Source organism: Folsomia candida, unplaced genomic scaffold (assembly GCF_002217175.1).
Source record: "Folsomia candida strain VU population unplaced genomic scaffold, ASM221717v1 Fcan01_Sc005, whole genome shotgun sequence".
Classification (NCBI taxonomy): Eukaryota; Metazoa; Arthropoda; class Collembola; order Entomobryomorpha; family Isotomidae; genus Folsomia; species Folsomia candida.
This window is the reverse complement of record NW_019091197.1, coordinates 7,798,757-7,934,419: the sequence shown is the minus strand read 5'-3', so window position 1 is coordinate 7,934,419 and position 135,663 is coordinate 7,798,757. Positions and strand designations below refer to the sequence as shown.

Genomic DNA, 135,663 nt, shown 5'->3' with positions numbered 1-135,663 from the left:
CCTTGTTTTTATACGTAGTTGGCTCTGGCTGAGTCAGTCAGCAGAAATCCATCATAAATCTCAACTTTTTTTATAAATAAACCGTTGTAACGTTAGAAGTAGCTCACCCTGTAATAATGATTTTAGCATAATTTTGCACCAATGGTGCAGAATTGGCAGATAAAATAGATACGCAATTTTGGCATAATTTTGCATTAATGTTGCAGAATGGGCGGACAGAAGATACACATAATTGTGATATAATTTTCCATCAATGGTGGAAAATAGACGAGGAAAATGCATCCATAATTTTGACATAAAATCGTGACAAATTCGAAGTAAAAATTCTAGTTATTTTTCTCGGTTCTTATGCACGTTTGGTGTGTTTTGCATCTATCTTCTCAATTCTTTGGCACCATTTTGTGTCACCGACTGTTCGAGACCAATGGTGCTACTAATTTGCTAAAATTTGCACATGGGGCAAATTAGTTAGCATCAATTGATGCAAAAACCTCGTCAACAGACAGACGGACAGACGGACAAGAGGAATTCAATAGCTCTCTTGCTACGCAGGGCGAGCTAATAAGTATGCAATCGTCTTGGTTTATGGGGAGAGAATGAGTTACATATCGGCCAGCCACCTTATACATAAGTTCTCATATTATTAATGAAAGTGTCGTTATTATGAAGATTGTTATTCTGGTGGTACTCACGTCAAATATATGAAATCGTCACCTTACTAAACACTGTTATATTTGTGTAAATGTTACCCAATTGTCCATATTGTCCGTTTTAAGTATGTATGAAATGTCACTTTGTTATTTTAGACATGGTCATATTATTTATATGCGGTGCATATGTATTATGCAGAAAATATCTACTTCTTATTATCAAATTATCATGCAACGTGCCATGTATCGTGGTCGTTAAATAAAAAGTGGTCACATATTTCACTTATATAGCCTCTCCACCTTCTTCCCACAAATTATAGCATTTTGGTACCAAATAGTGAAATTATGTGATATTGATTTGTCAATTACATTCACTTTTTATTTTATCCGACTACATTCAATCTCCATATGTCAATAAATACAAAATTATTATTCCCCACACTCAAAAAAACGTAGTAATAATCATTACTGTTTGGAATGACTATGTGGCTCTACCACGTCGGGTATAGATTGTCACAAAAATTGTAATAATATTCTCTGCGAAATTCAAATTTATTACAGTGTGGAAACAAAATAAATACCGCACTGTAATAAATATGAATTTCGCAGAGAATATTATTACAATTTTTGTGACAATCTATACCTGACGTGGTAGAGCCACATAGTCATTCGGAATGACACATTCCAAACAGTAATGATTATTACGAAAGTATGAAAATCTTTTTCGCAATATTCTTTGCCAATTTTTAAAATAATCTCCAGAGCTTCTGAGAATGCATATGCTAACTCAGTAACTACAAAATCTATAATTGAACTATTGACGTCTTTGGCAAGTACAGACGAGCAAAATTCTCCTAAATTCTTAACTAGTAAGCTAATTCCATTTTCAACAGAAATGCTATCAAATTCACAAGAAATATCTACAATATATACGTTGAAGATACACATAATTCTAAGGCCACACACAAGCTTTTCATCTCCTTCCAATGGTCATCATAGCCCTGAAAGTCCCTTTTATAATTCCCCTCATAAATTTCAAGATAGTCAATCTTTTAACTGTGAACACCCCATCCGCCCCAACGATTATTGGTCGACAAGCTTTTCTCGCTTTTGAAAAATATTTCCTTTCCAAGACATTCCTACATTTGATTCCTTTCCAGGACTTGAGTGTTCTTTGTGATAACTGAAACAAGTTTCCTGCCACATGGAGAAATGATGTCCATGAGATTTGCACTACAAAGCTCCAAACGATGAGGAGTATCTGAAATAATTAAGTATGATATTTATCAAATGTAGGGTTTCTAGTGGAACTAGTCATATTAGAATTAAGTAGCGGGAATAAATCAGTTGTTTCATATAGCATCAATTTGCCACAACTAGAATGTTCCGCTAATTATATACAAGTGTTGGTTGATTATAGATAATGTCAGTACTAAATTATGACAGTGAATGCAATGATGTCCACGAATTAAGGCAATTCAAAAATGTAACTAATCTGCTAAATTGTTTTCTTCATACCCTGGTCATCGGATTTAATTGGTCCCAATACTTGATCACGGAATAGTTGCAAAATAAAGCGAATTGGCCAAACAATCCGTGTATAGCAAGAAGCCAGATTCCATAGATGTAATTGATTTGTTTGAAAATAAGCTGCAAACTGATGAACTCGTGGATTAAGTTGTACCCATAGCGGAGTGATCGGTACGTCTTGTAACGTTTCCCAGACTTGATGTATAATCCCGAACTCAAAATAGTATAGCCGGAAACTGTAAACAACGTTTCGACATGGCTTAGGCTTTAAATTATACCTAAATAAAATAAAATCAATTAAAAATGGGGTAGATTTTTTACAAGCGTCATCTTCCAGATGCATACAAAAATAGTAAAATTTGGCTATCCAAAACTAGGGTTGTGGTGAGACGAGATGGACCTCGTCTCATCTCATCTCACTACTTGATGGAACTTAAATGAGATAGTCAAAGTTGTAGCTCATCTAATCTAGTCTCATTTATATTAAGATGAGTTGAGATGAGATTAGATACATTGCTACTTATGGATCTCATCTCTCTGCAACTCATTTCATCTCATCATAAGCTCGTCTCATCTCATCTCATAACAATTTGGCGATCTCATGTGAGATCTCATCTCATATTGCCGGCTTCTCATCTCATCTCATTTCATGATGAGATGAGATGATCTCATGATGAGATGAGATTATCTCATCTCATCATGAGACTAATAGTCTCATCTTATGGGGAACCCTACCCCAAACCCGCAAACATCCATCAGCAACAAGACACTTTAAACACTGTAATCAATTATTATCCATGGAGATAACATTAATATGTACGGTTGCTTATTTTTGAGGCAACGATTTTGCATTCAAGTATTGGATAAAATTGTGTATGGAGTTCAACCCCATTTCTTTCTGCAATCATTTATCAGATAAATGGATTTGAGTTTCGAAAAAATAAGTGATATCACCCTTTTACAAAAAGTAATTATCTCACGAATATATATTCGCGTAATATATTCGATCATAAGATAACGTTATCTAAAATATATGGACGTAAGTAATGGAAAAATTACCTGCAAAAATTAAAGCAATGATCGCATTTGACAGCAACGATTCGTAGACGATGGTCGTGTAATACGTGAGGAAGAGGACATGCCCATAATATATTGGATACCAATTTTGCCACTCTATGGGAAGCAGGGTCACATGGAATATGGGAGTGTCTGGAAAGGAACAGTAGTAAGCCGTGTTTGTCCAGAATAGGGAGTTGCACGACGCGGCCAGCAAAATACAACATATGTCCAAGACTATTCCAGGCAACGGCATGGACCGCAGAGCCATTGGATTGTATTGACCTTGTATCATCCATATGCCTAAAAGGAACGAATTATGGTCAAAATTTAAAAATTAGACGCCTTTTTCTATAAGCAATGAATATATAAATAGATCTAATTTTAAAATTTTGACCATAGAAAATATAAGTCAAATATGAAAAGGTTCAGAATCCGTCAAAATTCTAAAGTTAGACCCTTTTTGTATGCATTGTTTTTGAAACAAGTGGACGCATTATTAACAACCTTTCTTGAATTATAAACGACGTTTTGACATATTTTCTAAATTGTGAGTAAATTTAAGTTGACGGATTATTAGCAGTATTTCGTTTTTTACAAAATTTCGACCCAGATGGTATGCTTATCAGATTAATTTTAAACATATTCATTTTAACAATGTTTATGTGTATTAGGAACAAATCAAAGTTAACAAACTATGCTCACACCTAACGTGTGCATAAGGTGTCTAGTTTAATAATATCTTAGTAGCAATAACTAAATTGGGTGTTTAGTCGTGAATAACAAAATTCCGAATTACTTACAAAACTTCCATTTAGCAACAACATATCTAATGAATCCGTTGTATCATAAAAATTGATACCAGCTCGATTAGTTGTATTCAAGCTGGCTCAAGCGGCACCTTAAAATATTTTGGACTCGAATTGGTCAAGAGGGTATCTCCATTCAAGGCAGTGGCCAAATATTATTCCAAAGGTCTTATGACTTATTAACAACGTTCGAGTTGGTAACAAAATTATGAATTATTAGCAAAAAGTTATCATCAGTTACTGCATGCTCAAATTGACAGCAGCTCATCTTGATTATCACGTATTACGTCCATCGTTGAACAAAACGTTAATAACGTTTAATAAATTCCATATTTCGATCGTGTACTAATTAATACGAGAAATTCAATTATTTTTCAAAATCCTGCAAAGTGGAAAATGGGGCCCAAATTCGAGGCAGTGGCCAAATTCTGGTGCAAAATAATTTTTTAAATTATTTCCAGTGATATTCGGCCGAGTTTTGACGATTTTGAGTCAGAAATCAAATTTCTCAAAATTCGCACAAAATTCGCACATTTTGGCTCGTAGCGCAAAAACCACACATGGGCCACCCCAATATTATTACGGATTCTTCATGTACACAAAATTACGCAAATTTTAAGCTATCATACATCAAAATCGTTAGAGCTCGAAAAAATCACAATTAGATGGTATATGTGGGTACTAAAAAGGCGTCCAATTTTAAGATTTTGACAATACCAAAGGTATTTTCAAGTTGCACAAATCTCGCAGTTAATACTAAGGTGATGTCATCGGTTTAGCCGTCACCCTGTATTTTATAACTTTATATTTTGTAACATATTTAATCCTCACGTTCAAATCGTAGACTGTAACGGGTCATCTGATTTAGGACAACACAAACTTCCTTCCTCGACCAGTACATTTGAATCAGGCAGACTAATTCAATCACAGCTACGAATGTAAGGGCATAGCAGACGTGATAATAGGGGTGTCTGTTGCCTCCCTTGTACCACCAGATTTCGCAAGTGCGAATCACGAAGCATGAGACCACGGTGATGAAGATGGTAATAGAGGAGAAAAGCCTTCTCCTGGATTTTGACAATGTGTAGAATAAACCAGTTTTTGAATATACATGCACAGGTTGCGCGCCAATCAAGTTGGGTATGTGGAAAACGTAAGATAATAATTTAAATAAATATTTTGTGTACATGATTGTCCAATTTCTGGGGTTATTTAAATAGTGAAGATGGTTTTAATCCACAATTGAAGAGGCAAAGCAATCATACAATAATTATGTCTTTTGACTTTTACGAATTTAAGTTATAAGCTAAATATGAAAATGTCGACTTGTTGCGGTGTTATATTTAGTTGTAGTGTTGGACAGTATTATTGATATGTCGTTCTCTCAGCTAAAGTTCTCCTGCAATCACTAACTGCTTTTGGCTTCCTTGCAATAATTTGTTTTAATCGTGCAGAACGTAGAAGAACGCGTCTATATGACGGATTGTCCGAACAATATTTTTACTCTATTTCTGCATGTCCATATTTTTTCGACTTCAATTTGCTATGTCTTGCTTTCAAAATCGATGGTTGAGAAACCAATTTCACTATGATCGATCCTTTCAAGGATTAATGAAATATTTAGATAGGATATGAATGTAATTCAATTTACTACATCAAGACAATTCGTAATTAAGTTACCTACAGGGTGCCTATAAATAATTTTTATAAAAACTCTTCGGTGACGCAGTATGTGTCGCGAATAAAAAGGTACAAGAAGAAATTTTTAATGTACAGATGTCCGTTATAAATCCGAGAACTTAAGACATCTAAAAATTGTAGTTTCGCTCTGGAAAGTTGCGTCGCCGTTTGCCCATCATTATATAGGTTGGTGTAGTAAATAATTTAGACCAATTTTGGTTTATTACAAATAATCCTTGGGAGGGATCGTATGAATAATGCTGTACAACGCAGCACTGCCGATCTGTTTACAGCTTGAAGTTGAATAAACTACAGATGTTTTACGGTATGTGATAAATTCTGGGTGTCACTTTTATGCAGTTTGGATGGAACATTAGTACTGCATGTAAGTCACTTGCACATTCATGTATTTATTAACGCTATTTGGCTATTCAAATCCCAACAGCGACTAACGGAGCAATCGCAACTTATAAAAACCCACATACAAGGAGTCATGTGTACATATAATTTCCGACACAAAAAATTCACGGTGTGAGGAACCCTGCAGTATGAGTTTTGTGAATCATATATTTCTATAAATCCACAGTTTATAAGCAGAGGGTTTTATTAATAAAATGATATCGTAGCAGCACGGGCTTCATCAATTACGCATGCTGTTGGTTGGATTTATATGAGAAACGGATTAATGGGGTGATTATCTGGATGTTATTGTTCCAATGCAAGCTATATAAGATAACTGTAATTGCAAATATAACTTTTGATGAAAGTTGGATATGTGGAAATTTTCGGATGGAAATGACATTCCGGTTGTCGTTATTATGGTGGTAACGGAAGAAAAATCAGTACAATTTTACCAGCATTATAATCCTAGGATGAAATGCTTTAATTTTTATATACATAGAATTTTGTTCGTTAGTTCGTAATATTACTGTGACTATTCCACCAGTTTAAAAATTAGAGAAAAAATACACATGCTTAATAATTAAATACCTCGCTTCCTGCCAGTTGACAATTCGAATGAGATAGAACTTACAGTGACTGGACACAAGTTTAAATCCCTCGCCAACTGCTCGATAACACATGAGCTATCTCGGTATCCAGTTGACCGATTCGCACGAAATTCTTTTTGTTAGAAAGCAAATTTATCGTAGATTGAAATAGTACAAAGAAATTTGAATTTATGTTATCCAGGCATCGAGTACATTGAGACGAAGTATAAAAGTCATGAACGGAGCGGGACAAAAGTATTGGTGCGCTTGCCTTTCGTTGGTGATTGTAAAGTCCCACAGGCGAAATTACTTTGTAGAAGACATTTATCTCATTAAGTTTGTTTCATTTTAACTCCTCAACGTGCTGGTTTGCCAAAATTGGTAGAGGAAGGGAATTTACGGTAGCTAAAAGAAAAGTGATTGTAGGAATGCATCACAAATGGGTGTGGCCAGCTGCAATTGCAAGATTGACCAACTTCAAGTGTTGGACAATCCGGAACACTATTTGGAAGTGGAGGTTATAGGCAATTTGAACTCAGCGCCAGGGTCAGTCAGAAAAAGGGCTACAACTGCTTGAGTTGGCAAGAGAGTTCTCCTGAGTGTCGATCAAGGGAATCGGTCTGGATATGCCTCCAAGTTGGTCAAAAAGCTAGATCTTGCTGTTTGTCAGAAAGCAGTGCTTTGTAGCTTTCATGGGCCAAATATCCGTGGTTTCCGAATCGGTGTAGACGCCGTTGTTGACCAAGACAAATTTGCAACAGAAGACTTTAGTAGACTAAATATCATGCTACCTGGACTCAAAAGCACTGGTCATTAGTGCTTTGGTCAGATCTGAGCAAAATTGAACTAATTTGGCGGATGTGGGCCTCAACATCTCTGGCGAAAGCAAAATGAAGGCCTAAAATAGGATTTCGTGACGGTAACACTGCCGCTGGGACTTTGCAACATGCAATCGTTGAATTTATTTCCTCGGCTCTATTTCCAATATAATATGGTTGTGATTCTTAGATTCAGTCCAAGCAAAAAACATGCTTCGTGCAATTCCAAGTAGCGCTGTGTGCATGTAATCGAATACAAATCCGTGAACAACGTCAAATTTTGGTAGTGTTAACAATCTCGAAGCAGATTTGATACCTAAATATGAAGGGACCGATTTCCCTTCAAGAAGTTTTTGCTTCAGATCAAGTAAACTTTTAATGAATTGTTCATGACTCCTAGGTTGAGCAACTTCGGTTGGAGCGAATATCCATTTGTGACCTCGTTCTGAGCTTTTATACTTTTTTCCTTTAATTAGGCACCTGGGACAACTATATTCTCCATTGAATTGATTAATTCCCTGTACCTGGCATCTAGCAACAGAATCAGCAGCAAAGATGGGAAAAAATATTCGGCTTGTAATCTCTTGCCCGTTTAGTATCCAGCGTAAGCCTTGACCTCCCAACTCCAAAGCTTGGCTCACGAATTCGCCGAAAAATGAATCAAAGTTTGGTTTTTGTCGTCCAAACCAAAGACCTGCTAACACGGTATTGTTTCTCCTCAAACGATAATCTAATTCGTTAATAGATACTGCAGCGGCCAAATGCTAAATTTGGAGGAATTGAACACAGCTACTCCGTCTGTATTTACACTGCATGTGAAATCCATTTTTGAGAGGTTAAGGCGTTTATACATCACGCCGTCCATTATTGATGAGTATGAGTTGGCAGGAATATTCGATCGCTTGCTGAGGTTGCGTAGCAATGATTCTTGTACATTTAATTGTTGCAATACGTTGTTCAGCATTTGTTGAATATTGAATGACATAAAAAAATGTCCCTCCTGGATTGCTGTTGCCCGAGTCTGCTTTTCTTCGCAATTTGAACATTCACTTTCGTTTTCCTGAATAAGATGCTCGCATTTTCTGCAATACGGAATTTTGGATGTGTCCGTGTAATTAATCCCAAGAGATTTCTCCAACAAGTAAACAGATGTAGGAACTGATACGCCAACGGGTAGGTGAAAATTAACAAGATTTAAGATATCTCCGAGTAAAGTTTTGCTAAGCTTGTGTCGTACTCTTAATCCCATAATCATGAGAGAACTTTCCAGTCGGGTTATCCTGGCATATTCATACAACGGCTGATGAGGCAGCTTCTAAAATTTGCATGTATAATATAACAGTCAATAATTTTTCATCTTATTGAAACTAATTAGTTATTAAGGCAAATACATATAAATGTACCTGACTGGATTCAAAAATATCTTCTTCGTTAGAATCATCATCGTCGGTGTCACTGATGGGAGAATTCTGATGAATTTCATTATCATGCTCTAAGAGAGGATTTGTCCCTACTTGTTGGGCTTCAACGGGTTGAGGCTGCACATGAGCAACTAACTAAAGATAATATAAAATTGTAAAAATAGTGATCAAATGATTCTGAGAGTAAAAAATAATATATTTACAAATACTGATCCAACTTACTGTAGCACTTAATCGGTGCCTGGTTCGCTGGGGGATGCGAGCAGATTTACCGTGGGGAGAGAAGTAAGTCTTGTAATTGTTTTTTCTCGTCATTATTAACAATTATTGCTGATATAAGTTGATCAGAATAATTTACGCAGTTGAGCATATAATTCTAAATGCTGCGTCGAACGTGCCCGCGAATGAGATTTTGTATTCCATCCTCAGTGTCACCCGTTCCAACTAGTGCATGCCTTCCTTTTTATAAGCATATTAATTAAAAATAAGTTTTTACAAATATTGATTAATTGAAAATGAGTTATTTGTTGATTGACTGGGTGGACGAGCTACCGAAAACGTATTCGGTTGTTTTGTGCAATCGTTTGGAGGATGAATCTCTTCGGTCAGATCCATCGAAACTGGTTGGAAAAACGGTCCAGATTCTATGGAATCGAGGAAAATCCTATCCTGGACTAGTATTAAAAATTGGTAACGAACTAGTAATAGCAAAATTTTATTTGTAATCAGTTCAATAATATTACAATAATGTTGATATTAATGTAGGAACTGACGAAGAAGTTTTGGTGCGCGAAGCCGATGAATTGGCAATAAAAGCAGCCAGTGAAAATCAAGTGGTTTCAACTTCTCGTCGAGGTAAGCTAATTTATAATTCGTTATAGTTAAATATTCCCACTTTCAGACCGCGTATTTTCTTCTTCTAGGAAAAAAACGTGGCGCTGACCGTGCTGACAAAATTGAGGAAATAGTTTCTGCTTCTCTACGACTTGAAGAGGAAGCAAATCGTCCTACTGACACTACAATCAATTCCATTGACGAGGTCGGCACCGCACCAGAGGGCGATTCGATTAATTATGAGGGTACGTAGAATAATTTGTTAGTTAGAGCCAAGCTTACACAGTTCTTTAAAGTTATGCCTGATTTTGCTAGAAAAGTACAGGGAACTAAAAGTCAAGCATCGGCGACTCAAAGAAAAATACAAACAATTGTAATTACGCTTGCCTAGCGGTAATTTAGACGTGAGTTAATCCCTTGTTTATAGATATTAGAGTTTACTGTAAATATTTTCTAAATCCATGATAACGTTACAGGTCGAACTCTATCCCGACTCTGGAGTGTTCTTACCCAGTTCCGATCTGGCAGCTATCAAAATTGCTTCAAACAAGCCTACCGTTTTGGCTAGAAATCTGTTTCGGCGATTGTTCAGCATAGAAGAGATGTCGAGCCATTCATTGTTCTGAAAAAAGTGCAACGCGAATCAGGGCCAGGTCCCACTTCCAGAAATTGATGTTGGAAGACGAAATGCAGTAATCAGTAAGTCCTTAATTTTATTTTAGCTATGTTCTTAATTGCATTAATTTAAGGAATTTGATTCTTTGCAGACTATGTCTTAAAGGAGGAGGGATTTGATGCACCCCCAACTACAGGAAACATTGAAGCAGACGGAATCTTCTTGAAAGCGAAAAAAACTACACACAAGGAGATATCAAAATCGTTGACAGAGCTTCTTCGTCAAGAACATAAGCAGCGAGTAATTAGTAATTACAGATTAGTCACGTAGAGTTTAAAAATCTGTTCTATTTCGGAATTTTACGAATGTGAAATAAAAGAACGTTTATGTGACAAGAATTTTATGAACATTTCTTTATGCACAAAAACCAGCCAATTTGCTTCATAAAATGCTATGCATAAAGTATTGGGCAGAAAGGGTTGCCATAAACCATTATGCATGATGCATTATGTCGTAAAGATTGGGCAGAATAATTTTGCCATAAAAAGCAGCCAATTCGCGACAGGGCAACCTAACATAACTTGCCAGAGATTTTATGCATAAAATGTCGGAAAATTTTTATACGGGAAGGTTTTCTCCGCATTTTGCTAAAATTCTAGCAAGGTCTAAGGTTATGATGTTTTGACATATGACCAATTACATAGTTATGTTGAGTTATTGGTTATTGGTTTGTGACCACCTCGACCATCTTATTTGCACCGTGAGAAAGCTTTTTAGTAAAATTCAGGGTCACCGTAACGTCGCCGAATAATTGCCAATAAACTAAAAACGAGCTTACAACAGTTACAAATAATGAGATAAATAATGGTTTTGGTTTGGCAGGCTAATCGTAAGCTCAAAAGTTCTGGGAGTCATCTCAACGTGATCTTTTTTGGCATGAAAGGAAGTCAAATTGTTATAAGCTTTCACATGAGTTACTTCAATGGGGAAAAACTCCATTGTAAATTTACAGCGGTTGGATTTGTATTTTGGTAACAAACTTGATCTGAAATAACTCCGGAACGGTATTGAATTATAGCTTCAACTTTTGCACATAGTCGATGTGTACCTTGAATCGACGTACCCAAAAATTCAACTTGCCATCTTCAAAAGTGCCCTCTTCCGTCCCCAGGAGTGCGAACACGTGGTTCCAAAACTTTCCAAACTACTGTTATTTCAATAATTTAATTTTTTTTTGTTTTCCTCAGTTACAGAAATTTTTAAGCTTTGCCTTTATAACATGCAATAACAATAGTTGTACGTTAAATAACACAAAAAAACACCGTAAGTTATTTTCTAAAAAAAATTGTCAATTAATTTTCTAACTTTTTTAAAGATTATTTTAGGTTACTGCGCTGGATGATGAACTTTGGTCCTTCTCGATAAATGTTTATCCAAATCTCTACTGCTCAATTTAATGTTGCTTAAGACCCTCTAAATGAGTATTAATTTTACCTGGTGTGTCCTTTTTAAAGGTCACAAGGTCAGATTTAAGGGAAGGGTCAGATTTAGATCACTTCTGGGGTACTTTCATCTGGTTGTGGAAGGCCAGATTTGTATGAATCATGGCAAACCAGGTTGGTACTCCATACAAGACTTATAAAGTGGTTACCCTATTCACAATTTCTGACCTTTGAACTCATCAATTATAATGCTGTGTGAGTATTTAAGTTTGGAAAGTGTTTTGACCACATGTTCGCACTCCGGTGGTACTAATGAGGGCATTTTTGAAGCAATCGAGCTGAGTTTTTGGCAGAGTATAGCTGAGGGTCACATAGCTGAGGGTCAGCTATAGCTGAGGGTATAGCTGAGGGTCACAAAATCCGTAAACTTTTACACACATTTCTAAGGAAAATTGGGCTATAAATTTCTGAAAGCTTAATCAGATCATTACTTTTAATTTGTAAAGGTATGCAAAATTATTTTACAGAGTTACTGCAAGAATTGCCTCATAATACGAGACAGTCTGTACCCCTCTGTAAACTCTGTGCGTTTTGTACAATAATTTTACAAAATAAAGTGCGGCAAAGCACGATACATAAGTAGCGCAATAATGCTGAGAATGCTGAGAATGCTGAGAATTAATTAATTAATTGACTGATTGATTAATTAATTGATTAATGATTGATTAATTAATTAATTGATTGACTGATTGATTAATTAATTGATTAATGATTGATTAATTAATTGATTAATGACTGATTGATTAATTAATTGACCACATGCTCTATACTTCGACAAGTCGACAACACCGAAAAACATGTTTTGCCTAAATTTCATGCATATTGACCGCAAAATGCCGAAATTAGGGCATGGCGACAAAATTTGTCGTCGAAACCTTGATCGCCATATTGCGACATGTCGACAACACCAAAAAACATGTTTTCGCCAAATTTCATGCAAATCGCCCAAAAAATGCTGAAATTAGGCCATGGCGACGTTTTTCGACATGATGTCGACAAAGTGGCCACACCCCCTTAATAGGGTGTCACTCCACCCCCGTGATTAACATGTGTTCAAAATTTCAGGTCGCTACGACAAACCGTTCTCGAGTTTTAGTGTTGACGGACGGACGGACAGACAGACAGACAGACAGACAGACTAACTAACCGATCGCATAAAGTAGCTTGCGCTACTTAATAAAGAGACACCCTTGACCTGTTAAGAAAAATTGTACACTAATTTTCTTTACAAATGTGTGTAAAATTGCAGAATTAGCATATTTTACAAAGCTGCGAAGACTGACTTACTACTGTCCTCAAAACTTAAAGCTATAATTCAATACCGTTCCGGAGGTATTTAAGATCAAATTTGTTACCCAAATAAAAATCCAACCTCTGTATTATACTGATTAGTTATCCAAAGTACTATAATGCCAAGCAAATCCCCAAATCTAATCACACAAAGATAATAAGTTATATAAGTACACACCAATACGTCTGACTTTATCTGCCTTAATGGTTGAGGTGATTATCACTATCTGAAATTAACATTCCATTACTCCTTCAAACATCACTGCATTTGCTGAATCTTATTATTATTCCAGCAGCATTTAAGAATTTACTATTCATTCCAGACCTCCTATGGAACCTATTGAAATTCCTCTAAATGAATCCTCTAAATCGCCTTTTGCAAGTGCAACGTCGATACAACAACTTGGCAATGGTTCGTTCGGATCGGTTTTAAAAATTACGAAAAATCACGATTTTTTTGGTCTAATTGATGTGGCCGTTAAGTTTATCCCACTCGGAAATTTAGAAAAATATGAAGACGACAAAATCAGACAATACATGCTCGACAGGAGAGATAGAATTTTACGAGAGGTACACAACGCGGTTCGAGTCGAACATCCAAATTCTGTGTTTACCTACAAATACGGATATCTGTCAATCACAATGGACACTATTGTTCAACATTTTTCAAGCGATGAATCCTCCTGCTATGATTTTGACGCATCTCGTCCTGAATCCACATTCCTGGGGAAGTTCGACTACAACGCAGCGAGAGATGGGTTTGCAGAAACACTTTGGATACAAATGGATCTGTGTGGTCCAAATTTAAGGAGCTGGCTAAACCAAAATCAAGAGCAATCAAGTCATTCTATGCAATTATTACAACTTGGGATATGCAAAGGATTGGTGGAAGGGGTCAAGTTCCTACACAATCGAAATGTTATCCATCGTGATTTGAAGCCTGAAAATATATTTTTTTCGAACCACGATGGATTCGTGTTACCCGTAAAGATTGGTGACTTGGGCCTGTCGCGGCGACTCGTGGCACTAAACGACCAGAATCCTGATGAATCCATGATCGATGGTGGTAACTAGAATACATTTGTGCAAACTTGTTTATTTAAAAAATAAAATAAGATAATTAATTTTTAGTAGTAAATCTAGACTCGGAGAAAGCCATGCTTCTCACTAACCAGACTGGAACACGGTCATACATGGCGCCAGAAATTGACAAAAAAGACCCAAAAGTTATCTACGACTTCCGGGTAGACATATACTCCGCGGGACTCATAATTTGGGAAACATTGCAGCCCATACAGAACGATAGACCAATTATGTTCCAAGAACTCGTCCAACAAGGAAAAACAGAGCTTGTCGACGACCACCCACTAATTGTCAACAGTAAAGAACTTATTGTAGCAATGACTCAGCAAGACGCCTATAAGCGCATCAATAACATCAATTATATCGAATTTCAAACTGTGTCATCACCAAACGAAGTTTACACTGCGCACAACTCGAGTGAGTTAAACACCTGCCTAGAAATTTGTAGTGATGGTGCCACCATCAATCTTGCAGCGGGAGATTATGTGGGAGAATTTGTTTTGCTCAAAAATTCCGTTACCCTTCAAGGAGATCCAAACTTCTTGTCTGTCATTTTGAATTGTACGTGCGGTCTTACAATTGAGGGGAATCATAACACTGTCAAAAATTTGAAATTTAGTTGTTGCGAGATTAATTCAATCATGGTGCATGGTTCCAATAACAGGATAGATAATATCCTAATACTAGATTCCATTGCAGGCGTAATGGTTTATACTCTACGTCCTACTACCACACCGTACTCGTACAACTTGATAAGAAATATTAAGCTTATTGATGTCACCACTGGAATATACATTTCAAATGGCGCATTTAACAAATGCAACAATATTACGTTCAGTAGGTGTTGTAGTACAGCGACCCTTACAGGGATTAAGTTAGCGGGTGGAAATAACCATGAAATTGATGGCCTGATTTGCACGGGTTTGAAATTATCTATGAATGATGTTGGAGTGTCCACTGGTGTTATATCATCGATTCGAAACAGCACTGGTGGATCCATACTCGCCAAAGGAGATAATGTGCGACTAGAAAATGTTACGGCGGAAACAATACGAATTAATGGAGGGTTGTATAATATTCTTAATTGCGTGGCAGATGAAATTATAATAGTGCTCCAATAATTCCAGTTTCTGTAACGACAATGAATACTGAACTTAATTGTTGGCATCGAACAATAGTGTTTAAGCGACATAAAATTTTGCGTTAAATTGTATTAAATGAGTAAACATTATTATTATTACTGCGGCCACAATCCTAATACATAAATACCCGTTGCAAACTGTACTTAAATTGTGTGCGTAGTCATGGCTATACATGCACATGTCAATGTTTTGCAATGAAAGTTGATTAGAAACGTTGAATAAAATTTAACTTCGCTTAAGACAAGTTAAATTGTATGAAAGAATTGCATATTTTCATGTAAATATGAAACATGGACCAGAAAAATATGTAGGTCTGTGTATCGTGATCGTGATCTGATTGCAAAGCAGTCACTCAACCATCCATACAATCGCGTTCCGGTCGTGATCTGATCGTGATCTGATCGGATCGCAGTGTAATCGATCGAGTTCTTATCTTATTGATTTATTTAGTCTCATTTACGATAAAATGGATCCCGTGTTCTACACGGGCTATGGCCTAGTTACAAACATTATTGGCTGGAAACATCACATAGAACAACATGCAAAACAAATTTGTGTGTGTTTAATTTTGTCATTTTAATATTGATAACTTCATTAATTAGCCAAATTATTATCCTGCGAATTTGTGATCCATCACGCAATGGCCCCATCAAAGCAAATAAGTTGTGAAGTATATATCACTTCCTGAGCATAAAGATTTCTTTGATACATATGTACTTTATACATATATAGGTACTTAATAATTCAAGTTCTTCCTTTACCAACAGCTCTACACAACAAAAAACTTGTCATTCCATCAAATTTATACGACGGAATTTCTATCAAAGAAAACTTTACCTTTTGAATTGCAAACCTACTTAAAGAATGTATCTCGCACGCACTACTTTCTATTCTTCTAGGCGTAATCTAATCTTGCACCACTACGTATTACGATTGGACTCACTCAATTGAAGCCATACCGTTCAGCTATGAAACTAATGAAACCGCACCTAAGTATCTCCCAAGTGGAAGATTTACTTGAAATTGGACCACCACATTACAACAATTTACTCTTATTCCGAAAAATTTATGTAACGAGACCATAGAGTCATTTCTTCACGAAAAAGAATCTTTATACTTTCGAAATTTTAGAAAACTATCGCCCAACGACAAAATATTTATTCTTTTCCTTCCCCACACTTTGAAAAGTTTGCACTATCTCGTCACAAAGACTGGATTTAGTACCGGCACAAATTATGCGGTTCTGTTCTACGTATTCATACGTGAAGATCGATTACAAAAATTTGGTCAACAATTTACGAAACTTAGAAAGCATTCCTGAGCCCAAATTTACAAGTCCTATTTTATTTTTTGGAGTAAAAAATCGACAAAGTAATGACCATTTAAACTTCACGTCCATCTAAATTCTGATGGGAATGAGGAAATTGCACAAATTTATCAGATGGTGGAGAAAATCCCAACGACAGAAGAGATCCAGAAAAACCCAAGATTGACACGGTGTTCGAAATATTTTAGTGTCGAGCCAAAATGTGCTGTTTCAATTAACTTTATATTGTAAACCCGTTAGAGAACTGCGTTAGAGAACTGTAAATTTATATGTCATTCACAGAAACATTTGACTTGCAAAAAAAAATATTTGGGAAAAAATTTAAATGCCAAGGTAATCCCCCCGGAGTGCTTGCTAAAATCTGGCTCATACATAAACCTTGTCAAAGCGTTTTCAAAACACGGAATGAGTCGCAGTTAAAGTCTCAACTAACCAAATTCGTTCTCTCTGGTACTGGATATGCTGGAAAAACGAAATTGCAGTTGTATTAAATTATCGGCATGCGTCGCGAATTTTTGTCAATTTGAACACTTCATGCTCCATGCAATATGCATGCATATATTATGTAAGTTTATTATTGTGTATTATATGTACATATTACTTGGTCTCCCTAAATTGCCATGTCTTGCAACATATTTAGTTACATATGGTCGTACTAATTCCAAAACGACTTATGAAAAAAAGTCATTCCAAGTCAATCCAAGTCAAAAGGTCAATCCATCACGTTCCGACTAAGATTGGGCGTATTCACGTCAAGTTTGCACCGATGAAGGGTGCCCCTCTTTGACCATGTGCAATTCTGTAGCATCTAAAGATATCCAAAATCGGTGAAACATGGTTTTAGCACTTACTAGTCTTACTAGGGAGACTTTCCAGGTGATAGTCCTGTCCTGGGTACCCACTATGTTTTTTAGAATCTACGAGGACCCTAGATGAAGGATCCATTCTTATTTCCCTGAAAATCGCATATTTGGCGGCATGCCGTGGCGCCAAACTCAAAAATCTATGTTTTCGACCAATTTCAAACCTCTATAACTTTTGCAATTTCCGTGGGATTTTCAAAATTTTGGGCTTAAAGTGATCACAAAGGTCAGCATTTTACGAAATGAATAAAAAATGAAATATTTTTATTTTTGAGATATTTTTAAACGAATTTCGACAAATCCCAGACTCTAAGAAAATCGCAAAATTTGGGCCAATTCCGACTGAATATTCGAAATTTGAAAATCACACCCTCAGGGGGTGTGGCACTCGGCGCCTAAATTAGGCTACATGAAACATTGGCATGCAATACATCAATTTTATCAGCCCGTGAAATCAATCAGGACTGAATATTCGAAACTTGGAAACCACACCCTCAGAGGGCGGTTATCCAATATTTCCAACAAATTTCCAATATTCCATTGGGATTGCCTCTTTGAGAAATGATATATTGCATGCCAATGTTTCATGTAGCTTAATTTAGGCGCCGGGTGCCACACCCCCGGAGGGTGTGGTTTTGAAGTTTCGAATATTCAGTCGCGATTGGCTTCACGGGCTGAGAGAATGGTATATTGGATGGCAGTACTTTATTTGGCTATATTTAGGCGTTAAGAACAACACCCCCTGAGGGTCGGGTTTTTAAATTTCTAATGTTATATCCGGACTAGCCTTATCTGACTAAAATATTCATATTTCAGTTTATGACACGACTTTGCACAAATAATTACAACTTCGTAATTTTGGAATTGCAGTTAGGACTTTTTACTAGTTTTTATCATGCACTTAGGACTTTTTAGAACTAAGCATCGACTGAACTTAGGACTATTTAGAATTAAGCATCGAGTGCACTTAGGACTTTTTAGAACTAGAACGACGTTATGTTAGTTTAAAAAATAAAAACATACAAATTTGGCGAATTTGGCGCCACGCTACGGACAGACGGACAGACGGACGGACGGACAGACGGACATCACGGGTACATAAGCCCTGGGTCGGGATAAAAATATTGACCCCCCGTGGCGCCAAAAATCGCAGGCAGTGCGATTTTTCCAACTTTGAGCTCCTCCCACTCCGCGAGGGGGCGGAGCCGGAACGCAAGCATATCATCGCTGGACAAACGTTTCAAAACTCAGGGAAATCATTTTTTTGTCTTAAAAAAATCCAGGTTGAAATTATTCTTACTCATGCATAAGTTTTCGGTAAGATTTTTACTACGGATTTTAAAACTAATCGTGTTTAAATAGCTTGGACCTACAGCTTACCTAATTATGTCACTTTTTGGGTGAAACCATGCCTAGTAATTTTTGTTGTTGTTAGGAATTTTTATTCACCTACAAAAACTTTTAGAAATAATTTCAAATTTTTGAAAAAATTGCAATAATATATAGTGTAGAGGGGCACAAATTTATACGTGGGCACCGGCCAACTTGTGCCCACTAACGTATTGTTCAATGATAGACGTAATAAATGGTAATCAAGATGAAGTGCTGTCAATTTGAGCATGCAGTAAATCATGACGACTTTTTCCTAATAATTCAAAATTTTGTTATTCAAAATTTTGTTAACAACTCGAACGTGGTTAATAAGTCATAAGGGATTTGGAATGGTATTTGGCCACTGCGTTGAATTGAGATACTCTCTTGACCAATTTGAGTCAAAAATATTTTAAGGTGCCGCTTGAGCCGGCTGGAATACAACTAATTGAGCTAATATCAATTGTTATGACACAACGGATTCATTAGATACATTGTCACTAAATTGGAATTTTGTTAAACACGGCTAGACTTTAATGAATGGAATTCATCTAATAAACCCTGATAATGGCAATGCAGTTAAAATATATTATTCTACTGGAAAGTTTGTTCATAATTCAAAAAGTTGTTAATAATGCGCCGACTTGTTATATGATGACAAAGCAAATTGGATTTCGACAATCATAATCAGCGCCTGTTCTCTTCAACGAAAAGGGTGACAGGTGTTTCAAATATCGAAGATTTTAGCCATCTACATCATTCGGACCATCGTTTTTGATGGGAGGAGAGCCGAGTTTGCATAATGGTTGCATAGTGTACTTGTACAATATTGGATTTGACTCTAGATTAAGTAAAAAACAGATGAGAATATTTCAAATGTTAAATTTTATTCAAGCGTCGCACCTGGCTCGCAATTAAAAAAGTTATTGCATGCAGAATATAAGAAGTTTGTAGTAATCACCGAAGTGGTTACTTTGTCTGATGATGATCTTGCTATTGCATAATAAATAATGCAGCTTTATGACTGGTTAAAATCGACGATGAGTATCAAGACGTAATAAATAGAGATAAGAGTGAGTAAAAATGCCAACATAAATTAATTTAACATTTTAGCAGTCAACAAGTTGGACCACTATCAGGAAAATATTTGTAGGGACAAATTTTTATTTCCCAGTGTTGATCTCACCAATACATATAAATTGATTTGAGCAACGTCAAAGCGCCCAAACTTATGCATGTAAATATTATTTTATAAATTCATAATTTTGGTGTTCATGTTTGATCGCATGCAGTAGAAATAAAAAATACACAATAGGCCGAAATTTTTTTCTTCTTGATATTATTGTACTTCGTTACTGATTGATCATTGTGTAAAATAAAATATGCAAAATTGATTAATTATCTATTAATACGTGGTCACCAGACCTTGGGTAATCTGTCATGGCCGTTAACTTGTCTTATTTTGTTTCAAGCTTACAATTTGACTCTTACCTCAATCGATTATGCTCATCATGGGTAGAAATATCATACAAAAACGTGGCTCATTTTTGTGATGGAGCAGGAAAAACAATTCTTTGATTGAATCATACACTCTTAGCAACTTGGTAACAAAAAAAACCAGCGGAGTAGATATATGACTCTACCGTGACGGAATTAAAAATCTACACCGTGTTTGTATTGATTTAGTAATAAAATAACACTTTTTGGTAATAATTTTAACACTAATTTGTGTTACTTTTTTTTACCAAGTAGTATTGTTTTAATACCAAATCATTACTATCGCGGTAGAGTCATATATGCACTCCGCGCAGTAATGATTCATTAAAATTTTGTTTAGAGTGTAGTTGATTCATCACGTCATCGTGTCATGTCGATGCTCAGAATGCAAATCCTGCTTAATTTGTAGGAACATCTCCAACTAAGATACATAATATGGATAGGCATGCAGTGGTTCCAGGTATTCAAGGTATGAAGTTATCCATATGTAAGACATAGCATACTTCTAGGTTTGGGATGAATACAATCGGATGAAAGATGAAATCATTCGTCCACGATATTATCAGGATCTAACATCATCACCAACAGAATATACACATGTAGTTGACTATGCAAGCACAAAGGACTCAAGGCTTGGACTCATTTTATACGGGTTCCGGGCGAGTGGGCGACAAACGTCTCGTCGACACCGTATTGGTCGACAAACAACTGGTCGACATTATATTAGTCGACACAGCTTTTTCGTCGACAATGCTTATTGGTCGCCAATTTTTACTGGTCGACAGCATATTGGTCGACATGTCATAATCACTCTTCTCAAGGATGGAACATTCTAATTTGAAAGTAAAAAAATCTATAGTGCAGTTTTCATCTAGCCCGTCTTAGGGTCAGAGCCCACTTATAAATTGATGTCTGATGACCTAACTACATACTAGTACCAAATCCATAAAAATGCACCCATAATGCAGCATGAAAAATTTAAAGTCTTGTCCAATTTCAAACACCTACTGGGTCCCTCTTACTTCATACGTATGCATTTGTTAATATGATAATGCCATGCAGAATCATGCCAAATTAGGCTTTTCTGACCATTTTTAAAAATCAGTGGAGGTCCTAAGTAATAATTTGGTCTCTATGAAATTATATTTTCGTCATAGTATATAAATACTACCAATCTCCCGAATATCAGCATCAGCCTTCTACGACCATTCCACGTATCCACGTATGGCCCGTACCGGCCAACCAATGTTGCTTATCTTCGAACCTAACTCCTCGTTTGCCTCATACTATTTATGTGTACCACATTTCAAGTCGATTGGAGTTATCGTAAGACGGACGAACATGATGATCCCATAAGCCTTGTGTCGACCAATATGTTGACGACCAGTTGAAATTGGCGACCAATATGCCGTGTCGACCAATATGCTGTGTCGACCAGTATTTTTACGACCAGTTGTTTGTCGACCAATACGGTGTCGACGAGATGTTTGTCGCCCACTCGTCACCAACCCATTTCATACATGTGTGCGTGTTTCCAAAGTATCAGTGAGTGATGATAAGTAATTGCATGAATGTACTCAAAAATCCAGCATTACGTAAGATTAGTATTCTACATGGCTCTGAGAGGTGATGGAGTCGTGGATGAAGATTTAGATACTATGTGCAAACCACAAAAAAATTAACAATGAAATTATATTGTTAATCGTCTCAATTTATGCAAATGACGCAATATTCACCAGATGCTATTTATAATTTTGATTACGTGCCATTGTTAAGAGAACGTATGAATCCTGGGATGTAATATCTGCATGATGATAGGCTGCTGGATTGATGAGTACGTGACTGTGAACGGACTCGTAACTAACTGACAATGTCGAAAATTATGGAACTTGTTTAATTTTACCATTCAAATCCGAGCGTACCACTTCACGGCTTCGCATTGTCAGTTGACACAGGATATTTGTGGTTTCGCTATGATATGGTGAGTCTCGTCTTAGGTATCGAAAGTATATACATTTTTGCACACAAGAGTCAATCAATATTGGTAAACCAAAATTTCTACTTGGTAGACGTATTACAAATATATTAACCCATCTATTATCTATCTACTGGCCAAAAGGCAAACACATAGGTTTTCTGTTCTATACATGAATGAGATTGGTCGGAAGGTTTAACCATATTAAATATATGCAAATTAATTTTAAGTCAATTCCATTATTACCCGCATAGTCCTCACAGCCTGCAAAGTTCACTCCAGTCAATAGGTTAATTTGTTAAAGAATTAAAAAAATTGGCAAGTAACCATGGCAACCAGACCAGAAGTTTTGAACGAGCAGTTTTTCGATAATTCAACCAGCAACGAAACACAAGTTGACGAACTTTTACAGTTTGTAGAACCAAGCCTAGTAGAAAAGGTGAAAAGTACATTTTTCTTTGTGATTGCTCTGGTTTCCATCTGCGTGGGAACTTTGGGAATTTCAGGGAACACGCTAAGCATTTTTGTACTCAGCACAAACGGTTTGAAAAATTCACCCGCCAGGAGAATGTTGCGCTGGCTTGCGGTTTGGGACTGCATCTCCATTGTGTCCCTCCTATTCTTCATGGATTATATCAACGTGATATGGTTCCATGCAACCAAGAATGAAAAAGTTTTCACATACTGGTTTCCACTAATTCACAAATTTTCCGATCCCTTGTTTGCAACAGGTGTATATATTTCTGATTTTTTTATGGAGATTAAAACTTATTTAAAGTTACTCAAAATGTCTCAAGATTCCCAACAAATTCACACAAAAATATCTCGTTTTGCTAAAAAAAAATTTTTATTCGTTACTTGCAGCTACAATGGGATCCGTCTCCATGACACTGCTGCTCACCTGGGAACGGTGTCGGGCAGGTTGCACAGTTTAATTTGATATTCCTTCCTTAATTAGTAGCAGTAAACTCAATTTTTCCTATTTAAATTACAGTCTGCACCCCATTGGAATTTCGCCAAACATCACCTAAATTGATTTGGGGAAGCATAGCTGGCGTAGTGGTTTTGAATTTACCAGGATGGTTCCAACTGAAAATTGTTCCAGTTGAACGAGACGGGGAAACATTTTATAACTACACGGATTCCGACTTTGGGCGCTCAGATTTCTACCGTGTCGTAAATTCTGATATAACTCATTTCTTCATTCGATTACTTATCCCGTTCGGTTTGCTGTTTTATTTCAACGTCAAAATCGTCGCATCGCTTAAAAGTCGAGTGAACCGTGTAAGGGACATGACGTCCTCTTCCGAACCGGCGTGTTTGAGCAAATCCGTAACAAAAATTGTGGTTGCCATCGTTTCCCTCTCACTTTTGACCAATGCCCTGTTCTGCGTGTACATGGTACTTGATTCTCTGGCCACCACTTCTTGGGCGGGATCCCCTTCGCATGGATTTTATGCTCAAGGAATGTTTATGATTTTGCTGAATTCAAGTGCCAACTTCATATTTTATTGTTTGTTTGGGAGAAAATTTAGAACGGCATTGAAAAACTTGTGTTGTTTGAAGCTTGGTTGAAAATCTACAAAGTTCAGAGGTTTCGTGTTTTGATTTTATTAAGAGTCGTTATTTGCATGATAAAATCTGTATTTGTAATTTCTAATATTCACGACATAGACCTTTCCGTAAAATGACAGTTTTGTTGTCAAATGAGATTTAGCATCCTCCACCCAGTCTAATTTTGTAAAATATTAAAATTTGATTAGAGGATGTGACAAAGATCAGATCAATATAATATCAATATACATATGTACCTATTCGTTTTGGAGAATTAATGCATTACACTCAAGCTCCTACTAATTAAATTTGATTGTCAGCATTGGCCAGTTCTTATTATTATCATAAAATCATTCTGACCTTTTGTCATTTCAAGTTTCATTTCAAGTTTCAATGCCAGTGCGTGTGATTTGTGAAGCTGTAGTGCATAAATCTGTCCCTATATTCGTGATGTAATTCTTATTTAATCCCTTAATTAATTAACTTGATTTTTTAGTTAAAACATCTCTTGCATGTGCATAATATTGAGAATGTGCGTCTAATTGGATATAAAATCTGTACAATCGCTGACTCGGGCTGTATAGAGTCTGTACTCTACTTTCCCTCTGATTTAGTTGGGTTAATTATAATTAAGAAATTATGATTTTTGGAGAAATGCAACTTTACGGTAAAGGTGGCCCAAGAAGATTTTAATATCGCGATTTTACGTTATTTCCGTTCTTTGCAAGATACGTATGTCTATATCATGCAATAAAATAAAATAACGATTAGCGTATTTTGGCATCCATGAAATTTATCTTTGGTGGAGCAACAAAAAAATTAATATTAAATTCAGTATTACCCTACACAAACTAATTTAATTGAGGATAGACATTAATTCGTTTAATAACAAACCAATAAGGCAAGTCAAGAAAGAAAGCCTAATAATTAATTGCTCATTTTATTTATACCAACCAAGAATAAACTACAAATTTAACCCACGTAGGCACAAATTGGACCAAACACCGACATGGTGCATCTGTCACAGCAATGTGTCACGTTCACGAAAGGAATGCATGGCATGATTCCTGGACCACATCGTTCCTAAAAAATACAAATTTGTTAACATTTAGTTAAAATTCATAATCCTCAAAAACTTGTATTGACTCAAATATTTACCTGTTGTGCCTCAACTCCTTGTGCTACCCCAGTCATTACGCCTTCTCCTTGGATGGATAGCGACGCTGCAGAAATTAAGGTAGCTGACACCATGCAGGAAACCAGTACGGCAAAAAATAGTTTAACTTGGAACGAAAACATGTTGCCGGTTGGGTAATATTTAATTGAAGGAGAGTAAAAGTTAGCTGGATCAACTGCCTCTTTTTGACTAAAGTGGTTGCATCGATAATCGTTTATATTGGGCAAATTATTCTTCAAGTGTTCAACCTTTGGTTAAAAAATCATATAATTGTGTACCCATGTTCAATTATTAATTAACAACGTGATAAGATAGACTGGAAAAACAGGGAATGTTACTTAAATCTTTCACAACTCCGACAGTCGTACGATATATGATGCCAGCGACCTTTACACTAAGCACATCATGCCACGGAAACTTTATTATTACGGGGTAAAACCCCATTATGTTTTTGCTCTGTCCGTCTCTCTGTATTCACGATAAGTCTCGATGGACTGCGAATTTTGAAATTCGGTTTTCCCCACCAATTTCCACTGGTGTATATATGTGGCCACGTCGAATTTTCGAAATTAGTTTTGATTTTTACATATATTTTTAGTAGGGATGTTCTAAAATAGATAAGACAACTTCTAACCTGGGCCCAGGGTAGAATAAAATAAAATAAATAAATAAATAAATAAATAAAATCTTCATTAGCAACCAAAACGAGGCCTCGCTTTGGTTGAGCATTGTAGAAATGTCATAAGTCATAAAGCGTAATAAATCATTCAATTTCGCGTTGTTTTGTTTTTCATTTAATTTGAATGTTGAAATTCTCAAAAGCAAATAAGCAAATAAAAAAACTGCATCTATCAAGTAATTCTTTATTCACTTTTTGAATAAATTTACTCGCATTCGGTTCCCGGAAGTTGCCTCGGATGCTTGTATGCAAGTCGAAGATTAATGAATTCGTAATTTACAAATGAAAACAAAATATAATCAACTAGGTAATTCAAATTTTTAAATTAGCCACAGCTAATTCGTAGTCCAATTCCAATTGAATTGAACAAATATAGACAATTTTGAACAGCTCGTTCATTAAATCGATCCCATCAAAATTGTAATCGTTATGAATTAACCATCTTCCGCACCAGTCAAATTGAAACGCTCTTACATAATTCTGGTATAATACGAGTTGTAAAGTTATTTAAATTCAAAGTGATGTATAGGCAATTTGGCAAAACGACCGGTTGATAAAAATCTTAAAACTCACGAATTTTAGGGAAATGATCTCAAACGTAATATTCTGCATTAATATGTATACTTAAATTCCATATGGATAGTAGATATATGCATAATGTAAAAAAACCATGAATTAGTTTTAAATTTCAGGTCGATCGACCTAGATTAGGTCAAGTGTATGTAGGTCGAAAAGAGTTATGAAAAGGTCATTACGCTATAATTATGGCTTTTTTACGTAAAGCTAACCTATTTAGATGACCTTCAGTTTTAAATTTTGTGTCGAACAATTAACATAAAGTTAATTTTGACGATTTGGTTTTCGACGAAATTGTTGTCGCTGTTAATTATAGATTTTAATAGTTTGCCGTTTGTAAATAGAAAATGCGAAAAGTGCAACAAGATCCCTTTACTTGTACAGTGATAAATATCAACTGCATACATGAAACATGTTGAATGAAAGTAAATTCATCATGGATTTGACCATTTCATAAATTATACGTGTAATTAGCTTTTATAACTTTTATAACCTAAATTTGAAAATGACAAGATCATATAATTCCAAAATGAACTTTGAGAAAGGGAAAGTTATTGGACGAGGAATTACATAGATACATACTGACATATACCTCATAAAATATTAGTTTCGCCTCAGTGAACTGGTTTGTACAGGTACTCGCATCTTGTGTGGAGACTCGATCTTATGCAGTCGCAAACAAGTCTATGACAAAATCAAACCGCATAAGCATGTAATTCCCTCATCTTGCATATACTTCACAATTTCTGGTACAGTTCTACACTCTTAGCAACTTGGTAATAAAAAAAACCAGCGGAGTAGATATATGACTCTACCGTGACGGAATTAAAAATTTACACCATGTTGGTATAGATTTAGTAATAATATAACACTTGTTGGTAATAATTTTAGCACTAATTTGTGTTACTTTTTTTTACCAAGTAGTATTGTTTTAATACCAAATCATTACTATCGCGGTAGAGTCATATATGCACTCCGCGCAGTAATGATTCATTAAAATTTTGTTTAGAGTGTAGTTAAGATGTATATGTACATACTGTGCACATGTTCATGCTCGTATGTAAAGTTAACACACAAGACACTTGTGCAGTTTGAATAACAATTCCTGTGCTTCCTTCCTAATTTGATCAGTCGCCGGGGTGCTGTTGTTACAAATTGACACAAGTGCAAAATTACTCCTATTGATATTTTAATTATGTTTGGTTTTTTAGTGGTGCTAATTTTAACACAGTTCTTTAAATCTGCTCAGCCCAGTGTGATAAGCAATTTGATCCGAATGGAGAATTTGGATCCGGGGAGAGACCAAGATTATGGAAATCTTCCTCCAAATTTGTCGACGGTAAGTAAATAACCCTAAAATATTGGGATATTTATTCTCTACAGGCAGAAATCTGTACGTTTTTATACTACGGTTTTTGAGGGTGAAATGCAGTAATAAATAGTTGTATGTACATAAACTATCTCGCCTAAACTTTTGAAAACTAAGATTATTGCTTTGGGTTTTTGTGGAAAACCTATATGGTAAAAAGTTATATTTTTTTTTAAATCTGCCCATATAATAATTTAAAGGGCAGTATCAAGGTTTGACAATAGGTCGATTTTGTTTATTTTTATTTACTTTGTTTGTAGTCATTTTTCTGATGCGTTACTCAAACAAAAAAAAATATTCCGAATATTTGTCATGTAATTCAACAATATGAGTATTTAACTTTCAGTATAATTTACAGATAATTGTAATGAGTTACATATTTTTTAATTAAAAAATCTGCATAAACGAAACAAATTTGTTTTATTTTGTTGAATTACATGAAAAATATCCGGAACAATTTCCATGATAAGTAACGCATCAGAAGAATTACCACAACATAATAAACAAAAATAAACAAAATCGACCCATTGCCAACCCTAGCAGCATCAAATACATATCCCGACCCAAGTACATTAACCAACCTCCGGGTTTTTTCTCCCATTAGGATTTATTATGGATGACATTAAAAAATGGGAATTTGGAGTTATTTAATTTGATCAATTTATTTTATGCATATTGACCTGATTAGTTGATATTGTGATCAGACTTCGCGGCCAGTATGATTTGGAATTTAATTTAACTGATTTATTAGCCAATATTGTGATAGATCATATGATTTCGTTGGTTTTTGGAATTTAATTTGAGGATCTGCCTTTTACTGATTTTATAGTTCATTATGGAATTATGAGGAACGAATAACTTAAATGTTTATAATTGAATACTTAATTATGTATTTGATGCTGATTGATCTGATTTTATGATTGTATGATACTGTATGATTGATTTTTATTTGATTTGATTTTGTCTTTCACAGTTACTGTCTAATTTGACCAAGTTCACTTATTGTTTTTATAATGCAAATGTTTGAAAAATTCTGTTTGTTTTTCTTTACGACATTCATAGACCTTGTTTAGTAGAACATTACTAGGCGAGAACCCCCAGGATTATTGTCATTGTCTTATTAATTTGTTATTTAATGCCTTATGTTATAATGCACTTGTAATTTACATATATCTATGTTTGTAGCCCTATGGGCGTAACGCCCGAAAAGGTTCTAATAAATTCATTCATTCATTCATTCATTCATTCATTCATTAAAAAATGGGTATGGGTCAACCAGTATAATTCGATTTTATTAGATTTTCCTTCAGTTAGAATGAAACTCTTGGGAAATTTTTTTAGGGTTGGATTTAACGCCCCACTTATTAAGCTGAAATTTGCCACTTAATAAGATGGGGCATCCCACCGGCTGAACTTTCCACTATGTCGGACTTTATAGCCACTTAATTAGCTAGTGGTTGACACTTAATTAGATTAGGCCCCACTCTAACTAAAATCTTCGGAAATTTTGTTCAAGGTGCATAAACTATTTTCAGATGATGTTTATTTTCGTCAGTCACCTTCATTTACAATTAGAAACAGCTTATAGAATCTCCCACCCACCGATTTCAAGTCACAATGAAAATCGGTATTCGGTTGCACGCCAAATTAAATAAAATAATTTCCCATAATGCCTTAACTAATAGTAGAACTCCACGGCACGGTTAGGAAGCATTCGTTTTAACAACATTTATTTATTTGGTACACACCAAGTTATCACACTATGTTAGCATCATCTGTGGTAACGAAATATACTACTCAGAAAAAATTAATACAATCCCGAAGGAAGTAATACGTAAACCAAATCAATACCAGCACAGAGTCTTTATGTGACTTTATCAGATTTTTAATAGTGCAGTTATAGGCACACGGGTACCTACATATAATTGGGTACAGTCCTAGCCTATTTAGTATTAGGGGCCGGACCGGTGCAGAGGACAATACTACATGTGTTTAAGTTACATATCGTCGTACTTATTCTAAAGAGACCTACGCGCAGTCTCTTCTTAATTTTAAAAAGGTCAATATGTGCAGTAAATTAAGATGAACAAAATCCTGGCATGCATTATATCGTTTTCCTCTTAAGTCGATCGCGTTGGAACATTCGAATTTCGTTTATCTGAATTTATTCGCTGAGAAACACACCCCCTGAGGGTGTGGCTGATAAACTTCATACATCTGGGCGGGATTGGCTAATTGGGCTGAGTAAAATGACATATGGCATTACAGGATTGTATTTACTGATATCACAGGTTGAACGAAAATACTTCTTAGAGATCATTTGACAATTATCATAGTTGAGTAATTAGATTAAATGGGATGTTTCTAATTGTAAATAAAGGCGACAGACGTAAATAAACATCATCTGAAAATAGTTGATGTACCATGAATAAAATTTCCGAAGATTTTAGTTAGAGTGGGACCTAATCTAATTAAGTGTCAACCACTAGCTAATTAAGTGGCTGTAAAGTCCAACATAGTGGAAAGTTCAGCCGGTGGGATGCCTCATCTTATTAAGTGGCAAATTTAATAAGTGGGGCGTTAAATTTGACCCATTTTTTAAAAAAATATATATTTACATACCACGTGTCGAGGATAATTAAATAATTGTTTCTTTTTCAGATTGAACTAATTACACGGCGAGGCTACCCAGTCCATAAACATGACATAGTAACGAAAGATGGCTACATTCTAACAGCATTTAGAATCCCACACGGGAAAAGTTGGGCGTCACATGGATACCCGGTGTATATTATGCACGGTGAAATTACTTTATTTTCTAAAATCATTTTTTTCAATAATTCCTTGATGTGCATCGTGGTCAAAAATTGATTAGATGTTAAAGAAAAAATTTATAAATAAGTATTACTAAATATAATTTGAAAAAACCCGATGTATGCAATTTACTTAATTGAAGTTAAAAATGCAAAAATTGGTCCCAGCATAATTTCACGTTCCAAATTGCAACACCTTGTAGATAGATTTTCAAAGTATTTACAAGATGGTTCGAAAAGGCATTACATTGAGATCGTTGTTAAATTAATTTTCCAAACTTTTCAATTGTTTCAACATAAAATAACAAATTCCTGCTTGAGATATGAATGGAAATTTGGCAGAAAAAATTGGCAATGTATGAAACCTGCTTATTGAACCACTCTGACCTTGTAACACCTTATTTTGAACCAGAGCTCCACGCCGACACAAAGTTCGGCGGCGGCGGCGCCGGCGGCGGCGTAACCAGTAGAAATCCTCGTTGGCGGCGGGACGCCGGCTGATTTTCTCAGCGGCGGTGGCGTCAAAAATTGGGTCGGCGGTGGCGTCAAAAATTGGGTCGGCGCCGGCGCCGCGCCGGCGCACAATCGTCGGCGTGGGGCTCTGTTTTGAACATCATGTACATTTTAAGGCAATTATTAAATTTAATTTTTTAAGGTGGGGCAATGTCATCATCCGATTGGTTGGTAAACTTAAGCGAGGATAATTGCCTCCCATTCCTCTTGGCTAATCAAGGGTATGACGTATGGCTTGGAAATCTGAGGGGAAACATGTATTCTAACCGTCATATCAATTTGACCCATAATGACCCTCTTTTTTGGAACTATGGGTATATGTACACATAATTTATTTGACATATTTATGCATATTGTACATGGAAGCATATTTGTAAATAGGATACATACCGCAAATTCTCTATTAGAAGCCCTGGCTTATAATTGAAATTTCGAGTCCCAGACCAGGCCAATATTAGAGACAGGCTTCTATATATTGGAACTTCGGCCAGTAATAGAGAATTTACGGTATATATATATATATATACCGTGCTCGTTTTGGTATGTACGGGAACCCTGTACTCTCCACTCACTTCAAGAGTTTCCCTAGTCAGCTTGTTCTAGAAAATACAGAAAAGTATGTCCGCTTCCATAATTCACATATGCAGGGTTTGACTTTGGCCGTAATAACAAACAAATATGTAGGTATACGAAATAAAAAATATGAACGTATTCCAAGGAAATTGTACTTGAAACTCTTTAACAATTGAGACTTTGACTCAACATGTAACAATTGTTAAAGAGTTTCAAGTACAATTTCCTTGGAATACGTTCATATTTTTTATTTCGTATACCTACATATTTGTTTGTTATTACGGCCAAAGTCAAACCCTGCATATGTGAATTATGGAAGCGGACATACTTTTCTGTATTTTCTAGAACAAGCTGACTAGGGAAACTCTTGAAGTGAGTGGAGAGTACAGGGTTCCCGTACATACCAAAACGAGCACGAAGTATGACTTATTCAACAAAGTGAAATATTTTCCATGGCAAATTTACTTTTCGTCAAGTTTACGACTTTTGTGACGACCGATTGACCATCGAGTTCAAAACGGTGGATTCGACTGCAGCGTCGTTCACTCCTCCTCCGAAAAAATTTCCTAAGCAAAGCACCCATACATTTTATCAATTCAAATGCAACTAAATTTTAGCAGAAATACTTAACAAGTATTCCAACAAATTTGCAAATTGTGTAGTCCAATCTTGCGGAAAGTAATAAAATTAATTTGCAAAAAAGTTTCAAAATTTGAAAAATAATAAGCATACTACAATTTGCAAAATTTTTGCAACACTTATTGTTTCTGCTAAAATTTAATTTGCATTTGAATCGATAACATATGTGGCTGCTTTACTCAAGATATTTTTTTGAGGAGAAGTGAACGATGCTGCAGCCGGGTTGCCACCGCTTGATGAGCTCGATGGATTCCATTGTCGACACAAAATTCGAAAAGTGAATTTGACACGGAAATTCCTTCACTTTGTTTAATAAGTGATGCCTCGTGCTCGTTTTCGTATATGTACATATATGGGAACCCAGGACTCTCCACCCACGTCAATAGTATGCCTAGTTAGATAAACATTTTATACACGTCTCTAATGAACCAAGGTAAAATATGTAGCCAGGTCTCTGTTACGCGTGAAGGGTGACAATGTAGTGAACCTCACCGAATTATTGATAGACTTTAATATTTACGTTTTTGTAAACCATAGTATGGACGAAGTAGCAAAGTACGATATACCAGACGCGATTGATTACATCTTGGAGAAAAGTAAAAGGAGGAAGCTTCATTTCCTTGGCTACTCAATTGGCAACACTCCTTTCTACATGACAATGGCTAGTAGGCCAGAGTACAATGAAAAAATTGGGATTCATGTCTCATACGCGGCATCCGTCTTCTTTTCCACATTCCCAGTTTCCAATCGCATTAATGCTCTAATCACAACCAGGCCATTGTCGGTAATAATTTGTTAATTTGGTTAGAATGAAAAATATGTACATAAATATTTCTATTTTCTGTTTTTAGATTTTACAAAAACTAATTGGTGGATTTCCCGTTCCTCCGGAAGGCATCACGTTTATGGTGAATCAAATTTTGTCCACAATTTGTAAACCGAGCATAGATCTGTTAGGAGTTTGCAGACAAGTTCTATTTATTATTATGGGTTTTAGTCCGGAGCAAATTAGCAGGGTAAGTGGATTGGATGCGAAAGTGTGAGGTGTACATGCATGACTGATTTTGTTAAATTTTGAATGTAAATAATACCTGACCGAAATGGGGTGTGCGACTTTATGGATGGGAACTTTTTCGTCGCAGTCTAAATTTGTAATAAATTTAAATATATATTTTTAGAGTAATTTAATTTCCACTAGAAGGACACATGTTGTCAAATTTTATAAATAGGTCATAAGTTTTAAAACAGACGGAATTACGGTTTGTAAAAGAATAATAGACACTTGGCCAGAGTTTGGAGTTTTCCTCGCATACCCGCCATATAAATTTCCAATCCCTCGCTGTGTTAAATTCTGGAATATTGGAAAACCATAAACACAATAGTCTATTTTTATCTCTAGAATATAAGTATCCTGGGTGGTCCAACACCGCAACAAGTATATGTTTTCTTAATCCACTTATTGCTACCTTTCCTACCGAGTGTTTCTTTGAAAATTTCTCACCGGCCAAAAACGGAGTTTTTCGCAAAAGTGGTATATATAAAATAATTACTGGCCGGTGTACGTATACTCATATAAATATGTAATCAAAGGGATCTATCTATTCATCTGAATCAATAGGATTATCATTATTATAACAGTGAATGCATGTATTCAGAAATGCAAAACTGGAAAATCCAGATTACGCTTATTTTCCCCCTTTGTGGCAAAACTACTGATAAAATTAGTAAAAAAAATGAAATGTACAAACACCTCACACTTTAATTTAACCTTTTTCTAGCACTTATTTACATATTCGTTTTCATAATTAATAATTTAAACATAGGAACAAACCCCAAGCGTCCTTGGCCACTTGATGACACCCAGCTCACTAAAAATGCTACTCCACCTGAACCAGTTTATGATAACGGATCGATTTGCGTGTTACGATTACGGGGAGAGACAAAACCTTAAAATTTATGGAAACATGAACCCTCCAGAATATAATTTAAAATTAATAACAGCTCCAATCAGTTTGGTCCTTGCTAGAAATGACATGTTCGCCAATTCTGTTGGGTATCAAAGGCTTGCAAATGTGCTTCCCAATCTGGTCGATTATTACACAATTCCTAGTCCAACGTTTTCCCATATTGATTTCGTTTATGGAGCTAATGCCAACGAAATGGTGTACAATCACACGATCAACCTCTTTAATAAGTTCTCTTTAACGATTCCCTCAATGAGTTGATGTGGGCAATATGTAGGATTGAATTAAATTTTAAGAATTGATATCCTTCAGAGATCTGCGAATTAAATAATGGTCGTAATTTTGTTTATTCGACACCGTGTATATGTAAATGTTTGCAGTGGAACAACAATAGAATTAACTGATTATGCATTTTACAATAGGTCTCTTTCCAGAGCAACAGTAAATATGTATGTACATGAAAATGTTTTATAAAGAGATTTGTACAAGTTGCCGTGAGACTTGAAACTAATTATTATTGGATGACTAATTTTTAAGCATATACAAATTTAATTATCTAATACAAAGGTCAACTTTATATGATGTTGCAGTCATTAGTTTTCTTTTAGCTACCATTGCGTTGGATCAACCTTGAACTCGGGGTTGTACTTATTTATGTATCTGTATATATGTAAATGTACATAATTTCGCGAATGTGCTAACTTATGTACGTGGTGATAACTTCTCCCCTCCACGTAATCTTGTCACGTTATCGGGCCACACTTCCCCCATGGTTCTGAATCTAGACTCGATGAGGTTGGCTTATTTAAAATGCGGTTGGTAAACTCAGTGATGAGGTTCGAAAAAGTTATCGCATTTTATACTCAGATTGTACGCAAATTACATCACGAACACAGTGGTGGCTTAATTGTGGATAACCATCCTTTCAAACAATTTTTAATATCTATTGCAACAACGAGACAACCGTATGTACGTGTTCGAATCAACTTTACACACCAAATAATTCAATCAATACTACAACGAGACTGTTAGAATCAAAAATATAAGTATATGCAATGCATAATGTGCAGTGTGTCACATATTTTAGTCAATAAAGTTATACGCATGTTGTTATATGTTTTGTATTTGAAAGTATAATCACATAAACACCAAGAGGCAAATTTTAAAATTTATTTTTGATGCAAATAATTTGAAGGCGGACGTGACAAAGTTAGCAAATATGTTTATGTTTTCCCGACAGGTACAACAGATGCTGCAAATTGTTTGGAAAATTGTTGTATATAGCAGCATAAAAAGTAATTTAACCATCAAGTACATAATGGACCGGCATCATGATGTATGTCACGTATATTTAGTTGGGATATAAAATCAGTCAATTATACATTGATTTAATCACTATCAGTGTTTCTTTTTCTGCGTACAAAATTATTTTTGTGGATGCATAGTGCATAAAATGGACAAAAATGGACCAAAATGCATAAAATTCACACAAATGCATTAAAATGAATATGCCGATACAAAAGGGTGCTTTGTTATCTGTGAACGAGTTTGACCCTGAAGAGCTCCGGAACGGTTTGTCGCACAGCTTCGCAATGTGTCCTATGTGAAAGCCCATGTCCTGAACAATAAGTAGGTCTATATTGTTCCGACTTTTATCCACTTTCTGAAACAGTGTGAGGTCAACTTTCATCCACTCGTTTTTCAAGGCTTTCCAAACTCGCTCTAAAATTTGCAATCTCCTTAGAAAACTTTCTTTTCAAGTATCCGCACCAGAAAAGATTCATTTGACTTATATGGGGGAATTCTAAAGGTATTTCACTATTCGAAACAATTTTTATCCCCTGTCTAGCTTCAAGGTCATTTGCATGGCCTGGGGTCAAGTTTGCTATATTTGAAGTCGCCGCGCGCTCATGAGTCATGAATACTCACTTCACTTATTTTTTTTTCATAGAGTTAGGGAAGATGAACTTCTAACAGTGGTTTTAGAAGACAGTCCACATAATACTCCGAAGATATTTTCACATTTTCGGGAGATTTGATAAGTGGGAGAAAAGTACGACTGGATATTGCAGCGACAACCATAACTTTTTACAAAAGTTCTCATTGTGAGGAAGCACCAACTTGAGTGATTTTTTTTCGCTATTTTCCGCATAGGAACCTTTTCGAACCAAATTAGTATTTTGTACAGATAATGCTTCATCTAATGTCGCCAAAAACTGACTGATACAGTATCCGAAAAATGAAACCGACCACCGACATTCATAAATTTCAAACTTGAAAAACTTTTATTAAATTTAAACAACAATGAGATATTTTTGGCTTATTTTAAAGAGCAACTAATAAGCTTCAAAATGATATATTACTTTATCCGATAAGATGAATATTACCCCAAAAAAATCTGAAATCATAAAAAAGAGTGAAAACCAGTGGGAAAATTGAAACCGACCACTTCAGCTTTTGCATCGTTATTTATAGTTTTTTAATTGAAGGTAAATAAATTTTATTAATTTTATTTCTTTTTATAAATTCTATAATATTTTTAGCTAAAATTTATATTATTTGTCTCTTTCAAAGTTCAGAATGGGTCCGAAGAAAGTTGTTCCAATTGCCATCAGAGATTAAATTATTCAAGGATGGAAAGGCGATGAAAATGGAAAATTATCAGAAAGAGAACTTTCAAAAAAATACAACATTCCAAAGACGACAGTCCACGACATTATTACCAAATATAAAAATTCCGGTAAAATCAAAAATCTCCCCCGAGGACACCGACAACGAATATTTACAGCGGCGGAAGAGAGGATAATTTTGCGAAAAGTTATGACAAATCCAACAATTAGTGGTCCCACGATTTCTGCTGAAATGGAGACACAAACCGGGAAGTCAGCAACTTCAAAAACAGTGCCAAATATCATACACCGTCATGGTTTGAAGGGGTACTTTGCCGTGAAAAAGCCATTCATCAGCAAAAAGAACAGACTCAAAAGATTGAAATTCGCTCGCCTTCATGTAAATAAGCCAGATTCCTTTTGGAGAACAATTTTATGGTCCGACGAGTCAAAGTACAACATATTTGGCTCTGACGGACATCGTCGGGTTTGGAGAAAACCAAAAGAAGCCCTCAAAACGAAAAATTTAAATCCAACCGTAAAGCATGGTGGTGGATCACTACTCATTTGGGGTTGTATGTCCTACAATGGGCTCGGAAATCTGGAGTTTATCGACGGAATCATGACAAAAGAAGTGTATCTAGGAATCCTGCAAAGAAATATCAAATCTTCCGCATCAAAACTGGGGCTTCGTCGTCAATTTATCTTCCAAGATGACAACGACCCCAAACATAAGGCAAAACTTGTTCAAGAATTTTTGAAAAATATGAAGATTAACAGGTTGGAATGGCCAGCACAGTCGCCTGACCTGAACCGAATTGAGCACCTTTGGGATGTGGTAGAAAGGGAAATCCGAAAATTCCCAATTTCTAACAAAAATCAATTAAAGACCCGCATCACCGAAGCTTGGGGGATCATATCTGAAAATGTGACCAACATCTCGTGGACTCCATGCCAAGAAGATGCCAAGCTGTGATTGCGGCCAAGGGAGGTCCCACTAAATATTAGGTAATAAAATAATTTCTAAAATAATCGATATTTGTGGTATGAAAATAAAATTGTTACAAGTGGTCGGTTTCAATTTTCCCACTGGTTTTCACTTTTTTTTATGATTTCAGATTTTTTGGGGTAATATTCATCTTATCGGATAAAGTAATATATCATTTTGAAGCTTATTAGTTGCTCTTTAAAATAAGCCAAAGATATCTCATTGTTGTTTAAATTTAATAAAAGTTTTTCAAGTTTGAAATTTATGAATGTCGGTGGTCGGTTTCATTTTTCGGATACTGTATCTCTGGTCAGAAAATTTGAATACCATTTTTAATACCTATATATACCATCTAGTAGTGTTTTTTCAACTTCCAACGATTTTCATGTATGATGGCTTAAAATTTGCGTAATATTTAGTAGATTAATAATCCGTAATAATATTGGGGGGCGCCGAACCCGTTTTTGCGCTACAAGTCAAAATGTGCGATTTTTTGGCAAATTTTGAAAAATTTGATTTTTGTATCAAAATCGTCAAAATTGGGTAAAATACGACTGGAAATAATTTATAAAATTATTTTGGACCAGAATTAGCCCACTGCCTCGAATTTAGGCCCCCATTTTCCAATTTGCAGGATTTTGCAAAATAATGGCATTTTCCGTATTAATTAGTACACGATCGAAATATGGAATTTATTAAACGTTATTAACGTATTGTGCAATTCAAAATTTGTTAACAACTCGAGACATTGTTAATAAGTCATAAGTCCTATGAAATAATATTTGGGGACTGCCTTGAATTTAGATACCCTCGTGACAAATTCGAGTAAAAAATATAGTAAGGTACCGCTTGAGCGAGCTCGAATATAACTAATCGAGCTGATATCGATTTTTATGATACAACGGATTCGTCAAATAAATTGAAACTAAATCGGAATTTAGTAAATAATTCGGAATTTTAAAATGAATCCGTTAAGCATACTATTTGATTCGGAATTTTGTAAACAAAGCGGAATTTTGTTAATTTACTCGAAATTTAGATATTTCAAAAAGTCGTTAATAATTCAAGATAGGCTGTTAATAATGCATCCACTTGAATTAGTGCAATATTATTTGCACTAATTTAAAGATTTTTGTGCATTTTCATGCACTTTTCCTGAAGAGTTGAAGTATTTAAAAACGTTACATATTTATTTTAGTTAGTTATTTTACATATTCGCAGAGTATAGATATTATGTTTTAGATCATCAGTTATAAAAAACCTAAACGACCAGCGCAGCACAAAATCGTCCCTACTTGGAATTTTGAAAAATGTGTATGTTTGTATGTATGTATACATACATACATATGCATCTACATATGTCTCATTGTGCATTTTGGGCCTATTCTTTTGTTTTGTGTCATGTCCTCATTCAAACTATTTTTCGATATACCCGGTACACATTTTTATTGTGTTATTTCTTATCCTTATTCACGCGAATAATTCGTCTCATCGGAAACATAATAACTTTTAAGGCATGGCAAAAATATCTTACAAATTGCGCTTTCTTGCTGTCAATTTTATGTGTACGTACAAAGTTTGCTATAAATTTTGTAATTTTTTATGTTATCGTTCTTCCCATTTGTAGTAAATTCTAAAACTAATTCAAGTTTGCTTATTTATAAGGATTTTTCGTAGTTTTCTGACTTTTTAGAAAATTTATTTGGCGATGTGTCATATTTTCAAGTACATTCAGTTCTGCCGTATGTATTTACGTGCGTGTAAATGATTTTCTCATGCATACTTGCCTTAAGTTGATAGGAAGTTGAAGCTGAGCGTATGATTCCAGCTCATGAATGTATTATAGGAGACTTTACAAACGCAAGGGATGTGGATAAAAATAAAAAAGGTGAAATTTTAAATATTGAATTTCGTCCATTTCATAGATCAATTGATGTATCCCATGTTTATTTTCCAAATAGCTGGCATTTCAACAATCCTGGATGGGTTTTCCTCATTTTTGGTATAAAATTATGTAAACGAGTTGTATTTTCAGATTGTTGAAGAATTGTTAATTATTTCTCAGTGCAAAGGTCACACGGTCAAATCTCACATAGCCCCATAAATTTGTATCGTTGAGAAGGTCTCGGGGAGAGGATTCGGAATATATATATTTTGTGGGATTTGGGACCACTCTCGGACTATTTAGACGCAGAAAAATATTATTGAGTTTTATTTGAACACACGACTACGATTTGTAATTTTTTCATCTGTGAGCTGATGCATGCGAGTCCTCCGACGAAATCGTTCCTTCGAAAACCTAATTCCTCCTCCCACTTTATGTCTAGGCGACCACACTTTACGTGCAAACTAATTTTGGGTCGGTGGGGTGTCCTTGGAGGTCAGCTGATCCATTTTCCTTAACACGGTCGGAATTAAAATTTTTGATGGTCTACTTCTATGGGGTGGGGTTGTCCTCAGCTCAATGCCTCTCCCTTCTCTTCTTTATTTTTCAATACTTTGGTGATTCTGGATTTCAAAACTGTTTTTCCTTCATTTCTAAGATGTTTAATTATTTTGCTATGCTAGAAATTAAGCTTGAAAATACCTTTTCTGGCGGCCTTAACTTCTGGGGACAGTGGGGGTGGCATTTTTGAAAGTAGAGACTTGATTTTGGGCCTACCCCGATTCTAAAACCATACGCTCCTATGTTCAAAATTTTGAACCGATGCGACGAACCGTTACGGAGCTATTAAAGGTCAAACTTGTGCACAGGTAAAAAAGCGACCCTCTGTAATTTCATATTTCACTATTATCTGTGCTCAATAATAATTAGCCATTGCCATATTCTAACAATCAAAATTTTGTCAAGTCTGAAAATCCGAAAATTATTTTTAAGTTCCAAATGTTCCATCGAATCCATCAACCGGTTGATGGATGGAAAAATGTAGGGGTTGCAACCCCTACATTTTCTCGGAAATATGTACATACATACCGACTTTGAACCTATTTCAGACAAACTTAGGTAAATAAATATGTCACAGAACATATTCCCTTGAACCTATGAACACACATGTAGACAGCATCAGTAATACAAGTAAACAAGTTTAGTCTGGGGTTTGGGTGAAGTTGACGGTGAGGTCATACTTATATGGACCCCGTCCAGTAGCAATTTGTTTACTTTTTCCTCCCAGTCAGGATGACGATTCTCCCAATGAAATAAGCTGTCTTAATCACATTAATTCAACAAACAAAATAATCCGCTACTAGTTGAAGTCGTATATAGGCACCGGTCTGTTAACAGTAAATTTATTACGGCATAGTCATAAATCTATTTCCGAGTGGTAACAAAAATATCACATGTGATGACAATTATCTACCACTCGGTAATGTGATTGTTACCATGTGGTAATAAGTTTCCCTATTACCAGGCCGGTGACTATATATGACTTCATCTATTACCGGATTATTTTGAGTGAACATTTGCAATGCGTGCTTAGGTATTTACATATTCAGCATTGATGTCGGAAATTATAAACATATAATTTGTTACTACTTCTTTGTCCTAATAGATTCTTAAGTGGAACTGAAATTTAAAATTTTCATCAAATTTTTCATGAAAATATGTTAGCCCCTGCATGAAAATACCATTGCGCAGCGCTGCGCAATGGTCATCGTCTGCTAATAGTTGCAACTATTACCAGACGATGACTATCTATAGATGATTACATCTATGTATGTATGAGCAGATTGTGTATAGTTTGCGGAATCCACATAATTTATGTCTGCTTCTTACTCTGTGCAACAAATTTACAGCGCAATACATCCCTGATAAATTTACGTCAACGAAGTAAACATCGATTTATTCAGAGTAATCTATTTACGAAAACATTTATTGTAATTATGATTTCCAGGCATTTAGGATAAATGTACATAAGTATGTGCAATAAATATATTAAGTCAACATACTCAGAGAAGACATCTAGTTGTAAATTAATGCGGATGTAAGTATAATTAATTTGAAGCCATGCACAATGGTAGGCAGATGATGATGTAGATACATCGATGATGGACGGATCGTAAAAATGATAATAATTCCTATAAATATTAATTGAAGTATGGTGTTTGTGCTATCTTTATTTTGTTCGCTCTCTACGAATGCAGATTTACCATATGTATGTGCAACCTATTTTGATGTTTATGTTTGTTATTTTTCGGGTAAAACCGTAAATATGCGGCATCCTTGATTCCGTGAATTCTTTGCACCAAAACAAATTTATATCTCTAATATAGTGTAAAAATTGTTTAAAAACCCGTCATGTTTCAAGACTGATATTATTCGCAAGTGAAGTGTGGACTGCAACTGAATAAAAGAAAAGTTACAATCTGATTGGAATAAAAGTTTTAAATTTTTTGAAATTTAAAAAAATTGTGGGAAATAAACTCAAGGGAAATTATTATGCATATTGGTCAACGTTTACTTGTCATCACATTGATGGCCATACTGGTTTTCTCCATTATGGAAACGGTACTTTTAATCAGTCAAAATTGCAACAATTTTTGAATTTTTTGATTAAACGAAGTAATTTTGAAGTTAATTTCGCAATTTTGAAAATCACAGGTTTACGGACAGTGTTATGATGGGGCCTGTCTTGAAGGAGGGAATGCGAGGTGCGCCCAGGTTTGCAGAACGTATTGTGGATACAGGAGTGGTCGATGTGGCAACTGGCACGGGCTCACTTGCATTTGTTCCAGATAAACCTATTGAAGTTTGTTTCAGGAGTTAGATTTCCTAATGTTGAAAAATTTTGCTGTAGTGTATGGTAGTGTGGTAGAGAAAAAATAGTGTTTCCATTTTTGTTTGTTTCCGGTTTATAATTTCTGTACAAATTCCATTTTCCTTTCGTAAATTCCATTGGGTGAATAAATAGTAAACATATTACTCAGTATTTAGTGCATACGGGTGAGTTTCTCAGCAAATTATTTTGGTCCCCGTTTCCAAATGCATCTGCCCGAGTTGACATACACGCCCAGAGTTCCCCACACGACCTAGTCCTCCGATCATCCTAATAGGGGATGCCCACACAAATCCCTTTGTCAGCGAGCTACCTGCTCATGTCGACCCAGTGGACGCCACCGCGTCCACGTTATGGAGAAACCTAACATATTTTCAAAATCTATATTCATACACTCTCCGAAAAATGTTTACCGGAATCATTACCCCGTGTAGTCTATATATGACTCTACTGCTGTGGTAATGGGTTAGTTACCGCGCGGTATTTAACAGAAAGATTACCATCCCGGCATTAACGTATTACTCCACAATAATATCATAAATATCATGCAATATGAACCTGCAACTGCACGCAGTAATGAAGTAATATTAGCCAGTAATGATATTATGATAAATGTATAAAGATGCTTATTACTGGGTGGTAAATAATCAACACCGCACCATAATCATATTATTATCGTTTGCTTATCGATATTTATTATTATGGTAATAAATGTTTCACTATTTCGGTAATTATTTTGATTATTTATTGTAATAATTCGCAATAATTAAACTACACAACTTAATTAAATACAAAAACCAATCAAGTTATATATAGCCTAAATTACAAATACATATATTTTTACAAGTAATGCCTTAAAACTAAATGAAAAGCATCGGTATTACAATTTTTTTGAAACTCAAAACATTCATGAACAATTAAATTAGATATATCCACAACTTCAAACAAATCATTTGTACGTGTAACAATATAGGAAAAATAGTGTCTGTCAAAGAAGTCTACATTTAGCTTTTTCAAAAATAACAGGCATCTGGTTTCATCAATTAATATTAGGTCCTGAATTACACCAAAATTTGGAAAAATATTTCCCATTCCATAGCAAACAACATAATCAATTTTGTATTTATAATTACGATACCAGACCTTATTTGCTGTATAAACTTTTGTATTTCCGTCACATTCTTTAAATATGTCAAACTGTCTTAATTTCTCGATTAAATCAAAAGACTCAGCAAATTCATACAAATTAGATACTACTATATTATCTGCCCTAACCCCCTCATTAATTTCAATAGTTTTTAACAAATGAGAACTATACTGTTGATGCCTTTTAGCCAACGATGAACAAATATTACGAAAATTTCTTATTTGTCCTGCTAATTGAGAAAAATAATTATGTTTCCCCTCATACCGCATGGCCCACATTGATACTAATGGCCCACTTTGCCTAATGACAAAAGAATAGTGACACATTAAATGGTGCTTGGGGATAAGTTTTTGATCTGGGAACAACTTACGAAATAGATTATGATGGCTAACTATTTTTGCATCTAATAATAACAAAGTAGATTCTGAAAATTTCCGACAAAATACATAGCTCAAAATCTCCAAAAGTTGCAATAAAATTTCCCAATATTTTTTTTGCTCATTACTAATAACTAAATCCCCAATAATCACTGGTAAATACCGAATCAGACACCAGGCTTGAGAAGCTTTTTGTCCAATTTTGTTTCCCGATCCTTCTAGTCGTATTGGACTTGGGCGATTCTTTGATTCTAAATAGCCAAAATTATGGGCCTGAATTCTTTGATTAATTAAATCTAAATCAAAGCACTTTAAAGATATTAATTTTTGTAAAACTAGTTTGATTTCGTACGGAACGACACCTTCCAGTAAATCGTGCATAATGTCAACAGACGGACTATCTAAAAAATTAAAATAATTAAGTTGATTTAAAATACATTCAGTTTGAACACCAAAAGATTTGTCACTTAAATGATTGGCATAATTACTTTTGTCCCTGACTATCATTTTGCTATGCTCAAATATTTCTTGTGCTTCACTTTTAGATGTACAGCATATTCGACAAAAATAATGGGAATTAAACGACTCATTAAATCCTAGCAAACTATTTCCACCTAAGTTGTCAAACGCAAGAGAACACAAAGTACCAAAAATTCTATCAGATCCATTTACCGATATGCCCACTTTCTCAAGATACAGGAAATCTGGAATTATTAATTTCAGAATTGAATTAATACCATACTTTTTGGCATCCTCCGAATAAAACAAGGCTAATAAATGTATTGAGCTAAGTTGGGAATTAATATAATCTGGAAGATTTTTAATAGTAAAGTAAAACGCTCCCAATTTGTGAATTCCTCGTTTTGAGCCAAGGGGATTGACTGTTTCAAAATCATCATAGAAAAGTTGAATTTGAATAGAATTCGGGTTCCTTGAAAAAAGACAATTAGTTTTAAATGCAACTGTATCTTTAAATGACTCGATTGAATTGGAATTTGAAGGTACAACTTTTGAAAAACACTGATAAATATCTGGAGATGAAACAAGTTTTTCTAAACTCTTGAGAATTGGTACATACATAAATGTATCTGATACAATAACTTCTTGACGTTTGTTATCTCTCACCCTTTGCTCCAGCCTACTTCCTAACGAATATTCTTTTGGCATAATTATTTGGCTATATTTTTCTAACGCTTTCTGTCGTTTGTAAATAGAATTTACGTGACTGAACGCTTCTATTAAAGATAGCGACTGGCAACTAAAGTCCTCAAAATTTTCTTTGCAAAATTTGTTGCTTATCCTTAAAATTAATTTTGAAATTTGAAGAAACGAATTTTCAAACTCTTTAACAACAAAGTCCACAGTTGAATTGGTAACACCTGAGGCTAACAATGACGAGCAGAATGAAATTAAAATATCTTTCATTACGTTAATTCCTAAATTGGTAGTAATATCTGCTTGTTCATTAAATTCAGTTAAATTGGGATCATTACCTACGTCATCTAAGACTGGATCTACTAAATTAAGTGAGGGAGTTAAATTTTCCTCAAAATTCTTATCATAATTTTCAGAATCTAAAACAATTTCGTGGGACTTAAAATGCCTCAACAATCCACTCCATGTACATATTTGTGTGCTACAAGACTGTTTAGGACATATTGTAGCTGGAAAATTTGCCTCACCGTAATTATGAATGCACCTAAAATGTACTATAATCTCTCTAAATTTACAAAATACTTTTCCACATGGACCACAAGTATACATTTTAATTTGTCGAGGAATTTGACGTTTGAAGATAAGTAGAAATTTGCTGGAACACTTGTTTCACTTTTCTTGATAGCTGAGTAGTTGTTTCAAGTTGAAAAATGTGTACTTGAATAAACTTCCAAATTCCGGTCAAATTTTTGTCGTATTCTGTTCCAATTACGTAATGAGCCTTAAATAGGGAATCGATTGCCTCGGTTGAAGTTCTTGCGTTGATTGGGAGGAGGATTCGATCACAAATTATGTAGAAGGACGTCAAATTGGAGTGGTCCTCGCCTAGTACAATGAGCGCTGGTTGGGAAGTCTCAAAATTCCAAGTGTCCACAATTGATTTCAAGGGCGTTTCAGCCTATTTAAACACATATTTATTAAAACTGTCCCATATCGTTTAGCTGACCCTCTTAAATTATTCCCGCGCTTACCCGGTAAAAAGTAACCAACTTTAACTTTGCGTCGTCAATTTTACAGCGTCCCCCTTTCCCTCTCCCTTGAGCGCTTGGAGGAATAAGGTGTAACAGAACAAATAGAGCTGCTATTGATTTGTCCCAATTATCTGTGACAACAAAACAGTGGTTAGCAATTTATTTACGAAATTTATGATTATTAGATTTACGGAAACACTTACCATAATTATTGTTTGCGAATTTCAATAGGGCTGGCGAATTACTTAAAGTTTTGCAGTGCGCAATCAATCGGTCAGCAAATTCCGGCCACGTGTTTAGAAAGTTTTGTTCAAGGTCAGGAAACATTAGCGAAAACTCAAAATTAACCTGAACAGAAGTATTAATTGTATATTTATGACATGCGTAATTATTAAAATTAAGTTAATAATTCAAACCAAGTAGGAACATTCCGCAAATTTTGAGTACACACGTAGCACTGATTGATCGTTTGACCGTCTTATCTGGTTTCTGTGTTCAAAAGTTTCCTTCATGAGTGATACAATTTCACCTTTTTTAGTGCTTGAATTTAGGGCCGCCGTTAATTCCAAGTTGGGGAAAACCTCCTCTGCGCCTTTCGCTATTTTTGGCTTTGGGCCACCTTGACTTTCTTCTTTTTTCCGACGCCTCGTATCAACTTCCGGTTTCCTAATGTTTCTGTGAATCCACTTGAGTCGTTGTTGAATTAGGCCAGACCGGTTAATTTCATCATAAAGAATATCCTGCAATTTACACAAGACACTTTTAGAATAATTTTTTTAGTAATTATTGTTACGAAAATTTATTTGCAATAGTAATTTACAATTCCGTCTGGCGTTCCCGGATATTTCCAGAAAGGCAGAATTTCAACAATCGCCTTTGCAAAAGATATCTGGTCTCGAGTGCATGGTGAGTTACTACATAACAGAAAATATTATTTACAAACAGCAAGGAACTTATTTAAAAATAATTACCCTTTTAAGTCTACCAATTTCGACACAAACTCGTTAACAATTATTGCCGCCGCTGAGTTATCGACGAGGGACTTCTCTCTGCACTCCAAGATTAGATTCGCCAAACGCGGCGTCTTCTCGACATATTCCTCTAATATCTAATATCGAAAAAAATCAAAAATTGTAGTTACTATGTACTTGTTAGAATATATTGAGCTGATGAACTGTTTACCTGCTTAAATACATCAACGTCACCAAGTCCTAATGATGGCGAAACTGGTGATGGCGCCGGTGAACACAATGGACTTGGCACTACAAAATTATTAATTATTATTAATTATCAGGTCATATATTAATTCCTGGAGGTATTACTTATCTATGTAGTACTTACAATAATAAATTTGAGGACTGGAACCGGCGTCCTGAATTGCGCTTACTGTAAAGTCCTCGCCTTGAATTCGAAATGTAATATTCGGTTTTTCTTCCTTTTGCTTATTAGGCTCCGCACGCACAGCACATACAAAACTCAATCCGACTATAATACCAAATCATTACTATCGCTTTAGAGTCATATATGCACTCCGCGCAGTAATGATTCATTAAAATTTTGTTTAGAGTGTAGATATGTTAATGATTTGGCACTGATTGATTACAGACCTCCTTCGAATTGATGATTCACTCACTACTAACAAGTCTTTCATTACCATATCAATACTCAGTGATAATGGTAAATAGTTATTATCTAGCAGCAGGACAGAGTTACCCTCGGTAGTGATTTTAAATTAATAACTTTGGTTGTTGTTTTTTTAGCGAAAAAATAGGTTTCGCTTAAAAGACAAGTTTAAAAGACAAAAGTAAATACTTGGAACTCGCTCAACTCTACGATTTTTTGGCACTACACGCATAATGCCTTTTTGTGACGTTGTTGGTTTTCATTTTTTTCATGAACGAAAATATCAAAATACGTGTTAAGTGAGTGACAGGGCGTTAATTACACTTCCGAAAATCCGTCTTTTTCTCTCAAGCTCTTACAGCGGAAAATCATCCTTCCTGGCAAAATGGCCTAATGAGCTTGTTGTGACGTTGAGTGAATGTAAATCCTCTTCGCAGGGTTTCCACCGTCGTGTTTTTTATTACGGAAATACACATTTGTTTTTAAATATGAGGATAAATTTATTATGACAGATTACAAATTTTCATTTATCAAACTCTTATGGGAAAAAATTTAATATATTTTTTAATCCTCGAGATTGAGACAACTTTATGTACAAGTCCATTGTAATAAATATGTATCCCCGAAACGTAGACTTATGTAAATGTATTTAATGACGAGATTTGTAACCTTTTTAATTCGTAACCTTGTCAAATAATTAGTGTGGTTTCTGGTAATTTCTGGTAATGTTAAGGATGATATTCTGAAAGGCTGAAAGATTTTCGCATAATTGTGTCATTGTACACTTCCTTTCTGCGAATACGGGCATGAAATAAATTTAATTTAATAATGTTCGTGATTTCTACTCAAAACAGGATTGTGTTGTTCCTTCGAACCCAGCCGACATGAGCAGGTCTAATGTGTAATGTAATAAAACAAAGAAATGTGAGGTATGTAAATGTGAACGTTTCTTTCGTTACTTGACTACAGAGGGTGGAAACACGTAATTTTCCTCCTCAGTGTTTTGTGTATATTGTTTTGCAGAAATATCAGTCATTCAGAAAACGATGGAAATATTGGCTAAATTTAAAATATTCGCAATTGTAGCCTCATTTCATCTCGAGGCTTTGCAATCACCGTAGTTGTGTTGCACGGCTGGGAAATTTAGTTTAGTTAATATTATTATAACTTTCCTGGTTCACAGTTCAGGTAGTGAATTTTAGTGGTTAAAATTATTTTTTTCTTAATTTTCAATTTTAGTAGTTTCGGTTTTAGGAAGAGTAACACAAGAATATAATATTTTACAAATACGGAATTTTTCAATAATTCCAAAAATTCTTACCCAGCCGAGGAATCGAACCCCTTGAATTTTGTAAAGCTAAGCTTACTCAATTTTTAGTTTTCCATAAATTTTTTGTCAGAATTTCGAAATATTTTTCCTGGATGGTACATACATAAATCTATGGAATTAAAATTAAACGAAAATTACCAAACACAAGACACACACTTTATTTTAATTTGATTTTAACCTATTTAATCTGCTTCATGGCTAAATAGGGGGACTTGAGTTACCTCTAGTCAGGACAAGGATCAAAAGTTGCCATGGATCCAGTAAGTGCAAATATCAACAAAACGGTTGAATATACGTTCTATTCCATGGAGAGAATATGTACACTCTAAACAAAATTTTAATGAATCATTACTGCGCGGAGGGCATATATGACTCTACCGCGATAGTAATGAGTTGGTATTAAAACAATACTATATGGTAAAAAAGTAACACAAATTAGTGTTAAAATTATTTCCAAACAGTGTTATTTTATTACTAAATCTATACCAACATGGTGTAAATTTTTAATTTCGTCACGGTAGAGTCATATATCTACTCCGCTGTTTTTTTATTACCAAGTTGCTAAGAGTGTACATAATTTACAATGTGGTTATTACATATTTATTTATTTAGGAACGGGCAAAAGATATCCGTGCAAGGATTAAGGAGAGAAAAGAGCAGAGAAGGAAGACGAGGGCGAAAGGGTTTGTGACCAAAAGACGGCGACAAAATCTCAAAGAATGGGTCACATTTCAAAGACAACGCTTTAACTTTGAAGAAACCCGTAAAAAAAAGATGCAAGAAAGAGATAAAGCCATCAAAGAGAGATGTGGACCGAATAAATCACCAAATTCGATGGGTGAAGGTAAATACAAATGATATGAAATCTGGTAAATTTATATGAACGATTTCATAATCTACATATTTATGTAGTGTACCGCCTATTTTTTTGTAATTATGCCAATACTTTTATCATGAAGTTAAAGTTTTCTTGAATTTTTTAATTGGGTTATTTATTTGCAGAGGAAGTTGTCCGCCTATGCAAGTTGTACCAGAATCACGTCGCCAGGTTGGAGGAAGATTTGTATGACATTGATTACGATGTCCGCTTCAAAGACATGAAGGTAACTGAACCTTGCGAATCTTGGTTTGTATTTACATACGTATTTAGCTTTTTCCTTTTCCCTCCAGTTTTTCTCAAAGGTAATTTCACCCGTGAAATTAACTTGATTAGGAGGCCAAATGACCTTTTAGGAAGAATTGTATTGTTGTAGAAATACATAAATATGTACCTATGTACAAAGGATACTTTTATGTTAAACTGTTCTCTGCTGTGTTGCAGATTAACGAGTTGCGCCTCGAGTTGGACGAAATGAGGGGAAGATTGTAAGTTGTAGTATTAATTTGTGGATTAATCAACATGGGCTACGGAAGAGTAAGGGAGATATCATAGCAAAAAAAATGCTGCTTTCAATAATAATTTTTTTGTCGTGTCTCCATCGCCTACCGAAATATAATACAAAGGTTGTCCCATCCTGGTAGGTGCGTTTTCAAGAAGTTTTCTACTGTATATCGAAATATTTTTTTGATTGCCAAAGTGCCCTATTTGAAGCCTTTTGTCCTTAACTACAAGCCTGCATTGCTATTTTCGGGATAAAAATGCCTCCCGACAGTTTGTTGTCCTTCCTTTGGATCGCTATTTTTTATTGCGTGCCAAACCCATTAAAAAATGGTCGTTTTTCGATGAGACAATTGCAATTTAAAGAAAATTCTTCCATATAACCGCCAAACGTGTTAATCGCATATTTGGCGCCATGGCGTGGCGCCAAACTTAAAAATCTGCGTTTTCGACCAATTTCAAACCTCCATAACTTTTCTAGTTTCCGGGGGATTTTCCAAATTTTGGGCTTAAAATGACCACAAAGGTCAAAATTTTAAGAAATAAATAAAAAACGAAATATTTTTATTTTTTGATATTTTTTCGGCGAATCCCCAAGCGTAAGAAGATTCCAAAATTTTGACAAAAATTCAAACAAAAAATTTTTTGAAAAATTTCATGGCATACGAAAGTTGAACTCTTTTTAATGATTTTTGGAATTTTTTTTGAAAATCCGCCCAGGATTTCAAAAGTTATGGCGGTTTAAAAAATAAAAACATACAAATTTGGCGAAATTGGCGCCACGCCATGGCGCCAAATATGCGATTAACACGGAAACATGAATGGATCCTTCGTCTAGGGTCCTAGTAGATTCTAAAAAACATAGTGGGTACCCTGGACACGATAAGCAGTCGGGGACCTTCCCTTGTTAGGCCAAGTTTTATTTTCACGGGTGTTTCATGCTGTTGAATTTTCCGTGTGGCGAGTTGATGAAACTTGATGGCAATGGGTAAAAACTACCCCTGACACCTTGACTTACCCGAAATCCTTCGTAATAATTAGTTGCGTTGTTGTTTTGTCAGAGTCTAACTGTTTCGCATACTACCATTTTACTACTTTTGGGCTTCTCCAGATGAATAACTTGAATTGTGCACCTTTTCGCGGGTTTCGAAATTGTTTGGTTTTTGGTGGAGGGACCACTCTCACACTCTAGGTTTCTGTTGAAACACCTTTCCCAAACTGTATTTAATTAGTAAAGTACGTTATGCTTTTGCCGAACTGTTTTAGGTTCGTATATATGATACTTTCGTACCAAAATCGACTGGTAAAAGCTTTTACACGAGACTTGCAATTCAACTGAGCAGGGTGGGTGGATTTTTTATTTTTTTTTACCTAGGAAAAATTACTAACCTAGCTAATTGGTTGCTCTCAAAGATTGTCACGATTTAGAACTACGCTTGCTCAAAACCTAACCTACCAAGATGGGATAACTGTAAATCCTAGAGTCACAAAAGCCCCCACAGCCTCCGCGGCCTGCAAATTTATGACGTATCTTGAGCTTTATTTGGATCCACTTTTTAAAACCAAATTTTACCAACTTCTAGTGTCAAGCCGGAGCTGAAGAAGGTGCGACGCTTCTTACGATGAGGGAATGTTCTCAAGACGATACCCATTTTTTTAATGTTCATTAGCGAATTGTGTTAATTTTTAACTTGGAATTTACAAACTGCTTAGCTTCTTCACGTATAAGGGAAGAGTACGTGCTTCTCCAATGTATGGTTGAGGTAAGAAAGGTAGACAATCGAGGCAGGGTTTTGAGTTTTGCTCGATATTACCTACAGCCTTTGTTGAGTTCTGGCGGGCAACCGTTCAAAACTTTTAAGTCTCGAGACTCTCTTAAGGGGTGGATCGGCACCCTACTAAACACACCTTTTCTTATTCCTCTTGTTGATACCTCTCTAACGGTATAAACAAAATTCTGAAATTTTCACATACAGTCAAGTTACTTAATATTTGGCCAAATGTCTACCTCAACCATACATAAGCCAAGGCCAAGATGTTAAACAATGCATCTGATAAAAATAAAGGCAGAGATGAATATTTTGGTTAGAGTGTGTGATACCAGCAAGAAGAACGATGCATTTATAATTGCATAATTAAAATACTTTGGGCTAGATTACCTAGGCATGTGTATGTCCTCCGGAGTGAATATGCATAGTTGGGAAAAAACATGTGAAAAAAACGACGTGGGAAAATATTCAAATCAATGATACGACATACATAATTTTTTCGCCATGAATGTCAATTCATGGTTCACCTTTATGTTTAAGTTTATGGTTCATAATTAATAACACAGCATGCCACAATTATGGGTGACACAAAAAAAGGTAGACGATCGGAGTAGGGTTTTGATATTGGCTCCATATTTACCACGCAGTATAAACTTTCTGTCACTCGCTGTGTTAAGTTTTGGCGAGCAACCGTTCAAAACTCTTAAGTCTTAGGACTCTCAAGGGGTGTGGTTCGGCGCCAAGCAAAACATACATATTCTTGATATCCGTTGAAGAAGATATACATATTCTTATTCCCTTGTTGATACCTTTCTAGCGGTATAAACAAAATTCCGAAATTTTCACACACAACTAACAATGGAGCTCTCCCAACGTATGCTCACAGATTTGGACGAAACTGGTGTCAATCGATCACAAATTTAATTAGTATGAAATGTGCAAATGCAACTATCTGCAAATGCGCAGGTTTGGCGGAGATATTGACATAAACAGAGGCGAAAACGCGCCCAAAATGCCATCAATTTTACACTTTTCGAATTTTCCCTGACAAATTTGCGAGTTTTCACCTCTTTTTATGCAAATATCTCCGCCAAACCTGCGCATTTGCAGATAGTTGCATTTGCAAATTTCATACTAATTTAATTTGTGATCAATTGACACCAGTTTCGTCCAAATCTGAGAGCATACGTTGGGAGACCTCCATTGTAAGTTACTTAATATTTGGCCAAATGTCTACCTTATTTGCCTCAACCATAGAAACTGGATGGAACTCATCACTTTTTATATGCGTATGTACATTGGTTAGAAATTTGAGAAGGAGGATATGTATCTACATATATAAATATATTTTGTTAGTTAAGAAGCAGTACATATTCTTGACCTATTAATTCAGAGTTTCAGGGACATACGTAGGATTTTTCATGCTTGTAAATAAAGATATTTCTTTGAACTCGTTAAATTCAAGATGTCTATCTAGCATTTTTTTAAAAATATTGCTGGTTACTAAAGTCTGTTCGCCTAACCAGGAAAGGGTAATTTTTGTGTACATATTTTTGTACATATATTTATGGGAAAATATTTAACTGAAAATATTTATTCTTCGGATTTATTTACCCAGCATGCAAGTAAAAATCGACTAGTTCGAACCCCAACTTAATGGGCGTTTTCACGTCAACGACTTATTTACTAAATACTATTTAGCATCACAATTAAGCAACCTAACCTTAGCAACCTAACCTTAGCAAGTTGCTGGAGCTCGAAAAATCTTTGTCCAAGATTTTTCAGCCAAATACATGTCTGCGAAATTTTGCTAATTTCGTACAACCTGGCACGTAATATTGACGATATAATATTGCTATGCTCAATTTGCGAGATATTCGAGATAAGGATTTTAAAGTTGGCGTGAATACTTCCAAGTTGCCAAGAATTATAAGATAGTTCAAATAGTAATAATTAAGTCTTTTTGAATGTTTTCCTTATTTTATTTCTTTCCATGAATCGTGCCCACGCTAAACATTATTTCAAAGAAATTGGAAAGCAGCATCCTCCACAGATGAATTACAGGTTAGGAATATGACGGAATCACTTCACACATAAAATGTTTTGATTTGGATGAGCTTGTCACTGTTTGTACAGGTGAGCTTCCTGAGTCGAACGGAACGAGTACAACGTTCCGACTCCGCCCCCCCGCTCGCGGAGTGGGAGGAGCTTAAATTGAAAAAAATCGATCCGTCTGCGACTTTTAGCTCAAACACGGGTCAACATTTTTGAAAGCGGTTTTCGCCAAAATGTTTCTAATTTTGTTACCTACAACCCTCTTCAAGCGTTTTGTAAGGGAGAGCACTGAGAAGAGAGAGGCAACCCTTGCTGGTTGCAGGAGAGCGCGACCGAGTGCGTTACGCTGTGTAGTGGAGCGAGTTGGAAGAGAGTGCTACTTACATATAGAGACAGACCGAGCGGTTAGAACGCCGTGTCTGTCTGTGAGAGTGAGTAACCAAGAGATAAATGGAACTTGGGCTCACAGGTTAATAAGCATGGCAATGCTTTTAAGCATGGCCTAGTATTTAAGAATGGACCAGTGGTGTTGAGGCAGGATGAGACTAGGAGCGAGAGGGAGCTCAACTGAGCTGTTAGTGCATACCTACTCTAGTTATACCGAGTCCTACTCGTGCTATATAAGAGTTATGCGGTGGACTGGAGTCGAATCAGGAAAGTGGTGGTGGCTCTGGACAGTAAATACATAATCAAGTAGAAATTTATTTAGGTAAGAAGTGTTAGTTTGCAGAAAGGGGCTCAGAGCCGCTACCTCTATCCTCAGTGGTAGCTGCCAATCACTGGCTTGTTAGTAGAGAGAGAAAATCATACATACATGTGCATGGGAGTTGACTCGTCGCGAGTCAAAAAAATAGTAGTCCCAAATGGGAGCTCGGACGCTCCTTAAATAGTGGGCTGCGGGTATCTCACCCGCATTAACTTAGTTGGCCTTCACGGCCAAGCCAGTCTATGACCTCGTCTAGACTGGTTAATTTAATTAATTAATTCGACGTGATGGAATTCGCGTTGTGTAGGCTTTCAGCCCTACATGCCCCCGTCCCTGTGGCGAGGCTGGGGTGGACTTGAGGCGCTTACATCCACGTTTGCGTTTGGGCTTGTTGATGCGCTTCCTGGTGCAACCGGCAGCGTAATGTCCCATGTCGTGACACCGATAGCACTGTACCGCCGTGGGGCTTTGAGGCCGGAACTGCTCGTTGTCTACTGTCACAGTAACAGGCCAGTGTTCGCGTATGGTGCGGTAGAATGGGTCGTCCGGAGAGAGCAGTGTGTCGAGAATTTCGCCATAGCAGAAGAGCTGCTCCAGATTTGTGGGGTTGGTGGTCATTACTGCCGTGATTGAGGGATGTAGGCCGAGAAGGATACGATGGAAAATGCGTACGTCGGGTACGTCGCCGTTGGGGGAAGCGAGTCGCATCGCGGACTCAACTCTCCACGCAAACATCTGGATATGTTCACCAGGTTGTTGTTCGTAAACGGGAGGAGACATGACCGTAATTCTGTCGTGAGGATATTTTAGAACTTAAATTTATGACTTAAAATTAAGTAATAAATTGTTTGGATAACTTGTGTACTTATAATTAATGGAAAACTTAAAACTAACAATATTTATGAATTATTACCGTAATGTATACCAGAAAGATCCAAAATTTGAAGAAAGTGATGAATTTAAAGGATAGTTGAACTAACTATTTGTGAATTGTAATATTTATGTATTATTTGAGAACTTATTTTGTAAGAAATTATGTGGCTGACCAGAGAGCCAGAAAAGAGATGTTGACAACTCACTTGTCAACTGTGAACTAAACTAATAGATTTCTAGAACGAAGGTGGTAAGAATGTCCTTGATCAGAAGATTCTACCACAGTAATGTCTGACATGGAAATGTTTTCAGGGGAAGAACATGCAAAATAGTCAGATAAATGTGAAGGACGATCGAAAAATGGCTTGAGATGCTTTACATTATGTATAGTGGGCTGAGCATCTGGCACCATCTTTACGATTGTATATGTGACAGGAGTCAATTGAGCTACAATTCTAAATGGGCCATCCCACCGAATTGCAAGCTTTTTAGAGAATTTTTCACTCTTTTTCGAAAGGTGATGAGTTTTTAGTAAAACCAGATCATTAGGTTTAAAGGTAATATTTTTATGTCTCTTGTCGTAGTGTCGTTTTTGCTCTTCGCATGATTTTTCAATATTTAATTTGGCTTGGGAGTAAAGGGATGCCAATCGATCAATAAGTTTGGTAGAGTAATCGATGCGAGAGTCGAAGCCGTCAGAGTGAACTGGGTTCACTGCGTAATCTAAAGGGAGTTTTGGCTCACGGCCTAAGTTAAGGAGAGCGGGGCTGAAGCCGGTCGAACTGTGCACTGCAGTTCTTAGAGCGAGAGCAGTTTCTGGGAGAAACTCATCCCACTTGGAGTGTTTAGAGTGCGTGTAAGCGGAGAGCATGGCACGTAGATTCCGGTTCACCCGTTCAGTGATGTTGCCTTGCGGGTGATACGTCGTGGTAAATTTCTGCTCAATCCCCCATGCTTTCATGAGATTGGCCAGAACCTTACCACGGAAATTGGTCGCGTTGTCGGACAGGATTGAGGCAGGAGCCCCAAAACGGCAGAATATCTCTCGTTCCAAGGTGCGAGCGATTAATGGAGCGGTAGCGTCCTTTAGAGCAAAAAGCTCGACCCATTTGGAGAAGTGGTCGACTACTACGAGGAGATACGTGTTGCGGTTAGCGGAGCGGGGTAGAGGTCCCATTAAATCCATTGCCAGCATGTCCCACGGGCCCTGTGGTAATACTGACTGCAATGAACCATGAGGTTTTGATGTTGGGTTTTTAACCGCTTGACAAGTAGCACACGATCGAATGTACGCATAAATGTCTTCATGCATACCGAACCAGAATACGCGACGAAGAAGCCGGGCCATGGTTTTACGGTAACCTAAATGGCCAGCGAGAGGGGAGTCATGGAAGAAGTGTAGGACCGACCGTCTCATAGCCTGTGGTATGAAAGGGAGGCGAGCGGTGTTTTTCCCGTTCTTGTATAGAATACCGTCAGAGAGAGAGAATGACTCGGGCAAGTCTGTGAGCAGAGCTTGCACCTCCGGGTCTGCATCCTGTGCAGTGCGAATGGCTGGTAGAGTGAGGAGCGGTGTGACGGGCGCTTGCAGCAGTGCAAGGAAAGTAGAGTTGGTTGGGACTAGCATATGATCCTCTAGTTCGTCTACTTGTGGTGGATCGGTCGGCGCTCGGGAAAGTGCATCAGCAACTACGTTCTGAGTACCAGCAATATGAGAGACTGTGAATTGAAAGTCTTGTATGCGGAGTGCCCAGCGCATTATTTTGCTGTTGACATCCTTATGCTTGTGAATGTATGTGAGGGCACGGGCATCCGTTTCAAGATGAAATTCTCGTCCGTCGAGATAATGTTCAAACTTTTTGAAGGCGTAAATGATCGCTAAACCTTCGAGTTCAGGACCGTCATAATTGCGCTCGGCATGACTGAGTGAACGAGAAGCGAAGGCAATGGGACGATCCGTTCCGTCTAAATCACGGTTAGAGAGCACCGCACCGAGTCCAACCCCGGACGCATCAGTCCGTAGTACGAACGGCTTATGAAAGTCAGGCAGGGCTAAGGTGACGGTGTGTATGAGTTCTTGTTTGAGTAGGTCGAACGCTTTTTGTTGCGCTTCGCCCCAAATGAAGAGTTGTGTGCCACGTAAAAGTGCATTGAGTGGTTCAGATTTGGAAGAGAAGTGTTTAATGAAGTGGCGATACCAGCCACATAAACCAAGAAATCTTTTCACTTCTTTAGGGTTGTGCGGAATAGGAAATTCTAAGATTGAAGAAGTCTTTCGGGGATCGGTACTGACACCGTCGGGAGAAATTATGAAGCCAAGATAGGAAATTGTGGTCAACCCAAAGGAACATTTGGCTACGTTAGCGGTGAGTCCTGCTGCTTGCAACTGCTCGAGCACGAACCTCACGTGTTTTAAATGTTCTTTCCATGTGGAAGAGTAAATAATTATGTCATCTAGATATGCATCGGCAAAAACACCGCGAGCATTTTTGAGGAGATTATTGACAAATCTCTGAAACTTGGCGACTGCTATGGACAGGCCAAAGGGCATACGGAGAAATTCGTATTTTCCTTCATGGCAAATGAAGGCAGTATATTTTATGGAGTCAGGATGCATTGCGATTTGCCAATATCCTTTTCGTAGATCGATTTTAGTGAAGAAGCGAGCGGGACCAAGGCGCTCGAGAAGAGAATCCATGTGAGGAATATAAAATGGGTCGTTGGGAATGCACTTATTAAGTTTTCGGTAGTCAAGTGTACAGCGGTATTCGTCACCCTGCTTGACTAAGTTGATGGGAGAAGCCCATGGAGAGTTAGACTCGCGTATGATGCCGAGCTCCAACATTTTCTTAACGTGTTGGGTAATGAGCGTACGTTTGTGCGGTGAGACACGATATGCACGCTGGGCGATAGGATTGTCGGTGACGGTTAGTTCACATTGAGTGAGAGTTGTGCGGCCGATTTTTTCACTCATGACTGCAGGGAACTCATTAAGGAGCGACGAAATTTCCGCTCGCTGAAGTGGCTGGAGGCCATGGAGAGTAGACATGTACTCTGAATTTATTAAAGAAATTTGTTGAGAGGGAATTTCGCCAAAATAAAAATTCCCTTTAGGTAAATCTAATATTATATTAGCTGAGCAAATAAAATCTACACCAAGAACACATTCATAAGGCGAATTGGGCAAAATATGGAAAATTTGAGAAAAATATTTGTCAGCTAATTTTACTGTAGTCGTTACAGAACCAAGAGTTTTCAGAATTTTATTGTCACCGATAGTGACTTCGCCAAGAGCAGAAGGATCGATTTGTAATTCGAATTGTTTGGCTATTTGTTCAGTGAGAAAAGAATGAGAGGCCCCGCAGTCAAGAAGTGCGTGAGTGGAGCGTATGCCAAAGAATACTTGAACTTGCGGGGTAGTATGTGGTTTAAGGAAGGCAGGCAGCAAGAGAACCCCGTCTCTCTGCTGCCTTAGCAGTTTCCCGGAGAAGCAGATGAAGTAGAGGCAGTAGCAGTAGCTCTGCGCTCGTCAGCACGCAACCGAGCACGACACTCAGCAATAGTGTGTCCCGGTTTCTTGCAATAGCCGCACGTAGCAGCCGAGCGTGCAGGAGCCCGCTGACCCGGGTTTGCAGGAGCAGTGGAAGAAGAAGTTGAACCTGAGTCACCACTTGCACTTGTAGTGACTGATGCGGAGTCAGATTTTGAGGACGTCTCGGAATGTGCAGTGTAATGCGGCGCTCGGCCCGTTACACTATATGAGGACTTCTTGTCAGGAATTGGGTCGCTTTGACGGATGCGGAGAGGTGGCTTACGCTCGAAACTGCGCATCTTATTTATAGTGAGGATTACGTTACGTGCTCCTTTCACTAAGTCGACCACCGTTTTGTAGTTGTTCGCGGAAAGACCGGTACCAATTTCGGGAAGGCAGGAATTTAGGATGCGATCGACAACTACATCGTCAGTTACTTTAGGGTTAACTTTATGGAAAAGGGCACGAATTTCCCAGGCATATGTCTCAAAAGCTTCATGGAACCGCTGAGTACGGGAATAAAGCTGCTTATTCAGAAGATCAGCATTCATATCGGAGGTTTGATAGTAAATAAACGCGGCTCGACATTCAGCCCACGTTTTAATTGTTGGTTTTGAAGCAATCCACCATGAAGCAAGCTCAGAATCCTGGGGGAATATTCGCCCCATGAGAAGCAACCAGTTTGATTGAGGAATATTACGCAGGGCAAAATACTCCTCAAGTTCTTGGAGAAAAAATTCGGGCGACATTAAGGACGGATTATATTTTGGCTTAGGGCTGGAATCGTTTAAATATGAAACCGTAGGAGGACCTCTACCGCTTGTAGTACCGCTTCCGCTACCGCTAACAGTACCAGTGGCTGTAGGTGTAGTCGATGTAGTAGTATGAGTGGAGGCTTGACTGGTGTCAATTGCGTTCACCCGAACCGCTAATGCAGTCACATCCCTGGCAAGGGACGTGTGACTGTCCGTAACTGCTTTGAGAGTTTTCTCAATTCGCGTGAGAGAAGTCGCAACCGATGAAATATCCGGTGTGGTAATTGTAGGACTACTACTAAGAGGCTGAGTTTGGATGCGGACCGTTTTACCCACGTCAAATGGAACCTTTTCTCCTCCAAGATTAGCCTTGAGTTGAGCAAGGGGGGTAAAGCCGTATGCTTTGTTGTCCTCGTCGTCGGACGGCATGGTGATTGTGTATGGTAGTGAGAGTTGGGAGTGATCTCAACGTACCGGAGAAAAAGTCGTTAACTTAACTTATGAAAGATTTAAGCAAAGGAAAGATTGTACTAAAGTCCGTGCTTGTGTGTTTGGGGAGTGAGGTTCCGTGCGGAGAATTAGTTGGGCGCCATATATGTAAGGGAGAGCACTGAGAAGAGAGAGGCAACCCTTGCTGGTTGCAGGAGAGCGCGACCGAGTGCGTTACGCTGTGTAGTGGAGCGAGTTGGAAGAGAGTGCTACTTACATATAGAGACAGACCGAGCGGTTAGAACGCCGTGTCTGTCTGTGAGAGTGAGTAACCAAGAGATAAATGGAACTTGGGCTCACAGGTTAATAAGCATGGCAATGCTTTTAAGCATGGCCTAGTATTTAAGAATGGACCAGTGGTGTTGAGGCAGGATGAGACTAGGAGCGAGAGGGAGCTCAACTGAGCTGTTAGTGCATACCTACTCTAGTTATACCGAGTCCTACTCGTGCTATATAAGAGTTATGCGGTGGACTGGAGTCGAATCAGGAAAGTGGTGGTGGCTCTGGACAGTAAATACATAATCAAGTAGAAATTTATTTAGGTAAGAAGTGTTAGTTTGCAGAAAGGGGCTCAGAGCCGCTACCTCTATCCTCAGTGGTAGCTGCCAATCACTGGCTTGTTAGTAGAGAGAGAAAATCATACATACATGTGCATGGGAGTTGACTCGTCGCGAGTCAAAAAAATAGTAGTCCCAAATGGGAGCTCGGACGCTCCTTAAATAGTGGGCTGCGGGTATCTCACCCGCATTAACTTAGTTGGCCTTCACGGCCAAGCCAGTCTATGACCTCGTCTAGACTGGTTAATTTAATTAATTAATTCGACGCGATGGAATTCGCGTTGTGTAGGCTTTCAGCCCTACAGTTTTTTGAAATTATCAAAACCAATTTCAAAATTTTGATATATTTAGTGGTGGGAATAACGAAAGGACAAGTTGGTTAAAATGGTTTTAATATTCCTTCCCAAACCATTAGATTTTCGCTTGTATCGTATCTGTAGGACCCCCAGCCACGAAATTTCGCCATTTACAATGTTTGTTATAATTTTTCTGATGATTTCTCAAAAATTTCGTGGTGTTGGAAAAAATTTGAAAACCCATACCTAAAAAGTTCAAAATTTTGAAATTGGTTTTGAGAATTTCAAATAAGCTGGAAGAGGGTTGTAGGTAACAAAATTAGACACATTTTAGCGATAACCGCTTTCAAAAATGTTGACCCGTGTTTGAGCTAAAAATCGCAGACGGATCGATTTTTTCTCAATTTAAGCTCCTCCCACTCCGCGAGGAGGCGGAGTCGGAACGTTGGACTATGACCAGGATTTTCTAATTTGTACATTTTATTACTCCCTGATAGTTGCTCTGTCATATCCAATACCAATATCCAATATGGGTGTAATATCAATTACTTATATAATACTAAGGTTTCTTAACTAGTGCTGAATTTTTAACCTAATCCTGATTGATGTTTAATACAATCCATTACATTTTCATTATTTTGTGTGGAAAGAGTTGCAATTAAATAAGAATAGCGTCATTAGGCACATAAAATGTACATTTTTAGATTTATTTTGTTATAGCTTGGTATCAATTGAATAAATTTAATTATCCATCCCCATAAGCATTTTTTCATAAGCTAAACCGCATTGTTTTCATATAGCGATCAGTCCCACAAATGACTAGTAAGGAAATCAGCCATTATAGTAAACATATCTTGCACATGCGCATCCGGCCAATCAGTTTGACCTATTGGATATCTGGCGAATGCATTTGGTACTCCCACAGAATCCAACTTTTCTTCCAGACTTGCCATCTGCCCAAATGGAACAAGCACGTCCAAACTGCCGTTAAACCCGACGGTTGGAGGAGACCTCTCATCCACAAAGGTGATAGGACTTGTCTCATTCCAAAGTGCTGGATTTTCTTGGCAGGTGTCGGGTCCTAGCAATTGGACAATGAATGGGTACGCGATAATATTTTTGCAATAGAAGTCAACCATTAAATCCACCGGGCCATGACAGCTTTAACGTCACGGCTGGTTTGGTCCCATCGGTAACTGTAAAGTAACGCCAACAGGGCGCCAGCGGAATTTCCGAACACAGCAATAGAAAGATCGGTAGTAAAGCTGGATTTCAAAAATGCAATTACCGCCTTAATATCGTCCAGCTGTTTTGGAAATCCTGGACTTTCCGCGGATCCTGAGGAAGTTTGATGGTTAGTTGAATTTTTAAGGTCATTAAACGGTTTTATATTCTTACCAAGTTGATAATTCATATTAGCAATGGCATAATCGGGCAATTTTTCGCGAATAACTGCAACATGCGGATTCAAATCCTCCTTCCTACCCATCCACCACGCACCACCGTGAAGCATTATAATGATTTTGTTTATCCGAATAGAATCATCATCTGGGATGTGCAAATCCAGTATTTGATCCTCATGTTCGCCATATGGAACATCTAGGACGACACGACCTATAAAAAGAAAGGCATCAGTTACCTTAGTATTTTGCAAATTAAGAACTTATTAGCCTCACTTTCGACGACGCAAGATAATATGGCAATAGTAAAGCCAATAAATGCAATTAAATTCTTCATTTCTGCAAACGATGTGTAAACCAAGCAAAATTGAGAAATCGAGTGAATATTTCACGGGACACTCTCCTGGCTTAATTGGTTTTTGAAGTGATTGTGTCAACTGATTATCAATATCGCAATCACCGGGGATTGGCAAAAACGATGGTGGTGAGTGTATGGTGCCATACTCCAAAGAATTCCAGATGAACTCAAGAGTACCAAATGTTTGCAGAAGGAAGATAAGATACAAATCAATTATATAGAATCTCCGTGCCGTTGTGGAATGATGAGGAGTAATTATTCTAATTATTTGCGATGTAAATCAACGTGGCATGAGCTCCGTTGTAGAAACTACAACTTATAATTCAATAGCCTGACTTGTTACATGAAATTCCTTCAGATACCACAAAATTTATGTTCCCCAACTCGCAAACTCGAAAACCGCATCTCGATATTCGCATCCGTTCAAAAGTTATCGTGGATACGGACGGACAGACGGACAGACGGACAGACGGACAGACAGTCAAGACATTCCCATAAAGGGGTTTTCACCCCTTAATAAATATGTTGCGTTTAAAGCTAATCTACGTGAGCATAAAAAATACAAAATCGGTAAAAAAGCCACATTAAATAATTTTTAAGAAATTATTTAAAAATTCGACTTCATGAAAAGCCCACGAGGGAATTAACCCCTGAGGTCAGTTTCAGACGAAAAATACACCTCACCCGCGGAGTTTAATGGGATTGGGAAATCCTCCGGGGGAAGGCTTGTCATTCTAATCCCTGAACAGACCGGTGCCAAATGCACAATAAAATTGAAACGAAAGAGCCCCCAAAAAAATAACGTCCTATTATTCTTGCATAACTTTGTGCGCATTTTGTAATTAACTTGGACCTTGATTGCACTTGAGTCTATTGGAAATCCACGGACTGTGCACCATACTCTCGCCATTCTAATCTTTTCCAGTGCCATTCTCATTGCGAAATTGATTATCAGTAGACACGGCCACTTCAGAAACCAATTAAACCTGGAGAGGGTCTAATGATCAGTTTATTCCATTTCTCAATTCCGTTTGGTTTACTTATCGCTTGCTGAAATGAAGAATTCAATTCCATGTATTGGCTTTTTTATTGCCATATTATTTTGTTTTGTTGAATGTGAGGCTAAATATACTTATTTTTTGGAAATTTGCCAAGATAACTGACAACTAATTATCCCCTAGGTTCTGTCCTCCTGGATGTCCCGTATGGAGAAAATGAACAACAAGTCCTGGATTTGTACGTCCCGGAAGATGATTCAATTCGGTTAAACAAAATCATTATAATGATTCATGGTGGCGCGTGGTGGATGGGTAGGAAAGAAGATTTGAATCCAGATGTTGCAATTCTTCGCGCCGCACTTCCAGATTATGCTATTGCCAATATCAACTACCAGTTAGGTATGCAGAAATATATGTACCATCTAAAAACCTGAATTCTTTATTTATTTATAATTGTCAATTTGCCCCAGGATCTGAAGAGAGTCCGGGATTTCCAAAACAGTTGGATGATATTAAGGCGGTAATTGCATTTTTGAAGTCCAGCTTCACTACCGACTTATCATTTGCAGTTTTTGGCGTTTCCGCGGGAGCGCATTTAGCAATGCTCTACAGTTATTGGTGGGATCGAAACAATCGTGATGTCAAGGTGGTTGTATCTCATGTTGGACCTGTGGATTTCATGGACGACGGATATTGCAGGAATATATTGTTGTACCCATTAATAGTGCCCTTGATTGGACCTCATCCGTGCGCAGAGTTCCCAGAAATTTGGAATCAGACCAGTCCAATTAATTACATAGAGGAAGCAACTCCACCAACCATTGGATTTTATGGTAACCTTGACATCCTTGTCCCTTTTGGACAGATGCCTGCCCTTCAAGGACGATTGGAATCGGTGGGAGTTGCTAATGAATTTACCAGATATCAAGGAGGACATAATGGCTGGCCCGATACAAGCATTCAGGACATGTACAGAAAAATAACTGATTTTCTGCAGGTTCATATGTAAAATGGTAATCTGGCGGATTGTTGAGACACTATAACTAATACTTAACTAATTTTGTGTGGTTGAAGTAGAACAAATGATTGCTAAAAATATATCAACATTTTAATGATGCATTGTATTAAATGTGTATTCTGGGGCCTTATTCATTGAGCAAAAGAGTTTGACCGAACACAAATTAATTCATCGATACATTTTCCTACTAATACTAAATTCAACTATGTTGGATTCTATGAATTAGCTAGAATATTTAAACAGGCAAAATATATGCCGCCCCCGAGTGGACTTGAACCACTAACCTTTAGATTAACAGTCTACGGCTCTGACCAATTGCGCTACGAAGACCGGGTCATGGGACCCCCGTAGCCCAAGCCAATACCGCCTGGACGACCCCTCCCCACTCTTCCCCCAACCACTCCCCATGGTCACCACCCCAGAATACCAAACAAGAACCTACCTGGGGAGTCCTCTCCAGCGTAGATCTTCCAGTGCACTGATCCGTGTGTCCTCATCGCCTGATGGCAAAGCTTATTGTTGCTGGGCGGGTGTGTCGTTTCACATTGTTGACCAATTTAAATTTATATACAAAAACGAACCTATTGACATGACCCTTCAAAAACAAAAATTATTTTCAAAATTGGTTTTCACATTTATTCAAATTCCCCGCCAGAAGGAGTAATGTCTAACTTTTGTGACCATTTACTTGCCTGAAACGCATTTTTCACCCTATTCATCTTTTAGACCTAGTAACACCCTGAATGCAGTGCTGAAGTATGTCCAAGGAGTGACGAGAGGCACTCTCGTCACTCCTTGAACATACTTCAGCACTGTCACCTTCCTAATCCGTAACATCCCCGGGTACCCAATGTACAAAGGGCGGCACGATTTTCTAAACTTTGCCATGTACTTGGCTTCCTTACCGTTACACGGCAACTTCTTCCAAGACTGCAACACTTTGACAGAATTGTTGTTAAACCACGTCCCGAATGTTATAAAACCCAACCACGCCGCCTGCACCATCAACGAGGTGGACATCATCGCACCCTTTGCAGGAATTTGGATCACGCTCCATTTCGTTATCAGAGAATAGTTTACCAAAAGAGTGAACTGTCCGACCAAAAATTGTGCGGGAATTATGAGATAACCGCTGCTTTCCAAGAATAGATTATGCCCAATTTCCGCAGATCGGTATAAAACACTGAGATTTACGGGATCCCGAAGTTCCTCGAATTTCCGGGACAATGTCGGCAAATCGGCCCTTAAGTGATTGGTGATTAGTGGAAAGAGACAAATTACGTAGAGAATGATGCTAATCGTTGGGAAGGCAAAATTTGTGAGAATTCTTAGAACTTGGAAAGAATACCAATATCCAATGAGAAGATAGGCGATCCAACCCTGACAGTAGGATGGTAAACCTTCGTAAGGGAATGGTGCCGTTGATGGGGCAATTAAATACATCCACGTGCCACAAATCCAGGTAAAGATGACTGCAATGGCCGAAAGGTAGAAGGTCAATGTGGCGTATTTATTCAATTTTATGAGATAAGAATCTTTCGGGGCGGGACAAGATTTTTCGTCCCGAAGCATCTCGGGACGGGACGGGTTTCGGGACGGGACGGGTTTCGGGACGGGACGGGTTTCCGGACGGGTTTCGGGACGGGACGATGGTCGTCCCGTCCCGGTCCATCCCGATCGGGACGGGACGTCCCGAACTTAAAAAACTAAAACTCGCTCACGTTATTCCGACAATACGTTGTCTAAATCTTTCAAGTGCGTTAAACGGGTTTTAATTTTGTGTTTTAGATTTATTTGTGTAGTCATCACCTGTATTTTAATCGACAGTATAAGTAGATAGGTATCAATAGAAAGTGCAGATTACCCGTATCGGTTTTTTCTTGATTGCTGACGTCACGGATTGATTTCTCGGGGAAAGTGTGGCCTGCGGCGGTTGGCCTGCTTTCCCCGCTATCTCTCCAGTTAATGCATGCATGCGATGCATTGCGTGCAATGCACAATGCAATGCAATGCATGTATGAAATGCACGTATGAAATTCATGAAATTAAAATATGTAATAAAAGAATATGTATGAATTATGTATATAATGCATGTGCAATGCATATGCAGTGCAATGCATGTGCAATGCATATGCAGTGCAATGCATGTGCAATGCATATGCAGTGCAATGCATATGCATTGCATGAATGCACGCAATACGTAAGTGCAAAATTGTGCGGTGAAATTCATTTCACGCCCCCTGGGGGGCGGCCGGAAGGGTGGCATTAGATGGCAGCACCGCCACGCACCACCCACTACCGACCACCACCCACTGGCGGCCATTGGCGGGTGGGGAAGGGGGTAAAAAAGTGCAAAAAAGTGCAAAAAGAAGTAAGAAAAGGTGGCCGCCACGGGGAGTTGAACCCAGGGCCAGCGAGTATGAAGGGCAAGGCCATGTCCACTCGGTCATACGGACAGCGTTGTGGGCTGACTAATAACTAGGTTTTGTTCACCACGTTTATGCTCATGCAATCATGAAACGTGCAGATTAAATATTACGCAAATCCAATTTTGCATGCACAATTCCAATTATTAGCGCACATGTTTCTGGCGTATGGAATGTATTCGAGTAATTATGTGACATTTTTTGCGATTTATTTACATTTTTATGGAAAAAGGGGACGAAACCACAGTTTTAGCTAAAATGTTGACGAAATAACTTCGAGTTATTAAAACCTAGTTAAGTAACGCAATTCTGAGCAAAATTTGTCTCATTTTTATTAAAATAGCAAACAAAATATGTTAAAAACTCTTTAAAAATTATAAAAATTCACAGAAATAAATAATTACATGACTTAGCTATCCGAGTAATTATGTGACGTTTTTTTAAAATTACATGAGCAATGCTGCAAATTATGAAAATCTTGTAAAGTTATGCTGATTTGAGACAACATTTCTGTTTTTTAAACAAAATTCTATAATTTTTTAAATATTCACGAATGATACCCCAATTTATGAAAAAACTGCGAAGGGATGTCTATTTCACACATGCCACAAACACGTTATGTTCTTTTTTAAACAAGATCACAAAAAGTTAAAAATATACACGAATAAAATGTTATTCGAGTAGGAAATTTATATTTTTTTTCATGAAAATGGCTACGAAACGAACAAAATATTCATGAGTTTATGTAGAATGTGAAGTTTCACGGCGAAGTACACACATTTGTGTAGTATTTTATTTTCCGTTGAGGTCCTCAACTTGAGGACGAACTACACAACTGTGTGTACTGCATAAATTGTTCTAACACCAAAATTTCTCAAAAGTAAGCTTATTTCTTTGGTCATTTGTGGCAAAAAGTGGATTTTTTCCGTTATTTTTCTTCACACATTTTGGGAATTTCCCCATACACTCTATATGATATAGACCAATGTTAAAAAGTGAATTTTTCGTGTTTTCGTAAAAAACTCAAGAATTTGAAACTGGTCGAAATAAAAATTCGCTGCTAGCAGGAGTAATTATGAAATCTTCATCGCATCAAAGGGAAATTTTATGTAAAAATTAGTATCACTAAAGAGGTTAAGGGAAGTTTCTCGTCCTCAAATTATGAAAAAACAAAAAGTGGTGTCAACATTTACAAAACAATATTTATTTCAACCAGTATCAAAGTTTTGAGTTTTCCACGAAAAACACGAAAAATCCACTTTTTAGCATTGGTTGATATAGGGAAAATTCCTCAACTTGTGCAGAAAAATATCTAAAAATCTACTTTTCACCATCGGGTTGTAAATTTGAATGACTTTCAGTTATCAAAAAACCGTTAAGTTACGCAAATATGACTAAAATTTGTCACTTTTTTTTTTACTAAAATCATAGTTTTCTGGGTCCGAGAGACGGAACATTACATTGCTGCAAATTATGAAAACATTGTAAAGTGATGCTAATTTGAGACAACAATTTCTGGCTTTTGAAACAAAATTATATATATATTTTTTTTTTAAATATTCGAGAATGATAAATTTATGTTTTTTTATGGAAAAAAGGGACGAAACCACAGTTTTAGCTAAAATTTTGAAGAAATAACTTCGATTTATCAAAAACTTGTTAAGTGATGCAAATCTGACTAATATTTGTCTTGTTTTTATTAAAATATCAAACAAAATACTTTTAAAAATCTTAAAAGTTATCAAAATTTATAGAAATAAGAAATTTTATTGCCGGCGCCCCCCTCTGATCGGTAGATTTTGCATGGATATTGAGGGTAGTGCGGCGGACAGGGGTGCGGACAGGGGTGCGGCCACACATGAGTGGTTCGACCACTTATGGATGGCTAGGCTTTACGCCGCACCCCGAATTTTTATTTCGACCAGTTTCAAATTCTTGAGTTTTTTACGAAAACACGAAAAATTCACTTTTTAACATTGGTCTATATCATATAGAGTGTATGGGGAAATTCCCAAAATGTGTGAAGAAAAATAACGGAAAAAATCCACTTTTTGCCACAAATGACCAAAGAAATAAGCTTACTTTTGAGAAATTTTGGTGTTAGAACAATTTATGCAGTACACACAGTTGTGTAGTTCGTCCTCAAGTTGAGGACCTCAACGGAAAATAAAATACTACACAAATGTGTGTACTTCGCCGTGAAACTTCACATTCTACATAAACTCATGAATATTTTGTTCGTTTCGTAGCCATTTTCATGAAAAAAAATATAAATTTCCTACTCGAATAACATTTTATTCGTGTATATTTTTAACTTTTTGTGATCTTGTTTAAAAAAGAACATAACGTGTTTGTGGCATGTGTGAAATAGACATCCCTTCGCAGTTTTTTCATAAATTGGGGTATCATTCGTGAATATTTAAAAAATTATAGAATTTTGTTTAAAAAACAGAAATGTTGTCTCAAATCAGCATAACTTTACAAGATTTTCATAATTTGCAGCATTGCTCATGTAATTTTAAAAAAACGTCACATAATTACTCGGATAGCTAAGTCATGTAATTATTTATTTCTGTGAATTTTTATAATTTTTAAAGAGTTTTTAACATATTTTGTTTGCTATTTTAATAAAATGGAGACAAATTTTGCTCAGAATTGCGTTACTTAACTGGTTTTTAATAACTCGCAGTTATTTGGTCAAAATTTAACCTAAAAATGTGGTTTCGTCCCCTTTTTTCCATAAAAAACATGAATTTTCTACTCGAATGAAATACCGAATCATTCGTGAATATTTGACAAAAGTTATACAATTTTGTTTAAAAAAAACAGAAAAGTTGTCTCAAATCAGCATAACTTTACAATTTTTTCATAATTTACAGCATTTCTCATGTGATTTATAGAAAATGTCACATAATTACTCTGATAGCTAATTCATGTAATTATTTATTTCTGTGAATTTTTATAATTTTTAAAGAGTTTTTAACATATTTTGTTTGCTATTTTAATAAAAATGAGACAAATTTTGCTCAGAATTGCGTTACTTAACTAGGTTTTAATAACTCGAAGTTATTTCGTCAACATTTTAGCTAAAACTGTGGTTTCGTCCCCTTTTTCCATAAAAATGTAAATAAATCGCAAAAAATGTCACATAATTACTCGAATACATTCCATACGCCAGAAACATGTGCGCTAATAATTGGAATTGTGCATGCAAAATTGGATTTGCGTAATATTTAATCTGCACGTTTCATGATTGCATGAGCATAAACGTGGTGAACAAAACCTAGTTATTAGTCAGCCCACAACGCTGTCCGTATGACCGAGTGGACATGGCCTTGCCCTTCATACTCGCTGGCCCTGGGTTCAACTCCCCGTGGCGGCCACCTTTTCTTACTTCTTTTTGCACTTTTTTGCACTTTTTTACCCCCTTCCCCACCCGCCAATGGCCGCCAGTGGGTGGTGGTCGGTAGTGGGTGGTGCGTGGCGGTGCTGCCATCTAATGCCACCCTTCCGGCCGCCCCCCAGGGGGCGTGAAATGAATTTCACCGCACAATTTTGCACTTACGTATTGCGTGCATTCATGCAATGCATATGCATTGCACTGCATATGCATTGCACATGCATTGCACTGCATATGCATTGCATATGCATTGCACTGCATATGCATTGCACATGCATTGCACTGCATATGCATTGCATATGCATTGCACTGCATATGCATTGCACATGCATTGCACTGCATATGCATTGCACATGCATTGCACTGCATATGCATTGCACATGCATTGCACTGCATATGCATTGCACATGCATTGCACTGCATATGCATTGCACATACATTTCACTGCATATGCATTGCACATGCATTGCACTGCATATGCATTGCACATGCATTGCACTGCATATGCATTGCACATGCATTATATACATAATTCATACATATTCTTTTATTACATATTTTAATTTCATGAATTTCATACGTGCATTTCATACATGCATTGCATTGCATTGTGCATTGCACGCAATGCATCGCATGCATGCATTAACTGGAGAGATAGCGGGGAAAGCAGGCCAACCGCCGCAGGCCACACTTTCCCCGAGAAATCAATCCGTGACGTCAGCAATCAAGAAAAAACCGATACGGGTAATCTGCACTTTCTATTGATACCTATCTACTTATACTGTCGATTAAAATACAGGTGATGACTACACAAATAAATCTAAAACACAAAATTAAAACCCGTTTAACGCACTTGAAAGATTTAGACAACGTATTGTCGGAATAACGTGAGCGAGTTTTAGTTTTTTAAGTTCGGGACGTCCCGTCCCGATCGGGATGGACCGGGACGGGACGACCATCGTCCCGTCCCGAAACCCGTCCGGAAACCCGTCCCGTCCCGAAACCCGTCCCGTCCCGAGATGATTCGGGACGAAAAATCTTGTCCCGCCCCGAGCTCCCGCCCCGGTCCCGTCCCGTGCGACAGCCTAATTTTGGGTATATAATTAACTAGCGTATAAGCCTGTCTCCCGCCAGGCGGGACTTATTTAAATAATGCATTGCCTCATTAGCTGAAACTCTCTGCTGAAGACGTAAGTCAAAGAAATTTGTAACGAACGTGACAGTGGAAAATATTTAAGAACAGCTAAACATGAAGACATACTAATCTGTGGGACCTTTAAGACATTTTTTCATCATTGGTCTCCCCCACACGGTCACCGGAGCGTCGTAGGTCAAATTGAGTGTCGAATTCGTGCTCAGCGTTAAAAATCAGTTAGAATTGACACGTCTGACGTGTCTACGACGTGTGTGACCTTTAGCCTCCCCCAAGCGGTCACGGGAGCGTCGTAGGTCAAATTGAGTTTCGAATTCGTGCTCAGCGTTAAAAATCAGTAAGAATTGATACGCCTGACGTGTATTCGACACGTGTGACCTTTAGACTGCCGCACGCGGTCACGGGGATGTCGTAGGTCAAATTGAGGGTCGAATTCGTGGTCAGCGTTAAAAATCAGTTAAAATTGATATATCTGAGATGACTTATCGACTTTCCAGGGGAGTAGATAAGCAAATCACTTTCACTTCCGTTTCACGAAAAATGCTTTCACTTCCGTTGCAGACAAACATTTCCAGCTTATAATATAGATGCTATTGCTAAAAGTTGTATATTAGGGAGACGGTAGAGATTTCCGCAGTCTAAGTTGTTTCTCAGGTATCTTTAGTCCTAGGCAAAATTGTTGTGATCCCTTAAAGTAGGGGATAATATATAGGTCAAAGTTAACTAATATAGTCCGTATAGGTATACGTATATCGAGTAGTGTGGTGAGACCATTCGTATACCGTATTACGTATCTACGTAATGTGGTATGGTACATCTAACAAAGCCGCAGCATTTTCTTGCTGAAAGGTTATTGGGCGTATGCTGTAATGCTAATAAGCATTGGAAATTTGAAATTCAGCCATTTATTCAATTCTCCACCGATTTTCAAACTTCGAAATGTTTTGCAAACTTAGGACGATGGGCTACAGTACATAATTTCAAATTTTCCAAATTCGACCTCATTGACCTATAATGAGGGTCACAAGGTCAAATGATGACGACATTTCCATGGTTCGTAAAAATTGGTTTTCACCTAATTTTATTGGAAATTTTGAAATTGCATAACTTGGAAAGTTTCAAAATATGACCCCTCGCTCTTGTAAAAAATTGTGGGTGTGGCTGGAGTGTGGAAAAAATAAACCAAGTTTCAATTATTGAGTTTTTCCGCTTTGGGGGTATGAAAAATACCCAATCCTACTCGGGCCACACCCTCCGACGACGGTTACATTAGCGGATATAATTCTTCAATCCCCACCCAATGGGGGTGTGGCTCTCGGCGTATTTTATGCTTTTTGGAAAACACGGGTTGTGACATACCATTTTTCGCAAGTCAATTAAGAGATCCCAATTGATACACTGAAATGTAGGGGACACACCACCTGGGGGTGTGTCCAGGCAATAAATTTATAGTTCCTGGTAGACTCAATTTAAGAGTCTAGTTCCATTCTTCGACATACGGGAAACTTATCGGCACACCCAGTTCACTGCATCAGGCTTAAAATACTCTAGGCACTGCCAAATTAACAGAAGGACGGCCCTGGGAACCCAGCATAGGATTGGTTTGTATTGAAGATAATGCATTTTAGGACATTATTCCTTTAGTCAGACAGCGTTAAGGTCATTTATTGGCTAAGACTAGGCTGGGGGTCTTGCATACAGTATTTTGTATTGAAACAGCATTAAAAATATACTTATTTCGCAAGTAACTTACTTTCATATCCCGTATAGAACAGAAAACCGGAATTCCTAACGTATGAGAAATTGTTTTCGTAGATTGCTACCGGTATCCAAATCAAACAATTGAGGACGATCATGTAAGCGTAGGCTACACAAAAGTTTAACGCTTGTGGATTATCTCGTAATAAGATGGACTTGATGACGCAGTATGTCGTGTACAAGAGTTGCCCAAAAAATGCAAATTTCGTCCGATTCCGATCTTTTTTTATGGAAAATAGTTTTCTGGTCTTCCCATCCCAATGAAAAGGGATGGAACGCACGCTGCGACAGAATTTGACAAAATCACCAAAATATTGGAAAACCTGTTCGTTTAGCATCGTAATTTTCTAAGAGATGAGATACAAAGTCGGAATGTTATGTTTCCGAGCTTTCTGTACAAAATCTGTCTCACGTAATTTTAGTTCAGCCTTCTAGAAAGGAAAGAAGGAATTTAGCAGTCTAAAAAAATATTTGTGCTATCGATTTTCTAATGAGGTCAGTTAAAAATATTCGCCTTGTGTAATACTAATTACTAAATAACATTAAGGAAATGCAAAATTACAATTGCCAGTTAAAATTTAAACTTTTTGTTTGTCTTCATTTCTTGATTTCTTACGTAATACAACTGAAAATAACTTTATTTCAGTTCTAAAATAGATCATTCTGTTCTATCTGTCTGTCTGTCTTAATTTTGGGCGGTGCATCATACATAATTCAGCAATGACCAATTAACTCTTTAACCTAGCTCTCCCAATTTAAATAAAGACTGCCATCGGGAACAATTTCCCCACATTTCGAAGCAGCTCCACCCCAACATTGTCTCCATATCGGGTAGCGGATAGCGTCTTGAAAGAAAAAAAATTCTCTGGAAATTTAGTGGGAGAGGAGAAGAAAAAACACATGTCTCACTTTAAACTCCCGCACGTGCCTAATGCCGAAATTAGGGCATGCTGACAAAATTTGTCGTCAAAACCTTAATCGCCATATTGCGACATGACGACAACACCGAAAAACATGTTTTGCCCAAATTGCATTCCAATCGCCCAAAAAATGCCGAAATTAGGGCGTGGCGACGCTTTTCGACATCATGTCGACAAACTGGCCACATCCCCTTAATAGGGTGTCACCCCACCCCCGTGATGAACATGTGTTAAAAATTTCGAGTCGCTACGACAAACCGTTCTCGGGTTTTAGTGTTGACGGACGGACGGACAGACAGACAGACGGACAGACTAAAGACTAACTAACCGATTGCATAAAGTAGCTTGCGCTACTTAATAATGGTGCAAGCATTCCATAGATTTTCTCACGGTCAGCAGCAGCACGTATGCAAATACATTTTCTACAGACCGCCCTTGCACAAATATTTCCATAATTATTAAATAAATAGGGATCCATACTATCTGTAAATCCTTGTTTCCTTGTCTGCAATAGCCGCGTTCAAGTTCAACATCTTTGACCAATGTAATCCTTAATATGGCGTAATATAAATACCTGGTAGCGGGCAAGGTACTAAAAACAGCAAACTAAGCAAAAAATTAACAAGAAGATGTAACACTAGCCTATAAGCCCGTCTTACAGACGGGCCACAATTTGTTTAACAGTAATGTAACAAAATTAAATTGGAGCGTTGTACAACTGATTGGCCTCCATGAAAATTATATCTACGGTGTTACATAAGAGCAGTAATAATAAAATAATGTGGCCACAACAATATTAATAACAATATTACTAACAATATTAGGGTGTGGTTTTCAAATTTCGAATATTCAGTCGGGATTGGCTCAACTGGCTGAGAAAATTGATATATTGCATTCCAATGTTTCACGTAGCATAATTCAGTCGCCGATTACCACACCCCCTGAGGGTGTGGTTTTTAAGTTTTCGAATATTCAGTCACGATTGGCTTCACGGGCTGAGAGAAATGGTATATTGGATGGCAGTACTTTATTTGGCTATATTTAGGCGTTAAGAACGACACCCCCTGAGGGTCGGGTTTTAAATTTCTAATGTTATATCCCGACTAGCCTTATCTGACTAAAATATTCATATTTCAGTTTATGGCACGACTTTGGGATAAATAATTACAAATTTGTAATTTTGGAATTGCACTTAGGACTTTTTACTAGTTTTTATCGTGCACTTAGGACTATTTAGAATTAAGCATCGAGTGCACTTAGGACTTTTTAGAATTAGAACGACGATATGTTGTCAATCTAGATTTGATCAGACACGAACAACTTGATGGTTTCCAATGATTTGAAATGTAGTTAGTCTGAGAACCACTTTTTTGCAATTAATACATATACATATACAAACGAGTTTCGAGTGAATAATGGATAAATGGTGTACGTATGATGTATTCATATTTATTTGATTGAGTTTTCGAAGAGAATGGCATTGAATGCGAACAACTTTCGGGACGGACTAAATATTTTTTAATTATTCATCATAAAGATTTACTCTATTGGATTGTATAAAGATGATTACTGGATACTTACAAATTTATTAAATTTCGAGCCAAATCAAATTGTTTGAATTAACCAAATGTCGTTGTCGAGTTCCATAATTATTTCGTTCCTGTTGTTTTTCGGTCGAAAATTACTGATGTAAGTATAATGAATGATACAGTCTAAGGATTAGTCCTAAGTTGTCGACGCATATACGATTGTGAATTTGATATGATTGTGGAAAATTTATATTTGTCAGACAACTGTTTTATTAAACTTTTTCATTTCATTCAACATTTTCAATTCATTTCAATATTATGCTGAGACAAAATTACCCTATGCATAGTTAAAAGTAGAATTGAACTACGTAAGACAATTTGACGTAGTCCGGGTTGAGTTTTTTTGGGCACGTTTAGTTTAAGAAAGTCAATTCCGCAGATCTTTCAGTTCCCAACAAATAATAAATTGAAAAAATGCCTACATCTTCCGCTGATTATACATTGGTTCACCCAAGAATGTGGGATATGCTCGACTTCGCAATTCGTAAATTCAGAATATTATACGCCATTCCATATTCCCTCAACTTAAAACAGAAGAAAATTGAACTGTTATCTGGTCGGACCGCTAAGGTGCTTCGCATAAGAACTCAGCTGTGTTTCTGTGGCCTCTTGCTTTTCACGTTTATGTGCTGGGGAATACTCGCTTGGGGATCGACTGGGAGGACGACATTCAATCGCAAAAATATAGAATATCAGCATATCCTAATTCTAATGTTCATGTCCGTTATTCCTGCAGCTGTTCTCGGGGCGAGCTATCTGATGGCTTTCACCCCATGCGTTGCCGCAGTTATACTTAAACAAATTGCGAAATTTGAGATTGCACTGACCGGTATAAACAATAATATACGAAAATTATGATGCATATTAAATTTTGAACTTTTCAAATTAGGGTTTATGGACTGTCCTCAACACGGAAAAAACAGGAATGCGTCCAAAACATCCTTCCTTAATATTCTTAAAATTGTTTTTTACATAATTGCGCCACTACCATTGATTATTCTCCCTATCATGGTAGCACTTGACTTAGACCCGCTTAGCTTTATTATAACTACCCACAATAGATTGCCAAAAATCATTAACCTATTAATCCTTCTTTCACGGACCGTAGTAGCTGTAAACTTAAGTTTGGAAGTCTTAAAGTCTGCTGCGGCATTCCTAGGCGGAGGACTGCTTGTAGTGTACTCTACGAGCCAGGCTGTGACCGAAATCAAACGTAACGTGACTCTGAAAGTAGAACTTGACAAAGTCCGGACGTCGCACGTAATTATACTCTTCCGGCAACTCCAAGTTTGGAATGTATTCACAAATGATAATTACTTAATTTCGCCGTACCGCCATTAGTGATTTTCGGAGTTAGCACAATGATTGTTACAACATGTATTTCGATTAAGGCGTTTGATAAAATTCCGATTTTTGTGTACATTGTTGCTCCAATTGCCGCCTTTGTGGCTTTATTGTTTCTGGTAATTTTTTTGCCAAGTGCTGGGGAGGTTTTCCAACAATCGACGAAATTCATCTGTACTGTACAGCACAGATTCTTTGGCAAATATGAGAAAAGAGTGGCACGATCATTAACTTCAATCGGAATAAGATGCGGCCAGTTTGGGATGATATCGACTACCTGGGTATTGGACGTGGCTGCCTTTATACCAGATCAGATCGCCTCTTTGCTGCTAACTTTTTAGAAACTGAATGAATTAGTATATATTTATGTTGGGACATTGTGCGAGTCGAATTACAGCCAACAGATAGAATCATTATTGTTAAAAGTATTGCTGCACACTCGGATCCTCCCAACTCGATATTTCCTACAGACAAATGTGACACAATTTTCAATTACAAAAAGTTTGCGTTTCTTGTTGAAAGTAGTAACGGATCTCGTGATTTTCGATTTGTATTTGATCCTTGTTATTGCATGATTTGTACAAATTCGGAATGAAGATGTTGAAACTAGGAAATGGGTAATCATGGTGCATTTCCTCGTAGTTTTCGCCTGTAACAGCTATGCCATTATCATCGGAATCTTGGAAAGCAAGGAAATCCTATACCTTGAAAAAGGGTCACAATAAAGCGCAACTGGTTGCAAAAATGGCAAAATGCAAAATTTGCTATTCCTCCCACATATTGATGAATGTTGTTGAGGGATAGGATTTCTACGCGATAAAAGAACGTGACTATGATGGCGGGATAAAATTAAGATAAAATTTTTCCCAGTTAGGAGAGATTAGATCATGGGATCTCGAAACCTCTATATTTTTACGTAGCGTATCACTTCCTACCCTTTGCGGGCATATGATTTATGAGAAGTAGAATTTAACTTATGTATGGGTCAGCAGGAATTTGCTGCTAATAACCTTTCTGCTTCTACCCCTTTAAATCAGTCAGCTAATAGTTAGAGGATAAAGCCATCTGGGCAATCCAACTAGGTTATTGCACGTTATCATATGCATACATGCCATGTCGTCGTTCTAATTCTAAAAAGTCCTAAGTGCAGTCGATGCTTAATTCTAAATAGTCCTAAGTGCAGTCGATGCTTAATTCTAAATAGTCCTAAGTGCAGTCGATGCTTAATTCTAAATAGTCCTAAGTGCAGTCGATGCTTAATTCTAAATAGTCCTAAGTGCAGTCGATGCTTAATTCTAAACAGTCCTAAGTGCAGTCGATGCTTAATTCTAAAAAGTCCTAAGTGCACGATAAAAACTAGTAAAAAGTCCTAAGTGCAATTCCAAAATTACAAATTTGTAATTATTTATCCCAAAGTCGTTCCGTAAACTGAAATATGAATATTTTAGTCAGATAAGGCTAGTCGGGATATAATATTCGAAATTCAAAACCCGACCCTCAGGGGGTGTGGTTCTTAAATTATAATAAATAAAACATTGGCATGCAATGTATCATTTTTCTCAGCACGTGAGGCCAATCGCGACTAGATATTCGTAACTTATGTCACACTTGGTTTGTGTGACGAGTATGCGTTGCATATATTTGTAAGAGTTAGGAAAAAGTTCACTCTCTTCCCAACTCAAGCCAACTCACGAGTATAAAAGCAGTGACGAGAGTCACTCTCGTGGTTCAGTTTGTATCTTCTGCTGCTCTTCTTCCTTTAATAAATAGCTCACTTTCTTTTCCACACAAAAGTCTTGTGTCTCAACTTGTCCACTCATTTCCCCACTTTTTCCTTGAGATAGGAGATCAGCATTGCATCTTGCATAATACCAAATTCCCCCACACCTCGCCCTCAGCCTTACACTCGCCACACGACCACAGCCTTTAATATTATTTAAGGTGTGACACTTAGAAACCACACCCTCAGAGGGTGTGGCAGTCGGCGCCTGAATTAAATTAAATAAAACGGTGACCTGCAATATATCATTTTTCTCAGCGCAAAGAGGCAGTCGCGGCGGAATATTCGAAATTTAAAAGAACATATTCCAGGGGTGTGGTTCCCCGCGTCTAGTTTATGCTAATAAAATACTGCCATGCAATATATCGTTTTTCTCCGTGGAAAAGGCAAACATGATTGAGTATCAGTGTTACAAATTTAAAACTGTACGATAAGGGGGTGTGGCATTAGACGAATAAACTAAGCTAAACAAAGGCTTCGGAGGGTACAGGGACTTGCACTACGCATGGTAACTGGAGCTCTTCCGACTACTCCAACCGCGGCTCTGGAAACCCTTCTGGGTATCCTCCCAATCCACCTTAGGCTGAAAGAGGTGGCTCTTCAATCTTATCTGAGATTGAGGGTCCGCGGTCAGTGGCTGAATTGGGTTGGATACGGTCGCGGTTTAAAGAAAATCTCACACATTGAGCTGAGCTCAAGTCTGGCTCAGAAGATACCTGAGTTGGGCTTTCCTTATGACTATAAATCTGCTAAACCTCCCGAGGCTCGTAATTTTCAAATACGGGTCGTCAACAGGGAGGAGTGGGTAGATACGTACGACAACTACCCTGAACTACCAGGGCTCATCTGTTTCACGGATGGATCCAAGGGCAAGAGTGGGTCTGGAGCAGCCTTCATAATTGGGGAAGGCGGCAATTTCCTGGAAGGGGCTAATGGCGTTATACCCTTAGGTGGGTATGCTACGGTCTTCCAGGCGGAACAGATTGGGGTTCTCTCGGCGTGCGAGTACATGTCAGAAAACTTGAGTCAACATAAGGAGGTGAACATCTTTGTTGACAATCGCAGTGTCCTTGATTCCCTTCTCAGTGAGCGACTTTTGTCGTCGCTCACTGTGGAGCTTCACAGGGCGCTGCAACAACTAAGTATTCACACAGACATTACCTTGCATTGGATCCCTTCTCATCGGGGTTTATGGGGTAATGAAGATGTGGACGAATTCGCTAAAGAGGCTGCTAGTATTACAACTTGCGATCCAGAGCCAATAATCCCTGTCAATGCAGCAATTGGGAGATTCGCCGTTAAACAATGGGCTCAGTTTGAACATCGGGTCTATTGGTCGAAACTACTTAATTGTAAGAATTCAAAATTGGCCCTGCCAATACCGCACGAGGGTCTCAGTGGGAAATCACTTGGGCCCACGAGGTATGGTATGAGGCTAACAACTTTTGCCATCACAGGCCACTGTAATTTGAATGGACATCTGTATAAAATGGGCTTAGTCGAATCTCCTACCTGCGATAAATGCGGAGAGGAGAATGAGACAATGGCTCACATACTTACAGACTGTCCCGCTTACTGTGCCTTGAGATTTGAAACCTTTCTTCGTTCTACCTTAAGGATGGAGGAGGTATGGGAGCATCCACTCAAATTAGTGCTGGGCTTTTTAACAAGGTCTGGCAGATTCGCCAGCTTTGTAGCTGGGGAATCGAGAGAGGCTCCAAAACAATAATCGCGTGCGAGTGCATTTGAGGTGTCTGCAATAGGTCCAAATGGTGACCTGCGCGGCTGGATGTCTGCCCCTATGGGCAGGGATCCTCCTCACATAATACATACATACATACAAGCTAAACAAAAATCCTGCTATGCAATAAATTAATGCAGTATGTATACCGAGCCTTCGTGTCAACATATAATTTTAACGCCGAGCGCTTGCAAATCAGTGTGTGTTTTATGTTAAATCAGGCATACTTTACGACAAACCTAAATTCAATCCCAAAATTTTCTTAATTATAAATGGGCAGATGAAAAATCTTGAACATCTTTTCTTAAATGTTTACAATTTTTGCACAGTTTTCTAATATTTCTGGGTTGACATTAATCCGTATTTTCGGGTATGTCCTTCTGTATATGTCCGCTTATACTTAAGAGGTTTTGTGTTATTTGTAATGAATTTATTTTGTGACTTTTCAAAAGTTCAAATGTCAGTCCGTCCGAATTTAATATGACGTGGGCTGACATCTGTACTCGATCAACACTTGGGTAGGTTTCCTGGTAAATGTTCTATAATACAATAATAATAATAATAATAATTTATTCTTGAAAATTCTTGCAAGGCTCATGGCCCATAGAATTACAGGTTATTACATTAATACGATTTTAAATAATATTTGGATCCGAGTAAGCAAACTACAATAAATATTCATATCATCAAAGTATACATATCTAGAATGTTCTAGAATGTTCTAGAATGTTCTAGAATGTTCTAGAATTTTCTAGAATGTGGTAAATGTTCTAGAATCAACCTGAAGGGTTATATGATGGTTATTTATGGCACGTACGCTTTCCATGCCAAGAATTTACCATTCTCAATAATTGGCACTAAAATATTTAAGGATGATTGCTTTCTTCGTAATGTGTCTTTTCAAATTGTAATATACTAACGCAACAGAACAAATAACCATTCGTGCATAACTTTTATAAATTGTTTGCAGCATTGCTTGGCAAGGCCAGGTTAGATAATAAAATGCGGCAAAGCACGATACATAAGTGGCGCAATAATGCTGAGAATGCTGAGAATGCTGAGAATTATTTTGCGCTATAAAGCTCAAATTAATTAATTAATTAATTAATTAATGCTCTATACTGCGACATGTCGACAACACCGAAAAACATGTTTTCCCCAAATTTCATGCATATCGAACGCAAAATGCCGAAATTGGGCCATGGCGACAAAATTTGTCGTCAAAACCTTAATCGCCATATTGCGACATGTCGACAACACCGAAAAACATGTTTTCCCCAAATGTCATGCATATCGACCAAAAAAAATTAGGCCATGGCGACGTTTTTCGACATGATGTCGACAAAGTAGCCACACCCCCTTAATAGGGAGTCACACCCTACCCCTGTTGAACATGTGTTAAAAATTTGAGGTCGCTGCGATAAACCGTTCTAGAGTTTTAGTGTTGACAGACAGACGGACAGACGGACAGACTAACTAATCGACTAACTAACCCATAAAGTAGCTTGCGCTACTTAATAAATAATTCCACAGGATTTAATAATTATTGAAAAAAAATTGAGGATTAAGAATTCTAAGGAGGATTGAAATACAATCTATGAAAAGAATCCAGTACAAAACAACAAAACACCTAAATAATAAATGTAATTGATTCTTAATTGGACTTAATTGAAACTATCCATCACATGGGGTAATCCTAAATGATACCTATAAAGTCGTTCGTCGTCGTCGTCGTGGAACCTCTTTACTACTGCACATTGAAAATCTCAAAATATTCGATTATGTCCAAACGGTTCCGAAAGTTATGGGATCCTGCCCTTACTCCAACAAATACGTCATTAGTCTTTACCATATCCCGCATTGTGTTTGTCACAAGTCCATCACAATTCATTTTTGCAAATGGTAAATTTCATATTGCAAATTCCTCACGGCACCTGAGATGCCGAATACTCGCCCGTTTCAGCCTAGTGCTTCACCTCATTCTTATATTACGATGGTTCCAGGGTTATCTTCATATCTCCAGCGATATCGCGTTCTGGAAAGCTGTCATGATGACATATTTCCTAGCCGTGTATATTGCATTACTCATAGTTCTGGTGCACGAAACTCGAGTACTTAACGACGTCCTGTTTCTATTGAATTATTGCATCCAAATTGAAACGCAATGGGTGGCGGAAAGTTAGCACAGGATTAAACATTTTCAATTAATTCATTAAGTAACTTCCCTACCTAATTTTTTTTCTCGTGAATTTTTAGGAACTTCAATCATAGTTCATCGATATTATCTTCTATTCGCTAACCTCCTGAATTTTACTGTACTTGATTTTCCAATTGCAATAACTGTCTTAAGCTTGTTTCAGCCCTGTATGCCGCCGTTGCTTAGTAGTATGCTTATACTGGACTGTAAATCTTGGTCCGATGATGGAGGATCACGTATCATGTCCCGAATCGGCATTGCTTTAGTGGAAGGATACACATGGACAATGGCTGCATCTATTGCCGGCTTCACCATAATTGTGGTATTAACATACCCCGTGGAAATAATTTTGTTATGGATAACCTTGTTGAGACGGTAATTTGAGCTAACAAATTTCCAATCTAAACTAGGGTGCCGGATTATGAAAATACTATGATTTGTGATTTTTATCCATTCTGTGATTTAATCGATTTTGATGGTCGCCACCTTGATGTATACATATTGCAAAGCTTAGTAAATGTATTAACCTGCTATGAGGCGATCAACAAAAGCACATAAATCACAACATATCACACTGTGATGTGATTTCCGGAACTCAGTTCTCAACGGGTTAAACATACACAGATTCTAATAATTTCTGTGATTTAATTTCTGCTAGGAAAATACAATTTGCCGTGAACCCAAATTTGCTAACCAAGTACCGGTTCGTTCAGATTACTACTAAATTGTTCAACGACGTTTGGAAAATGCCTGCAATGTCGGCAATGGTTGCAACATGTGTAATTATTGAAATTGTTGCATTGTTTATCCTGACCACGTCCCTGGACAAATTACCTTTACCTATCACTGGGCTCTTTCTCCTTCTCGCAATCATTTTCTTTAATGTGATACAAGGGTTATTTAAAGTTTTGTCGAAACCGTTTGAAAATTCGAATATGTTCGTTATCGAAATAAGGACGAGAAGCAACTCAACGTGGGTAAAGCGTTTCATGAGGTCATGCCCTCCTGTAAAGATATCAATGGGAAATTGTGCATATTTTGATGGGTTGTCGGCACTGGTAATTTGGCAATTTTGCATTGATAATTTGGTAACGATATTGTTAATTTAAAGAAGAGTATTTATAAACGAAGTCGCTTGCTAATTATTCTAATCAATTATATAAAGAAACGATTAGCGCTGCAATAGAGTTATTCTAGTGAACATTAAATCCACGTATGATCAGTAATATTAAAAAGATTGCGAGTATACAAGATATTCCTGTTTCTATTAGTTTGCTTAATGGTTCCTAGGGCATTTGTTCATTATTTTTAATTTTTACTGTGTCCAGATTAATAAAAATTTGCTGGCATTTATTATTTTATACAATCTAACCACGTCGGTATTTTGTTGGGCTGTTTTTGTATAATAACATATCATTGCCAATTTCATTTCAGATTTTAAAAAAATAAAATTTACTGAATTCAAGAATAATCTGCCCATTATGTACATAAGTAATGGGAAACGGCATTTTTAAATCGCAGTAATTTACAAAAATTAATTTGCAAAAACAAACATTTGTATTTAGTAGGGCCCTGTTACCTTTCACTCGTTGCCGAACAGTGAGTTATATTAGTTGCCGCAAATATTTAGGTCAATATCTACGTTCAAAAACATACTGAGTTTTAATTATTGGACTTCTATGTTGATCCGCCCTTACAACTCTACTCTAGATTAAACCCCCATCAAGTAAATAAATAAAAATAGGTTTAAATATTACTTTGCAATCATTTATGAATACATTATATAAATTACCAAATCTACTATTTCACGTAAAATATAGGCCAACTAGAGGATTGAGTTAACCAAATCCAGAGAATATGGTCATCCCAACCCAGTTGCTGTACATTTTTTTCACATTCAGTTACAAAATTCTATCACAATATGATTTTAAAATTAATTTTCTTGCATATATATCGGAGATGTACAATCTTAAGTTACTGAAAGATTGCATGGTGGATAAAAAGTCATCGAGTCATAGTGAAAATCAAAAGCATCGCCTCCTGCCGTCCAAAAATACAGTGTGCACCCATTTAGAAACATTTGTATCAAAAACATGAAAATCTGGACATATTGGATTAAGAGAGAAACTTTGGAGGACACACGTACTATCTACGCGAAGTTAAAGCTAATCTTAAATGTCAACGTGTCTATGAAAAGGGACATAGTCCACTCATTACTTATTAGTAAGCAATATAATGCAAAATAATAATGCGTAGACTGTGCTTAAAATTGACACCACCTGAGGTAAATCAAGAAACAACCAGTTTTTTGTATTTTATGTATAAACAATAATAATAAGTTTTATCAAACGCTGTAGTTCAGGTTGGTGATGTAGGGCTGTTGCGGAATTTTTATTGGGGGCTTGATTCAATTGTGTACCGCAATATATACATATATGCTGCAACTTGAGATGTTCTGGTTCCTCCGGTTGCATCGGGGCCCACTTATCCTTCGGATTCGACCTTCGAACTGTCCTCCTTCACAACCAAAATCCACAGACGTCACGTCACGTAACAGGTCCACTGATAATCTTTGAATGATGACCTTGCGGTGAGGAGAGACATTGTGGAATTTTAAAATGCACGTTGAGCAAAATAATAACGGGCAACAATATCTCCGAATTTCTAACCGCATCCACAATCAAGTACTTTAAAGTACGAGTTCCTCCCTGGAATATACTGTAATGGCCATCAAAGCTTCCGTGGGCAAGTTGAAGGTTAAACAGACTGTGGAGAGTCACTCCTGTTTAAATGCAAACACGCAAGTTATTATTGATGAAAGGCGGTATAGGGTAAGATGTTTAAGTTACCAGAGATATTACGCGCGCTGGAGCCTGTGTATGTATCAAGGGTCACATAAAAGTGAATTTTAAAGTTTAAAACTTGGATATCTTAATGTGTACGTTCATATTGTTCCGTCGTATCGGTTTTTTTTGTTTCATCAATAGGCACACCTTTGCTCTCCCCAAAACATTACCAATTTAAGTTTGGCCGTTGGCGATTTTAAATGGAATTGACTATATTTATGGCAAGTGATTGACCGAGCGAATGGACAACTGCTCTGGATCATGTCTTGAAACTGTTGGAACTAGTCTTGCAAATTTGTTGCGGTCCAAATATGTCCTCCAATCCACCGTAAATATGTGGTGGATAGAATTAAGATGGACGTTCAAAGCCATATTCGCAAGAAGGACTTTGTAAATTGCATCGAACAAATACTCTGCAGAAATAAAAAACGATGTTATCAAGCTGATTGATTTATTTTCATATAAGCATGTTCGACTAAGTGCAAATTTAAAGGATTTTAATTAACCATACATCGTATTCAGCTATCTCAACTTCAGCCATCACATCATCTGCAGTTAATGCATCAGTTTCAACAAACAGCCCAACAATAATACTAGATGTAGCTGATTTCCCCCAAAAGTTAATTGCGTATAATGTTTAGAGATTATAATGATTAGAGAGCCAATCTACCGTAAATTCGGTTTCAAGTACATGTACAATTTTAAATTCCACGAGGAAATTATCTTCTCATTATTATATTATATTATATTTACTCGAGTTTAAACTAAACAAAGCCTTAATACGACAATTCCTTTGCATAAATTAACAACAGTTCTAATGCAAGTTTTATACATAGCAAGACATTAAGGAGTATAGGCACACCGTTGCTCATACATATCTCCAATCGATAATTTTAAAATGTTATTAGTAAAGCCATACTTTCTGTACTGTCCTAAATGCACATGTATTTCGTGATTCAACCTATTGTTCGTTTATTTAAATTATAGGCACTCAGAACAATGAAAAGTTATGTTGCAGACGGTTGCCGCCGAAAATTCGAAAATACAACAAGATTCCAGTTCAATTGTAATTTGTGATCTTGTTAATTTAAAACGCCAGTTAATCTTTTGGGAGACTTACCAAGAAATTGTGCCTAATTAATATGAATGAATAATGGTTTTGTATGAAGTCGGAGTTGAGGATAGAGGTAGCATATATATGTATTATTAAGATGAATGAATACAGGTAAGTACTTTCTGAAATCTAGCTTATCCAGGTTTATACGACATTAGCAATGTAATTGTCCAATCCTGAATTGTTGAGAAGAAGGATCCCAGAACAGGCTTATCAATCTTGTAGAAGATAAGATCATCTATCCCCGCAAAAAAACATAATGGACGCATTGCTCTCACGGTCTTGTTCAAGAGCGCTTTGCCCCTGCCTTGCAAGGCGGTATTATGTCTCCATAGGCGCAGTATTTCCACTGAGCGCTCATGCATATCGATTGCAACTGGTAGCATCGCTCGCATCACAGAGGTCAGAATAAACCCCAGTATTGGGAACATCATGTAGTACATGAATGGGAGGTCGTAATGCAGGAACCGAATCGTTGCAAAATTTAGACACACCAGGAAAGAAAATCCAACAAACATCAGCAGAAGCGTTTGAGTTGTAACTAACCTTTGTGGAATGATGACGAAGAGTTGAATCTTTTTGAAGATACGGACACTGGTTTCCCTTAGGAATTTATTTCGACTATAATTGAAATTGAATAATTTTGATTAGATTATTAATTCATTAATTCATTAATTATTTATAAACTCGAGATATAGTGCCACTCTTAAGAATTCGATAATAGCCGTTGAGCATATATATGACTCTATCGTAGTGGTAATATCTGTTTGCTGACTGACAGTGATAGCATACTACTGGTTGGTGACAGTTTAACACCGAAGAGCTATCGTATTGCGGTGACTAATATCACCATTATATTACAATGTTGTAGACAATTCTGTAGAGTATGAATTATTACCGAATTCTGAAGAGTTTGACCACCTACCCAAATTCAGTTGCATCATCTAAGAGTTTGATAATACTCTGGACAAATAACTGTAACGGCATGGCAAGGAAGAACACCACAAACGGAAGTGTCCTTTGGCATTCCATGAAGAATGTATATGTCAATGGTGTTCTTATTATGATATCAATAACCCAAATGATTGGATTTCCCCATACTCCTAGCCATATCCATAAGTCATGAATAACAAACCCACAAATATCCAGCCTTAGAAGTACCACCATTGGAAATATCACAAATCGTGAAGTAGTTGTGGAGGTTGTTAAGCAAACAAGATACAAGATCCCTAAGCAACACCATAAAATATTTTTAACGAAATATTAACCATTTGGATCAAGAATTTGATACCCATTATATCAAGTTTTCCATTCTTCAAATGTAACCCAGGTATTCCAAAAATTTCCAAGATCGAATCAATACGAGATTTTGGTACGTACGTATTTTTATCATCTACAAAATATAGTATGTTGCATGTTGTAATTATCATTTGCGAACTGAATCGACATTGATTAATCTACTCAATTGTGGTAATCCAGCTGGCGGTAAATTACCTTGTCGAAAAAACGATTGCTAACAGTACAATAGGATTTTGCCACTTTGGCTTGGGGAATTGGACGAAGAAATAACTGGTTACAAACCATTGTTTTTTCAGACAAGGTAATTTAGCGCCAGCTGATTACCACTATTAAATAAGTACTTTAGTTGAACAATATGGTTAGGTATGTACCCGTATCATCGGTCATCAGTTCTTCATAGGCTTGTAGATTCTGGTTAAGCAGCAAAATCCCTAGCCGCCCACTGAGCAGTATGGTGATTCCGATCCCGCATAGTGTTCCACATGTGATGAAGACCATGCAATATTGAACAATTTGAGCAATGGTGAATCCTGGTCGTGGTGATATGAAGTGCCAAAATATAACGTATAGGCAGGATCCACCTGTGAGGAATGGAAAAATTCCAATCAGCGAGAAATACCATCCAAAAAATTTCCATGGTGTTGATTCATCGAATGTGAACTTTCTCCTTGCATAGTTAAATCCAACTGGCGTCTGAGGCAACCCTTGCTTATTTAGACGAAATGCCTCATTGATGGAGTAAAAAATCAGTGGGCTAGGCATTGGTTCTTAACAATAAGATAAATTGGAAACATCCACAAATGACCTAATATTCGGATCGGTATAAGGCTAGCTACGAACTGCGAAAAAATCAAGCTTGTAACTTGAATTTATTGGCCAGCTAGGTTGCCTAACCTAACAAAACACGGCTATCTATTTCTCTCGCTTTAGTTTAATTGATGATTATATTTTCATAAACAAATCCTTCCTCCGAAGCGAAACTCTGAATCGTTTCAAATATTTATAATAATTATATTAACTTGGGGATTGACTAGAAACTCAAATCCACAAAAAGAGTTGTTTTGAATAATATTATGTACCCACTTGAAATTTTCTTCATTTGAATGACCAGTTAGTTAATGTATAAGTGTGTATAAGTTTGTATAAGTTTTATTAAGTTTATTAAGTATAAGTTTTTAAAAATAAAAGACCAGTTAGTTAATCAGATTACAAAGGCAACTCTTTATTTTCTAGAAATCAGGGATGTATTACTACAAAAAATATGTTAGTTAGTTATATCAACGTGGCCGGATTCCAGTGAAATGGTTTTATGACAAATCAAGGCATACAGTATATTCGTTCATAATTTACTATGCGGTTCGTCAATGTTCGGTGAGAACCATGGGCAATTTTCTGATCCTGTTCTTGCGAATTATATTCAAAGAATATTCAAAAATAAGAAATTACGCATTGCTTTTAGAATTGGGCATTTGAATTAAGTTAAGCTATCTACGTTTAACTACTTTTTCCAGCAATAATCGAATGTCATGATAATAAGTTGAACTGGTTGGAACAAATTATAATTTCGTTATTTGCGTTAATAACGAACACATTGGTTCTTTATTTAAAGTTCTTGCCGATTTCATCACTAACTTATTCGCATATGCCACGAAATTTGAATATTCATCAATTAGTAATCTGACGGAAATCCTTCTTTGAAAAGTATAAGCAGGATCCAGATTATCACTAGAGGAATACCAAGCCAAATTTGTTACAAATCCTGTTTCAATATTTTGCGAGAAAGAGTGAGAAACTCTGACTCGTGTCCACCACCACCACCATCGTGAGACAGAGTCGTAGTGTGTGACATCTCCGTTCTCACTCTCGCTCTCAACCAACATCTTGAAATTGATAAGTAATTAGATGAGCAAAGGACCGCTAATTTTGATATCAGACACTTTCGAATCCTTTTGTTAATAGAACCGCAACTTTGGCAGTTTCGTTGAAAAAATTTATTTCATTCCCACCCAAATTATGTCCAAAACACAATGTTTTTTACCTGCAACTTAATTGTAACGATTGTAATAAGTAAAAAAATACCATACGCTAAAAGCGTCTATTCTATATACCTTTCAAATTCGATAAAATTTGCAAAATGGCCTCAATGTTGTAGATGTTTATCACATTCTGGAACGTAATGTTTGAATTTTTCAGATTGTTCCACGAGCCAAAAGCTTCCATTGCTTGCTTGTCGTTGAAGGATATATGTAGTATCCCCGGACGAAAACACATTGATTAACTTATTTGATTTATTCATTCATTGATTCAATTTATTTTTAAATCATTAACGTTTGAGTAATTTCGTGCCGAAACGAACTTCATATTTATAAAATATTTATTCAAGTTCATTACATGCATTTCCGGATATATTGTATATGGATTTGTACTTTGCACGAGAAGATATTGATTTTATGTAATCATTTGATCATGCATGCAAGTGTTAAATTGTAACCACTCGTGTAGTTAACATGTCGAGCGCTCCCTCTGGGAGTGTGAGTGGAGTTGCGTAGTGGAAAGTGGCTACGTGACAGAGGAGAAGAAGAAGAAGGACGAGGTGACATTTTGTTATTTGGTGAAAACGTGTAATATATAAAGTTAAGCATTGAAGCCGAGTCCGGCAGTAATAAATAGCCTCTTCGACTGGAACAACTGCCTCTTCCTCTCCAAGATATATTTATTTGGCAAAGTAGCCCAGTCACCAACATCCTCTCATCTCAGCATATGCATCTCATCATCATCCTTACGGGAACGGTCATCCGGCGATCTGGGTACAGTAAGTAAATACATGGGAGGTCACTGGGGGGAACCGCCCAGTGAGAGCAAGGTAGTTTCAAAATCCGAATCATGCATAAAGCATAATACTTATCAATGTTGCGCTTACATATGTACAGGTAGTTGTATGTAAGATAGCGCATAAAACATTTATACCGAAATATATTAAACACAGATGTCGAACTTCTTATGGGAATGATTTCTGGAATGATTATTTCTTCAACAAACGTTATTCATTTTAAAATTATCATGATTGTACTTATTATACACACTCATTTATGTAATTGTTTTTGATATTTGATAGATTACATAATCGCTGATAATGAACGCGTGATTAGTCTTGTATGGATGCTGGATAATGTCCAACCATAAGTATTCCAGCTATGCCATGGACCCAGTATCTAATCTAGACCTTTAAACTTGGATCGTCATGTGCGGCCAGGATTATAGATTTCTAATTCGTTGCGCGATCATGATCTTAATAAATCCGCAGAAATTAATTATGACCATGAGAAGTCAATTACATCCTATTGCATTGTCGATTGTCATTACTCTTACTGCTGATGTGTGTGTAATTTTTAGTCTAATAGTTTTTTTTGCTATTACTTAACCATTTGAAAATCGGTAGTAATGCTATAATTCTGAACTCCATTGAAGACGTGAATTATTTAAAATTTTCCACTCTCATGCAAACCAAATCATGGAATGGTGATTGATTGGCATATAACATTATTAATAATCTGGCATAAGTAAAGTGTACGCACATGGATCTGTGTTCGTGTTCGACCACCCAACGGTTATAATATTTTTTTCTGACCAGTTGAATTCTTGAAAATGAGAAATCTCAATTTCTCATTCCTCTTCCTTCTCGTCATAATTCTTACGTTCGGTTTAGTTCAAGGTACGTTTCCTCATCAAAATATGCATCTCAATCTTTGCTAAATTAGAATCAGATGAAATATGTGTGCAAAAATTGTTACAGATTCGATAGCAGAAACCTGCCCCGGTGGTAGTATTCGCGAGCCCTGTAACGAAAACGAGGGTTGTCCGGAGGGTTACAATATTGAATTAGGGCCTGCCACCAAAGAATCTCAAACCTGTCAATGTGTCCGACCACTGACACCGGAAGAGCAAGCTAACCAGAGAGCATGCATATGCAACTAATTCATCAACTCCTGCACAGAATACGACCAATTCGAATGCATTGTGGACATCATAGTTTATCCGAAATCAATTCAACAGGAAATTTGCAGTGGACAAAAGGTTTACAAAATCAGCAGGCGTTTGCAAACCATCCGACCCAACCCACAGTGTTATTCACCCTGAAAAGGCACGTGATTGGATTGAATCTACTTGTAAGAAGATCGATGGCTATTGCAAAAAAATTACCAGAAAATGCAGGAGCAATGTACGCTATCGTAAAATATCGTTTTCAAAGTGTGTTGCCGGTAGCAGTGAAAATTGCAAATTAATTTTCTCTGGCAAATATTAGACATTATGCAAATCGTCTTAGTTCCACTGAGAACTATTTTATTATATTCAATTCTGGCTACATTTTTCTAATACTTGTTACCGTTTAAAATATGGTACACAAGATTACTAACTAAAAGCTTTCATTTATTCAATCTTTCATTCCTTAGCATAAAAACTAGACTAACCTAACTTACATACTAAATCCTAACTTAACTAACCTAGCCTAAATATTCCTGATTTGTGTTCCTGATGGTCTGGGTCCCGATCTTCTTTCCTGTTCTTGGTTTTATTGAGTGAGAGTTGGCATCCATGCCAACTCTATTTTGAGTCTTCTCTTGTCGTGGATGTAGAAAGAGAGATCTTGTTCATTTGGGAATAATTTGGAGGGTGAGATTATTCTCACCCGTGACATACTGCTGAAATTTACGCTCTTTCGAAAATTATTATGCACCTTATTATTTACGCAATTTGAATAAAATAATTTTACTCAATGTTAATGTGTTTGAATTAAACAGTTCTATGAATACTCTGCAGCTTAACCAAACTTAACTAACACCAAAAATAAATGTTCTCAACTAAACTGGCTAACTAATATGTCAATATTTGTCTCCATTTAAGTCTTCTAGTTGCTTAGCAACCATGACGATGATGCCAATGCAATGACAAAATTTTGATAAACCCTTTTGGGTATTGTGCCGTTTAATTTTTACCTGAAAATCGTTATAAGTCTACTCTTGCTTCCGCGAGGCGTAAACGGATAGTTCATCAAGCGTTTCAATTTTTGCGTTAGACGGACCAATTAAGCATTTATAGCCGTGGGCATGCAATAATCGCCTACAAGTATATGATAGTGCATTGAACATTTATATCCGATTAATATGACACAAAGATGTCACATTTCTAATGAGACTGATTTCTTCAATGATTATTTTCAAGAAAACATTATTTATTTCAAAATTATCATGACTGTACTTATTTATTATACACACAGATTACTGTAATCTTTTTCGTTGCTTGATAGATTATATACCTAAACTTATAATAAACTCTTCGTGAATTTTGTACAAGTTAGACGTTAAAAGTTATGGTATATGGAGTAAGGCGCAAAATAAAAATAGATCCCCCTTCGCGGCCAAAATTGCTGATTATTAGTTACATGATCATGATCCTGGTAAGGTTTAGGTTAACCTAACCTCCTCTGAAAGTAATTCCGACCATGATAATTGTTTGTCAATCACATCCTATTGAATTCTCGATTCTCCATACTCTTACATACTTCTTACATATGAATTCATATTTGCCGAATGATTTTTTTTACTGTTATGTAACCATGTGAAAATCGGTGGTTATGCTATGGATTTAAATTCCATTGATCCCGAGAATTCACTAAATTTTCCACTTATTCCTTTTTGTAGGAATAGTCAAGCTACTTGCGAACAAATTACAAAAAAAGCAGTAAATGGTATCGTAAAATATCGTCGTCACAGTGCGTTTTTCTTGCCAAGGAAAAATGCAAATTTGTTTTCCCTGTCTATATTACACATTATGCAAGCTGTTCTGTTGTAATTGAGAACTATGTTACCTATTATATTCAATTCTTGCAAAATTTTTCTGTATCCTGTTAAAATTTACGCTCCAGGGGAAACTATTACGAACTTATTATTTACACAATCAGAATAAAATAATTTTACTCGATGGTGGCGTATTTGAATGAAACAAACGAAACTGAACTTGACTGGGGCTAAATTTGGCTGCGCTTTAGGTAAAATCGAAGATATGCAAGTAGGCGCTAGCAAGTTCAAAAAGCACTAGTTAGAGATCGAGAATATGTAATACTTGTTTTTATAAAATATACCCATGAAACAGGCTACATCCCTTGGATAAACTAATCTTGCTCCACGAATGGATGTCGTGGATCATCCGTTACGCGACATCCAATGGAGATCTTGCAGATGCATGAAACTTTGAAATTATTTTCTTTTTCAAATCTATACATCTCTGGAACATCCATAGGCCATCCACCAGTTCGATCCTGTGGAGGTCCTGTGGACGTAGTTTGGATGTAGCTTTTGACCAGTGACATCTCGTGCAACATGACGGAACGGCGCTGAACTATCCTCTCACGCACGCATGGTGGTACATTTATTTCACCAGTACATTCCCACCAGTCAGACAAAGTTCATCTCCTCGCTGCGCTTCTTATCGCCGGATTAGTATTTCTGATAGTTTGAAATTAATTTAAAGTGACACCACCGTCTCCACACCCTCTACTCCTCCCACACGTAAGTTTTTAAAATGCGGAAAGTGATAATTGGGACACGTAGGCTTCAACAAATTGCAAGGCAGGAAACGAATTTAATTCTCGCTGACCGAGCTGTAAATAATTGTGCTGAAAATGATCAACCTCCAGCACAACTAGTTAGTGATAGCGAAGGAGAATATAATTATGATTTTAATAGTGAGTTTTACGATTGTGATACACTATCTGACCGGTGGGATAATTATTCCGATTCTGAGGATGAAGATTATGTAGACTTGGAGGAGAACAGAGATGTTGATATTGTTTCAAAGTTAAAAGACTGGTCACTCGAATATGGAGTTAATCAGAAGCAGTTTACGTCATTACTAAAAATTTTAAAGCAGCATCCATGTTTTGAGAGAATACCATCAGACTCCAGGACAATATTAAATAGTTCACAAGAAATAGTTCCAACCGTTGTTCCGCCAGGAGAGTATTTATATTTTGGACTGAGGCGAGAAATTGATATCTTAGACAGAAATCTTGATCAGACATTAGAATTACAAGTTAATATTGATGGTCTACCAATATTTAAGAGCAGCTCCATTCAGTTTTGGCCAATTCTTGGTTTTTTTGTGAACGTGTCCATATATCCGTTTGTAATTGGACTTTATTCTGGTACAAAAAAACCGAGTCACGTTAATATTTTTCTGGAACCATTTGTGACGGAATTTAATCAACTAAGAAGAGAATTCACTGCCGGAGGGAACCCCTTAATAAAAATTCATAGTTTTATATGCGATGCTCCGGCAAAATCCTACATTAAATGCGTTAAAGGACACACTGGATATTTTGGCTGCGACAAAAATAATAGAATGACATTTTCATCCAATAAGTCTCAACTGAGACTATTTGCAAGTTTTAGAGCGAAGACAAATTTTGAGCATCACACTGGAACTACAATATTACAAGATATTCCCGATCTAAATCTGGTTGATTAATTTCCTTGCGAATATATGCATCTCGTCGCATTGGGAGTAGTAAAAAAGTTGTTACATGTGTGGGTTGATGGTAAGCCAAGTACTCATAAACTCTCAGGGTTACAGATTAAACGCCTCTCAGATTCTCTAATTTTGAAATCGAGCGAAGTAGTGCGCGAATTTTCAAGAAAGCCACGAAGTTTAAGTGAACTACCCAGGTGGAAAGCTACTGAATTTCGTCAGTTTTTATTGTACGTTGGTCCAGTTGTGCTGAGGAACATAATTTCATCCGACGACTACAAATTGTATTTATCACTATTTGTTGCAGTGTCGTTATTAGTAAATCCGAAAACATATGTCAAATACAATGATTACGCCGAGTCATTATTATCGTTTTTTGTGGAAGGCTTTGGAAAAATGTACGGAAAGGATCAAGTTTCTTACAATGTGCATTGTTTATTACATTTGGCAGCCGATTCAAAAAGACTTGGCCCAATCGATCTGTACAGTGCGTTTAAATTTGAAAATCATTTATTTAAAATTAAGAAGATGGTGCGAACTCCTAAGAAACCTTTAATTCAGGCTCGTAGATTACAGGAGAGAAGTGCACTTGAAACAAGTAATTTTGTTTTTGGCCCTTTGTTCCCGTTCTCGAGATTGCACAATGGAGGTCCATACTTATCAGATAAAGTTTGTGGCTCACAGTATAAAGAACTAAAATTCAGTGCCAGTATAATAAACAATATCAATTTAAGAGACTCTTACTTTTTAACAAAATCTTTCGTGCTGTGCAGTTTAAAAAATATATGCTACGAAAGGAATATATTCTAGTTGTCTCCCAACAAGCACAAAAACAACCATTATTTTTAGAACCATTTGACTCTAGCGTTCTAAATACATTTGTGTTCCCACATTTTTCCAAAGAAATGTCAGAATTGGATATCTCCGAAATTCTATGCAGGTGTCAAGTTTTTAATGAACCAAATGGTCTTGTGTGTTTTCCACTTCTTCATAGTTCCTCCACGTCCTGAAAATGTTTCAGGTTTTGGAGTTTCATGATGACTCTGGAATCTCAATTGGAATAATTCCAGCGTCATGGTACATAGAAGCCAAAGGAGAATCCTACTGGCCCCCTGTAAAAAATCCAAATACGTTTGTAAAAGCACTCAAGTTACCACAAGCGTCTTGGCAACGTTGTCGAGCTCGTATCTTAAAGTCGTATGGTATGTCATTAATTAACCCTGGCTGGCTGGCTTAGGGGTTAGAATCGGTGGCTTTCAGCACTCGGAAAGTCTAAGGTTCGATACCTCATAATCCAGACGGCTGGGGCGCCCTCCCCTGGTGTCAGTTGCAATCTATGTAACTGAACACCCGGTAGAGTGGACTGAGCATACTATCCTTCCTATGGTAGTATTCGCGTCCAAAGGGGCATACAGTAAAAATGGAAAGGAAGTGGTGGGTAGAGGGTAGGAGGAGGGACTGACTGGCCCCGCTGGTGCATGGGTGAGGTGGTGGTGCTTGCGGCAAGCTGGCGTCTCGTCCTATCTTACTATTCTTAAATGGTTTCTCGCTCTTCATATCTCATCAATAGATATGGAGAGTAAAACCTGAGCAACTGGATAGCCACTGTCATACGGTGTAAGAGTAAGAGGATATAGCAATAGATCTGATGGATGATCTAAGCAGTGGGCTCATCCATTGTCTGATTTCTCCGGGCAATGGATGTGTCCTCCTCCCAAATACATACACATGTCATTAATTAACTGAAACTTGCTGTTTGGCATTTTAAATCTCAAGCTAATAATCTTTTTTGTCTTCAAGATACTTATGAGGAAGCCTCAAAAAATTTGTCAAAACATGAACTACAGAGTGACGTCACCTCAGAATCCGAAGAAGAGACATCACAGAAGCATAAACGAGCGTCCAAGCCCCCTGATAGATATTCGTATGGAGTCAAGGATAAACCGTCCAAACTCGGGGATTTTCCGAAATTAGGTCTTGCACCCTACTCAGGAACATCGCGAGGTATTATGTTTAATTGAACATTTTAGATATGTACATACATATGTAAATGCATATGCCCCTTGAGTCCCTATTTTTGATTAAACTGATTATTTCTAGACGTCAGCAATCAGATCGAATCCCCAGATATTTCTATGCCAAGGTCCATTGAAATTGAGGCTGACGGGATAAACAATGACTGTAATGTTGCTGCGCAATCCAACGTAATTATTTTTAGCTCAAGTACGTCTTGTCTAAATTCTAGTATTTGATTATTAAGGATTAAGTAAACTCTGATTACAATGTATGACTAGTCGGTGATCCCCAGCCATCTGACCTTGCTACTGACGGAATTATTCCGAATATAGTTGCAAGTTGCCTTGAATCATTTTTTGTGTAGATTAAAATTTTCCTGATAATGTTTCGTACGATTTTAATTCATGATTTATTCTTTGTTTGTTTACAGCCAGGAGACGACTACCAAAACACTGAGTCACACTTCGAATCACGACCTCAACAAACTGAAACTACCCCAACGAGCACACAAAATGAATACCGAAAAGGGAGCCATAATCTGCTCGGATTTTGTTGCCAATTAACCAACCGCTTTAATGAGGCACCGGGATCATCAACCGGTCTTGAAAGGCACGATTTAACAGAGGATTTTATTCAGCAACATGCTACTCCAATAGGTAAATTGCTATCTTTTGTTTAATAACTCAAAGAATTTTATAATGCAGGATACACTCAGGTTTATTTTCACTTATTTCAGAGCTGTTAAGAATTCTTGTGCAAGATGTGAAAATGATCAAGACATTTTTGGGGAACTTAGACAGAAAGGTTACCCGATTATCAAATGGCGAAGACCTTGACAAGGACCGTACTGAGTATACACTTCCCGACCAATTTAATGATTTAGAAGCCTTTCTGGCTTTTGATAAATCGATCGAAAAGACGGATAAGGATGTGGTGAGTGACCTGAATTGTATCTGAACTGCATTGTATAATTGACAAATTATAGAATTTAACTTTATTATTACTCGTAGAAGCGTAAATTGACGTTGTGCGGTGGAAACTCGGTGGGAGAAACAGTTGGCCGAATGCTAAAGAGAGTTATGTCGGACAGTTTGGCCAAGAAGTTTAGCCTCTGGGGGAAACGCGACAATATCAACTTTTCTAAAACAAACCTCTATAGTATTGTCAAATGTAGGTGATTAAAAATTGTGAAAACCTAACTATCAACATATATTATGCAACATATAAATGAAATTACTTTTATCCTAGTTATCGTTCTTCGTAAATCAAGCTTGGGAGGGGACGAGAAATCAATTGAACATGCTGTCTCGGAATGGTTTCGTCATGCATCAGATCGTGCAAATCCGAAGCCAAAGAAAAGTCTGCAGTCTCCCCAACCGTCTCCTTTATAATTTGTTAAATAATTATTTGACAATATTTTTGTATAATATTTGCTTTGATAATTTGTGTCACTATTCTATTCAATAAAAATAGAATAGAATTAAAAAAAACGAGGTGAACTTTAATGAGCAACTAAATGCTGCCCATATGCACATCCAGGCGATGACATCTAATGGATATACCACGGACGACCAGACATGGAGGAAGATGACATCGAATGGATGTGTTAGGGAACATCCAAATCGGCATTAAAAGTAGCGAAATTCGGCCATGTGGAGGATATCCCATGGATGTTCAATAGGATTTAATGTCATAATCAGGATATCGCATGGACTTTATTAGATCCCGAAATCTGGTCCGTGGGACGTACTGTGGATCGTTTTATGTTTCACAGGTATAAAGTATTTAGTGATGTGTACACCTGTGCTTGTTAAATAATTATTTATTTGGGTAACTTTATAATAAATGGTGGGATGAAATATTATCCGCGTTCAATATTGAACTATTGGCAAAAATATGAATTTTAGTTTGCTTTTTTATTAATTTAGAGTGTACATTTCACCCACTCGGATTATCATTCAATCGTTAGTAACATTGTAACCGTGGCATCCATTAGTGCTTGAATAGCATCCGTCTTATTTGTGCGTTTTACCAGAAAGAATGTATGGTAACCAATCCCCAATGGAATACCCCACGGTTTCAGGGCTTTTATCCTTCTTCCAAATTCCCGTCTGCCATGCGACGATACAAATCTGAACATAATCTTTTCACCTTTTAACAATTGCAGTACAACAACGTTATGATGATGTACATCCGCCAACGCTTCAAATACTTGATTCATGAAGAGGGTAAACGTCATCAAGAAGAATGCCACAATCAGCGAGGTGTACATTGTCACGTAGTTGTGTCGTCGTGCGAGTTGAACCCGGGCCACGAGCACTGAAGCCCGACGCCGATGTCCGTCAAACGCGCACTGATGTTGAGTGCACTGCTGAAATCAAGACTGTTGTACACAACTTGCTCGATTTGATTGGCAACACAAAGAATGTTTTTTATTACGTAATGTGCGTCATTTGCATGAATAAATTTTTGATTATTACATAATATTCATATTACAGGAGAGTAATTTACGACTTTTTAACAATATATCAATAATTTGTATCAAATAATGGCAAATATCAACAAAATATGGAAACGCATATTTGCTAAATTTGTGCATCGACAAAAATGATGTTGGGTGTTGAGACGCAAACGATTCATATGTTGAGAACGACGATGTGGATGCAGAATCCGGAGCAGCGTTACATACACATATTTGGACTATTTAATCCACGCCAAAATTCAAAAAGTTAGTGATTTTATAACATGAAATTGGCCGGAAAAAGATTTAAAATTACTGCCACGCGCTTATATGTGTGCATTCTCGGAAAATCAAAAACCCGGGTTAGCTAATGCTTCATGGTGAACGAATTAATATTAGTAAAATTAAGACGGGAGGGTAACACTTCATGCCTTTGAATTGTTAGTATATTTTAAAAATACGAAGAGAGTGCACTTAGCTCATTTTAGAATTAAGCCGACGCTTGCATTTGTATCAAACGCATAAATATATCTTTTCCAACTAATATCTTTCTAGGTTACTTAAGGCAATAACATAAAATTAAGTTATTGAAACGGCATGCATACTATTAAATAGTTAATTGTATGTAGACCTTAATAGATGTCATTGTTGTGCAGTGTTGAATTGAGTTGTTTGGATGTTGACCATATTCCGTTTACAGATTGAAGATTCCATTCCGGCTATAAATCCCAGTGAGAACATTAATTAAAGTTGCCACGTTTCTTAAAAGCAGAAAGTTGTATTTTATCGTGAAATAAGTTAACGAAAAACGTCTTTAAAAATAGTTTTACTTGACTTTTTTCATTAAAATTGAAGCAAGACCCAGTCAAATACTAGTAAAGCCCCAAAAACAACTCATTTAAACCCAGTTATACCTGGGGTCGGAATACCCTGTCTATTAAACGAAATTGAACTTGACTGGGGCTAAATTTGGCTGCACCTTAGGTAAAATCGAAGATATGTAAGTAGGCGCAAGCAAGTTCAAAAAGCACTAGTTAGAGATCGAGAATATGTAATACTTGTTTTTATAAAATATGTAAAGTATTTAGTGATGTGTACACCTGTGCTTGTTAAATAATTATTTATTTGGGTAACTTTATAATAAATGGTGGGATGAAATATTATCCGCGTTCAATATTGAACTATTGGCAAAAATATGAATTTTAGTTTGCTTTTTTATTAATTTAGAGTGTACATTTCACCCACTCGGATTATCATTCAATCGTTAGTAACATTGTAACCGTGGCATCCATTAGTGCTTGAATAGCATCCGTCTTATTTGTGCGTTTTACCAGAAAGAATGTATGGTAACCAATCCCCAATGGAATACCCCACGGTTTCAGGGCTTTTATCCTTCTTCCAAATTCCCGTCTGCCATGCGACGATACAAATCTGAACATAATCTTTTCACCTTTTAACAATTGCAGTACAACAACGTTATGATGATGTACATCCGCCAACGCTTCAAATACTTGATTCATGAAGAGGGTAAACGTCATTAAGAAGAATGCCACAATCAGCGAGGTGTACATTGTCACGTAGTTGTGTCGTCGTATAAAGAAGTACGCAATACCCACCATAAGTGCGCCACCTGAGCAAAATCCGGGCAAAAATGCCACATTGAACGCCGGCTCTAAAATTAATATGATTATGTTGGCAATTCTGTACAAGGAGATGAAATTGTAAATATCCACAAGTTCGCAGTACTTTGAAACCAGTAGGGTTGTCACGTGCCGAAAGCGGATTAGAATATTGATGTAATTCGTCAGAATAATAGTCATGATGAGAATGGGGCGAAGGCATTCGTATAAGAACACGAGGGCAAGACAATATCTCAGGAACCAAATGGCTGAACGGACCTTTACTTCTGATCCACCCGCGAGACGCAACAGTGTTGACATTATATACCCTCGAGATTCGAAAAGTTTGTAGTATTGTAGAAAATATGAGGCCGGATCTAAGTCGAATATCATGAGGATGGCGTGGAATAATGGGGTTAGGTAATAGTCCACCAAAGCCTCGAACCAAACCACGGTAGCCATTGCTGCAACGTTATTCCGAGAGACTTCCTTCTCTTTGACACCGACTTTTTGGCAATCTAAATTTATTTTTAAAAAATGGAGCAATTATCAATAAAATATAAATACAAAATTGGGGACAATATTCGATTTTCCGATATTTTGGTTTTCAATACTTGAAATGGAGTGAAATTGAGATTTTGGCCTTTCGAGATTTTGAAATATCGAGATATATTTTCGATATTTCGAAATTTATTCTTCGAAATTTAATTCAATATAAGTTTTTCGATATTTTAACTTTTAACACGGCTCTAAGTTGTATGTAACATCGAAATATCGAAATTTCGATATTGCCCTATTACATACAAAATCATGAATGACTTACCTTGAGAGAGCTGTAAGTCGAGTAATCCTAACTCACGGAACGTTACCAGGATAACTTTATACGGATCATACACAACCAAACAGTGCATTCCGGCTACAGTGAGGCAGCCCAAACTAATGCCACTCCACAGCCATCCCCGTGTAGTTTTGAAGACTGACATCCAAGATGTGGAAATCGATATGAGCAAAATACTCCCAAAACCGAAGGTAATACTTACCCAGATGAGACATAGAACTGTGCCTAATTTGTACAGATTGTTGTATTTCCGGTGCTCCAGTTTTGCGTAAAACATGCCATTTTCGACACATAATTTATACGGGAATGTGTTTCCGAATGGGTATTTCTCTATGTAGAGATTTTGCAAAAGTTGGGCAACGCCAAGTACCCCGTTGGGTTTCCATGGTAGAGGCAATGGCATAGTAAATTTGGCAATGTGTGCGAATTAATTTTGCTTCGCTGTAAAAAAAACAGAGTCAAATTTGACGTAAAGTGTAAAATATTAAAAAGACAATATTGCAAATGTTTTTTTTTTATTCCTGGCGTATTTTGATTGTCGCTCAGTTTTAGCAGATGAATGGTATGTAGCGGTATTTATTTGGAGTTTTTAATGACATAAATCAAATATTTGCGAGTCATTTTAGTTTCGAGAACTGGAGCACCTTAGGATAGTTGGCCGTAATATATCAGGGTTTGTAATAAGTCGCGGATAGATCGGATTAATTTATTTGTATCCATTCGGTTTACTAAATAAGCTCGATATGAAATGGAATTTTCGGTTGTTCGTGAGTTATGACTTCATTAAAATTAATTTGCTTTACTGGTTCGGGAATTTTCATTGTATATTCTCCATTTATGTATCTCAGATCTTGCATAGTTAATGCTATACGAGATTAAGAAAAACTTTTGTTGTATACAATTTTTGTTGAAATTAGTTTTTAGGTAAGATTAAATGTAGTTGAGCTTCGTTCGCTTTTTGCGAGTTGTATGAAATTAAATCTTAATGAGGTTTTAAAAACAAAAATTAATTCTGAATTTCCTCTTACGTACAAGATGATTGATACTAGCAATTAAATAGCTTGTACTACAAAATAATTGGAAGTCTTTTTACCAGGGCAAATTCTGGGTGGTGGGTGGGTTTAAATATTTTTTTTGTAACGTTAAATTTATGTGCATGGTCAATTTAACATTTTGTTACTAAGATACACACTCAAGCCCAAAATTTGTCGAATCAGTGATGGTGATGATTTTGATACCAGAGGAAGACCGAGCCAAAACAGTAAGAAATCGCGTTCCCATACTCAATGAGAGAGAGAAAAAAACTCGGATTCTGGTGTCTATCCTCCACCATCACTCGTCATGGACGTACCCGTCTCGTTCCTCTTTGAATAATTTTGAAATATTTTGAAAAATATCGAATGATTAATAATTAAAGATTACGCGAGCGGCGGAGCCGCAAAGCGTAATCGAAATTGAACCTTCCAGAATCGGAAGGCGTCATAGATAAAGAAAAGAAAGCTCTCTCCCTCTCCAGCAGCACGTCGTATCCGCCATTACGTTTAAAGTAGAATCCGTTGAGAAATATATTAGGCTGGGGTGGGAGGGGCTGACGCCTTCCGATTTCGGAAGGATCATACACTTTCGATTACGCTTCGCGGCTCCGCCGGTCGCGTAATCTTTAATTGCATTTCGCCTTCCTCCATCTATCCGCGCTATATAAATTACGGTTAGCTGTTTAGAGAATTTCGAAGACGGATAACAGCACAGTTTTATGCTTAACAAGAAGAATTTATTTTATTACTGCTGTAGCAAAATCAGTAACATCATCACAGACTCTATTATAAAATTTTCCAAATACTAGGTTAGGTTAGGTGACAAGGATAATGTCAGAGCTCAGAATCACGGCAATTTTTTCGCGCAATGTATCCGTCGAAGCCAGAGTCGGAACCAACGGATCCAGACTCGGAACCAACGAAGTGTGTACCTTAGTAACAAAATGTTAAATTGACCATGCACATAAATTTAACGTTACAAAAAAAATATTTAAACCCACCCACCACCCAGAATTTGCCCTGGTAAAAAGACTTCCAATTATTTTGTAGTACAAGCTATTTAATTGCTAGTATCAATCATCTTGTACGTAAGAGGAAATTCAGAATTAATTTTTGTTTTTAAAACCTCATTAAGATTTAATTTCATACAACTCGCAAAAAGCGAACGAAGCTCAACTACATTTAATCTTACCTAAAAACTAATTTCAACAAAAATTGTATACAACAAAAGTTTTTCTTAATCTCGTATAGCATTAACTATGCAAGATCTGAGATACATAAATGGAGAATATACAATGAAAATTCCCGAACCAGTAAAGCAAATTAATTTTAATGAAGTCATAACTCACGAACAACCGAAAATTCCATTTCATATCGAGCTTATTTAGTAAACCGAATGGATACAAATAAATTAATCCGATCTATCCGCGACTTATTACAAACCCTGATATATTACGGCCAACTATCCTAAGGTGCTCCAGTTCTCGAAACTAAAATGACTCGCAAATATTTGATTTATGTCATTAAAAACTCCAAATAAATACCGCTACATACCATTCATCTGCTAAAACTGAGCGACAATCAAAATACGCCAGGAATAAAAAAAAAACATTTGCAATATTGTCTTTTTAATATTTTACACTTTACGTCAAATTTGACTCTGTTTTTTTTACAGCGAAGCAAAATTAATTCGCACACATTGCCAAATTTACTATGCCATTGCCTCTACCATGGAAACCCAACGGGGTACTTGGCGTTGCCCAACTTTTGCAAAATCTCTACATAGAGAAATACCCATTCGGAAACACATTCCCGTATAAATTATGTGTCGAAAATGGCATGTTTTACGCAAAACTGGAGCACCGGAAATACAACAATCTGTACAAATTAGGCACAGTTCTATGTCTCATCTGGGTAAGTATTACCTTCGGTTTTGGGAGTATTTTGCTCATATCGATTTCCACATCTTGGATGTCAGTCTTCAAAACTACACGGGGATGGCTGTGGAGTGGCATTAGTTTGGGCTGCCTCACTGTAGCCGGAATGCACTGTTTGGTTGTGTATGATCCGTATAAAGTTATCCTGGTAACGTTCCGTGAGTTAGGATTACTCGACTTACAGCTCTCTCAAGGTAAGTCATTCATGATTTTGTATGTAATAGGGCAATATCGAAATTTCGATATTTCGATGTTACATACAACTTAGAGCCGTGTTAAAAGTTAAAATATCGAAAAACTTATATTGAATTAAATTTCGAAGAATAAATTTCGAAATATCGAAAATATATCTCGATATTTCAAAATCTCGAAAGGCCAAAATCTCAATTTCACTCCATTTCAAGTATTGAAAACCAAAATATCGGAAAATCGAATATTGTCCCCAATTTTGTATTTATATTTTATTGATAATTGCTCCATTTTTTAAAAATAAATTTAGATTGCCAAAAAGTCGGTGTCAAAGAGAAGGAAGTCTCTCGGAATAACGTTGCAGCAATGGCTACCGTGGTTTGGTTCGAGGCTTTGGTGGACTATTACCTAACCCCATTATTCCACGCCATCCTCATGATATTCGACTTAGATCCGGCCTCATATTTTCTACAATACTACAAACTTTTCGAATCTCGAGGGTATATAATGTCAACACTGTTGCGTCTCGCGGGTGGATCAGAAGTAAAGGTCCGTTCAGCCATTTGGTTCCTGAGATATTGTCTTGCCCTCGTGTTCTTATACGAATGCCTTCGCCCCATTCTCATCATGACTATTATTCTGACGAATTACATCAATATTCTAATCCGCTTTCGGCACGTGACAACCCTACTGGTTTCAAAGTACTGCGAACTTGTGGATATTTACAATTTCATCTCCTTGTACAGAATTGCCAACATAATCATATTAATTTTAGAGCCGGCGTTCAATGTGGCATTTTTGCCCGGATTTTGCTCAGGTGGCGCACTTATGGTGGGTATTGCGTACTTCTTTATACGACGACACAACTACGTGACAATGTACACCTCGCTGATTGTGGCATTCTTCTTAATGACGTTTACCCTCTTCATGAATCAAGTATTTGAAGCGTTGGCGGATGTACATCATCATAACGTTGTTGTACTGCAATTGTTAAAAGGTGAAAAGATTATGTTCAGATTTGTATCGTCGCATGGCAGACGGGAATTTGGAAGAAGGATAAAAGCCCTGAAACCGTGGGGTATTCCATTGGGGATTGGTTACCATACATTCTTTCTGGTAAAACGCACAAATAAGACGGATGCTATTCAAGCACTAATGGATGCCACGGTTACAATGTTACTAACGATTGAATGATAATCCGAGTGGGTGAAATGTACACTCTAAATTAATAAAAAAGCAAACTAAAATTCATATTTTTGCCAATAGTTCAATATTGAACGCGGATAATATTTCATCCCACCATTTATTATAAAGTTACCCAAATAAATAATTATTTAACAAGCACAGGTGTACACATCACTAAATACTTTACATATTTTATAAAAACAAGTATTACATATTCTCGATCTCTAACTAGTGCTTTTTGAACTTGCTTGCGCCTACTTACATATCTTCGATTTTACCTAAGGTGCAGCCAAATTTAGCCCCAGTCAAGTTCAATTTCGTTTAATAGACAGGGTATTCCGACCCCAGGTATAACTGGGTTTAAATGAGTTGTTTTTGGGGCTTTACTAGTATTTGACTGGGTCTTGCTTCAATTTTAATGAAAAAAGTCAAGTAAAACTATTTTTAAAGACGTTTTTCGTTAACTTATTTCACGATAAAATACAACTTTCTGCTTTTAAGAAACGTGGCAACTTTAATTAATGTTCTCACTGGGATTTATAGCCGGAATGGAATCTTCAATCTGTAAACGGAATATGGTCAACATCCAAACAACTCAATTCAACACTGCACAACAATGACATCTATTAAGGTCTACATACAATTAACTATTTAATAGTATGCATGCCGTTTCAATAACTTAATTTTATGTTATTGCCTTAAGTAACCTAGAAAGATATTAGTTGGAAAAGATATATTTATGCGTTTGATACAAATGCAAGCGTCGGCTTAATTCTAAAATGAGCTAAGTGCACTCTCTTCGTATTTTTAAAATATACTAACAATTCAAAGGCATGAAGTGTTACCCTCCCGTCTTAATTTTACTAATATTAATTCGTTCACCATGAAGCATTAGCTAACCCGGGTTTTTGATTTTCCGAGAATGCACACATATAAGCGCGTGGCAGTAATTTTAAATCTTTTTCCGGCCAATTTCATGTTATAAAATCACTAACTTTTTGAATTTTGGCGTGGATTAAATAGTCCAAATATGTGTATGTAACGCTGCTCCGGATTCTGCATCCACATCGTCGTTCTCAACATATGAATCGTTTGCGTCTCAACACCCAACATCATTTTTGTCGATGCACAAATTTAGCAAATATGCGTTTCCATATTTTGTTGATATTTGCCATTATTTGATACAAATTATTGATATATTGTTAAAAAGTCGTAAATTACTCTCCTGTAATATGAATATTATGTAATAATCAAAAATTTATTCATGCAAATGACGCACATTACGTAATAAAAAACATTCTTTGTGTTGCCAATCAAATCGAGCAAGTTGTGTACAACAGTCTTGATTTCAGCAGTGCACTCAACATCAGTGCGCGTTTGACGGACATCGGCGTCGGGCTTCAGTGCTCGTGGCCCGGGTTCAACTCGCAGTGGCGGCTACCCTTTTTGCTCTTTTTTCACTTTTTTGCGTGTCCTGCGTGACGTCAGCTAATCAAGAAAAAATCAATCCAGGGCATTTACATTTTCTATCGGTACCTATCTACTGTCGTGTTCATGCGCATATTTCTTAAGTTAATTTTTCATTCTAAATATTCGAAAAACTTGTGACGCTTTGCAAATTAGGCTGCCAACCAACATTTTCGACTACGACGTGAATACTCCCAATACACTGTTTAACTTTGTAAGTAGGGAATTATAAATTGAATGTCGATAAGATTGGTGATCATGTTTGGACAAATATGTTAAAATGGAAAATTCCCGTCATCGTCGCATTGGTCGCTTAGCAAGATATTTTGTGAACCTTCGCGAAGGTCTTCTTGAGACATATCTATGCAATGCAAACACGCGGAGAAATTTAGCCTTTCTGGAAATCTGACCGTGCAACTTTCCAATGTTCATAAATGCATGGATTTCATATGTGAACAAAGTTTTGCTTCATGTACATATTTTGCATAGGCGGATTTGTGTAGGTTGAGAGCGAGAGTGAAGTAACTGCATTTACTGTAACGGTAAACGTAGCAAGTTGCTTCTCGTACACCCAAACTGCATGCATATCTACGCGAGAGATTAACTCGGATGTCAACTCTCCATTTCCTCCACACCACATTTACATGCATGTTTCTAAACACTATGCATATTTAATCTCAGCGCATTTAGCTATAGTACGATTATTATTTTCAGGTGGGGGTTTGCCTTTTAAAGTCAGTAAGTTGATATTTCTGAGCATGCCAATTTTGATCTTTGTTCATGATACATTATGCATTCACGTTTTTGAAACAGTTAGTATTTAAATTTTACAATACAGCGTGGGTTCGATTTGTCGTGCAAACGTGCAAACGCGTTTGCCGGGACGGGCCAGGGCAAAAACCGGGACGAGGGGGCTAAAAAAAAAGAAAGGGTCCCAAAAAATCCGGAAAATGAAAAATGTATGCAAAATATTTATAGGTAGAGGAATCCTTTATTACAAAGTTTTAGTTCGATCTGGGTGTCCCACGATATCACGATATCTTGTACGAATGTTCGATAATTGTTACCCAAAAACCGGGCCTTATTTACCTGAGACCTGCTTGATTTCACATGTTCTTAACTTTAATAATACATAGATTTTTCCTCGATTGTTTTTAAACTCAATGCTCAGGACTTATTTGGTAGTCAATTTTTTTAAGAAGTGCAGTGTGTCGAAATTATGATAAAATTAAGTGCAAACATTGTAAGGTAAAAATTAAGTACGTTATGGAACAGTAAAATATGCTTCTTTGTTCATGGATTGATTTAAAAGTTGTCGTGATTTTTATAGAAAAATAATTAAGTTCTTTATCCAGATATAATGGTAGAACCTTACGCTTGAGCAATATAAATAAATGTCATTTTTCGGAAAACGATTTATTTCGTTGCTTTTATGGATTTTGTATGAATTTAAAAACTGAAATTTATCTTAAATTTTATTAACACATAATTGTCTTTGTTTACATTATTTTCTTTAATGTACCGATAAGTAAATTTAGCACTTCAGAAATTAATATTTGGTTTACAACGAATTTGACAATATTCCTCTAAAAAAATTGCATTTAAAATTATGAAATTCTTTGTGACTTAATAAATTAAGTTGTGCGTGGCTAGGCATATATTATCATGCACCATATGTAAACTTTGTAAAGTAAAGAAGTGCGTAGTATTTTTTTTTACTAAAGAGTAACAAAAATTTCAACAGGAATTTCTTAAGACAGAAAAAAATTTGAATTGGAAGAGATTCTCAGGGTTCGTAGACCCGATTTTTCTGAGACCCACGGTGGCAATCTCCCGTCTCAAATTGCCCCCCACGCGGAATGGGAGGAGCTCAAACTCGAAAATATCGCTCGGTCTGCGACCTCTAGCGCGAAGATGGGTCAATATTTTTGAATGCGGTTTTCACCAAAAGTTTCGTAATTTTTTTGTCTACAACCATTTTCGAGGGTTTGTAGAAATTATCAAAGGAAAATTCCCTGTGTGACTAAGGATTAGGAAGTCAGAGGTGAATTTCGAATTTCGCCTAAACGAGTTTTGTGAAATTCGATTTGGAAATTTCAAAAAACGCTCGAAAATGGTTGTAGACAAAAAAATTAGGAAACTTTTGGTGAAAACCGCATTCACAAATATTGACCCCTCTTCGCGCTAGAGGTCGCAGACCGAGCGATATTTTCGAGTTTGACCTCGTCCCACTCTGCGCGGGGGGCAATTTGAGACGGGAGACTGCCACCGTGGGTTTCAGAAAAATCAGGTCTACGAACCTTGAGAATCTCGTCCAATTCAAATTTTTTTCTGTCTTAAGAAATTCCGGTTGAAATTACGGAGATTGCGAGTTTACGGAATTACACTAAAATTTTGAGGTTAACCCTAAATTTTGACTCCCGCCAAGTTTGGGCGACGCCGACTTTACGTTTACGTTAATTTTGTTAACGTTTCCCTTATTTTTTACGCTAAAAATCATATTTTAGCGGAACATAAGGTTTTTACGTAAACACTAAATCTTTAGGTTTTAAGTGTGCAAAGTGAGACAAAATTCAAATTTCGAGGGAATTTTTACGTTAACGCTAATTCGCGCATGAATTTTTTTGACCGCACGTTAACATTAACGTTAACGATAAATTTAACGTTTGCGTGAAAATTTAGCGTTTACACGTTAAGGCGCAATCTCCGTATTATTGTTACTCTAAATCAAATGTTGCATACATTTTCCAGTATTTCTGAGTTGTATTCAAATTTTGCACATTAGGAAACCAAGAATTTATGAACAAAACGTAAAAAGTTGTATTGTTCGAAATTTTCGTTACATTTTCTTTTACAGCCAGTGATACTTAAGATTTCTTCGGAAGTCAAATTAGTAGTTTTCCCGGAGGGATTTAAAAGTTGAGTGATTTTTACAGAAAAATGAAAAACTAGCTCTGATTATGAAGGTTTTACGGCAGGACATATATAGATAATTCAAACTTTTTAAAACAATTACTGAAAAACGAATAATTTATTTCCTTTTTATGAGATTGCAACTTTTCATGAAAATGCAAAATGCAATTAGCACAGACATGAGTATTTCTTTAGTGTGAAGGTATAGAAAATTATTACTTCACCATGATTATCCTGATGTGAAGTACCCAGGGTAATAGTTTTGAAGGATATAAATGAAGTTTTTTATAAAAAATCTACGCAAAAATGAATTTAGTTATTTTTATGAAATTTTGTGTGAATTTTAATACTGAATTTTTCAATAAAAATTCAAAAACACTAATTATTTTAGTATTTATTTGTTTGATGTGCAGATGAATTTCATAATTAAGGCGGAGTTTACAAGTGATGTTTTTCACGAGAAATTACGTTGCCGTGAAAATTTCACGCATATGTCACAAATAGCACCAAACTGCATTTACGAGTTACCCAAGGTTGGAATTTCAGAAATTAAAGTTATATAAAGAAGGTATATTTACCTTGGAGGTAAAATATTTGGAGAGGGAGAATATTCATACGATTGAATTGAGGGCGATATGTTCACAAAATTATGAAATTTTGATCTGCTCCAGTAATTACTAATGTGGCAAAGTATGCATGAATTTGTTAATCGGTTTAGGAAGTTCAGCTCGAAGTGGAGGGTCGTGCTGTGTTTTTCATGGAGTAAAATAATAACCCAACTTTATTTTCTACATAAATATGTATGACTTTTAGTCATGTAGATCGATATATTTGGTACCCAATATTTATTAAAAACGATTTCTTTGGAAGCAAGCTTTGTTTAAATTGGTCAACATTTTGAAAAAATAAAACTGCCAAGGTATGCAGTTTGATACTGATGAAAAATTTAGAAATACCTTCTCGTGGATAGATTTAAAATAAGGTAATTATTTTTACAGGAGTATAATTAAATATATGTAAATAAATGTCAGATTCAATACCAAAAAACTACATAGAAAATTTAGCTATTGAAAGGTTAATTTATTATGAATTTGATAACTCCAGCTGGAGTAATTTAGGAAGTAAAGCATTTAGCTGGGTGGAAAAGAAATAAATTCGTACGATTGGATTGACGTCGACAAGTTTTTCAAAAATTTATGAAATCTTGATCTGCAGCAGATCATCTGATCCCATTGACTTTGTTTGCCGTTTGGATATGTTGTAGTACTAGGTGAGTCTAGCACAGGGTCTGACCGAGACCGGACCGGAGTTATCGGTCCGGTCTCGGTCCAAGCTATCGTTCTTCGGTGGTCCACTGGACCGGACCGAACCGGACCATTGAGAACACTAATTTCATTCCATTGTCCCATTTTCGCCCGCCACCACACGCGCTCAAAGGTGCAAAAAACACCTGAAATTCCGTGTTTTGGTTCATTAAAAAATTCACCAAAAATCCAATTTTGCTCGGATTATATTTTTTTTGCATATTCATGGTCCCAGGGAGTTGCTTTATCACATCCAATATCAAACTCAATATTTTTAAATTTTGATTTTTCGAAGACTAGTCAGAAATTTGTCGAAAATATTCAAAAAGTACAAAAGTTGAGTTTGATATTGAATATGATAAACAGACTATTTGGGATTAACGATATGCAAATTTTTTTAAACAAATTTTTTTTTTTTTTAATTTTTTTTTAAAAAGTAAACCGTTTCTTCGTTTTCCACTAAAAGCCCGCGTAACCCAATTATTGAGTAATTTGTACTCACTTTTCTTGTAAATATTTCGAAAATTGGGCCGCATGAGTGATGAAAATTGCTAGGCAATTATACTCTAAATAATTTGGAGACAAATCGTCAACGGACGGATGTACTATGGTACATCCTTCATTTTTCATTTTTGGGTAACGCTGTAGGAGACGTTTTATCAACTATCATTTATCTATCATTAGATGGTAGATAACTCAAAAATTCATGCACCAAGCACACACGTCTACAATTTATATTAATCTGATGTATTTATTTTGTATACATGTTCAGAAAAAAACATTAATTTCGACCGGAATCAGTAGTCATATGGTGGTCCCTTATCTGATCCAGTTATACGTTATGGATTACGATACATTCATAAACATCATAAACAGGATGTAGTTAGTTTACGTTTTATCGCAAAATTTAGAAAGCATATTCCGCTCAAGAAATCAATTTTCTCTCGTTAATATGTCAATAAGTGACCTGTCTGTATAAAATAAAAACATATATTAATAAAAATAGGGAGAATTTTTTTCGGTAATGCCAAGGCTTTCTTTAGTCATATGTGTAATATTCTTTAGTCATTACATATATGTACATATGAAAGCATGCATAAGGAAATGCAGTCTCGATCTTAATTTAATAAAGCCGTTTTACAGAAATCGTCATATCCGTCGTCTTCATCGATTTCCAGAACAATTTGGGAATCAACTTTCCATTCCTTGGTAAACACTCAACTGTCGCAGACTGTTCAACCGCTCCTACTTTTCTTGTTTCTACATGAGAATTATTCTTGTGAATATTATTCACAAATCCAAACATTGTATGTCAAAATTATGTCCGAATTTAGTAGGGACTTAATCTCCTCTGGGTTATGGGACTGTTTAGAGAGATTTGTCTCGGTCTATAGCACCACTTCCATCCTCCCATTCAACTTCGATGTAACAAAGAAACACTTGAACATGGTGGGCCTGACACAGCGAAAAAATGTAGCCCTAAAAATATGCCATTGGTCCCTGCCGCTGGCAACCTTGGCCGCAATGAGTTCACTATTTTACATGATTTACTATCCCAGAACTGGGGATGAGGGGATACAAATGGCAAAAATGTTCATTGCGACGTGTATACTGACACTGCATGTTTCACGGCCGTCAGTTTAAAATACACGTGTATGGAAATAATTCACTCTATGTTGTAATTTTGCATCACTTTTGCCATAAATTTTTGGTGGTTTTCTTCAAAAAATCAATGCAGGAGGGTTTAGTACCTTTGAAATAATAATAGTTTCTTTTAAAGAACACGTCAAATACAGTTGAAGGCCTACTTTGTGCATTGTGTGAGGTTGTCCGAGGCCGTACTTAATCGAGCAATTCTACTATTTTATATCAATTTTTTAATGGGACCTGCCGAGGTGTTTTTTGCGCATGGCAAAAATCTGTTAAAAAATATGAGGGTAACAATATATGTTGCCTACATTGGAGGCGGAAGCGTGGTGATATTGAGTTTGCACGATATGACGTCTATGTGGATGTGACCGAATACCGGGATCCTCTGATATAGTCCGACTTTCCGGTAAGTAAAGTCCTCAATTCGTTGTACTTCTGTATGTTTGCGAGCAATGTGGACAATGATTTTTTATTAAGTAGCTTCGGCTACTTTATGCGAAGACTTTGTCCGTCTGTCTGTCTGTCTGTCTGTCTGTCTGTCAGCAGGATAACGGGAGAACGGATCGAGATAATCGAAATCGGTTTGCGCCATCATACATAGGACCCTAGGGGGAGGATCCTATCAACTTTTGGGGGCAATCGGACCACACCCCCTCGCGCCCAGGGGGTGTGGTCGGGGTAAAATGAGATTTTTACAGAAATTGAACCTATGGATGAAATACAGTGAAATTAAGTGTTCCCCCGTTCTGCCACACCCCCTCGGCGCCAGGGGGTGTGGTCGGGGTAAAATGAGATTTTCACTAAAATTGAATATATAGATGAAATACAAAGAAATAAAGTGCTCACACACTGTCATGTGTGTAGTTTGGGTAAACTAAAACACAATCAATGGTTGGGGTGAAATAAAATTGTTATGGCAATTAATGGGTAAAGAGAATTAAGTCATAAATCCTCCCCGGAGGGGAGGATGCACCGAAGCTACTTCCGTATATGCGTTTAATGCGGTTTATTCTTTTTTATTAGAATCGCAAAATTTTCTTGCATCAAATAAGCATAAAAATTTATGTTGCAAATGATGTATGTATGTAGATGAATTTCTGAAATATTTGTAGCGTTAAGATTTTACTTATTCTAATTTTCTGAGGACGAATGACATTTACTTACATATGCAGAGACAGTATATATTAGTTAGTTGTGGTCCACAACTTGTGGACCACATTGTCACGTGTTATTATTATTCGAAATATCTCGAGGCTGCAATCAGTAGCAATTTGATGACATATTTAGAAGTGCTTAAAAGTGTAAAACTTCCTGTCACCATATCCTGCAGCGTTAACTTCTGCAGGTTAAATTCCACAACCTCATGTGTAGAAGCCTGTCACAATCTTTGAATTGTTAAAATTAATTTTTTGTTGTTTAAATTAGTTAATTATTTATCCGAATTCATTACTTTATTTGTTTGAACAACTGGCTAACAAGGGACACTATTGACATGGGTGGAGCCTCCATGATACCCACTATGTTTTTTTAAATATACTAGACCCTAGATGAAGGATCCATTCGTATTTCCGTGTAAAACTCATATTTGGCGCCGTGGCGTGGCGCCAAACTTAAAAATTTGCGTTTCCGACCAATTTCAAACCTCAGTAACTTTTGCAATTTCCATGGGATTTTCAAAATTTTTTGCTAAAAATGCTAACAAAGGTCAAAATTTTAAGAAAAAAATTAACACATTACAAATTTTTATTTCTCGAGACATTTAGAAGATTTTGTCGACGAATCCCATCCCTCAAAATTTTCGAAAAAAATGAAACAATTAATTTTTTTATTTCATAGAATTCGAAACTTCTACTCCTTTTCATGAGGGGCCGTTCATAAATTATGTAACGCAAAAATCTACTTTTTTCAGACCCCTCCCCCCCTCTGTCACACTAGCGTAACGCAAGGCTACTACCCCCCTCCCCCCTGCGTAACGTAACGCAAATCTCATTTTCCCAAAAACATGAAGAAATATGTGCACAAAATGAACGGGTGATTAATGGGTTTAATTCATAAAAACATGAAAGTGGGTACACCAGGCTCACTATTTCTAAACCTCAGGGCTACACGCAAGTCCACCTCATTTAACTTAGGTAATTTGTATTTTAAAGTTAATAAAATCTGAGATTTATTAATAGTGCCCCGAGTTTCCAATTAGTCTGAAGTTATGTAGTTAAAGAGCGTCCACTAAGGGTTCGGACTGAGCGGTCACAAATTACTGCAGAAGCACCAATAGTGAATGAAATCCGAAACCTTTTGCATATGTTTATTACCCAACCCTTATGTATTTAATTTAATTAGTGTCTAAACATTACACACCCCCTATAGCGGATAACTCAATTTTGTTCCTGGAATTTTGCATCAAAACTTTTCGTGTCATTTTCCCATCTTTCACCCAGTATAGCTTTAGTATTCCTTTGAATTTTTTTAACTTGCTACGTTTATCTTGAAGCCACAGATAAGTTGGCTTAGAAAATGTTACAAATTTTAAATTATTACGAAGTTTTGTCACAATAGCTGAAAGTTAATTTTAGCCCTATATTAATACATGTTAACGAAAATTTAAATATGTGCTCCCAAAAGGGGAACACATTCTTATTAGTAGGTGCAACTTCGGATTCCGAAGTTCGGAACCCACTCCACATGGGTTGATACTATGTCAAAAACTCATTTTTGAAATACTGAAGGACACAAATGGGACGTGGTCCTGAATTAAAATAATGTCACGAGTTTCAAGAAATATCTTAAAATAAGTTCTCACGGGTTTACCTGATCCTAAGTTATTTAGAAGATTGATGTTTTTCCGAACGCGTTTTGTCAATGAAATGAACCCAAGTACTAAGGCTGTAATTTAACATATTCACCTTTCAGAAATTTTGACTGTCTAAAAATCTGCAGTCGATTTTCTGCGGTGATCGGGAATGAAAAATTTTGTCCTTGTTTTATCTCTTTGGTGGTCCCTCACGGATCAGAATGATGATGTGGATTGTTGAAATGACCATTTTTGAAATCCTTGGGATTTTCTAAGTACACTAGCATACTCCAGTTTCGAAGATATTCTGCCTAACAAATTTGCCAGCCCATTAAAAACTTATCTTTCATCAGTTTTTATGGAATTCGATTACAAAATTTTCCAAGTTCTTGCATTCAGACCAATTTTTTCCGGACTTACCTATGGTTTATAATAACAAGTTATATACCAAAAGACAGCTACTGAAGTGGTCTTTCAAAAACTGGTAGTTGTTGGTTATGAAATGTTATTGTTCACTAAGAATTATTCATGGCGCGCCCAGTCCGAAAACGAAGTGGATGCTCTTTATGTTATCTTAGTTAAGTTATTTTAGGTTATGCGTATGTATTTAGAAGACGTGTCTAATTACAAAAGTCACGCAAAAACATCTAACGAACAAAGCTGGCACAATTGAATCCAATTGGGGGTATGCCACACGGAATTTTATTTAAATTATCTTATGAAAAATATGATTCCATATCGTCGTAATTCGACGATTTGAAATGCAACAAAAACTTTTTGAGCATTTTAGTTTGAAAGGCCAACTCTTTAGAAACAACATTAAATGCTGAGCTCCACGCCGCCGATTTTCCGCCGTCACCCAATTTAAAGCGCCGCCGCCGGGAAAAATCACCGGCGCGCCGAGGCGCGCCACCGCCGCTAGTAAATTGGCCGCCGCATGGAAAAAGCTATTTCATACAATGAAAAAGAGTTAAAACAGTCAAAAATGTCAAGGTTTTAGTTTCGACGATTTTATTTGTGGTTCAGAACACGGTTATTTATCTCCTATCACTATGCGTGCTTTGATTTTCTACTTTTGATTCAAGTAGTAGCAACGCGCTCCCACCCATATTTTGTTTGGATTGAGTTTAAATTTTACAACGACAACTAAAATCAGCATACCCGCAATGCTTAATTTTTCTTAAGGAACGAAGTTTACCGCGCAAAGGATTTTCAAACCATTCAATAATTCAAGTCAAAATTTCGAGTTTTCTCTAAGTATTTTTCAGTTTTTAAATTTTTGTCAAAAAACTGTCAAAAATCGACTACGCACATGTTTTAAATTACAAACTTAATTATTCTGTAAAGAGGAATGTGAGAACTTTCGCACAAAACTCCGAAACGCATGTTCCAAGCTTCTAGCGAATTATGTGCTCGAGCTACATTGTTCTTAACCCTACCATGTACACTCCAAAATTCTGTTAATTTTATAAGCCTTACTAAACCAGTCCAGTGTAGGCTAAGCCCATAAAACTGGATTCGACGAAAATGTCCGCCTACGACACTTTTTGCTTCCACGAGTTGCCCGGCTACGAGTTGCCCAACTACCACCCTACCCGCCTACGAGTTACCCATCGACGATTTACCTGTAACCCGGTGTAACCCGATTTTTTGAACCTATTAAAAGACCATTATTGCTTATGCTTTCTGGTTTTGAAAATTTTGGGGATTTAAAAAAAACCCAGAATCATGAAAAAATTTCAGAAACCTAAAAGTTTCGAATCTCTAACTGAAAATTAGGGATAAAAATACCGGCGCGCCGCCGCCGAGACCTCAAACGCCGCCGTGGAGGGTTTACACTACTCTCGCCGCCGTCGCCGATATTGTCATCGGCGTGGAGCTCTGATTTAATGCAGATGCGAAAAATTCAGTAACTCATTGGCGCAGCAAGTTCGCGAAAACGCTCGGTTTTCAAGTGAAATCTTGAAATTCTTTCGTGGCAAGACATTCGTCTTGCAATTTTCTTTGGATAAATCCTTGGATTAGAGCATGCAGTGGAAAATCACAAAATGTTTGCAATTCGGCCAGAAATGCACCAAAACTTGCAATTTTGTTAGCGTCTTTAACATTTGTATTTAGACTACAGCCATCGAAACGACAAAATAAAGCCTATAGAATTTAATACGTTATACACACCTGTATAATTTCATACTGATCACGAATATGCAAAAAGGATGCAAATTTTTGCCACGTTTTGCACGTTAAAAATTTGTAACATTTTCTATATTTAAATTTCGTAGTTGTTTTGAAATTGCAACAAAATAAAAATTTTAGACATTTCAGAAAAATGTAAACCGACAATTTTTTTCTTATTGGAAAAAGGTTATTGCAAAAAACCTGAAATAAATGTTTTTAATGAAGATAACTTCATTAAGCAAAAATTGTATTTCTTAAAAACTTTCGCAGTTTTTTGCAATAAGAAAAATTTCGATTTCCCAAAAACTAATTAGGTTGGGATTTTGAAATGGTGGCAGATTTATGCAATTTGCCGAAAATAAACTAGCAAATGTTTACAAGTTTACAAATTTTCGACCCGCTCGACTTATTTTATCAATCGTGTATTTTAGCCTACTTTTATTTGAGTGACGTAACGCAGGGCTCTGACCCCCCCCTCGTCACCTTTCGTAACGCAACTCTGAGACCCCTCCCCCCCTCTCGCGTTACATAATTTATGAACGGCCCCTGATTTTGGCCAAACATTTTGAAAATCCGTCCAGGGTTTCAAAAGTTATGGTGGTTTTAAAATCAAAAACATTCAAATTTGGCGAATGTGTCACCGCGCCAGGGCACCAAATATGAGTTTTACACGGAAATGTGAATGGATCCTTCATCTAGGGTCCTAGTAGATTTTAAAAACTATAGTGAGTACCCCGGACGCTCCACCCATGTCAATAGTGTCAGTAGTAGAGGTGAGGTATAAGGTCGCGCCAATTTGGGGGGTCGTGCACAGACCACGTCGTAGAAGAGCATGGAGCACGTCGTAGAAGAGCATGGAGCACGTCGTAGACCGTGCATATACGATGTTAAGGGTCATGCATATACGATGTCGTAGAAGAGCACGTCGTAGAAGACCACGTGACTGGCAGGTCATGCATATACGATGTTACGGCTATACTCGCCCGGATATAGGTATATCCCAGGCCATATAGCGCTAAAAATAGACCAGGATGAGGAAAGAGGATGACTAGACCACGTGGTGTAGACCGGGAAATTGAGAGGGTCGTGCATGGATGATATAAGATCATGTGCAGACCACGTGACTCACAGACCGCCAAATTTATATGAGAGGGTCGTGCACATTTTCATTTTTGAATTTTCATCATTGATATATCAAATTCTCACAAATTTAACGTAATTTCATAAAACATATGAGTTATTTCTGAAAATTCTGGGAAAACTGAGAATCATAGTGCAGAGCGAGAGAGGATGAAATTTGAGCGGACAAAAGTCTACGTCCACTTCACTTTAATTGTCAACAACAAAAATCTCTCCAATTTATAAAATCAGGTAACTTAATAAATCTATCAATAACATATGCCGCATTAATTTTTAAATAATTTTCTTCCAGAAAAATATGATGGCGTCGACACGCAAGGAAATTCCTATCGCTATTCGAGATCTTGTCATTCAGGACTGGAAGGGTGGACAAAAAGGGGGGCTGTCGCAGAGACAAATAGGGACCAAGTATAAATTAGCAAGGACAACCATCCAGACAATCATTAAGAACTTTAGAGCTAATGGTTCAGTCCAAAACAAGGTCAGAAGTGGTCGAAAACCGATTTTGGCTCACCGAGAAGTACGCCACGTGCTCAACAAAGTCAACGTTACACCCTCACTTAGTGCTCCAAAGCTATCTACCGAGATCAAGGAGATGTTCGGCAAACAGGTTAGTCCTATGACCATCCAAAGAACACTGAATAAGGGAAATTTGAAATCCCACAGAGCAGTCCGGAAGCCTCTTATTGTACCGAGGAATGCAACCAAACGAGTGAAGTTTGCCAGAGACCACATTTCCAAGCCACAAACATTCTGGGACATATTTTATGGACTGACGAGTCAAAGTTCAATGTCTTTGGGTCAGATGGGCGTCGTAGAGTGTGGAGATATCCAAAAGAAGCTTTGAATCCAAAAAATCTCAACCCCACAGTTAAGCACGGCGGCGGGTCGGTAATGGTGTGGGGATGCATGGCTTCAAGTGGGGCAGGAAAAATGGAATTTATTGACGGAATTATGGACCAATACAAGTACCAGGGAATACTTGACCGTAATATCCAGGAATCTGTTCGAAAACTTGGACTTGGACGACGATTTGCCTTCCAACAAGACAACGATCCGAAACACTCTGCCAAGTCCACCATGGAATACTTCAAGAAAAAAAAATTCCGAAGCTAGAATGGCCTCCCCAATCTCCAGACTTGAATCCCATTGAGCATCTGTGCGACCACATTGAAAGAGAAATAAGAAAACAATCTTTTTCAGGAATTCCGGGCCTTAAATCCAGAATTCGTGAAGTTTGGGAAACCATTTCTGAAGATGTGACCAAGAATTTGGTAAACTCAATGACTCGACGCCTTGAAGCCGTCCTTAAAGCGAACGGAGGCCCAACCAAATATTAAAAATTAATTGTTATAACATTCCTTATAAATTACAGTTTTTTTTGTATGTTTTCTCTGACTGGACGTTGACTTTTGTCCATCCAATTGTTTTCATTTTGAATTAAAATACATCTCTGGCCTAAAATAAATTTTTTAGCGGAAAACTAATAATGTGCTATGAAATTACGTTAAATTTGTGAGAATTTGATATATCAATGATGAAAATTGGTTCAGTAGTTCAGTGACAATTTGAAAATGAAATTGACGCGACTATGTGGACGTAGACATCTGTCCGACACTGTATTATGGATTTAGTTAAAGAGCTTGTATAGATTTTGATAAGAAATTGCCACGTATGCTAATAAAGAAAATGGGCATTTGATATTTTATTGTTCAGATAATTTTATACTTGCAGATAGAACTTTCAGGTGTCCTGTGCAATACAAAAATAGGTTGAATTAGATACGAGAATATCAGAGTAAAAAATAATGTTACCCTTTCGAAAAGTAAGCGCACTTTTAACTCGATATCAAGTCAGCTGTACTGAATTCAGGGTAACTTTACCCTAAATTAAGTTGACATAACTCTGGATTTAGTAGAGTTTACTTGATATCGAGTTAAAAGTGCGCTTACTTTTCAAAAGGGTAACATTATTTTTTACTGTGATATGGTTCTATGGGAGATGAGGTGAGGCATATCCCTATCATTTGATCTCTATTCTCTAACAAGGGACACAGTAGTAGTAGAGGTGAGGTATAAGGTCGCGCCAATTTGGGGGGTCGTGCACAGACCACGTCGTAGAAGAGCATGGAGCACGTCGTAGACGGTGCATATACGATGTTAAGGGTCATGCATATACGATGTCGTAGAAGAGCACGTCGTAGAAGACCACGTGACTGGCAGGTCATGCATATACGATGTTACGGCTATACTCGCCCGGATATAGGTATATCCCAGGCCATATAGCGCTAAAAATAGACCACACTCTTAGAAAAATTTTTACTTTTTTGAAAAGTAAGAGCACTTTTTACTCGAAATGAAGTAATGGGTACTAAATCCAGAGTAACGCGTACTTTATTGAAAGTAAAGTTTACTTTGGATTTAGTTCCCATTACTTCATTTCTAGTGAAAAGTGCTCTTACTTTTCAAAAAAGTAAAAATTTTTCTAAGAGTGCAGGATGAGGAAAGAGGATGACTAGACCACGTGGTGTAGACCGGGAAATTGAGAGGGTCGTGCATGGATGATGTAAGATCATGTGCAGACCACGTGACTCACAGACCGCCAAATTTATATGAGAGGGTCGTGCACATATGATGTTAGGAAACATGGAGACGTCCATGAAAACATTATACACCACGTATATAATATATATGTTATATGTATAATATATACTATATGCATATATACTATATGTTATATGAGACCTTGTGACACATATATAGTATATATGGTATATGTATAGGATATATATTATAGTATATATATGGTGCATATGCGATATTCATAGCATATATGCATATAGTATATATACATATTGTATATATGCACCATATATATCAGAGTATATATGTTATATGTATAAGAGACTACGTGACACATATATAGTATATGTATAGGATATATATTATAGTGTATATATGAGACCACGTGACTCGCAGACCGGGAAATTTGAATCTGGGAGGATCGTGCATGGATGATGTTACAAAAAGAGAAAGTTTATAAAAAGAGAAAGTTTATAAAAAATTTATTCAAAGATTACAAAACTTATTCAAATATTAAAGTGAACCTAAAGAACTAAGAGTAGTAGACGAGCTCGTAGTTGATGGTGGTAATGATTCAGAGACAAGAACTCCTTGTTTGATCAAACCTGGTAATGATGTCACAGGTGGTGTATCGTGAATTATTGTCCCAGTTCGATAACCAACCAGCACATCATGAATTGGCTGCGTTGCAAGTTCAACGGCGTCATCTAAAGTATAAGGATGCTCGTTTGCCAGAGCATCTACGACCTTGATCCCATGATGAACATATCCATGAAGTTCCGCATCATCGCCATGAATTAAAACTTCACTTGCAGAAATAAGTACATCCACTGCAGGGCCACCAACAGCCCCACCCACTGCAGCACCGGCTGGTCCTCCAGTAACAAGTCCAATAATGCCGCCCTTACAGGCAAGTTTCTTTCTTTTTAGACCTTGGCTGAAACATTTCACTCTTGCGACCAGTCTTCTGGAAGTCTTCATAATACATTTTAATAAGCTCTTCTTGGGGTTTCAAAGGACATTGAAGCTTTGCGTCAAACGGGCGAACCCAATTATCCTTGTACTGAGAAGGTCGAGTTTTGCCTTCAATCAGAGCTTTATAACCTTTCTTATATTGCTCCAAATCTTCATAACGAAAAGGTCTTGAAACGGCAGCTTCAAGCAAGAGTAGTGCAATGTCGAAGAGTTGATTTTGATGAAATTCCACTCGCCCAGTGTCGTTCATCAAGACAAAAAGGTTTCGTTGTGGAAACGTGGGTGTTCCATAGCCCGATACCAAATATTGACCTTCTTTTGCATATAGCGAAAGAAACCCTCCACATGTTTCATAAAATGAAAAGGGATTGGGCTTTACTTGTATCGTTCCATCTTCCGTCGGTGACGATAACTTTCGAGCTAGTTTTGTCGGTTTTGGTTTCTTCAAATGCGACATGTCTTGTCGCCGTTTCTTTATATTACCCTCCATATTTGATGAGATGTTGTTGCAACGACGTTTGGGACTGAACTGATTGAATTGGACATTACTTCATGCTTTATAGTTTCGAAAAATATATCAGAAATTCCCGATAATCAACATACAGTAAAAGAGCGTCATAAACAAAAATATTCCCCCAAAGATAGTATGAATGCATACAAATGAGCACATGTGTGCACATATGTGGGCATATGTATGTGCACATATGTGGGCATATGTATGTGCACATATGTGGGCATATGTATGTGGACATATGTGGACATATGTGTACATATGTGGTGGGTACAAATTAGGTACATATGTGACGATATATGAATAGACGGACTGGACATAACGGATAGCGTCATCAGATAATGAGATGAATAAATGAAGTATTGATAAAGCTGCACTATTAATAATTGTTTATTTACCTAATTATTGCGCATATTTCTAATTATTGTGTAGATTTAGGCTAACAAATATGTACATACATAATTCACATATGAATATAAATTTAGTTCAATTCAGACAACTATATAGCTTTACATCAATTTAGATCTTTAAAAATTTAACTTTTGTCTGTGCCAAAGGATATTATAGTTGAGAAAATTATCTAAACAAATTTGAAGAGGGAATGTCTCGTTTGTATTTATTCGGCCACAGGGACGTCAGATGATAATTCTACAATAGCAACAAGTATTTTACGAGTGACATTCATTTCTCCATTGTTTGCTGCCTCTACGATAGATGCAATAACATCCTTCACATGTTCTCCAAACGTCATCATTTTCTGCTCTCTTGTTTGGGGAAGTTCTAGATGCTCCATCAATTTTGTGCACATGTTCGTCAAATCTTCATTTTTTAGCATCAACTCTATCCCACGAATTTGATACTCAACAAGCGGTTTACACCAAAAATCTACCCGGCTAGGCTTGTGCAGTCTGCGCACCTCAGAGCATTCATCAGAGTCATAGGAAGTACCGCTTGGTTGACTTTCTGTATCATTATCGCTCTCTTCTACGTCAGAAGCTGTATTCGAACTTGAATCTCGTCTGTGTCTTTTTCTACTATAATCTGTCGACCTTTTCGTTCGTCCTTCCCTTTTTGTCTTGGGTTCATCATCACTGCTCTCTCCTGCGTCAGTAGATGCATCTGAACTTGAATCCCGTCTGTGTCTTTTTCTTCTAGAATTTGTGTTAGCTCGAGTACGTCGCTTCCTAACGGTCCTGGGTTCATCCTCAGGGCTAGATTCATTAGACTCATTGGCTGAGTCCATGTTTGTTTCACTGCCACCAGAATCAAAGAATGAAATTTTGTGAAACCCAGTTTCATGACTACTTAAAGCCTCTTTAGAATTAAAGTATCTGGGGCAACGACTACAGTTGTAAGCCATCTTGATATTACCTCTAGTGGTCAACTGTCTGATGGTGCCAATAACTCCTGCTTTTATACTGGTCTGAAATTAACAGATGCCCTGAAAGGTGTGATCTTTAAGTCACATATGTGCACATATGCTCACATACATATGTGCACATATGCTTGTACATACATATGCTCACATATGTAGAGAGTCCAACAAAATCTATTCGAATGTAGTCCATTGATTCAATTTGATTAAATTGAATCAATTTGATTAAATTTGAGCTCACCCGATGCAATTAAAACATAATTTGATTCCAGAAGTGGTAAGTGGACATTCTTGCATATCAATACTCTGAATGTGCTATTTTCGATTAAATTAAGAGATGAGCTAAAAAACTTTAAATGCCCTTAAATTAGCTGCTGATTTGAAATTATATTAGTAATTGAATTAATTAATAGTTAATAGAATTGATATCAGTAATAATTCTCATTGGAAAAGCTTGAAAGTACTTTTATGAAATTTGCACATTTTGCAAACACTTAAGTAAATGGGTGTATTGAAATCTTTTCTGGTTCTGAAATTTATCCAAAATTCGTTTGCTTACTTCCATTTACATATGAATTTACACATGTATTTACATATGTCCGCATATGTACTCATATGTAAGCATATGTACATATATGTATTTACATATGTACATTTAGTCTTGAACCGTACGCCCAGATGCTTAAAAAGAGGAAGGGGAAGGGGGGTGGATGGTCCCCTATGCCGGAGGCATATATATCACAGATAGGTATGCTACGCATATGTTATGCCTCTGGCATATATATCATGGATAGGTATGCTACGCATATGTTATGCCTCTGGCATATATATCATGGATAGGTATGCTACGCATATGTTATGCCTCTGGCATATATATCATGGATAGGTATGCTACGCATATGTTATGCCTCCGGCATAGGGGACCATCCACCCCCCTTCCCCTTCCTCTTTTTAAGCATCTGGGCGTACGGTTCAAGACTAAATGTACATATGTAAATACATATATGTACATATGCTTACATATGAGTACATATGCGGACATATGTAAATACATGTGTAAATTCATATGTAAATGGAAGTAAGCAAACGAATTTTGGATAAATTTCAGAACCAGAAAAGATTTCAATACACCCATTTACTTAAGTGTTTGCAAAATGTGCAAATTTCATAAAAGTACTTTCAAGCTTTTCCAATGAGAATTATTACTGATATCAATTCTATTAACTATTAATTAATTCAATTACTAATATAATTTCAAATCAGCAGCTAATTTAAGGGCATTTAAAGTTTTTTAGCTCATCTCTTAATTTAATCGAAAATAGCACATTCAGAGTATTGATATGCAAGAATGTCCACTTACCACTTCTGGAATCAAATTATGTTTTAATTGCATCGGGTGAGCTCAAATTTAATCAAATTGATTCAATTTAATCAAATTGAATCAATGGACTACATTCGAATAGATTTTGTTGGACTCTCTACATATGTGAGCATATGTATGTACAAGCATATGTGCACATATGTATGTGAGCATATGTGCACATATGTGACTTAAAGATCACACCTTTCAGGGCATCTGTTAATTTCAGACCAGTATAAAAGCAGGAGTTATTGGCACCATCAGACAGTTGACCACTAGAGGTAATATCAAGATGGCTTACAACTGTAGTCGTTGCCCCAGATACTTTAATTCTAAAGAGGCTTTAAGTAGTCATGAAACTGGGTTTCACAAAATTTCATTCTTTGATTCTGGTGGCAGTGAAACAAACATGGACTCAGCCAATGAGTCTAATGAATCTAGCCCTGAGGATGAACCCAGGACCGTTAGGAAGCGACGTACTCGAGCTAACACAAATTCTAGAAGAAAAAGACACAGACGGGATTCAAGTTCAGATGCATCTACTGACGCAGGAGAGAGCAGTGATGATGAACCCAAGACAAAAAGGGAAGGACGAACGAAAAGGTCGACAGATTATAGTAGAAAAAGACACAGACGAGATTCAAGTTCGAATACAGCTTCTGACGTAGAAGAGAGCGATAATGATACAGAAAGTCAACCAAGCGGTACTTCCTATGACTCTGATGAATGCTCTGAGGTGCGCAGACTGCACAAGCCTAGCCGGGTAGATTTTTGGTGTAAACCGCTTGTTGAGTATCAAATTCGTGGGATAGAGTTGATGCTAAAAAATGAAGATTTGACGAACATGTGCACAAAATTGATGGAGCATCTAGAACTTCCCCAAACAAGAGAGCAGAAAATGATGACGTTTGGAGAACATGTGAAGGATGTTATTGCATCTATCGTAGAGGCAGCAAACAATGGAGAAATGAATGTCACTCGTAAAATACTTGTTGCTATTGTAGAATTATCATCTGACGTCCCTGTGGCCGAATAAATACAAACGAGACATTCCCTCTTCAAATTTGTTTAGATAATTTTCTCAACTATAATATCCTTTGGCACAGACAAAAGTTAAATTTTTAAAGATCTAAATTGATGTAAAGCTATATAGTTGTCTGAATTGAACTAAATTTATATTCATATGTGAATTATGTATGTACATATTTGTTAGCCTAAATCTACACAATAATTAGAAATATGCGCAATAATTAGGTAAATAAACAATTATTAATAGTGCAGCTTTATCAATACTTCATTTATTCATCTCATTATCTGATGACGCTATCCGTTATGTCCAGTCCGTCTATTCATATATCGTCACATATGTACCTAATTTGTACCCACCACATATGTACACATATGTCCACATATGTCCACATACATATGCCCACATATGTGCACATACATATGCCCACATATGTGCACATACATATGCCCACATATGTGCACACATGTGCTCATTTGTATGCATTCATACTATCTTTGGGGGAATATTTTTGTTTATGACGCTCTTTTACTGTATGTTGATTATCGGGAATTTCTGATATATTTTTCGAAACTATAAAGCATGAAGTAATGTCCAATTCAATCAGTTCAGTCCCAAACGTCGTTGCAACAACATCTCATCAAATATGGAGGGTAATATAAAGAAACGGCGACAAGACATGTCGCATTTGAAGAAACCAAAACCGACAAAACTAGCTCGAAAGTTATCGTCACCGACGGAAGATGGAACGATACAAGTAAAGCCCAATCCCTTTTCATTTTATGAAACATGTGGAGGGTTTCTTTCGCTATATGCAAAAGAAGGTCAATATTTGGTATCGGGCTATGGAACACCCACGTTTCCACAACGAAACCTTTTTGTCTTGATGAACGACACTGGGCGAGTGGAATTTCATCAAAATCAACTCTTCGACATTGCACTACTCTTGCTTGAAGCTGCCGTTTCAAGACCTTTTCGTTATGAAGATTTGGAGCAATATAAGAAAGGTTATAAAGCTCTGATTGAAGGCAAAACTCGACCTTCTCAGTACAAGGATAATTGGGTTCGCCCGTTTGACGCAAAGCTTCAATGTCCTTTGAAACCCCAAGAAGAGCTTATTAAAATGTATTATGAAGACTTCCAGAAGACTGGTCGCAAGAGTGAAATGTTTCAGCCAAGGTCTAAAAAGAAAGAAACTTGCCTGTAAGGGCGGCATTATTGGACTTGTTACTGGAGGACCAGCCGGTGCTGCAGTGGGTGGGGCTGTTGGTGGCCCTGCAGTGGATGTACTTATTTCTGCAAGTGAAGTTTTAATTCATGGCGATGATGCGGAACTTCATGGATATGTTCATCATGGGATCAAGGTCGTAGATGCTCTGGCAAACGAGCATCCTTATACTTTAGATGACGCCGTTGAACTTGCAACGCAGCCAATTCATGATGTGCTGGTTGGTTATCGAACTGGGACAATAATTCACGATACACCACCTGTGACATCATTACCAGGTTTGATCAAACAAGGAGTTCTTGTCTCTGAATCATTACCACCATCAACTACGAGCTCGTCTACTACTCTTAGTTCTTTAGGTTCACTTTAATATTTGAATAAGTTTTGTAATCTTTGAATAAATTTTTTATAAACTTTCTCTTTTTATAAACTTTCTCTTTTTGTAACATCATCCATGCACGATCCTCCCAGATTCAAATTTCCCGGTCTGCGAGTCACGTGGTCTCATATATACACTATAATATATATCCTATACATATACTATATATGTGTCACGTAGTCTCTTATACATATAACATATATACTCTGATATATATGGTGCATATATACAATATGTATATATACTATATGCATATATGCTATGAATATCGCATATGCACCATATATATACTATAATATATATCCTATACATATACCATATATACTATATATGTGTCACAAGGTCTCATATAACATATAGTATATATGCATATAGTATATATTATACATATAACATATATATTATATACGTGGTGTATAATGTTTTCATGGACGTCTCCATGTTTCCTAACATCATATGTGCACGACCCTCTCATATAAATTTGGCGGTCTGTGAGTCACGTGGTCTGCACATGATCTTACATCATCCATGCACGACCCTCTCAATTTCCCGGTCTACACCACGTGGTCTAGTCATCCTCTTTCCTCATCCTGCACTCTTAGAAAAATTTTTACTTTTTTGAAAAGTAAGAGCACTTTTCACTAGAAATGAAGTAATGGGAACTAAATCCAAAGTAAACTTTACTTTCAATAAAGTACGCGTTACTCTGGATTTAGTACCCATTACTTCATTTCGAGTAAAAAGTGCTCTTACTTTTCAAAAAAGTAAAAATTTTTCTAAGAGTGTGGTCTATTTTTAGCGCTATATGGCCTGGGATATACCTATATCCGGGCGAGTATAGCCGTAACATCGTATATGCATGACCTGCCAGTCACGTGGTCTTCTACGACGTGCTCTTCTACGACATCGTATATGCATGACCCTTAACATCGTATATGCACCGTCTACGACGTGCTCCATGCTCTTCTACGACGTGGTCTGTGCACGACCCCCCAAATTGGCGCGACCTTATACCTCACCTCTACTACTACTGTGTCCCTTGTTAGAGAATAGAGATCAAATGATAGGGATATGCCTCACCTCATCTCCCATAGAACCATATCACAGTAAAAAATAATGTTACCCTTTTGAAAAGTAAGCGCACTTTTAACTCGATATCAAGTAAACTCTACTAAATCCAGAGTTATGTCAACTTAATTTAGGGTAAAGTTACCCTGAATTCAGTACAGCTGACTTGATATCGAGTTAAAAGTGCGCTTACTTTTCGAAAGGGTAACATTATTTTTTACTCTGATATTCTCGTATCTAATTCAACCTATTTTTGTATTGCACAGGACACCTGAAAGTTCTATCTGCAAGTATAAAATTATCTGAACAATAAAATATCAAATGCCCATTTTCTTTATTAGCATACGTGGCAATTTCTTATCAAAATCTATACAAGCTCTTTAACTAAATCCATAATACAGTGTCGGACAGATGTCTACGTCCACATAGTCGCGTCAATTTCATTTTCAAATTGTCACTGAACTACTGAACCAATTTTCATCATTGATATATCAAATTCTCACAAATTTAACGTAATTTCATAGCACATTATTAGTTTTCCGCTAAAAAATTTATTTTAGGCCAGAGATGTATTTTAATTCAAAATGAAAACAATTGGATGGACAAAAGTCAACGTCCAGTCAGAGAAAACATACAAAAAAAACTGTAATTTATAAGGAATGTTATAACAATTAATTTTTAATATTTGGTTGGGCCTCCGTTCGCTTTAAGGACGGCTTCAAGGCGTCGAGTCATTGAGTTTACCAAATTCTTGGTCACATCTTCAGAAATGGTTTCCCAAACTTCACGAATTCTGGATTTAAGGCCCGGAATTCCTGAAAAAGATTGTTTTCTTATTTCTCTTTCAATGTGGTCGCACAGATGCTCAATGGGATTCAAGTCTGGAGATTGGGGAGGCCATTCTAGCTTCGGAATTTTTTTTTCTTGAAGTATTCCATGGTGGACTTGGCAGAGTGTTTCGGATCGTTGTCTTGTTGGAAGGCAAATCGTCGTCCAAGTCCAAGTTTTCGAACAGATTCCTGGATATTACGGTCAAGTATTCCCTGGTACTTGTATTGGTCCATAATTCCGTCAATAAATTCCATTTTTCCTGCCCCACTTGAAGCCATGCATCCCCACACCATTACCGACCCGCCGCCGTGCTTAACTGTGGGGTTGAGATTTTTTGGATTCAAAGCTTCTTTTGGATATCTCCACACTCTACGACGCCCATCTGACCCAAAGACATTGAACTTTGACTCGTCAGTCCATAAAATATGTCCCAGAATGTTTGTGGCTTGGAAATGTGGTCTCTGGCAAACTTCACTCGTTTGGTTGCATTCCTCGGTACAATAAGAGGCTTCCGGACTGCTCTGTGGGATTTCAAATTTCCCTTATTCAGTGTTCTTTGGATGGTCATAGGACTAACCTGTTTGCCGAACATCTCCTTGATCTCGGTAGATAGCTTTGGAGCACTAAGTGAGGGTGTAACGTTGACTTTGTTGAGCACGTGGCGTACTTCTCGGTGAGCCAAAATCGGTTTTCGACCACTTCTGACCTTGTTTTGGACTGAACCATTAGCTCTAAAGTTCTTAATGATTGTCTGGATGGTTGTCCTTGCTAATTTATACTTGGTCCCTATTTGTCTCTGCGACAGCCCCCCTTTTTGTCCACCCTTCCAGTCCTGAATGACAAGATCTCGAATAGCGATAGGAATTTCCTTGCGTGTCGACGCCATCATATTTTTCTGGAAGAAAATTATTTAAAAATTAATGCGGCATATGTTATTGATAGATTTATTAAGTTACCTGATTTTATAAATTGGAGAGATTTTTGTTGTTGACAATTAAAGTGAAGTGGACGTAGACTTTTGTCCGCTCAAATTTCATCCTCTCTCGCTCTGCACTATGATTCTCAGTTTTCCCAGAATTTTCAGAAATAACTCATATGTTTTATGAAATTACGTTAAATTTGTGAGAATTTGATATATCAATGATGAAAATTGGTTCAGTAGTTCAGTGACAATTTGAAAATGAAATTGACGCGACTATGTGGACGTTGAGATCTGTCCGACACTGTATTCATTGCAAGTTTGCACAAAATTTTGACTCGAAAATTAATTTCCGAACGTTCCCACTTCCAGGGCAAGTATTATTTTATTCGTCTATATGAGTCACAAATTTGTTCCTATGCGAGCTCGGGCCCTCAATACTAAAATTTCGAAAATGTATTTCAACGGAATGAAAACCACAATAATTTAAATATTGAGGGCTAAATTGTGAATTTACTGATCTGGACTAATCAAATGTTCATTTTGGCTGCTTCCGTTAAAAATTCAGCTCCTCTTAATTCATAATTATTTGCTAAAATATATTCAAATTTCATTCTCAAAACTATACTCACTTTCCATGTAGGCAATAAATATAGTCTGGATTCTGCTTACTGCCCTCGTAAAACAACTCGTACTTCGTCAAGTCTGGGATATCCCTTTCCGAGTACATGTTGAAGGGACCCGCGCTGTCGTACAAACTGTACAAGTGGATGAATGGAACTTGCGCGACGGCAAGGGCAAGAAACGACGAGATAAGAATTGCTCGAAACATTTTTTAACTCGAGATTTCTTTAGTTATTTTTGATCGGAATTAAATTAATTGCAGCTGAAGTACTATCAATCCAATGAACGGGCAAATTATGAGCAAACACAGGGTGAGCAATCCCCTTTTATTCGCTTGGTTGCAACGCAATACAAATTAATTAATTGTCTATGTACTGATATCATGAGATAATTTATATCGAGCCATGTTCTATTAAAGTTCAAGTGTATCGCGTGTTTCTCACTTGGAACAAAGTTTGACTCCGTTTAACGGACGAACGAGTCGAGATGAAAGGTTGGTTCTTCCGCAATATTTTGGGGTGTTGGTCGTACATGATAAAACAACATGTCAATCATGCCGTTATTCATCATGCCAACCGTGTGACATACTAATTGTGACATAGTTTTATGCACGTAAAAAATCGCTGCACTTTGAAACTTGATGTTGTGATGGATCCTCATAATTGGAAGCTTGTTCCGACCCAGGGTTTAATTGTGATGGGGTTTCTGCCTTCCAAATCAGTATGACACTTTCGGTTCTGCTAAATTTGTATCGTTGGGATTTTACTGGGATTAACATACGTCAAATTTAATGAAATAAGTGAAACAATCTTCAGAAATCGATTGCACCAATTTGTACATTATTTCACAATTACATGAACTTTTGCATTTAATAATGTTACCCTCACCCGTAATCCAATTTTCGTCCCGCTTGGTAATTTTTGAATTTTACTGATTTTGTTTATCATGTTTATCGTGAGACATTTTTAAAATTTTGTTTATATTTTCGGAAAGTTCCTGATCATGAAAATAGTATGACATATTAATCCTTATCCTTTCGAAAAAATCAAAATTTGAGAAAAGTTTAGCTTAATGCTGGGCATCATAAAGGAACGATCAGTCAAGAAAATACACAAATCCGACTAAAATTGATTTTTTTGTGACAGTTTGAACAAGTATTCAAGAGCTCGAAAATCGGTACAATCAAATATTGAGCGAAAAAAATGGATTTCAGATTTTTTGAACACGGCTGAGAGACCAGAAGTTATATTAGAACAAATTAGAAAATGGATTTTATTCAAAATACAGGTTTAAAAATAAAACCATTCTAAGTTCGAAAGAGATTTGAAACTAGGACACATTTGCAAGAGCTTCGTAAGTTTGTGAATTTAATCTGCAAGGCGGCAATTACGAAACCCACGAATCCCGCATTAAAACCAAGTTTCTCGCCACAAAAATAAATGGCC

At 36.9% G+C, this 135,663-nt stretch overlaps 7 protein-coding genes and 1 long non-coding RNA gene across 9 annotated transcripts; 6 read left to right on the top strand and 2 right to left on the bottom strand.

The window, feature by feature from the left end:
* The first annotated feature begins 9,890 nt into the window (after positions 1-9,890).
* LOC118435529 lies at positions 9,891-10,693 on the top strand. The gene is made up of 4 exons (XR_004834831.1): positions 9,891-10,032; positions 10,103-10,191; positions 10,264-10,486; positions 10,555-10,693. It is a non-coding gene; the product is annotated as an uncharacterized LOC118435529 (long non-coding RNA).
* A 12,016-nt stretch (positions 10,694-22,709) lies between these two features.
* On the top strand, positions 22,710-24,782 carry LOC118435868 (G-protein coupled receptor daf-37-like). Its single transcript, XM_035852355.1, has 3 exons — positions 22,710-23,184; positions 23,318-23,374; positions 23,448-24,782. The coding sequence occupies exons 1-3, from the start codon at positions 22,782-22,784 to the stop codon at positions 24,026-24,028; spliced, it is 1,041 nt and encodes a 346-aa protein (XP_035708248.1). The 5' UTR covers positions 22,710-22,781; the 3' UTR covers positions 24,029-24,782.
* A 2,729-nt stretch (positions 24,783-27,511) lies between these two features.
* On the top strand, positions 27,512-35,425 carry LOC110849771 (lipase member K). Of its 2 annotated transcripts, XM_035852305.1 has the most exons (7): positions 27,512-27,778; positions 30,470-30,608; positions 31,277-31,448; positions 32,884-33,130; positions 33,198-33,254; positions 33,344-33,362; positions 34,170-34,306. In XM_035852305.1, exons 1-6 carry the CDS (start codon positions 27,635-27,637, stop codon positions 33,356-33,358), a joined length of 774 nt encoding a protein of 257 aa, XP_035708198.1. In that variant the 5' UTR covers positions 27,512-27,634; the 3' UTR covers positions 33,359-33,362; positions 34,170-34,306. The 2 variants fall into 2 exon arrangements, with proteins under 2 accessions (XP_035708198.1, XP_021952908.2); XM_022097216.2 differs by having other exon boundaries at positions 27,532-27,778; positions 33,198-33,362; positions 34,170-35,425.
* Positions 35,426-42,687: 7,262 nt separating this feature from the next.
* On the bottom strand, positions 42,688-47,889 carry LOC118435682. Its single transcript, XM_035852061.1, has 8 exons — positions 47,734-47,889; positions 47,575-47,654; positions 47,364-47,500; positions 47,213-47,306; positions 46,809-47,132; positions 46,596-46,740; positions 46,393-46,523; positions 42,688-46,319 (listed from the first exon to the last, which is right to left on the bottom strand). Exons 5-8 carry the CDS (start codon positions 46,902-46,904, stop codon positions 45,972-45,974), a joined length of 720 nt encoding a protein of 239 aa, XP_035707954.1. The 5' UTR covers positions 46,905-47,132; positions 47,213-47,306; positions 47,364-47,500; positions 47,575-47,654; positions 47,734-47,889; the 3' UTR covers positions 42,688-45,971.
* A 1,108-nt stretch (positions 47,890-48,997) lies between these two features.
* LOC110849856 (troponin I) lies at positions 48,998-52,974 on the top strand. Its single transcript, XM_022097319.2, has 6 exons — positions 48,998-49,203; positions 49,552-49,605; positions 49,958-50,189; positions 50,348-50,448; positions 50,667-50,710; positions 52,307-52,974. The coding sequence occupies exons 2-6, from the start codon at positions 49,597-49,599 to the stop codon at positions 52,347-52,349; spliced, it is 429 nt and encodes a 142-aa protein (XP_021953011.1). The 5' UTR covers positions 48,998-49,203; positions 49,552-49,596; the 3' UTR covers positions 52,350-52,974.
* A 9,522-nt stretch (positions 52,975-62,496) lies between these two features.
* LOC118435681 lies at positions 62,497-63,417 on the bottom strand. The gene is made up of 2 exons (XM_035852060.1): positions 63,154-63,417; positions 62,497-63,093 (listed from the first exon to the last, which is right to left on the bottom strand). Exons 1-2 carry the CDS (start codon positions 63,266-63,268, stop codon positions 62,894-62,896), a joined length of 315 nt encoding a protein of 104 aa, XP_035707953.1. The 5' UTR covers positions 63,269-63,417; the 3' UTR covers positions 62,497-62,893.
* A 1,113-nt stretch (positions 63,418-64,530) lies between these two features.
* On the top strand, positions 64,531-65,640 carry LOC110849932. Its single transcript, XM_022097412.1, has 3 exons — positions 64,531-64,629; positions 64,695-64,910; positions 64,982-65,640. The coding sequence occupies exons 1-3, from the start codon at positions 64,569-64,571 to the stop codon at positions 65,518-65,520; spliced, it is 816 nt and encodes a 271-aa protein (XP_021953104.1). The 5' UTR covers positions 64,531-64,568; the 3' UTR covers positions 65,521-65,640.
* A 14,764-nt stretch (positions 65,641-80,404) lies between these two features.
* Positions 80,405-87,753, top strand: LOC110850486. Its single transcript, XM_035852441.1, has 2 exons — positions 80,405-81,326; positions 87,671-87,753. Exons 1-2 carry the CDS (start codon positions 80,405-80,407, stop codon positions 87,751-87,753), a joined length of 1,005 nt encoding a protein of 334 aa, XP_035708334.1.
* The last annotated feature ends 47,910 nt before the right edge of the window (positions 87,754-135,663 follow it).

Excerpts from the sequence above, each read along its gene's own strand:
- LOC110850486 (XM_035852441.1), top strand. The coding sequence starts at position 80,405 with ATGGTAACTGGAGCTCTTCCGACTACTCCAACCGCGGCTCTGGAAACC. Across the intron at positions 81,327-87,670 it reads ACTTGGGCCCACGAGGTATG|GCACTCAGAACAATGAAAAG; the intron begins GTATGAGGCTAA and ends TTTAAATTATAG.
- LOC110849771 (XM_022097216.2), top strand. The coding sequence starts at position 27,635 with ATGTTTGGTTTTTTAGTGGTGCTAATTTTAACACAGTTCTTTAAATCT. Across the intron at positions 33,131-33,197 it reads TCACAACCAGGCCATTGTCG|ATTTTACAAAAACTAATTGG; the intron begins GTAATAATTTGT and ends TTCTGTTTTTAG. Across the intron at positions 33,363-34,169 it reads GTCCGGAGCAAATTAGCAGG|GAACAAACCCCAAGCGTCCT; the intron begins GTAAGTGGATTG and ends ATTTAAACATAG.
- LOC110849856 (XM_022097319.2), top strand. Across the intron at positions 50,449-50,666 it reads TCCGCTTCAAAGACATGAAG|ATTAACGAGTTGCGCCTCGA; the intron begins GTAACTGAACCT and ends GCTGTGTTGCAG. Across the intron at positions 50,711-52,306 it reads GACGAAATGAGGGGAAGATT|TGTCAAGCCGGAGCTGAAGA; the intron begins GTAAGTTGTAGT and ends ACCAACTTCTAG.
- LOC118435868 (XM_035852355.1), top strand. The coding sequence starts at position 22,782 with ATGGCAACCAGACCAGAAGTTTTGAACGAGCAGTTTTTCGATAATTCA. Across the intron at positions 23,185-23,317 it reads CGATCCCTTGTTTGCAACAG|CTACAATGGGATCCGTCTCC; the intron begins GTGTATATATTT and ends CGTTACTTGCAG. Across the intron at positions 23,375-23,447 it reads CTGGGAACGGTGTCGGGCAG|TCTGCACCCCATTGGAATTT; the intron begins GTTGCACAGTTT and ends TTTAAATTACAG.
- LOC118435682 (XM_035852061.1), bottom strand. The coding sequence starts at position 46,904 with ATGAAGGAAACTTTTGAACACAGAAACCAGATAAGACGGTCAAACGAT. Across the intron at positions 46,741-46,808 it reads TTGCGGAATGTTCCTACTTG|GTTAATTTTGAGTTTTCGCT; the intron begins GTTTGAATTATT and ends ACTTCTGTTCAG. Across the intron at positions 46,524-46,595 it reads ATTCGCAAACAATAATTATG|ATAATTGGGACAAATCAATA; the intron begins GTAAGTGTTTCC and ends TTGTTGTCACAG.
- LOC118435681 (XM_035852060.1), bottom strand. The coding sequence starts at position 63,268 with ATGCTTCACGGTGGTGCGTGGTGGATGGGTAGGAAGGAGGATTTGAAT. Across the intron at positions 63,094-63,153 it reads TAATATGAATTATCAACTTG|GATCCGCGGAAAGTCCAGGA; the intron begins GTAAGAATATAA and ends AAACTTCCTCAG.
- LOC110849932 (XM_022097412.1), top strand. The coding sequence starts at position 64,569 with ATGAAGAATTCAATTCCATGTATTGGCTTTTTTATTGCCATATTATTT. Across the intron at positions 64,630-64,694 it reads ATTATTTTGTTTTGTTGAAT|GTTCTGTCCTCCTGGATGTC; the intron begins GTGAGGCTAAAT and ends ATTATCCCCTAG. Across the intron at positions 64,911-64,981 it reads CAATATCAACTACCAGTTAG|GATCTGAAGAGAGTCCGGGA; the intron begins GTATGCAGAAAT and ends AATTTGCCCCAG.